At 34.7% G+C, this 130188-nt stretch overlaps 3 protein-coding genes, 1 non-coding gene and 1 pseudogene across 4 annotated transcripts in view; 1 reads left to right on the top strand and 4 right to left on the bottom strand.

The window, feature by feature from the left end:
• Positions 1–34529: 34529 nt before the first annotated feature.
• On the bottom strand, positions 34530–35280 carry LOC126006462 (uncharacterized). Its single transcript, XM_049771895.1, has one exon. It carries the CDS (start codon positions 35177–35179, stop codon positions 34535–34537), a length of 645 nt encoding a protein of 214 aa, XP_049627852.1. The 5' UTR covers positions 35180–35280; the 3' UTR covers positions 34530–34534.
• A 16096-nt stretch (positions 35281–51376) lies between these two features.
• ADAM18 (ADAM metallopeptidase domain 18) lies at positions 51377–116810 on the bottom strand (the record flags this gene model as incomplete). The annotated part of the gene is made up of 19 exons (XM_049771836.1): positions 116756–116810; positions 115879–115955; positions 108957–109012; positions 106528–106606; positions 106103–106179; positions 104983–105160; positions 100271–100336; positions 95785–95856; positions 91427–91593; positions 90134–90215; positions 83534–83667; positions 82268–82451; positions 76341–76436; positions 73592–73790; positions 69042–69147; positions 66665–66854; positions 60721–60801; positions 54008–54122; positions 51377–51477 (listed from the first exon to the last, which is right to left on the bottom strand). Coding segments are annotated over exons 1-19 (2115 nt in total), but the record flags the coding sequence as incomplete, so codon positions are not given.
• Positions 69714–69846, bottom strand: LOC126007883 (small nucleolar RNA SNORA51). The gene has a single exon (XR_007495358.1). It is a non-coding gene; the product is annotated as a small nucleolar RNA SNORA51 (small nucleolar RNA).
• Positions 93845–93986, top strand: LOC126008120 (uncharacterized; annotated as a pseudogene).
• A 9038-nt stretch (positions 116811–125848) lies between the features above and the next one.
• LOC126007254 (disintegrin and metalloproteinase domain-containing protein 32-like) overlaps positions 125849–130188 on the bottom strand; it is a 161531-nt gene continuing 157191 nt past the window's right edge. The window contains 1 exon segment of the mRNA XM_049772711.1: positions 125849–126106. Within this exon segment, the coding sequence (XP_049628668.1) occupies positions 125849–126106 (258 nt within the window).

Below are 130188 nucleotides of genomic sequence, written 5' to 3'. Positions count from 1 at the left end.
ATATTGCATGTGTTATATATATGCAATAAAATAGAAGTTGAAAATTAATTCAGAACATATGGTTTGTTTTTCAGGATTGTAAAGTCAGTGTAAACGCATGCTGTAGGCCAAACTGTACATTCATAGAAGGCGGTCAATGTGATATGGGAGAGTGCTGTCTCAATTGTCGTGTAAGAAACTTTGAAATGTTTTATTTTTCCTACTGACTATAATTATAATTACTTACATTTTCTATGTCAAAAATTGCTTTATTCAATATGATTTACCTCTACTCATCAGTTTACTTCAGGAATATGTAGGCTAGCCAAAAGCTACTGTGATATTCAGGAGACATGTAATGGCTCACATACTGACTGCCCAGAAGATATACATATTCATAATGGTGTACCATGTGAAAATTCTGATAAGTGGATCTGTTTTGGTGGAGAATGTGTAAATGGAGATGAACAATGTAGCAGTTTATTTAAAGGTATTTATCATAATTTTATTTTCTAAGTTTTATTTTAACTAAAAATAACTAAAAGTTTTAACTAAGCATAGGCACATATAATTGTCATTTAAATCATGTGATTTTATGTGTAAATATTCTTAACGATTATAGAAACAGAAGAAAAATATGTTAAGAACAAAATGTACAAGACTGAAATTAAAAGTATGTATTTTTATTTCAAAATAATAAAGGGATCTAGTTTTAAGTAGTAAGTAAACAAAAGACAAGTACAATTCTTTTTCTTACTTTAAAGTTTGTTTAAATTTTGTTTACAGAAATTATACTATACTTAATAAATACAAATGATTATAAGTACTAAAGAATCATCAGTATAAATTGACATGGCAACACAATTTTAACCACATAGACAATGAGAGGCATTAGTCTTCCCAATATTAAATTTTATTTCAAAGCAGTAGTTATTAAAACAGCATGGTATTAGAATAAAGACAAATTCACAGATCAGTAGAATAGACTTGAGTATTCAGAGAATGTTCCCAGGCATACAATCAACTAATATTTGAGAAAGGGACAAGAAATCAAAAGATGGATCAAAGAAATAAAGCCTCTTTAACAAGTGGTGTTGGCACAACTGATTAGCCACTTGCAAAAAAAGCAAACTCATACCCCCATCTTACACCATGCACAAAGGTCAAATCCAAATGATTAAAGATCTTGATATCAGGCCTGAAACCATAAGATATATAGCACAACATGTAGGTAAAACACTCCATGACATTGAGACTGAAGGCATCTTCAAAGAGGAAACAGCATTCTTCAAGCAAGTGGAAGCAGAGATAAACAGATGGGACTATATTAAGCTGAGAAGCTTCTGCACCTCAAAGGAAATAGTGCCTAGGATAAAAAGCCACCCACAGACTGGGAGAAACTATTTACCCAGTACCAATCAGAGAAGAGACTAATATCCAAAATATACAAGGTACTAACAGGACTTAACAAACAAACAAACAAACAAAAAACCAAACATCTAGCCCCATCAAAAAATGGGTAGAATAAACAGACACTTCCTCAAAGAAGAAATACAAATGGCCTAAAGACACATGAAAATATGCTCCACATATCAACAGGAAAATGCAAATCAAAACAATGAGGTACAATCTCACACTACAGATATTAGTACACACCAGGAAGACCAAGAACAATCAGTGCTGGCCGGTTTCTGGAGAGAAAGGAATTCTCATTCACTGCTGGTGGGAATGCCGTCTAGTCCAGCCTTTACGGAAAACCATAAGAAGATTCCTCAAAAGACTGGAAATTGAGCTCCCATATGATCCACTTCTATGGATATACCCTAGGAAAACAAAAATACAATTCAAAAATCCCTTCCTCACATCATAGCTTGCTATGTACAATAGCCGATTGGAAATAACCAAGATGTCCATCACAGATGAATAGCTAAAGATGGTACATATACACAATGGAATATTATGCAGCCACCAGGAGAGATGAAGTCATGAAATTTTCCTATACTTGGATGTACATGGAATCTATTATGCTAAGTGAAATAAGTCAGAGGGAAAGAGATAGACAAAGAATAGTCTCACTTATCTGTGGGTTTTAAGAAAAATTAAGGATATTACTGTAATAATCCTTAGAGACAATAGAGATGAGGGCCAGAAAGACTGGCTCACAATATGAAGCTCACCACAAAGAATAGTGATGCAGTTACGGAGAAGTAGAATGTTTCAAAATACAGACAAGTGTTGGGAAGGAGGAAGTGGGGGCACTGGTGGTGGGAATGTTGCACTGGTGAAGGGGTGTGTGTGTTCTGTTTAGACTGAAACCCAACTACAATCATGCTTGTAATTATGGTGTTTAAATAAAGATTTTATATATTAAAAAAAACCTCATATATGGATACCCACATTCATAACCAAAAACTTAAGGGCTGACACAAAAATCTTAAAGATAACTTATAAAAGTTAAAAATCATCAAATCATTGAAATATGATGTGCACTGCAGTTGAAAGGAAAACAATATATATATAATACATATATGTTGGTACTTTATGTACGAATTGTGGCATAGTGCTACTGTCTCTCTGAAATATAAACATTTTCATTTGTGTAATTCATTCTTAGCTCAGAAAACATACAGATAATGATTTTATGTAGATAATGAAATGATCAGTAACATTAATATTATAAAAACCATGAGTAATACAAGATAAAAATCTTAAACAGAAAACACCAGGTAATTCAACCTTCTTCTTTCAAATATAATTTCCGTAGTAGCATTGACTTTTAATTTAATAGTTAAAGTTAGTTTCAACATAATTACTTTCTTGTTAAATTGATATTTTTGTGTTTCATAATAGTGTTAATATTTTCTCATGAACATATTTTTAACACCACACCTATCAACATTTTTACCCATTTTCCTCTTTCAAGGAGCCAAGGCCCCTCTCTCTTCCAACAACCCCCTCCCTATGATCTATCTAAAATTATAGAAATAAAACTATCATATGACTCAGCAATACTGTTTCTTGGCTTATGTACCCAAAACAAAAAGTTAATTAACTCAAAAGGATATATGTATACCTATGTTTATCTTCATACTTAATACAATAGCCAAGATACGGCAAAAAGCTCAAATAATTATTAGTTCTCAAAAAATATATACAGAATAAATTTGAAATTAGGCAACACAACACAAAAGCTAATTTTTTTCTATTTAAAAATTTTAATTTACATGTTACAAAAATGCTAACACAAAAGCAAGATGTTCAATTGCTTAATAATTCCATCAGTTACCAACCATGTAACACAACCATGTAAATGTAAACACTAACATTTATAGATTCACAGATTCATTTCTTTAAAAATCTGTCTAGTTAAATTAAATTGGCTCCCCTAGGATCAAAAAAAGTTACATAAAATTTATGATATTTTATACTTTCTAGAAAATGTATTTATTTTTAATTTTTGTTACTCTTTTAAAAAATGATACAAGACGTTGGTAATGTGGATAAAAGGGGGGGAAAGGGAAATGTATAATGAGTTGAGTGAAAATGAGGTCCCAAGTTTAAAATCTTTGAAGTCCATCTGGTCTTCTAAGATCACATTACTATTCACACCTCCACCAATAATTAATGCCAATAAAGGTCTTGTAATTAAAATGTAATAACAAATTTAAAATACTAAATAACTTTTTCTGGGGCCGAGAGATAGCACACCTGTAGGGCGTTTACCTTTCATGCAGGACAGTGGTTCAAATTCTGGCATCCCATATGGTCCTCGAGCCTACCAGGAGCGATTTCTGTGCCTAGAGCCAATAGTCACCCCTGAGCGCCGCCGGGTGTGACCCCCCCAAAAATACCAAATAACTTTTTGATCAAAAAAGGGAATCTTACATTTACCAGGAAAAGAACCAATATTCTGCTCTTTACACATATTACTAGGACCTAAGGAACTTCAAAGTGTAATTAAAACTCCTATTGGAACTTAAATTCCTTTAAGATACTCAAAAAATTTTTTTGTTTGTTTGGTTTTTTGGGGGGCCATACCCAATGATGCTCAGGGGCCACTCCTGGCTATGTACTCAGAAATCGCTTTTGTCTTGGGAACCATATGAGACACTGGGGAATCGAACCGTGGTCCATTCCTAGGCTAGCAAGTGCAAGACAGATGCCTTATGGCCTGTGCCACCACTCCGGCCCCCAAAGGTACTCAAAACATTTTATCTAATCAAATTTGTTTGTGAAGTTTAGCATCAAGGCACTATCCTACCAGTTAACACTAAACTCAGCTTACTTGACATTTAACCTTAAAGAGAGAAGTTGACCAGAGTTCATGTTGGAAAAGGCTCAAAGGGAGAGGGTGGTGAGAATGTTTAACTGGTGAAGGCGGCGGGGGAGGGGGGGAGTGCAGTGTTCTTCTTATGACTGAAAACATTTACAAACATGTTTGTAACCATGGTTCTTAAAAAAAGATATATTTTTTTAGGAAAAAGAAAGAAAATATGAAAATATTCCATAAATAAGAGAGAAAAGTTGGGGCCAGGGATGTGGTGCTAGAGGTAATGTGTCTGCCTTGCAAGCACAAGCATAGGATGGACCGTAGTTCGATCCCGGGCGTCCCATGTGGTCCCCCCAAGCCAGGAGCTATTTCTGAGCACATAGCCAGGAGTAACCCCTGAGCGTCAAACGGGTGTGGCCCAAAAACCAAAAAAAAAAAAAAAAGAATCCAGAAAGAGAGAAAGAGAGAGAGAGAGAAGAGAGAGAGAGGGGAGAGAGAGAGGGGAGAGAGAGAGAGAGGGGAGAAAGAGAGGGGGAGAGAGAGGAGAGAGAGAAAGAGAGAGGGGAGAGAGAGAGAGGAGAGAGAGAGAGAGGGGGGGAGAAAGAGAGGGGGAGAGAGAGGAGAGAGAGAGAGAGAGAGAGAGAGAGAGAGAGAGAGAGAGAGAGAGAGAGAGAGAGAGAGAGAGAGAGAGAGAGAGAAGCATGGGATCAAAGGGCTCCCGACCTTGTGAACTGAGTGTGCCCTGCCTGTCCTCCACTTAGGACATTTATTCTACAGAAATAATAAACATGGGAGCAATAGAAAGTAGGCAAATTCCTAAAAATTTTTAGAGTTCAAAGTATAGAAATAGAAATGGATTTGAATAATCAAAATCAATAGCTAAAAATCAGTTAGCTAAGTAACTATAATAATATAATAATTTTAGCTAAGTAGCTAAAAATAAATAGCTAAAAATTTACCTGTGAATAGCAAATCTGTACTTCATGACTTTTACAGAGATAAGTACTCTGTGCCCTGGTCCTGTCCTTGTAAGCTCAAGTCCTATTTTTTAACAGTTAGTATAAAAACGGTGTTCACATGTGCTTATAGATCACAAGAAGCAGCAACTCTGAGAAAGAGCCCATTAAATAAAGTCCAGTGAGTCTTTCCATTATTACCTGATGTGCTATTCTCCTGCCCACTTGGAAAGTTTATTTTGAGCTAGAAAACAGGTTATATATAAATACATACTGATAATTTATTATAGCGAGTTTTAACACTTCTTTAAACAAATTGCTCTTTGCAGATTTGAAGGCTAAGGAAGGAAGTAGTAATTTTGATATCCAGTGCTATTTTAGTTGTGAAAAGGAGGAGAGGTCTTTGATAAAACCAGCAACTAGTGGGGCTGGAGTGATGGCGCAGCAGAAGAGCATTTGCCTTGCATGTGGCTGACCTAGGACAGACTGAGTTCGATCCCCCAGCATCCATATTACCCCCAAGCCAGAAGTATTCCTGAGCATCACCGGGTATGGCCCAAAAGAACAAACAAACAAACAAAACTCTGGCAACTAGTATTAGAGGGTTATAGTGGGAATAATAAACACTGAATTCAGAGGTTTCACCTAAGTGTTGTTACATCCAATTGAAAATTTTACTAACATTACAAAGGCAATTTTATTTTATTTATATATTTATTTTGTTTTGGGGGCCATACCCAGTGATCCTCAGGAATATTACCTTCCCATAAGAATAGATGAAGTAATGCAATTTTGCAGAGGCATGGATAAATCTTGAAAGCATTATGCTGAGTAAAATTAATCAGAAGAAAAGGGCAAACACAGAATTTCTCTGCTATGTGCAAAATACAAGGAAACATAGCACAAGGATAACAAATACCCAAAGGTAAACGAGACATGGTTTTAACAGGAAGTTCGCCACTGTTGGATTTGGGGGAATGATCAAGGAAGAGTACAATACAAGATTGGTGGAGTGAAATAGTCATTGGAGAAGAATAGAATGCTTAAAAGAGGCAAAAGGACCTTACAAAGAGGCAAACTGTGTGGGAGGGGGTAGAGAAGTGGATTTGGGGATATTGGTAGAGGAATATTGACCCTGAAGAGACTAGAGTTAAAATTTCTATGCTGGAGTGGTGGCGCAGGTGGTAGGGCATTTGCCTTGTATGCTGCTAACCTAGGATGGACAGCGGTTCTATCCCCTGGCATCCCATATATTTCTCCAAGCCATGAAGCGATTTCTGAAAGCATAGCCAGGAGCAACCCCTGAGCATCACCGGGTGTGCCCCCCCCAAAAAAAACAAAAGACAAAAAATATTTAAAGGGAAGTGCACTATTAATATTGCAAAAAAATCTATTTAAACTTTTTATGCTTTTATAGTAATATATAATTTAAAATTATAGAATAATTGCATATATGGTTATTTAAATTATCTTATTGGAAAGACCAGACTAATTTTAATTTTAAATATGTTAATTTAAATAAATATAAATTTAAATACTTAATTTTTAAAATGTGAAGTGGATTCTTTTCTGGTTAAAAATGCAACTTGTATTTAAAGTAGGTATAGTACCATATATTTAAAAAGTTTGTAAATTTACACCCATAAAACATAATTTTAAAATAAATATCTCTTTTATTAAAATCATGAACATTTAATTATAATCTGAATCTATGTTATAAATTTTAAATTGTTCCAAATCCTCAACATATTTAATAATATTAAAGTAAATATCAGTTTAATTGAACTAACCTCCTTTATTTTTTTACAGGTTCACATTTTGGTTCTAATGAGTGTTTTAATTACCTCAATTCTTTTGGTGATGAATCTGGGGGCTGTAATGAGGATACTACTAAAGGATACACGAAGTGTACACCTGGGTATGTCTTAGAAAATAAATCTGAGACATTTTTTTTTATCTTTAAATTTTAAATAGCACAGTTTACTATCTTTGTATGAAATGAAACATTGAGCATTAAGTGAAGAGAGGCAAGAGAGAGGAAGGATTGGGAAGTGGGGGAGGGAGCATATCTGAAAGAAAGGAATAAAGGTATGGAAGGAGAGGGAAGAGTAGGGAAGGGAGAAGTAAGGAGTGGAAACAAAGGGAGGGATAAGAAAGGGATAGAAGGATGGGAAGGAGAAGGGGAAGGGAAGGGAAAGGAGAAAAAGGAATGGAGGGGTAGAGGGAAGAGAACTGAAGGGAAAGGAAGAGTAGGGAGGGAAAACGACTGGAGGAGAGGGAAGAAAAGGGGAAAGGGAGAAGAGAAAGGGTAGAGAAAAGAAAAATTTATAAATGTAATATATATTTTATTTGTATAAATGTGGCATAATACTTTTTTTAATCATTTTTATTGTGACCAAAGTGACTTACAAATCTTTCACAGTAATATTAAGGTACATAGTGACAATGAATCAGGGCCATTACCACCACCATGTTGTCCTCCCTCCATCCCTGTTCCCAGCATGTCCCATATCTCCCTCCTTTGTCCTCGGAATGCAAGTGTAATTGGTCCCCTCTTTTTGAAATACTTTTGAGATATTCACCAATTAATTTATAGTAAATGTAAAAATTATGTAAAGTATCTTTAGGTAGCATGACTTATGCAAACACATGTTGAATACCTTTTAAATAGATTTAACAGCTATTTGTATTTAGCCAATTTACTGTATTATTCTAATTTTTCAACAGTTCTCTTTACATGATAATCCTGAATCAACAAAATGAAACTGAAAACTGGTTTATTCCTATTTGGTTTTGATTTTGTGGTGGTGTTTTTGTTTTTGGAGGATTTATCTATTCTTGTTCCTTTTGGTTTTTGGAATAATGTTAGCCTTGTAACATGTATTTAGTAGAACTCCCCCATTGTTGAATATTTTGGGATATATTGAGAAATACAATTAAATATTTCCCTTCAATATTTTGTAGGATTTCACTCACAATATCTTTTCCCATGTTTTATTTTATTATTATTATTATTAAGACATTCTATTTTAAATATTATTTTGAATTTATCTCCTGTTGAATAACTAAAATACAGGTATAACTATTTTAAATGTCATATCTAATAATCCCTACATCTGTTTCATAATTAATTTAGTTCTTTAAACTTGTTTTCTCCCTTTATACTGAGCTTATTTTCTTGCATTTCAAATGTTCCTTTTTTTTAAACTGTTTTTTTAAGGTAAGAAGCACTGGGGTAAAAAGGAGAAAAATAGGAGATTTTTTGGCAATCTTTTTTTTAAATAATATCTTTATTACAAATATGTTTGTATTTGGGTTTCGTCATAAAAAGGACACCCTCCTTCACCATTCAATATGATATACAAATAAATACATATAATTTTTGTTGTACATGATGTTCTAGTTTCCTTTGTGGAGTCATTCCTTCTTCCTTTACAAACTGAGAAGTTGTTTTGGGCTCCTCAAAAGTGTCCTCTTTAAGTGTCTTAAAGCTCTTTTCAGTATAACCCACTTTTACAGAACACAATGGTATAGTAAGTAGTAAGATGAAAGGAAACCTCTCTGTACTTCATCTTTTACATCTTCAATCATTTGCAATTTGCCTGTATCTCAGGGATTCAGTGCCTTTCAAAAGTACTTATCACTTTTTTCAGGGTTGGTCAAAAATTAACATTTGCCCTCCTATATGCTTACTTTTACTAATCACCTTTCGAGCATTCCCACATTATTTTCAGCTCGTTGCTATGACTTGCTTAGTTTGAAAGAAAGTCTGGAGTTACATGAAAAAAAAGAAGTAGGGATAATTGTCTAATAAAATCCTTCTACTTGATAATGTTTTATTATGGGAAAGGATCTGTTAGTATTCCATATATAGTATTCCAATATTTACTTTCCTCCTTTACTGAACAATTTATATGGAGTTCTTTCTCAGATTCTCCATGAGAAAATCTAATTGGATTCCTAGTTTAAAAATAGTCATTATATGTGATATACTGGATTGTAATGTAATATTTAGTCTTTTGAATTCTATACCACAGATTCCACAACTGTCAGAATTAGAACCAGTCTAATTTTCTTAAAATCAGCACCTTTTTCTCAAAGAAAGGTTGATTTTAAATACTGTACTTGTTTCAACATGCATTTATTATATATCATAATATATCTTCACATATTATATAAATTGGGCTTATTTATTTATGTTTAATATTATTAATTTTAATGTTACTAAAATAAATTATAGTTTGTCAAGATTTATGTATATTGATGATAAATTGCTATCATCTTTTAATTTAAAACTCTTATTTATTTAATAAATTATTTATTTTACCAGTGAAAGTTCAATTATAACTTTCATAATGTATAAACAATTACTCTTCTCCTCTAGTAATAAATGTTTCGTATTTTAGTTCAAAATTTTACTTTGGGGAGTAATGAAGTGTTTGTATCACACTCTCTAGCACTCAAGCCTTCCTATTGACTCTGTTCTTCAGGTGCACACCTAGCAGTACTCAGGAACTGTACAAAGTGCCAGGCATAAAACTAGATCAGTTATGTACAAAGAATGTACTTTAACATTGATACCATCTCTCTAACCTATAATAAAAGTTTAGTTTTAAAATTAATGTTATTTTATTTGCTTATCTCATTTGTTCAGTGTATTAAAGAAGGAAGAATTAAGTTCACAAAGAAACTATAACATCATGTACAGAAATAACGTATATATTTATATTTATATCATATACAAAAATTTCTATGAAAGATTTCCATAAAACCTAGTATTCCCTTTTTAACTCAGTGCCTTTATCATTATATATACACATATTCATATATATAATGTCTATATATTAGATGAGTAAATATATATGGGTAAAAGTATATGTGAGTAAAATAAATATATATTTTTATATATAAAATATATCATGAGTAAAATCTTTCCATCTGGCTTATTGATGCCACCTAGGTTCAGCTATGTTAATATAGACAGACAGAAAAACATCTTATTCATCAGTTGATGGATACTTAAGTTATTTATATTTTTTCTTTTTTTATATACTTGGTGTCTGTATTTTTTTTTATTTAAACAACTTTATTACATACATGATTGTGTTTGGGTTTTAGCCATGTAAAGAACACCACCCATCACCAGTGCAACATTCCCATCACCAATGTCCCAAATCTCCTTCCTCTCCACCCCACCCCCGCCTGTACTCTAGCCAGGCTTTCTATTTCCCTCGTACATTTTCATTATTAGGATAGTTCAAAACGTAGTTATTTCTCTAACTAAACTCATCCCTGTTTGTGGTGAGCTTCCTGAGGTGAGCTGTTACTTCCAGCTCTTTTCCTTTTGTGTCTGAAAGTTGTTATTGCAAGAATGTCTTTCATTTTTCTTAAAACCCATAGATGAGTGAGACCATTCTGCATCTTTCTCTCTCTCTGACTTATTTCACTCAGCATAATAGATTCCATGTACATCCATGTATAGGAAAATTTCATGATTTCAATTCTCCTGAAGGTTATTTATATTTGAGATCTATTATATATACCGGTAATAATTCAATAAACATGGAAGTATATATATCCTTTATTTACTATTTTATATTCTGATTATTGGGGTATGTGCAAGGTAGTGGGATACTGGGTTATATGTTTTACATTTGTGGATCAGGTGAGATAGTATAGCAGGTAGAAAATTTGCCTTGTACACTCCCAACCAAATTCAATCTCAGGCATCCCTGAGCACTGCTAGGAGTAATTTCAGAGTGAAGAGCCAGAAGTCACCACTGAGCACCACCAGGTTAAACCAAAAAAGGGAGGTGGAGTGGTGGTGCAAGAGTAGGGCATTAGCCTTGCATGCAGCTGACCTAGGACGGGCCAAGGTTTGATCCCCAGGTGTCCCATATGGTCCCCCAAGCCAGGAGCGATTTCTGAGCTCATAGCCAGAAGTAACTACTGAGCATCACCAGGGTGGCTCAAAAACAAAAAACAAACAAAAAACCAACAACTATTTTTTTATTCTTTAACTTTCATTAGTGCTTTCCATAATGGTTGAAAAGATTTTCCTTATTCCCATGTACTTGCCAATATTTGTTGTTTCTTAAATTTTGGATAATAAGCATTCTAGGGTATAAGGTAAAATTTCATTGTTATTTTATTTGCATTTGTCTAATAAGATTCTTAATTTGATCTTCTATATTCTTTGGAGAAGTGTCTATTTACATATATTACTCACTTTCAATTTTTTTGCTTTGTTTATGATTGTTGAATTTTATGAGCTTTGTGTATATTTTAGAAATGGAAGAACATCTATTTATTAAAATGTTACTTCATTTTGATAGGGATATATTTTTTGTTTTTCTACTATACAGAGTATTTTTGTCATAATGTAATATAGTTTTTTATTTTGTCTTTTTTGGGGGATAGTCAGACCCGGTGAAGCTCAGGGGTTACTCTTGGCTCTGCACTCAGAAATCACTCCTGGTTGGCTCAGGAAACCATATGGATGCCGACAATCAAACTCAGGTCCCTCCTAGATGGGCCTTGGGCAAGGCAAATGTCCTACTGCTGTGCTATCTCTTTAGCCCCTTATTTTGTATTTTATTTATTATTGATGAACTTACAATCCTTTTTAATGAAAGTATCTATAGTTTATATATGGAGTGTTTATAATGGTTTGTTTTTATCTATCTATGGTTTTAAGTCTTGTATGCAAGTTAATGCACTTTAAATTGATATGTTGTAGCAGACTGTTTAGGGGTTATTTCTGGGCAGGACTCAGGAGCACATAGGTGGTACTGAAACAAAACTGGGTTCAACCACATGCAAAGTAAATACCTTGCCCTCTATATATCTCCCTGACTTTTAAATTTTATTATTAACAGGTTTGTAAACCATGGTGAGTTGAATTAAAAATTGAAGCAAAACAAATCTATATTCCTATATTTATATATATTGAAAACTAATTTTTATTTTTTTAATAAATTATAGGAATGAAAAGTGTGGAAAATTAGTTTGTTCAATTTCAGAAAGTTTGGTATTTCACGTTACTGGGGCCTCTGTTTTTTATGCCAACAAGAGTGGAAATATTTGTCTTTCACTGGACTTTGAGAACACTACTACTAGTACTGAGAGCATTAGACAACAAATGTGGACAAAAACCGGAACTGCTTGTGATACAAACAAGGCATGTAAATTTTTTGTTTAATTTCCTAAATTTCAAGCTGTGATATTTTTAGAGGTCTTCCTAAATGAAGCTTAAGAGGCCCAGAGTAGTTCCTGGCAATTCTTGAGCCTGAAGTTCAATATAAGGATCTGAGGGTATGGTGTTAGTTTGAGCACTATAGGACTGGGTATTTCCCAGGCAATGCTGTGCCAGGGATAAAACCTGGGTGACCAAATACAGAACTTGTGCCTTGGCTCTTGTGCTATCTCTTTGGCTTTATACTCTAATTTTAAATGCATCATTAATATATTACCTCCTAGAATGTTATTGCATATATATTTAAAATAATGAAATGTGTTCAATTATTAAAATAAGCTGCATGAGTGCATATATTATATTATTACTTTATTTGTTTTGGTTTTGTTTGGGGGGCCATGCCTGGTGGTGCTCAGGGGTTACTCCTGGCTATGTGCTCAGAAATCACTCTTGGCCTGGGAGACCATATGGGATACCTGGGGATCAAACCTCCATCCTAGGCTAGTGTGTGCTAGCTCTGACTCCCATATATTATATTATTATTAAGAGATTTCACTGGATACTATTGCCCTTTATTACAGATTAAGTACATGTACTGAATTAAGAAGCATACTGTTCTTTCACTAAATTTAATTTAAATATATGATTACTTAAAAGCAGCTGTATTGTATATAGCCTTACGAGATTGAGTAACAAAAAAGAAACACATTTAAAAAAATGTAATGAGAAACAAAATAAAACCAAGGATATTGTAGTAGGATTACTTGAATTTTCTTCTAACAAGAAACAACAAATTTACAACTACAATATAGAACAACTCCCCTTGAAACAGGAACTAAAGCCAATAAAACATAGTAAAGAGTAAAATGAGTAAAGAGCAAAAGGCCTCTTATTCAGAAATGCAGAAAAGTGAAGAAAAATTTTGTGGGAATAGTGACCCAAATGCAGTGGTTTAAATGGGAGTTGTCTTGAACACTCTTGGTCTCAGAGTATACCAAGGAGAAGAAAAGAAATTGAGTGGAGGGGAGGCTAATACAATATGAAAGGAGAGGGCCAGGGGCCAAGTGGTCTTGGGTGCATTGGTGGTGTTAAAAAGGACAGAACTAAATATCCAACACAAAGTCAACAACAATAGATTCAAAGACCCAAACTCTAATACCCTAAGTTTTATTTTTTATATCTTTATTTAAACAGCTTGATTACAAACATGATTGTAGTTGGGTTTCAATCATATAAAGAGCATTCACCTTCACCAGTGCAACATTCCCATCACCAATGTTCCAAATCTCCCTCCTCCCCACCCACCCCAGCGTGTATTTGAGACAGGCTTTTTACTTCCCTCATCCATTCACATTGTTATGATAGTTGTCAGTGTAGTTATTTCTCTTAACTGCACTCACCACTCTTTGTGAAGAGCTTCATATCGTGAGCTGAACCTTCCAGCCCTCATCTCTATTTTCCCTGAGAATTATTACAAAAATGTATTTTGTTTTTCTTAAAACCCATAGATGAGTGATGCTATTCTGTTTCTATCTCTCTCTGTGATGTATTTCACGCAGCATAATAGATTCCATGTATAGGAAATTTTCATGATTTCATCTCTCCTGATGGCTGCATAATATTCCACTGTGTATATGTACCACAGTTTCTTTAGTCATTCATCTGTTGAAGGGCATTCTGGCTACTGTAAATAGTGCTGCAATGAATTTTGGTGAGAGGAAGGAATTTTTGAATTATATTTTTGTGTTCCTAGGGTATATCCCTACGAGTGTTATAGCTGGATCAAATGAGAGCTCAATTTAGTTTTTTTGAGGAATCCCCATATTGTTTTGGACTAGATAGCATTCTCACCAGCAGTAAATAAGAGTTCCTTTCTCTTCACATCCCCTCCAGCACTGATTTTTCTTGTTCTTTGTAATGTGTACCAGTCTCTGTGGTGTGAGATGGTACTTCACTGTAGTTTTGATTTGCATCTCCCTGATGACTAGTGATGTGGAGCATTTTTTCATGTGCATTTTTGCCATTGTATTTCTTCTTTGAGGAAGTTCATTTCTTCTCCTCATTTTTTTGATGGGGTTATATTTTTTTTCTTATTAAGTTCTGTCAGTACCTTGTATATTTTGGATATTAGTCCCTTATCTGATGGGGATTGGGTAAATAGTTTATTCCACACGATGGGTGGCTCTTGTATCCTTGGGCACTATTTCTTTTGAGATGCAGAAGCTTCTCAGCTTAATATAGTCCCATCTGTTTATCTCTGCTTCCACTTTTTTGGAGAATTGTTTCCTCCTTGATGATGCCTTTAGTCTCAAAGTGTTTTACCTATGTGTTGCTCTATATACCTTATGATTTCAGGCCTGATATTAGAGTCTTTAATTTGTTTGGATTTGAAAATACCCTGTTTTAAATGGGCCTGTTATACTGGCAAGCTAAGGCTGGTGATTGGGATAAACTCTGAGAACATGGTGGAGGGAGGTGGACATTGCTGTTGGGGCTGGCCCTGATTCATTATATGTATGAAATCCAACTTAAAGGGCTTTGTAAATAACAATGGTTTTAATAAAATAAAATAATTTTTATTATAAAAATTTTTTAAAAAGAGTTACAAAATAGAAAATAGTAAGAAAATCACAGTGCTAAATAATTTAAAAAGTACAATACTGAGACAATCCAATGGAACGGGTCTTCTGGAAATATAACGAAAGAATCTATCCCAGGCTCCATCCTAGGAGCAGTGCAATGACCAAGACCACCAACTACAGAAGTCGGATTAAAACGACACTGAAGAAACAGAACTGCTAGAACCACAAAAAAAGACATCATCATAAGCTCCATTTCCTTGACCGGTGCAGACACCAAGATCTCTAGATACAGAGGTCTGATTTTACCACCCATGATGAAGCAGACTTCCATACATCACAAAAGCACCGAGGGGAGAGTAAATGACTACACAAAGAGTCTATAGGTAAGCCCATGATAGTATACTTCAAGAGTGGAGAAAAATTCTGTATCTCCTAGGGCCAAGGGAATTCCCTCTCTAATGCCCCCCAATATTAACTGTGCCTATGCAGGGGGAAAAAAAGCACAAAATAATCTTTTTATCTATTTACCTTTTTTTTTTACTTCTTTGTTTTGGTATAGATATTGAGGTTGATGTCTCCAACTTTATTTTATTTTATTTTGTCTTTTTCTTTTTGTGCTCTGGCATGGTTTTATTTCAGGACTGAGACTATTGAGTGGTGCTAGCCTTTATTGCTGTAGTGCTCACTGGATATTTTATTTGATATTTCTTTTTGTATGGTTGTGGTGTTTCAATTTCCCTTTTTCTGTGCTCTCTCAAACTGAGGTTGAAAGCCTCTAAAATGATTCCGCCCATTTTCGGCTTATTTGATTTTTACCCCATTTTATTGCTTTTCTTTCCTTCAAACAAAACCACATAAATTGAACTATCTGTATCTAGTTCCACCTCTCAAATAAAGGGGGAAATAAGGGAGGGTACCAGGACCAAACAGATATATGATCATTAAGTAGTAAGCTATACACAGAGGGGACCACTTATTCTAGATGCCCGGGGGGTGAGGGTGGAGGATATGGGATGCAAGATGGGAACGGGGGTGGAGGGAGGACAAATTTGGTAACAAAAATTCCCCTGATTCAATGTTAATATGTACCTAAAAAATACTGTGAAAGATATGTAAGCCAATATGGTCAAAATAAAAATTATATATTAAAAATAGTACAATAGTGTTTAACATCTGTATTTTTTATAGAAATAAGAAAATGTGTATGTTTATATATACATAATAGATATGTAGGCTATCCCCAGCAGTTCTCATTGCTCACTATTGGCTTTATACACAGGGATTACTCCTAGAGAGGTTGATCAGATGACTTTTCATGGATCTAATTGGATTGGGCACTTGCAAGGCAAGCACCCTACCTACAGTACTATATTTCTGCTCCCAGAAATAAAAATATATTAAAGAACATCAAGTAAAGATTCATAAGGATACTAGACAGAAGAGATAGACAAACTTGTATTTTAAAATATAATGACAAATGGGACCGTAGAGATAGCATGGAGGTAGGGTATTTCCCTTGCATGCAGAGGGATGGTCGTTAGAAACCCGGCATCCCATATTGTCCCCAGCCTGACAGGAGCGATTTCTGAGCATAGAGTCAGGAGTAACCCCTGAGAGCTGCTGGGTGTGGCCAAAAACAACAACGACAACAAAGAATTAAAAAATGACAAATGACTCGCAAAAGAAATTAATACAGAATTAATACATCACAGAAATTTAGAATTCCAAAAGATAAACCCAAAAGAAACACACTTGGCAGGAGCAATAGTACACAGAGGAGGTATTTCCCTTGCACAAGGACCACCTAGGTTCGATCACTGGCATCCCATCTCATCTCCCCAGCACCAGCACAAGTGATTTCTGAGTTTAGGGCCATAAGTAACCACTGAGCATGGCTGGGTTTCCCTTCTTCCCCCCAGAAAATGTACCGGTACAGAAAAACCATTGTAATTAAACTTCAAACTTCAAAGTAAATCTTTAATGAAGCAAGAAAAAAAAGGAAAATATTCTATTCAGGGTCACTTAAAAATGTTGACTTTAACGTCTTAGAGTCAACTTAAAATTAAACACACACACACAAACACACACACACACACACAAAACCAGATATTTAAAAACTTTTAGTGTCATTAATGTTTCAAGAAATTTTAAAATAATTACTTAAAAATTTTCAAGACTATTAAAATTTCTGAAAGAGTATTCCAAGAAGAAGAAGAGGAGGAGGAGGAAGAGGAAGGGGAGGGGAGGAGGGGGAGGGGGAGGGAGAGTGAGGAGGGAAGAGGGGGGAGGGAAGGGAGGAGGGAAGAGGGGGGAGGGAGGGGGAGGAGGGAGGAGGAGGGAGGGGGAGGGGAGGAGGAGGAAAGAAGAAGAAATACAAGTAGCAAAAGGCATGTGAAGAAATGGTCTGCTTCATGAATTATGAAGGTGATGTGAATTGAAACAACAATTAGATATCTCACACCACAGAGACAAAGTACAAGAAGGGGAATGGGGGAGGAGGAGGGAAGAAGGGAAGGAGGGAGGGAGGGAAGGAGGGAAGGAGGGAAGGAGGGAGGGAGGGAAGAAAGGAGGGAGGGAGGGAAGGAAGAAGGGAGGGAAGGAAGGAAGGAGGGAGGGAAGGAGGGAAGGAAGAAACGAGGGAGGGAAAGAGGGAGGGAGGAAAAGAGGGATGGAGGGAAAGAGGGCGAAGGGAGGGAAGGAGAGAAGGAGGGAGGGAGGAGGAAGGGAGGGAAGAAGGAAGGAAGAAAAGAAGAAAGGAAGTAAAGAAGAGAGGAAAGAAGGGAGGGAGGTGGAAGGAAGGAAAGAAGGAAGGAAAGAAGGTAGGAAGGAAAGGAGAAAAGGAAAGAAAGAAGGTAGAAAGGAAAGAGGGAAGGAAGGAATAAAAAGAAAGGAGAGAAGGAAGAAAAGAAAGAGGGGGAAGGAGGAAGAGGAAGAAGGAGAAAGAAGGAGGAAGGAGGAGGAGGAAGAAGGAAGGAGCAGGAAGAAGAAAGGAGCAGGAGGAGCAGGAGGAAGGAAGGAAGGAAGGAAGGAAGGAAGGAAGGAAGGAAGGAAGGAAGGAAGGAAGGAAGGAAGGAAGGAAGGAAGGAAGGAAGGAAGGAAGAGGAAGGAAGGATGGAAGAGGAAGGAAGGATGGAAGAGGAAGGAAGGAAGGAAGAGGAAGGAAGGAAGGAAGGAAGGAAGAGGAAGGAAGGAAGAGGAAGGAAGGAAGGAAAAGGAAGAAAGGAAGGAAAAGGAAGGAAGGAAAAGGAAGGAAGGAAGGAAGGAAAAGAAAGGAAGGAAAGAAAAGGAAGGAATTAAAAGGAAGGAAGGAAGGAAAAGGAAGGAAGGAAACGGAAGGAAGGAAACGGAAGGAAGGAAAAGGAAGGAAGGAAGGAAAAGGAAGGAAGGAAGGAAGGAAAAGGAAGGAAGGAAGGAAAAGGAAGGAAGAAGAAAGAAAGAAAGAAAGAAAGAAAGAAAGAAAGAAAGAAAGAAAGAAAGAAAGAAAGAAAGAAAGAAAGAAAGAAAGAAAGAAAGAAAGAAAGAAAGAAAGAAAGAAAGAAAGAAAGAAAGAAAGAAAGAAAGAAAGAAAAAGAGAAAGAAAGAGAGAAAGAAAGAAAGAGATAGAAAGAAATAGAGAAAGAGAAAGAAAAGAAAGAAAGAAAGAAAGAAAGAAAGAAAGAAAGAAAGAAAGAAAGAAAGAAAGAAAGAAAGAAAGAAAGAAAGAAAGAAAGAAAGAAAGAAAGAAAGAAAGAAAGAAAGAAAGAAAGAAAGAAAGAAAGAAAGAAAGAAAGAAAAAGAAAGAGAGAATGAAGAGAAAGGGAGGGAGGGAAGGAGGGAGGAAGGGAGGGAGGGGGACGTAGGGATGGAGGGAGGGAGGGAGGAAGGAAGGAAAAAAGGAAGGAAAGAAGAATAGAATGAAGGAAAAAAGGAAAGAAGGAAGGATAAAAGGAAAAAAAGGAATGAAGGAAAGAAAGAGGAGTAGGAAGGAGGAGAAAAAAGGAAGGAGGAGGAAGGAAGGAGGAGGAGGAGGAAGAAGGGAGGAGGAGGAAGAGAAGTAGGAGGAGGAGGGAGACGAAATACAAGTAGCAAAAGGCATGTGAAGAAATGGTCTGCTTTGCTAATTATGAAGGTGATGTAAATTGAAACAACAATTAGATACCTCACACCACAGAGACAAAGTACAAGAAAGGGGCATGGGAGAGATAAAAAATAGTGCTGATGAGAATGCAAGGGAGAATGGACCTTTCTTTGACTGCCCCTAGGATTGTCAAGCATTTCTTAAAAAAACAATATGGGTATTTCTAAAAAAAAAGAACAAAAAACAAAAACAAAGAAAACTAAGAATCGAGCTTCCTTTTGAATCAGCACATAGTACTCTGGGCAGTCAGGATATGTGTGCATGCATACTCCGGTTCTGGAACTTCTCAGCAATGATGTCTTTGACTGTTAGCTCTTCATAGTTTTCTTCCTGAACTTCTGTGGCTCTAGTGATTCTTAAGACTTTTTTCTCTTTTTAAAAAAATTACTTCATTTAAAGGCCATATATTACATAGTTAGTTGCTCATAATACATTTGTTTCTTCCACTCATAATCCAACACTAATTCCAACACAATGTAATATTCCCTCCACCATTATCCCAAATTCCCAGCCATTTCCAAATATATCCCACTTGCAGGCACAAGATAATATATTTTCTATTGCTTCTTTATAAGCAGGTGATAATATTTTAAGTACAACAAAATGAAAATTGGTGAAAATTATTGTCTCTCAGTAAGTCATTGTTTCTCTTGAATTTATTACCAAGTTCTTCTGTCAACTGCTCATTTATTTTGAGGCTTTATTTTGTTGGATTGTCTGATCCTTTTCTGAACTTATCTTCAAGCTTTCAAGCTCATTGATTCAGTCCTCAGCAACTGTTACTCTGTTAGTGAGGCCTCTGAATCAATTTTTTATTTCACCTACCAAGTGTTAAAATGTTTATACATTTCTATTGCTTTATTTTCTCATTTCTGATCTCATATCCTCTTCGGGGTTTTTTGTTTGTTTGGTTTGGTTTGGTTTTGGTTTGGGGGCCACATCCGGCTACGCTCAGGGGTTACTCCTGGCTCTGTGCTCAGAAATCACTCCTGGCAGTCTCAGGGGACCATAAAAGGATGCCAGGATAGAACCCGGGTCTGTCCCTGCTTGTCTGTGTATCAGGCAAATGCCCTACCACTGTGCTGTTGCTCTGGCCCCTCCTCTTGTGTTATATTGGCAGTATATTCCATTGTTTCTTTGAGCTTGTTAGAATCCTAAGCATTTCTACTTTGAACTCCATTTCAGAGAGTTCTATAAGGGGGATAATACTGATGAGTTCTGCAGGATTATAAAATCCACAAGACAGATGCAATTTTGTGTTGCTTTACCATTTTTTTCTTTTGTAGTCTCAAAATGCTTCTTTCCTATGTCACTGTTCTGCCATGGAAGTCTCAGGGAAGCTTAGGTGGTACAAAGAAGTTTACACCTTAGGATGGGCCTCTGTCCATTCCCTCTTGCATATCAGATAACTCCTTCTATGGGCTACATTCTCTTCCCTAAGGCCTGAGTCTCCAGCTCACTATAAATCTATACTTCTATATGGAACTTTCCAGGCGCTCTAGATGACAGAGTGTGGGTGGAATGACGGGCTGCCAGAGACTGGGCCCTGCAAATATCTGATACTGTGGAATGTTCCAGAAGATGATTGATTCCTCCACAAACAGCTGCCTCAAAGCAACCATCCTGGATTTCAATTTTGATTTTTCTCTATTAATAAATCTTTTTATCTGAAAAAAATGTTCTTATCCTTTTCATTTGTCAGTAAATAATCTTTATCAACTTTGTCTTTTAGGCTTGATTCAGTTATGTATAACAATAGTGCTCAGTAAAAAGTAATGTTATAAATTAAAATAATGCATTTCTTTTTTAAAAAAATTAAAAATAATTGAGATTTTGAAGTGTTCAATGATATTAATAATGGTTTTTATGAGCATAAGTCCAAAATCACACCAGTATATACCCTCGTCTCCCAAGATTACCAACACTATTCCCTTAAATACTACCCTCAAAATGAATTGTGTGGATCAGTTCTCCTTGTATGTTGTCCTTGAACCTTTATTGTTACCTTGCTTGTATCCTAAGTCTCACATCAAACACTAAATTTTATATGTTCCTAAAACTTTTCTTCCATTGCATTATTGATATTGTATATTAATCATTTAAAAACGTATTTAATAAACTTTATTATCCAGGATAGACAAGGAAGATGCTGACATTTTTTTACTCTCCTAAAAAGAGACATTCATCCAATGCTAAACACATTGTAGTGTGCACTGCAAATATTGTCAAATGAATGTCTCTAAGGTCAAAATAATATGGAATAATTTTAATTAAGTGCAAATTACCAGTGGAAATTAAGTCAGCTCACTTTTTCATTTTCCTTTTAGCACTGTGAACATCATGAATGCATAAACAGTGAAAATTTGGGTTTTAATGACTGTCAGAAAAACTGCACTAAGTATAATATGGTGAGTACTCTGACACTAGAATAAAAAGAATTGATAGTTAAAACACAAAAAAATACATGCAATCTTATGAAAATTGGTTTTATCTGACCTAAAATTTATTCCTTTTTTGTTTTTTTTGGGGGGGCCACACCCAGTACACTCAGAGTTTACTCCTGTCTATGTGCTCAGAAATTGCTCTTGGCTTGGGGGACCATATGGGATGCCAGGGGATCAAACCTCACTCCATCCTAAGCTAACGCCACTCCGGCCCCAGATCTAAGCATTTTAAATAATTTCATATTTTGTAACAATTTTAATATCAGCAATCTCGGTTTTTTTATACTCTAAATTTTTCTTGATTTCAGACATGTACTTCAAATAAAAAATGTATAGTACCTCCAAAACAAAACCCCCAAGACATGGTTTATGAAATAATGGCTCTCTCTGGTAAGTGTGATAAAAAATTAAAGACATATATTTTAACATATGTAAAATATTTATTTAGCACCACGATTACAAACATGATTGTAGTTGAGTTTCAGTCATAACAGAACAACCTCCTTCACCAGTGCAACATTCCTATCACCGATGCCCACTTCCCTCCTTCCTAACTAATGGAATATTTTCCACAAAGTTTATATAATTTAAATATCAGTTAATCATCATAATGACTAAGTTTTCATTGACAGTTTATAATATATCATACACGCCATGTACAAGTATGTACATATATCTTCTACTCATATAATGTCATTTCATTTATCATTTTGTTATAATATTGGTAATATCTATATTTCATCTAAAGGTGAAGACAACTTATGTTCCTCAAGTATGTTGTTTCTTTAATTGCAATTTGGGGCCAAAATTTCCAAAAGACTATTGATGACACTGCTATATCGCAAATAGCTCTCATTATCTAGGCTGATCAAAACTCATCTGTGTTTCCAGGATCAGGAGGATAAAACTGAATTTTCTGGTCTCTACATGTCACATAATTTTAATAATAGTTAGTGTCAATATCTTTTGACCCACCCAGACACAAACCTTTACTTGACAACAAAGATCAGCTATTTAACAGCATGGAAAGTAGAAGGTTACTGTGAAATTTGTACTTCAGGTCTTTTAGTAAGGAGAATGAATTTCAGTATAAACAACCTTTAATGCTTAGTGTTTTCAGTACAGTTATTTAAAGGTTTCCAAAAATGGACCCTGAATTTTCATAGAATTCTATAGAATTTTATAGAATTTAACTATAGAATAACATCTCCTGTTTTACTAGAGTTAGTATCAGTGTCCCATGTACTTAAGGATATTCCAGGATAAAATTCCATAACTTAAGAGGTTATTATTCTGGATTACTATTCTTGCCCCTGCTGTGGGCTTTATTAAATTTCATTATAGAAAAATGTTGTTTTATGAAGAGATATCACATGCAGGTATACTTTTTGGGCTATAGGAATATGTTTCATATTCTTATGTGATGCCAGGAATTGGAAACAGGGCCTTCCCCTAAGAGTGCATGCTCTCTTATACTTGAAGAACCATATTCACAACTGTAATATCTTATTAAAAATAGAAAATTGATCAAAGAGGCTGAACTTGTATAAATATTATAATTATTTTCATTTATATTATATTAATAGTTATAAATGTCAATAGATGCACAGGAATAAACATTATCATTATGGAGTGATAGAACTTTACCCCATAATGGGGTAGGTGGATTGCCTTGCTTTATGCTGACCTGGCTCAATCTCTGGTACTTCATACATTGCCCCTGGCACGACAAAAAGTGATCCCTAAACTTGGAGTCAGAAGTAAATCCAGAATACAACAAAGTATGACCCTAAAACTAAAACAAGTACAACAAGAAATAAGCAACTACAAAACAAAACAAGATATATTATTTAAGAGCTAATATTGGGAAAACTGGAAAATCATATGCAAAAAATGAAGCTGAGTCTATATCTCAACATATTACACAGAGGTCAATTCAAAGTAGATTTTAAAAATATTTGACCAGAATCCATAAGTTCATTGAAGAAAACATGGGCAGAATTCTCCAAGATTTGGACCCCATTTGTATTCTCAATATAATGATTGCTTTAGCAAAGATAGCAGAAAAAATAGTAAACAAATGTAACCCTATCACATTTTAAAAAGAAAAAATAAAAGCTAAAATGCAAACTGAAAAAAACAATTTTCTGAAGACAGACTAATATCCATTGAGTATATAAAAATTTATTCATCACTTGTCAGAATAAAAATTAAAATTATATCATATATTATATCATATTATAAAATTATATAAAATTATATCATATGTTATATAATACCAGTGAGAAAGGTGCATGACAACACCAAACCAAAGCAACCTATGTTGTTGGCAGGAGAGATGTCTTTTTAAAGTCTTATGAAAATATGGCGATTTCTTCAAAAAGTAAGAAGAGATCTTCCATATGAACCAGAAATTCCACTTCTCATTATCTATCCCCAAGACAAAATAATAATTCAAAAAAGCATATGAAGATCATTTCTCATTGCAGAAATTAGTACAGTGACTAGAATATTGAAACAACTAAATTGTCCAAAATATGAATATATAATGAAATATTATATATGTACATGTGAAATATATATATAAGTATATGTGAATATACATATATCCATACTTATACACTGGAATACTATGAGGGTACAAATAAGGATAAAATAATGCATTTTGCTGCAACTTGGGCAGAACCAGAGGATCTCGTGTTAAATGAAATAAGTCAGAAGGTAAAGGACAAATACTAGGTAATTATACTTATCTATGGCATGCAAAAAAAAAAAACATGACAAGGAAATACAAGATGAGAAAACCTTGGTCCTATAAAAATAAAATTAAATGAAAAGGCCAGGAAAGAGGAAAAATTATGAGAAGTAAGAAGAAGAGATGGGATGTAACAGGATCATGGCTCAGAGGTCTTAAATATGTGTGTCTTAAACATGTGTGGCGCAGACATATAGCTTTGGCAAATAGATGTATATATCAAAACCACAAAGCCAGTGATGCTGAAGCATGGATTCCAAACTACAATGATTTGTGGGATGGAAGGGAAATTAAAGATATTAATAAAGAAAAAGTCGACACTGGTTGTGCAATTAGTTTGGGGAAACTGAGCCTGAACTTTGTAATAAATACTTGTAAGTCATAGTACCTAAATAAAAAAAAAAAAAGGTTTACAAGGGGCTGGGGCATCAGGGGGTTGGTACATCAAGTAGGACTCTTGTCTGTATGCAGCCAGCCTGAGTTTCATTGCCAGCGTCCTTTATGGTCCCCTATAGTCACCAGGAGTGATGCCTGAGAGATTCTTGAATAAAACTGGCTGTGGCTCAAAAATAAAAATGTCTACAAAAAAAAGAAAAGATTGAACATATGTTATAAACTTTTCTACTTTACATAAAATGTGTTCTTTATGCATGTAAAATGTGTTACTTATTTAATATAAATATTATAAAATGGTGAAATTTACTTATTGCATGATTACTAATTGTCTTCAAATTATTGTTGTCAATTTCTTCTAGGAGAAAATGTGGTTCCAATTATTTATCCTTCCACGCGAAAGGCCATAAGATGGCCTTTATTCTTACTCATTCCTTTTTTTATTCTTCTCATTGTGCCTATTACTAATGTGCTAAAAGTTCGTGGCAAAAGAAAATGAAAAACTGAGGAGTATACAAATGATGAGTATGTTGATTTTAATTTAAATATGTATTATCTTTAAATGTTTGCAAAACATGGTAACTAAATAAGTAACATTGATATATTCAGTAATAGTCCAAATTCAACCATCCACATGTGGAAATTCAGCATTATCATAACAAATACTAATAGAAAACAATGATATTTTAAAATATTTAGCTGGAGAGTTAGTACAAGGGTTAAGATGCTTGCCATGAATGTGACCAAATCCAGTTTGATTGTCAGAACTGAAATGGTTCCTGAAACTTCCACTAATGACTTCTGAGACAATATAACCCCTGAGCAGCACTGAATTTGGGTGCTTTCTGAAAAAAAAAAAAAAAAAGATTATTTTTTCATTGTCAAAACTCTTCCAAAATAAATTGTAAAAATTATTTTAATTAATATTTAGTGCTAACATTAATTTAAATATGCTTCAAGCTATTATATATACTTTAATTGTTTTAAGAAAAATAATTTATAAACAGTTCATCGATTAGTATTGTTTTCCTGATTTATCTTACATGTTCTGATAATTCACACATTTTTCAAATTGTTTCTAAAAAAATTTTTTCTTAATTCTGATAATTTGTGTCTTCATGCACATTTTTTCCCAGGAATCTTTTTTTTTTAATTTAATTTTTATTTTGATCATAGTGGCTTACATATTGCTGACAATAATATTTTAGGTACATATTTACATAAAATCAGGGGGGATTTTCATCACCAGTTTGTCCTCCCTACACCTCCGTTTTTGTCCTACCTCCCATATGCTCTTCCCTCACCCCTAGGCCTGCCAGAATATGTTGTTCCCTCTGTATCTAGGCTAATACTTAGTAGTCTTGCACCTGTTTGGTCCTGGTGCCTCCCTTATTTACCCCTCTAACTGGGGGGCAGGACTAGCTAGTTCAAGTTAAGTGGTTTTGTTTGAAGAAGGGAATAGTAGTAAACTGGGGTAAAGGTCTAATACGCAGAAAATAAGCTGAATTCTTCTAGAGGGTCTCATCCTCAGAGAGACGAAGGAGAAAAAGGTGAAACACTCCACCAGTACAAAAAGAAGTGTCAAATATCCAGTGAGGACTCCAACAATAACGCTAAGCACCACCACCACCACCACAACAACAACAACAACAAAAATAAAACGCCACGGTCTTGAGATAAGAAACATGGCAGAGCATATAATGAAAGAAAAGAAAAGAAAAGAAAAAAAGTGTAAATGGGGGCAACAGCTTCAATAACCACACCAAAACAAAGAAATCAACCAAAAATAGATAGGTAAATATAATAATAATGATAATAAATGAAGATAAAAAATAATATATATAGAAAGATAAATAATATTTTGTGTTTTGTTTCTTTCCCTCCTGCCCTGGCACAGTAAATATTGGGGTCATTCCAAAAGGAATTCACTTGGCCTGAGAGATATGGGGTTTCTCTGCCCTTGGAGTATATTGTCACTGGATCAACTATAGACTCTGTTCAGGATCCTTTACTCTCCTGGTGGTGTTTTTGTGTTGTTTGGAAGACTTCTGTTCCGTCCAAGGTGATACAATCAGACCTCTGTATCTATTTATCTCAGTATCTGCACAGTTCCAGGGATGGGACTTATGATGAAGTCAGACTTTGTGGTTCTAGAAGTTTCGTTCCCTCGGTGTCATTTTAATCCATCTTCTGTGGTTGGTGGTCTTGGTCTTGGCACTAAACCTGGGGATGGCACCTAGGATAACGCCTTTCCTTGTGTTTCCAGAAGCCCCATTCCGTTACAGTTGTCTCTGCCAGACCTTTGGAACTGGGGATCATGGTTGTTGTGTAGGTCGTAGTTCAAACCCTAGACTAGGGCTTTTTTATTGGTCCGAAGATATATACAGTCTGGTCATGGTTTTAGCAGCCAGTCATCTGGTTTTGGACCTACCAACAGGTGACAACTCTTCTGATTCTGTCTTATCGATAGCTGGTAAGGTAGGATAACCTGTTCTTAGGTCATGTTGTTCCATTTTCCTCATTGTCAGGATATCGTATTAGAGCTGGCACTCGTTGGTGTTCCAGCAGTATTAAGGTTTTCCTGGATGGGGTTTGTTTCCTGTAGCTGTTGTGAAGAACTGTGCCGTTTCTGTGACTGGGATCCAGGGTTCAAGGTTGGACGGATGGGATCTAATCTCCTGAGGTCTAAGTTGATTCCACATGACATATTTTCAAGGTAGGAGTTATCCCTGTATTATAAACAACTATGAGTTCCTATCTCTAGTAGATAAGAGCTCTTTTTTATGTGTAAGATTTCCCCTTTTTTTAGTGTGCCTTTGCAGAGAGAAATGGTGCTACGTTATATTGTTGGTGCATTTGGGGGTGAACAGAGAGGAAAACAGAAACAGGTCACATACCCAAAAAAGATAAAAAAAAATAGGATTAAAAATGTATGTGCTCACATATGTATATGTAGAACAGACAATTAAAAAATGAATTAACGAAGTATTTAAAGGACCAAAGTGATGCAAAAGAGTACCTTACATTTGGGGAAAGGCAGGTAAAGAGGAGGTGTAATACAGGTCTTATGTTTATGTTGGGAGTACATGTTTTCCCATTGTCTTTTGGGTTTTTCTGGTAGTATGTGGGTTCCCAGGCACCTTTCCATCACACCCCCTGACCTTCTTCAGATTGGCAAAAGATTTGCGGCAGGGAGGTCTTGGAAGAGTTCTTGTATTGGGGCTACTTTTGAACTAAGTCCGGTTTCAAGTAACAGCCCATATTAGGGGAAGATGGTAGGGAGGGCCACGCAGCATGGGTCCGCAGGGGAGTTAGCTCTGCCTTTTCTTGCAGGAGACGAAGTGTGGGTTTGACTGGGTGTCTCTTCGTTTGGGTACTGGGTACTGCTTCATTGGGGTAGGAGGTCAATCTTGATGCCTAATAGATTAAGGACTGAGGGTGAAGAGTTTTAATACAGTGGGAAGTCTGGATGGGAATGAGGGGTGAGGGGGTAGTTGGATTTCCAGAGGGGGGAAAGGGGAAGGTATATGGTAGGGGTAGGAAGGGAGAAAAGAGAAAATACATTAGAAAGAAAGGGAAAAGAGAAAAGGAAAAAAGTAGAGAGAAGAGTAGAAAAGAAATGATAAAAAAGAAAGTAGTGAGAAGAGAGGAGAGAATAGCAAGGGAATGTTAGTTTGCTTGAATGTATTCGATGAGTATAGTCTATAGTTAAAGTCTGTATGTCACGGTTACTGCTTCGGTGGTCTGACTGGCCACGTGCTTTGATTCCTAAAAGAAGGTATAACCTTGAAATAAAGTGTATGTTAAAGAGTTTCTTGGGACCATCTCGTAGTGCCAGCTAGGTATGGTATCTCGTGTGGTATCCCGAGCTGCCATCTTGGTTTGTCCACCCTTTGTATCTAAGAATGCATGCAGACAGAAAAGCTGAGAGTTTATTTTAAATATAGTAAGATAAGGCATTAAAACATGATGTTATGGGATGTTTTCATTGGAGTCAGTGATTTCCCGTGGTATTCTTTACCTGTGAACCTGTATACGATCTCCAAGGGATTAATATGGGCCTTTGTCGTAGAACGCTGATTACATACCTGTTCTCTCTATGCTGCTGTTTCTGGTGTTGCTGTTTTCTTTGTGGTATAATGTGGTCAAGAGTTTCCGTTGTTCCTTTTTCATGTATTTTGGGCACTGCACTCGAGTATATGTTGACTATTACAGTGTTTAGAGTTTCTACCCTGTTAAACCCTATTATTTGATTGTTGAGTTTTAGTTGTATATAAGATGTATGTTCTAGGTGCTTCAGAATAGTGCTATCATTCTGTGTTTATCTTTTGTCTTCTGACTTACTTCGTTTAACATAACATGTTCTAGGTCCATTCACATTGCTGCAAAGTCTGTGATTGTGTCATTTCTGACTTCCATGTAATATTCCATTGTGTATAGATACCACACTTAATGATCCATTCATCTGTTGTTGGACATCAAGGTTGGTTCCAAGACGTGGCTATTATACTGAGTGCTGCAATAAATAGTGGGGTGCACACGTATTTTGGAATGAATGTCCTTCCAACTTGGGGGTATATACCTAGGAGAACAATTGCTGGGTCAAATGGCAGCTCAATTCTGAGTTCTTTGAGCACTCTCCAGACTGTTCTCCATAGGTGTTGGACTAGGGGGCATTCCCACCAGCAGTGGATGAGAGTTCCTTTCATACCGCATCCTCGCCAACAGAGATTGTTCCCATTATTTTTGATGTGAGCCATCCTTACTGGTGTAAGTTGGTATCTCATTGTTGTCTTGATTTGGATCTCTCTGATGATGAGTGAAGGTGAGCATGCGTTTGTTGGCCATCCTTCTGTCTTCCTCAGAGAAGTGTCTATTCATTTCATCTCCCCATTTTTTATGGCTTTATTTGGTTTTGGGGGGGCTCAGCTTTCTGAGTGCTTTGTATGTTCTAGATATCAGTCCTTTATCTGATATGTTGAGTGAAAAGATTTTTTCCCATTCTGTTAACTGTCTTCTTGCATTAAGTAAGGTTTCTTTTGCCATGCAGAAGCTTTAAGTTTGATGTAGTCCCATTTGTTTATGTTTGATGCTAAGGTTCTTGCCATTGGTGTTCCATTCTCGAAGAACTTTTTGATATATATGTCTTCGAGTGTTCTGCCTATTTTGTTCTCGATAAACTTTATAGATTCTGGTCTTTATAGATTTCAAGGTCTTTGATCCATTTTGAGTTGACTTTTGTATAAGGAGTGAGGTATGGGTCAATTTTTGCTTTCGTACATGTGGTTTTCCAGTTGTACCAACACCATTTGTTGAATAGGCTTTCTTTGTTCCATTTCAAGTTCCTGCCTCTTTTATCAAATATTAGTTGGCTGTATATCTGGGGGTTTATGTCTGGGAATTCTGTTCTGACCCACTGGTCTGAGGTCCTGTCTCTGTTCCAGTACCATGCTGTTTTGATTACTATGGCTTTATAGTATAGTTTCAAGTTAGGTAAGGAGATGCCACCCAGCTTCTTGTTTTTCAGTGTGTGTTTGGCTATCCTGAGTCTTTTGTGGTTCCTGATGAATTTTGTGATTGATTGTTCTATTTCTTTAAAGAATGGTGTCTAGATTTGGATAGGGATTGCATTAAATCTATATAGTAGTTTGGGTAGGATCGTCATTTTGAATATGTTAATTCTACCTATCCATGAGCATGGGATGTTCTTCCATTTCTTTAGATCATCTTCAATTTCTTTCTGAAGTGTTTTGAAGTTTCCCTTCTTTCACTTCTCTTGTAAGGTTGATTCCTAGGTGTCTGATATTTTTGATACTATCTTAAATGGAATTGTATTTTTAATCTCTCTCTCCTCACCTTCATTGTTTGTATATAGAAATGCTACTGTATTTTGTGTATTGACTTTGTATCTAGCCACTTTGCTGTATTGGTTAATTGTTTCTAGGAGTTTTACTGTGGATTCTTTAGGGTTTTCGATGTATATCATCGTATCATCTGAAAATAGAGATAGTTTGTGTTCCTCTTTCCCAATTTGAATTCCTTTGATTCCCTTCTCTTGTCGGATTGCTATTGCTAGGACTTCTAAGGTTATTTTGAATAAGAGTGGAGAGAGTGGACACCTTGCCTAGTTCCTGATCTTAGTGGGAATGCTTCTAGTTTCTCGCCATTAAGTATAATGTTGGCTGTCGGTTTTTCATAAATAGCTGTAACTATCTTGAGGAAGGTTCCTTCTAACCCTATTTTGCTGAGTGTCTTTAACGTGAAAGGGTGTTGGATTTTGTCAAACGCCTTCTCTGCATCGATTGATATGATCATGTGGTTTTTGTCTTTCTTGTTGTTGATGTGATGTATAATGTTGATTGATTTGCATATGTTGAACCAACCTTGCATTCCTCGTAAAAATCCACCTTGGCCATGATGTATGATATTTTTTTGATAAAGTGCTGGATTCGGTTTGCTAAGATTTTGTTGAGTATCTTTGCATTTATGTTCATTAGTGAGATTGGTCTGTAGTTTTCTTTTTTGGTGGTGTCTTTGCCATCTTTGGGAATGAGTGTGATATTGGCCTCATAAAAGGAATTGGGGAGGATTCCTGTTTTCTCTATGGTTTGGAAGAGCCTATGGAAAATTGGTAGTAGGTCTTCTCGAAATGTTTGGTGGAATTCACCTGTAAATCCATCTGAGCCTGGACTTTTGTTCTTAGGGAGTTTCTTAATTACATCTTCAATTTCCTCTGAGGTGATTGGTCTATTTAGGCTTTCTAGTTCTTCCTTTTCCAGTCTTGGAAGATGGTATTTTTCTAGGAATCTGTCGATTTCTGCTGGGTTCTCTAGCCTAATTGAGTATAGTTGTTCATAATATGATCTCATGATATGTTGTATTTCTTGGGGTTCTGTTGTAATCTCTCCCCTTTCATTTGTTGTCCTACTGATTTGGGTGTTCCCCCCCCCTTTTTTTTTTGGTGAGTTTTTGCCAGTGGTTTGTCTATCTTGTTTATTTTTTCGAAAAACCAACTCCTGGTCTCATTTATTTTTTGTATTGTTTTCTTAGTTTCTATGTTGTTTATTTCTGCTCTAGTTTTTATTATTTCTTGCCTTTTGGTCGTGGTTGGATTTCTCTACTGCTGCTGTTCCAATTCCTTGAGGTGATCGTTTAAACTGTTGATTTTGTTGTTTTCCTGTTTCTTGACATAGGCCTGTATTGCTATGAGTTTCCCCCTAATTACTGCTTTTGCTTTGTCCCACAAATTTTGACAAGTTATCTCCTCATTATCATTTGTCTCAAGGAATCTTTTTATTTCTTCTTTGAGTTGTTCTTTGATCCAGCTGTTGTTGAGCAGCATGTTGTTTAATCTCCAGGTATTAGTTTTTCTCCATTGTTTCTTCTTGAAGTCAATTTTGACCTCTATTGCATAGTGATCTGATAGGGTACTTCTAATGATCCTTACATTTGTGGTCTTATATAGGTTTGCTTTGTATCCTAAGACATGGTCTATTCTGGAGAAGGATCCATGTGGGCTTGAGAAGAATGTGTATTCTGCTTTCTGGGGATGGAGGGCTCTATATTAGCCCTAGATCTTCTAATTTTTCATTTAGGTCTCTTATTGCTTTGCTATTTTTCTGTTTGGTGGATCTGTCCAGTGGTGATAGTGGAGTATTGAGGTCCCCTACTATTATCACATTTCCCTTCATGTGTTTTTCCAGGTTTGCGAGCAGTTGCCTCACATATTTTGCTGGCTCTACATTAGGTGCATAGATATTGACCAGGGTTAGTACTTCTTGATCTAATGTTCCCCTGATCAGTAGGTAGTGACCCTCTTTGTCTTTGATCACTTTCTTGAGATTGAATGCAATTTGGTCTGATACAAGAATGGCTGTCCCTGCTCTTTTTTGTTTTCCATTGGCCTGTATAATTACTTTTCATCCTTTTATTCTAAGCCTGTGCTTATCCTGTAGCTGCAGGTGTGTTTCTTGCAGACAGCAGAAGTCCGGTTTATTTTTCCTAACCCAATTCTCTACTATGTGTCTTTTAATTGGAGAGTTTAGTCCGTTAACATTTAGGGAAATTATTGAGAGAGAGAACTGTTGTGCAGTTGCGCTTTGTGGAGTGGTTGTTGTTACAATCGGGGGTTTGGATTGTGTAATTCGTCTCTGAGCGAGTCCTTTAGGATCGGCTTAGTTTGCACAAATAGTTCAAGTTCGTTCATGTTTGAGAATGTTTTTAGTCTGCCCTCCCATATGAATGATAGTTTTGCTGTGTATTAGACCCTGGGTTGGAAATTTCTTTCATTCAGTCGTTTAAATATGTCATTCCACTGTCTTCTTGCTTGAATTATTTCAAACGTTTGCTTTGATATAATGATCAATTTTTATGAGTGAAAAATAACTTAAAGTATATTTTTATGATTTGTAATATTATTAATAATACAGGGTTGTTGTTGTTGTTGTTTGATTTTGGAGGCCACATATGGCAGTGCCCAGGATACACTCCTGCAGACTCAGGATACCATATGGGATGCTGAGGATCGAAACTGAGACAGCTGCATGCAAGACAAGTGCTCTACCTGCTGTGCTATCGCTCCAGCCCCAGATGACACAGTTTCACCACATCCTTAATCAGAGTGTTCATTTCTCTAGAACCTTTTTTCAGGGTACATTTCTATCTATAAGTTCTATAGATCAATTCTCATAATCTCTTCATTTTGATCCTTTGTTGTTCTTTTCCTTTTTTATATAGCACATATGAGATTGATTCCACATATTTCCTCTCCTGGCATCATTCAATGTAATATCTTCCTTTCATTTTATCCACAAAATGATGCAAAATTACACGATATTTGTCTTATAATTTTTCTTATATAGTCTGTTGTGTACTGTGGTTTCTTGTACACTTATATTTTCTTTATTATTGGTTTGTTTCTAGATTTTGGCTACTGTAAATAATGAGTTTTTTGGCCCTTGGAGTAACTGCTGAGAAGTTGAATTACTGGATCATATAGAAGCACCCATGCCACGGGAGCTGTTTTTCAAAAAAGGATTTAAATCATACAGTGTTCCTTTTTCTCTATGTCCTTGCCAATATGGGTCATTTTTTTCTTTTGGATAAGTTCAAATCATAAATTTTTTGATTTCCAGTTCCTTGAACAACAATGCAGAGCATTTTTTCAGTATGGGTCTTCTTTGAGAAGGGTTCTGTTATTGTTCTCATTTTTTGATGGTGCAGATTAGATTTTTTCTTATTAATATATTACACATGTTTTATATATCTTTAGTATTAACCCTAAAGTGGTAGTGTCAGATGAATGATGAAAAATGTTTTCTCTGAGCTTCAAGTTCTTTTTATTCTGCTTATATATCTTTTGTGGTGTGTAAACTTTTAAATTTGACATGTTTCTATTTATTTTGCTTCTGTTTTCTTGAGCAAAGGTTGAATAATTCTCATTACACACTGATTCAGTATCTATCATGTTTCATGTTTTCTATTTTCCCATAAGTTTGTTTAGGTTTTTTATTTTTTATTTTGGGGCCACACCCAGTGAGTGTCAGGGGTTATTCCTAACTATGTGCTCAGAAATCGCTCCTGGCTTGGGGGACCATATGGGATGCCAGGGATCAAATCAAGGACCATCCTGGATCAGCTGCTTGCAAGGCAAACACCCTACTGCTGTTTTGCTTTGTTTGGGGGTCACACCCAGCATTGTTCAGGGCTTATTCAAGACTCGGTTCTCAGGGATGATTTTTTTTAATAATAATTTTTATTTTGACCAAAGTGGATTACACATCTTTCAGGGTTCACTTTTTAACAAAGTTTGAGGTACCATATGCAGTGTGCCCAGCCCAGGCGTTAACGAGAGAAGGCTGGACCAAAGCGCTGCAAAGTCCGCAGAACCAGAGACAGATGGTCCATGAAGTTCAGAACGGAAACTCGCAGGGCATGCATGTTCTCCGCTCTCCAGAGGACCATGAGCGTGTTCCCCACAACGCCAAGTTCTTTGTGCACAGCCGCGCGGTGAGGCTCCCGGTCTGGCGCTAGGGCTCCGCGGGCAATCTCGGCCTCCAGCGGCGAGGGAAAAGGGATGTTCAGGGTAAAGACGTGGTGGCGGTCTTGGGGCCTGCTGGTAACAGAGTCGGCGTCTCCGCTGGGCCCAGCATAGCGTTCAGCGGGAAGCGTCGGCAGCAGCTCGGCCTCAGCGTCCGCCACTTCACCGGCGCCGCCCAGGCCCAGCTCTGCAGCCGGCTGGTGCATGGCGAATGCGCTGCGCCCCCGGCGCCTCCAGATAGCGGCCCCGGGAAGGCGCAGGCCCAATCGCCGGTTCCACACCGTTGGCGGCAGACCCGCGCTCCACCCCTCGGACCGCACCCCGTACCCCGCGCCTGCGCCTTGCAGCCTCTGCGGTTCCCGGGCTCCAGCCCTGTGCTCGGCCTTCCGGGGTGCGGGCTCGGCCCTGGGCTGTTCCCGCTGGGCCCAGAAGCCCCATCCTCTTCGCATTTTGCGCCCGGGAAGGTCGCGAGCGGCGCGGAGTGCGAGATCTCCAGTCGCTCGCAGCACCGCGACTCTCAGCCCTCCTCAGAAGGCTGCCATGCACTGGCTAAGCCTCTCCGCGGGCCTAGAGGGCGAGAGTGAGCCGCTGGTCCCGGGCAAAGGCTGCCACGCCTCTCGGCCCCTGACAACGTAATGCTCGCGTCAACTCAGCTCCATTTTGAGTTGCTTGGGACAAATCTCAATGTTTGATTCCTTATCCATGATATCTGATCTTATATCCATCCATGATATCTGATCTTATATCCTACTTTTGTAGTGTTATGTGTTTTGTATGAATATGACTCTACATTTTATAGGCTATCATTGCTTTTTATCCTTTATTTCTAAAACACAGATTATTTGTTATCAGATATCATAGTAGTCGATGCATCAAAAGCATACATTTAATGTTCTAATACATTCCATAGTTATATATTGATATAAAATGTTTGGGCATCTTGTTTGAGGATTCAGGGTGTAGATTGTCTCTGTTCTGTCATTCTTTCTTTTCCTTTTTAATTTGTTATCTGCTTATTTTGTGTTATGCAATGACTTTATTTCTTTTAATTTTTATTTCTCTGAGTTTTCCTCGAGGCCTATATGATTCATTGTATATAGATATTTTTAATTAAAATGAGTGAAGTTTAATTTTTATCTTTTAAAGTAACTATAAGACTGTGCTTCCACATTGTATGTTTATGTGTGATGGGCTTTTTAGTTTTGTTTTGTTTTGGGGGCCACAACTGGCTGTGCTCAGGGGTTACTCATTGCTCTGCACTCAGAAATCACTCCTGGCAGGCTTGGAGGACCATATGGGATGCTGAGGATCAAACCCAGGTTCATCCTAGGTCTACAGCATGGAAGGCAAATGCTCTACTGCTGTGCTATCTCTTTAGCCCCAAATGTTAGTATTTGGTGGGTTGGGTTTTTTGGGGGGGTTCGGAATCACACCTGGCAGTATGTTATTCCTAGTAGGTTATTCCTAGCCTCACTCAGTAATCACTCCTGACAGACTCTGGGAACCAGATACTGAAATCGGGTCTGTCCCCTGTGGACTTCATGCAAGGTAAATTTTCCCTACAGTTGTGCTATAGCTTCTGCCCCCAATTTTATTTTTTAATAATTTTATTTTCAGGTGAACTTTATTTCCACTTAATATATTCACAGGTTTTTGGTCCTGTTTAAAATAATAATAATAGTAATATAGTAATTTTGTTTGTTTGGGTCTACACCCGGCTGTTCTCAGGGCTTATTTCTGGCTCTCTGCTCAGAGATCAATCTAGCAGGCTCAGGGAACCATATAGTGCTAGGGATTGAACTTGTGTCTAAAGTGTGCAAAGTAAGTCTCTACTCACTGTACTATCTCTCTTGCTCAAATATTAATATTTTCTATGAAACATTTTAAAGCTTCATTATTTCTTCAATTATGAACAATAATCTAAGTGAATAAGTTATTCTTGGTTGGTGGACTTTTAAATTAAATTTTTTAAATATTTGTGATTATCTACTGGTCTTATTGTTTTGTTAAATAATATGATATACATTAGATTTTTCCCTTGATGCCTAATAGATTTAGGACTGAGGGTGAAGAGTGTTAATACAGTGGGAAATATGGATGGGAATGAGGGATGAGGGGGTAGTTGGATTTCCAAAGGGGAGAAAGGGGGAGGTATATGGTAGGAGTAGGAAGGGAGAGAAGAGAAAATACATTAGAAAGGAAGGGAAAAGAGGAAAGAAAGAAAGTAGAGAGAGGAGTAGAGAAGAAATGGTAAAAAAAAAGTAGTGAGAAGAGAGGAGAGAATAGCAAGGGAGTGTTAGTTTGCTTGAGCGTGTTCGGTGAGTATAGTCTGTAGTTTAAGTCTGAATGTCACGGTTACTGCTTCGGTGATCTGATTGGCCACGTGCTTCGATTCCTAAAAGAAAGTATAACCTTGAAATAAAGTGTATGTTAAAGGGTTTTCTCAGGAACATCTCGTAGTACCAGCTAGGTATGGTATCTCATGTGGCATCCCGAGCTGCCCTCTTGGTTTGTCCACCCTTTGTATCGAAGGATGCCTGTGGGCAGAAAAGCTGAGAGGTTATTTTAAATATAGTAATATAAGGCATTAAAACATGATGTTATGGGATGATTCCATTGGAGTCAGCGATTTCCCATGGCATTCTTTACCTGTTGTTTCTGGTGTTGCTGCTATCTTTGAGATTTTTCCCTTATATGTTACAAATATATGTATTTTATCCAAATTTTTAAAAGTGAAACAAAATAGCTTTATTTAAATCAATTTGCTTAGAGAAATATGAGGTCAGTGAAAGAAAGATACGTGTTAGAGAGCACAGGCTTCTACAGAATGGACAAAAACCCTCGAACCTTTTTCATTGATTTATTTTCCTTTGCTCTGATAATTTCTCATTTGAATCCGTTTGTTTTATTTCACACTTTATTTATTTATTTTACAAATACTTCCTTATATGTGGGTTTTTTTCTTTCATTTCAACAGTTTCTTGTTAACTATTTTCAAAAAAAATTATTCCATTATTTCACTCATTTCCTCTACAACATCTATATTGAAGTACTTATCATATTTATCAATGTTTCTCTATTTTAGTCTCATTTTTATGTTTTTTACTTTATCAAAGTATCAATTATGATCACCAATCTGTTAGTTATTCTTTCTAATTAATTTTTTAGTTCAAGGCATCCTGCTTGCTATGTGTTTTATGCTGAGGGCTCACTCTATATAGAATGCCAAGAGTCAATCTGGGCTAATTCATATCTCAAATAGAAACTCAAAGATCTTCAAATATTAACTGACACTACAGAGTTCTATAGATCCTTGAGCACATAAAATGTATGTCATTCTTATTTTTAAAATTATTTTAGAATAGCCAACTAAAAATTAGTTAACCCAAAGATTAGCTCAAAAAATCTAAATCTCTGAATCACAAAAGAGTAAGTATGAAATATTTTAACACTGTGAGGGAGTTACAAAAACAAAAACAATATGTAAGATAAATATAAGTAATGTAAATATAGCTTCCAGTTTCATAAAAGTTAACTTAGAGAATATTTTGATATAAAATATATCTTTGACACAAAAATCTAGAAATAGTATTACATTTGCATTTAAATAATCTGACAATTTAATGTTTTTCTATTGTTTAATTATTTGTATACTAAATATGTTGGACGAAAAAGTGCATGCTATCAAGGGAATTCCTTTTCGAATGACCCCAATATTTATTTGCCTGTGCAGGAGGGAAGAAAAAAAAGGCAACAAGCACATTTTTTTTTATTTATTTATCTAGTTTTTGCCGATTTCTTTGTCTTGGTGTGGTTATTGACGTTGTTGTCTCCGTTCATATTTATTATTTTTTCTTCTTTTCTTTATGTGCTCTGCCATGTTTTTTATCTCAAGACCATGGCCTTTATGTGGTGCTTATCTTTATTGTTGGAGTGTTCACTGGATGTTTTATTTGACACTTCTTTTTTTACTGTTGTGGTGTTCTACCTCCTTTTTCTTCTTCATCTCTCAAACCTAGGATGTGAGCTTCCAGAAGGACTCCGCCCATTTTTGGCGTATTTGATTTTTTCCCCCAGTTTATTACTTTTTCTCTTCTTCAAACAAAACCACATAACTTGATCTAGTCCCGCCTCCCAACTAGAGCGGCAAATAGGGAGGTACCAAGACCAAACAGGTGTAGGACCACTAAGTAGTTAGCTAGGCACAGAGGGGACCACTTATTCTGGCAGCCCCGGGGGTGAGGGAAGAGGATATGGGAGGTAGGACAGGAACGGAGGTGGAGGGAGGACAATTCGGTGATAAGAATTCCCCTGATTTTACATTAATATGTACCTAAAATATTATTGTCAATGATATGTAGGCCACTATGATTAAAATAAAAATTATATTTAAAAAAGTACATGCTATAATCTTCCTAGTAATGGCATATGATGTTATGTGTTTAATGGCTATAAATTTAAACTTGATTTGTTACTTAGTTAACATTATCACCTTTCTTTTTTTTTTAGATAATAATATACTGTGGATTGGAAAAATGAAAAATAAAAAGTACAAACTTTGTTGCCAACTTTGGATTCAAACTTACATTTAATGATTTTTTATTTGATATGATATATTTAGACTACTTTATCAAAAATATGAGGTATTATATGACAGAATGTATTATACTGAAATAACTTGTGAAATTCCTCAGACAACTTCTTTGTAAAAAAAAAAAAAAAAGGTTTCGTTTTTGTTCTAAATATTTTTATTTTTAAATTTACCTCAAAAAGTTTTGTAGGCAGAAAAAGTCAATTGTGCCTAGTTATTTAATAGGCATACTTGGTAAAAAAAAATGTATTTTGAATAAATGCAATGTTATAATTTAAAATGATTGCTGTATTTTCAACTTTATTTTTTGTCTTTGAAGTGATTGATGTTCTGAGACCTAAGGGACACACCTGATGATTCTTGGCCAACTATACCAGATGGTCAATTTTAGATTCCAAAGATGGCGCATACTGCTTGAAACATAAAGTGTAGCTGGGGCCTCTTGGGTTAGCCAGCTGGTATTAGAAGGCTTTCAATACCAAACTTAAAAAAGGTGCTTATTATGATTGCAGACTAGGGAGGGAGGGAGCAAGGGAGGGAAGTGGGTAGGTGGGAATGATTCAGTGACATGAGTGGAGAGAGTTTGACACTGGGAGTGGAATTTAAACTGAAACACTATTTGTCTAAAATTCACTTATAAATAACATTTATGATGCTTTAAATAAAAATTTCAAAATTAATAATTAATAATAAATCATGGTACTTCAATAGAAGTTGATAAAATAAAATTAAAGTTTAAACAGCTTCATGTAACTTTACAGGCTCAAAACAAACCTTAAAAGAAATTAAGGCTTTAAAACTGCAAGGCAAGACAAAGCCCACAAACACACCAAACATTTACCAAAAAATGGCACAAAATCCCATGACAATCTTTCTCAATCTCAAGACTAAATGTAGCAAATAAGAGACAGAGTGACAAAATGGATTATAAAATTAAATCCCAAAAATGGAAAAGTTTCTTCCATTCCCATCTTGTTGCAAGTTTATATCATGAATGAGTTTTGTACCTTGTCAAGTGCTTTCTCTGTATCTATATGATTTTTATTTTTCTTATGTTGATATGGTGTGTACATTAATCGAATTGCATCTGTTAAACCATTCTTGCATCTTTGGAATGAATCCTTCTTGGTCATGGTGTATAATCTTGATGAGTTGTTGGATCCTAATTTGCTAGAATTTTGTTAAGAATATTTATTCGTGTTCATCAAGAATATTGGCCTGTAGTTCTCTTTTTTGTGGCATCTCTCAGAAGATGAGATGAGGGCAGTTCTGATCATTCAGGTGAATTAAATAAGTTGGGGGAGGGAAGCTGTCCACACCTGGAATGGGCGGGTACAGGAGTCTGCAAGGGGGGAGAAAGAGGGGATAAGGAGGAGAGTTAGAGAAGCTACAGAAGCTAGAGAAGTGTAGGAGAGACATCATTAGAGATTCAACATCAGATTCAGCATTAGCAACTGAGCGTCATCAAAACAGCAGCAGTAGATCGCCAAAGTCAGCCTGGAAGCCAGTTAGGAAGCCTGGAAAAAGTAGCTGAAAGGGAGACAGAGGCCGAGAGAGCCAGAAGGAGTAGAGAAGCAGCTGCTAGAAAATAAGCTAAGTATAAGGCCATGTGAGGAGGTGTGCACAGTGGTAGCGGTAGGGACTATGAAATAAAGCTGGCTGACTCCTTGAACTTCATCTGACTGCTTTGTGAATCTCTCTGCCCTCACCCTGCAACCCCAGACCCACCAGATCATAGTGGTTATGGGAGTTGGGTCGAGCCCCAAAAGGCCTCACCATTACCCTATCAAAAATAGGACTCTTTAATTCATTTAAAACAATTAAGTTTCTCTTTCCTTTGTGAATCTTGCTAAGGAATTAGCAATCTGGTTTATTTTTCAAAGAACCAAATCTTGTATCACTGATATTTCAGATTCATTTTTATTTTTATTTTTATTTTGTATTTCCAGTTCAATCATTTTTGCTCTGAACTTTGTAATTTCCTTCCGTCTATTTTTGGTTAATTTTGTTGATAATTTTTTTTATTCTTTAAACCGTACCATTAAGTATTTTATGTAGGCTATTTCTTTCATCCTGATGAATGCTGCAAAGCTATACAATTTTCTCTTAATACCACTTTTACTGTATCTCACAAATTCTGAAAATTGTGTCTTCATTCTCATTTGTTTCCAGGAATCTTTTGATTAACAATTTGACTATATCTCTGACTCACTGGCTATTCAGTAGTGAGCTGTTTAAAGTTTTTTCTCTTTAAAAAGGAGATACGAGTACCCTGCCCATGGATGGGATGATTAACAACATAAAATGGCAATACTTTCTAAAGAACTGTACTCATAACATATTTCAAGAAAGAAATCACGGGGCCGGCGAGGTGGCGCTATAGGTAAGGTGTCTGCCTTCCAAGCGCTAGCCAAGGAAGGACCACGGTTGGATCCCCTGGCATCCCATATGGTCCCCCCAACCCAGGGGCGATTTCTGAGAGCTTAGCCAGGAGTACCCCTGAGCATCAAATCAAACAGGTGTGCCCCCCCCCCCAAAAAAAAAAAGAAAGAAAGAAAGAAAGAAAGAAATCACTCCTGAAATTTATTTGGAACAATAAATATTCATGAATAGCTAAAGCAATTTTTTGGGAAAAGATGAGAGGCATCACCTTTACAAATTATAAATTGTACTATAAAGCAATAGTCAAGAAAGTGTAGTATTGAAACAAAGACAGACCCTCACATCAATGACTCCAGGTACACAACCGATCAAGCCTTGATAAATGGGCAAGAAATTCAAAGTGAGCAAGGAAAGCTTCTTCAGCAAGTGGCATTGGAAAACTGGTCAATTCTCTGAAGAAAAAAAAAGTGAACCTAGATCAAAATGGATTAAAAGACTTGATATCAGACTTAAAACCATAAGATACATAGAGGAAACAATAGGCAAACACTCCTTGAGATTGAGATAAAGGCAAGAAGAAATCACCACTGTCCAAACAAGTGGAAACAGAAATAGATAAATGGGACTGCATTAAACTGAGATGCTTCTGCTCTTCAAAGAGACAGTGACTAGAGTACAAAAGCTATCCATGAAATGGGAGAAACTATTTACCTGTTATCCATCTGAAAAATGGTTAATATATAAGATATGTAAAGTAATGGAAGAACTTACTAGATAAAAACATTTAACCCATCCAAAAATGGAGAAAAGAAATGAACAGACATTTCCTCAAAGATGAAATACAGATAATCAAAATGCACAAGAAAAAAATGTTTCCCATCACTATCAGGGAGATGCAAATCAAAACAAGTTTTATCTCATACTACAGGTATCTCATACCACAGAGAATGACCCATATCACAGAGAACAAGTGCTGGTGTGGATGCAGAGAGAAAGGGAGTCTCATTTACTGCTAGTGGGAATGCTGTCTAGTCCAGTCTTTCTAGAAAACAATATAGATATTTCTAAAAATATAATATGGAAATTTAGCCTCCTTATAATCTAGCAATACCACTTCTAGCGATACACCCTAGGAACACAAAACAATTCAAAATTTCCCCTGCAATCCTATGTCCATTGCAGAATATTTTGCAAATGCCAGAATATGAAAACAACCCAGGTGCCCAACAACAGGTGAGTGGCCAAAGAAACTGTGATACATCTGCACAATGGAATACTATTTAGCCTTTAAGGAAAATGAAATCATGAAATTTGCTTTTACATGGAAGGACATGGAGATTATTATGCTGAGTGAAATGAGTCAGAAGGAGAGGGATTGATGCAGAATAATCTCACTTATCTGTGAAGCAGATCAGATTTAACATAAGGAAAATTGAATGAGGTCTTAGCCACTTTTGCTGTGGCAGGTTAAGTAAATGAGTACAAGCAGAACATAATATTCTTACAATATTGTAAACTTAGTACTTAAGGAAAAAAACAGTCCTAAAGAGTAAAGGACTGGGTTGACACTCCTCTTCAGGTAGAGGAATGCTGACACCAATGGGAGATTTGGAGTTTGAACATTTTATGCCTAAGACACTTTTATTTATAGTCTCATAAATCACCATTCATAAATAAATTTTTAATTGTTTAAAAAAATGGAACTAAGATAATAATTATCATAACTTGATGTGGATCAGTCAGATGCAGCATACATAATTTTCAGCGAACCAGGTGGGGAACACCATCACCACTATTTATTGGGAGAACCTGTTATTAAGAACAAAAACCAAGCACTTGCTTACTTGAGAAGGCAAGTGCAAGAAGGCAAATACCTAATAACATTTTAAAGCTGTCTTCAAAGGGAGGGTTTAGGGGGTAACTGCAAGAATACAGACTGAAGGTGAAATCTCAAGACAATTTGGACACTGAAGCTAGTAGTGGTTGAACGTAGCTTTTTTCCCCCCTTGGGGCACACCCTGTGTGTGTAGTATGTAGCAGCTTTTGTTTACATCATGCTCCTATCAAGAATTATTTTGTTTTAAAAAATAATGTGGTACTTAGCTAAAAGTTTATAGCAAGATAGGCCCAGATGAAGATATAAGAAAAATTATATAGCAATCTAGCCTTATAACTAAAGAAATAAAATAATTAAAAGCAAACAAGGGGCCGGAGCAGTGGCACGAGGGGTAAGAGGACTGTCTTGCCCACACTAGCTTAGGGCGGACCATGGTTTAATCCCCCGGCGTCCCATATGGTCCCTCAAGCCAGGAGCGATTTCTGAGCACATAGTCACGAGTAACCCCTGAGCGTCACCGGGTATACCCCCCCTCCAAAAAATGCAAACAAAGCCAAGGTCATAATGATGCTCAAAATTAAATATTCAAGTAGATGGAACCATGGCAATAGAGCAGGTATGGCTTTACTATTCATTTGCATGTGGATGGCATGCTTGGATTCCCCGCACCGTATATTGTTCCCCTAATCCCAGCCAAGAATGATCCTGGAACACTGTGGGATGTGGTCAAAACCTTCCTCCAATAAAGTATAAACCTATGTAAGATGAATACATAAAAGTAGAACTAATATCTGAATTATTTAGGTGCTAGAGAGATAATACAAGTAGACCTAGGTTAGATCCCATGGATTCTGCATGATCCCTGACCACCACCACCAGGATTAACTCCTGAGTGCATAGTAAGAAACAATGGAGTATCACCAGGTGGTATTCAAAAACCAAACATGTAAGTTATTTCATTTAAAAGAATTACAGATAATTTCTGTAAGAGTATCACTAAATTAAAGAAAAACGAAACTATTAAGATCAAAACAAAAATAGAGAAAACATTGAGGAGCTGCTTTAAATATGCTTATATCGAATTATTTAGACAATTTGAGTGGGGAAAATGGACAAATTCTTAGAATCATGCAGCTTTCAAAAATTCTGTCATGAATATATAAAAAAGATGGACATATTAATAATAATTAAATCAAAACATGAAGACTCAAAACTCAGAAAATTCTGCAAAATATTTTAATTTAAAGCCTATCTTCATGGGGCCGGAGCAGTGCTATGGAGCGGATGGTGTCCTTGCTGACACTAGCCTAGAATGGACTGAGGTATGATTCAACAGCATCCCATATGGTTCCCTAAGCTAGGAGCCATGTCTGAGTGCATAGCTAGGAGTAACCCCTGAGTGTCATCGGGACAAAAACCAAAAAAAAAAAAGCCTATCTTCAAACTCTTTCATAATATATTTAGAATTGTGAACACTTTAAAAGTATCACAAGAAACCATTATTACAAGAGAAATACAGTATACGTATACAAGAAACAGACTAATGACATAGATTAATGAAAAACATGCTAAATATATGTCATCAACATACATAATATATAATAATATATGCATATCATAGATACATGTTTTAATATTTGTAAACAGCATTGTTCTACTACTATGCATAGACATGTCAAATTAATCTAAACGTCAATAGCTGTCACTGCACATAACATGCATGTTTCCATTACTTAGGGAAGCACAATCCAGATGTGTCTTTTGGTTTTCCTGTTACAGTGCCTAATTTTCACCCTAAGAAATATTTCAGCCAGAAGGCCCATTGGAGAAGTCAATCATAATCCCTGCATGGATTACTGGCTATATTTCTGACATGGCTGTGACATTATATTTCTCTTTTCCTTTTATTTGATTTTTGTCTCCTTTGCTAACTACAGAATTTCAGCCTTAGTTATCCTGTAGTCATAAAGAAATTTCAATACCAAAGAAAGCTGCTACAAGTTCCCTGCTGGCTAAGTATATTAGCAACGTAAAATCCAGCCAGCTACCTCTCTTTCTGTCAACCTATTTGCTTCCAAAGGCCAAGTCAAAACATAGCATCTTCAAGACAATGGTCTTCTCTCCTTGCCTTTGAGCACCACAGCAGAATGACTTTGCCTCAGGAACTTTCCCTGTCATTTTGAATATCTGCTAACAGGTTTGGCCAGTGTAGAATTGGGCTATTTTACTAGGAATAATTCTGTACCCCTTTCATAAGCTTTATCTCTATTACCAGATCATAGGAAGTGGGTCTTGGCCCACTTAGCTAGAATACTATTTCCCTCAGGTTAAGGATATTTGTTATTAGGAGAAAACCATGATTACTGCTATCCCTTAATTTACATCAGTAATGACACCTAGGACCAGGATCAACTTTGATATGTAAGAAATTAGCCTTCCTTTTATCCTCTGACTCCTAACTGAAACCTATTCTATTCTAAGGTTACAAACCACCTATAGCTCTGTGTATTTGTTTTATAATCAAACAATGTACATTGATAGTTCCTGTACTATGAAAGAAACAAATGTTGGCATTCCTTTCATGATATGATTCTCTCTTTACCTTTTATATACTCCATTGCCTAAAGATTAAATTTGTCGCACTCCTGCCAGAAATGTGTTGACCCCACATACATTGCGTGTGGTATTATTATTTTATATTTCATATTCGTCTGCTTGTGTACCCATTTTCCTCTCGTGAAAGTACTATGACCCATGAGAATTACTGAGACGCAACACATCTACAGCAAACAGCTTAAAAAAGATTGGTTCTCTGCACTCCTTTTCCCACCTCCCTCCCAATAACTCTGTTTTTAGTGTTGCTCTAAGGCCTTCTTCAAACAGCAATCTCAGCAAGAATGAAAGTAAGCAGACTGACATGCAGACCAGTATTCCCCATTATGGCCTGAATTTCTAACAAAAAGAATTAAATGTTATTCTTGTTTGTGTTTTTGCTTTTGTTTTGGGGCCATACCCGGTGATGCTCAGAGGTTACTCCTGGCTATATGCTCAGAAATTGCTCCTGGCTTGGGGGACCATATGGGACGCCGGGATTGAACCATGGTCTATACTAGGTTAGTGTGTGCAAGGCAAACGCCCTACCTCCTGTGCCACTAAATGGCCTCTAAATATGTTATTCTTAACTTCACTGTGATAAGAAATATTTTTATAAAGGATAGTAATTTACTTAAGAAAGAGACAGAGAAAAACAGAAAAATGCCCACAAAGGACTCATTGCATAATGGTGGCACATGTGACCTGCTTTTCAAATCACAGGGATTTTATTTTCCAAACATTCAATATTGTAAATATATTCAAGGTTAACACTGGTTCTCTTCTCTGCAAACAAGGCCATTCAATGGTGAAGATATCAACAATATTATAGTCCACATCATATTTCTTGTACAATGGCTGAAAAAAGAGAAATTTATAATATGTTGAGCAGAATAAAATCTATTTTAAGTTTTCAATTATTAGATTTGTAATTTATAATATAAAAATTTATGCAGATATCCAAACTATAAACAAAGTACTAAATATTATTTTTGGAAACAAAGTTCATATTATAAATGCATGTTTTTCTAATAATCTATAATTAGTTTGTGAGGCAAAAAATTGAATTTCCAAAATGGTTTAAATGTATTTATTCATTTAGTATTGAACACTAAAATTTTTAAATCTCTGTCTTGTGTTGACTAAGCAAAAGGCTAAATTGATAATTCTCCAAATTCATATGGAACTCACACACTTAAAGTCTAATAGTAACCTCGAAAGAATGTTTATTTTATTTCAACATAGTAGTTTGTGATAGCCAAGTTTTTATTATTTTTAATTATATAATCATTTGCTGTGCAGCTCTCTGCTGCTGCGCATTATTACTAGTCAATGAGCCCAGCACAACACATAAAAATCACACCCAATGAGGAAACAATGCAAACCTCACCATGTTTAAAAAAAAATTGTAGTTCTGAAGATCCAACCAGTATCAATCACCTATATAGCCTTTCTGACAAGGATGTAAGAGAGGAAATGTGGAGGATGTTCAAAGAATTCAAAGAAACCAAGGAACAGACCAAACAAACCACAAACAAGACTCTAGCCGATATTAGAGTAGAAATGAGAAAACTTCAAACAAAAATAATAGGACTGAAAAACTTGGTAGGCAAATTGAAAAATTCACTGGATGGCCTCAAAGTAACAGGTTCTGAGAACAGAATCAGTGAATGGAAAATGAGCTGCATAATAACTCCATGCAGCAAAAGAGGCTGGAAGAGCCTTAAATTAAATGAACATAATGAAAAAAATATCCTAAAAATGGGCAAACAGATGACACTAGCTCTCTGGAATAAAATCAATAAAAACAATATGAGAATAATGAGGATGCTAGAGACTCAAGAAGAAAACCCACATAAAGAATCAACAGTCAAGGACATCACTGCTGAGAAGTTTACATGCTAATGATTACATGCAACCATATCCTGGACACACGAAGAGAATCAGCTAAAAGAGACTCAAAGAAAAACACCATAATGCCCATCCTAGTCACAATGATGAAATCTACAGATATAGAATACTGTAAGTAAAAAGATCAAAAAGGGATATTATATATGAAGAAGCATTTTTAAGACATAACATTTATCGCAAGCAACTTTCCAGGCCTGAAGATAGTGGTGGAATATAATTCAAAAACTCATTGAAATGAATGCTTTATCAAGAATACTTTACCCATCCAGTCATACAGTCAAGTTTGAATGAAGGATACACAGCTTCACAGATAAATAACAGCTCAGAAACTTTATAGATTCAAAATAACATTAAAAGTAGAACTGAAGGGCCCAAGGCAGACCAACAAACACACCAAACTCCTACAAAAAGATAATAAAATCCTATGACAGTCTCTCTCAATGTCAATGGATAAAATGTACCAGTTAAGACACAAAGAGTGTCCAAATGAGTTAGAAAATCAAATCCAGCATTTTGCTGACTGCAAGAAATACATCTGAGTAATCAAAGCAAACATAAACTTAAAGTTACAGCCTGGAAAACAATGATCCAAACTAATAATTCCCTAAAAGCTCTAGCAGCCATACTGATATTAGATGACATGGACTTTAGACTTAAAAATATATCAGATATCGACATGAGAATTTCTTAATAATGGAGGAATGTGTACATCAGGAAGAAATTACAATTCTGAACATATGCACTCAATGAGGGACAGCAAAGTCCCTCATTTTGCTGATATAATTTTTCTGATAAACTTGAAAAATACATTAATAGCAACACAGTATTAGTGGATATTATTGGGAGACTTCAACATCACCCTCTCAACCCTCAATAGCTCAAATAGGCTAAAACTTAACAAAGATGTAATGACTTTGAAGGAATAAATGGAATAGGATGTTTTTGTGTATGTGAGTATATAGGGCTTATATTCTCCAGAAAGCTGATACACATTATTCTCCAATGATCACAGAATGTTCTCCAAGATAGACCACATGCTGGGCTATAAAATATACCTCCATGAAATCAAGAAGATAGATATTGTAACTACCCTCTTCTCAGGCCATGATGTACAGAAAATAGAAGTGAGTTGCAAAAAGAAATGGAGAAATAATTTTTAACACTGGGAAGTTAAAACACTGAACAAACTTGGACACAAATGAGAATGATGATGTGAAATATCAGAATTTGTGAAAACAGTATTAAGAGGAAAATAGATAGCTTTGCAAGCATGCATCAATAAGGAAAAAAGGAAGAAATAATTTAATGGCACAGATTAAAATTTGAAAACTCACCAACAAAATTAACCAAAAATAGGCATTCAGAAATAAATGATAAAGCTTAGAACAGAGATTAATGAAGGAGAAGCCAAAAAAAATCAATGAAAATAAGAATTGGTTTTTTAAAAAAATAATTAAGATGGATAAATCATTAGCCTCACAAAGGGAAAAAGATACTTAATAAACCAAACCAGAACAAAATAATTTTACAGATACTACAGAAATCCAAAGCGTAATTAAATATTACATTGAGAATCTTTATGCAACAGAACAAAAGAATCTAGAAGATATGGCATCTTCAAGGAGGAAACATCACTAGGAAATGCAATCAAAGATAAACAAATAGAATTATATTTATATTAAACTGTGAACTTACTGCACTTCAAAGGAAACAGTTACTACATACAAAGACAACCCACAGAATGAAAGAAACTATTCACCCAATGTCCATCTGATGAGAGATTAAAATGTAAGATATACAAGGTACTAACTGAACTTAACAAGAAAACAAGAATCTAATGCCATCCAAAAATGAGAAGAAATGAACAGACATTTCCTCAAAGAAGAAATACAGATGGACAAAGGCAAATGAAAAAAAAATGCTTCATATCACTAATCATCAGGAAGATGCAAGTCAAAACAACAATGAGGTGTCATCTCACACCACAGAGACTGACTGGCATTCATCACAAAGAACAAGAACAAGAACAATCAGTGCTGGCATGAATCCCGGAAGAAAGTGACTCTCGTTTACATGCTAATGATTGCATGCAACCATATCCTGGGCATGTCATCTAGTCCAGCCTCTCTGGAAAATAATGTGGATATTTCTCAAAAATCTGTAAATTGAGCTCCCATGTGCCCTAGGAACACTAGAACACAATATTAAAAATGCCCTGTACACTCCTATGTTCATTGCAGCACTACATAAGTCAGAATCTGGATACCACCAACAGATGAGTTTCTAAGAAACTACTGATATTCTTTCTAAACAATATTTTAGTTATTCTACACAAGATATTCTAGTATTCCTCTATCACATAGAGGAAGGAATACTATGTTGCTGTTAGGAAAACCAAGTCATGAAGTTTGCTTATATATGGATTAATATGGAGATTATTATGGTGAATAAAATGAGTAAGAGGAAGAAGGATAAACACAAAATAATTTCCTCATCTGTGGAGTATAAAAAAAATTAAAGACAGTATGGGAACACTATCCAGAAGCAATAGAGATGAGGGTCAGAGGACCTGTCCATAGTAGGAAACTTGCCACATAAAGTGATGAGAGCAGTTAAAGTAGAAAAGGGTCTTCTATGACTATAATACTTGGAAATTATTACACCAACATGAGTATATAAAGGTCTCTTGCCTTCCAAAGATTAAGTATTTGGTTATCAAAAGATAAGTACAGGACCAGAGAGAAAAAATGAGATGCGATAGTGTAGACATACAAACTTTTTGTTTGTTTGTTTGTTTTTGTTTTTTTGGTTTTTGGTCACACCCGGCAGCACTCAGGGGTTACTCCTGGCTATATGCTCAGAAATCACCTCTGGCAGGCACGGGAGACCATATGGGATGCCGGGATTCGAACCACTGTCCTTCTGCATGAAAGGCAAATGCCTTGCCTCCATGTTATCTCTCTGGCCCCCCCCTTTTTTGACATCAAACTTTTGACTTGCTCAAAGTTAACAGTGTATTGATAAATAAAACTGAAGAGTAAAATAACCAAATACAGTTAATGTTTTTAGAAACACACATACTTATAAATAAATGGAACATGTTTGACAATACAGCTATAAATTATTATTTTGCTTTGGTGGTTGTTCTGTGTGTTAAAACTAGAACTCAAGGTCTCACATGCAAGACAAATGCTCTATTCACTGAGTGGCATCCTTACACTAATGCATAAAAATCAATAATAAGTACAATTTAAGATTACACATCTCTATCATTTATTTACCCTAATATTCTTTATCTTCTTGTTGCATGATTTTTCTCTTTTCAAGCCTTTTTTTAATTGTAATTATGAAAATTATAAAAAAGGGAAGAACAATATAGAAACTCAGTATGAGCCAATTTTTTTGATATGCTCTACCTTTATTTAAAAATTTACCTATAAATAAGACATAGAAAAAGCATAGATTAACAAAATATTTAAATAATTGCTCTTTTACTTTATATATATTATTACAAAGAAAAATATAATTGAAGCATTTATCCATTAAAATGCTTAAAATGTGAAAATTAAAGAATATTTAGATTCATAGCTCATCTTGCAATGTACATTTATATTTTATTTTATGAATATTTACATATTATGGCTACATGCAGGTTTTGAATACTACCTACTACATTCATCATACATAAGAGATATTTTCAGCATTAATTTTGTTTTATTTTTTCTCTACATTTAAGAAGAACAATAACCATCATTTTGAGGTAGTTAGGTCACATAAATAAAAAAGAGAAGCAATCTAATCTCACTTCCTAAATTTTTCTACATGAAAAATCAGTTTCTCATGAATTGCTATATAAAGCAAACAAAAATCAAATTGTTTTTATATTAACCATATTCTTTAAATACTTATATGTATTTTGACTATATTCATTGTTAACAGTTATAGCTTTTCAATTTCAGAATTCCTATTCCAACCCCTCCACCAGTGTTTCAATATTCTGTTACCATAATCTTACAGAACTTTCTCCCTGTCACCGTTCCCACCTCAGTTGCTAGTTTTTCGTTTATGTCTCAGGGTTTATTTGATTGTAATTATATAATTCCTTGTGTTTCTTTTCCTTAATTACACATATGAAAAAATATCTTGTTTTTACTTTTTGTCTCACTTCATACCAATTCCATACAAGTTTCAGCAAAATACAACATTTTCTATCTTTCTAATAGCTGAATAACAGTTACTTGTGTATATATAAATCTATTTATTTATTCACTCATTTGTTGTTGGGTACTTGACTTATTTCTAGGTCTTGGATTTTTTAAATAATACATATGTGACAAGCATATGTTTTCAAATATTTTTGAGTTAAGATTTTCATGTTCTTTGGGTAGATATAGAGGAGCATAATTGCTAGATCATATGATAGTTCCATTTGTACTGTTTTAGAAGTCTCCAAACCATATTACAAAGTGGCTGAAACATGCAACATCACAACAAAAGTGAATGAAAACCTTTTTTCTGTGGGTGTGCGTTTTGTTTTTTTTTTTAATCAAATCCATACCAATACCTACTGTTTCTAGACATTTTTGGTATAGTCCATTCTCACTGTTGTTAAGTGATATATCAGTGGCACTTTGGTATGTATTTATCTAGTAATCAGTGATAATGAGCATTTTTCCTTGTGGTAATGGTGAATCTTTATATATACCTTGAGAAAATTTCTGCCTATTTATAATACTCTTCCCTCCCCAATTTTGAATTGTTTCTTTTTTTTAACTAAAAAAAGTTTTATATATCTTGGAAATTAGGCTTTTGATGTATGGTGTGAAAATATTTTCTTATCCTAAGTAGCTTATCATTTATTTTTTACCACATTTCATTTTAATGGAGACATATTTGTTTTATATAGTCCTATTTGTTTACATCTGCTTAGTTTTCTTTGCCCATCAACTTGTATCACTTCATCTCTTTAAAGGTCAAGATCTTGGGAAGTATGTCTATGTTTTTTTCAGTGTGTTTTAAGGAAACTGATTTGAAATAAGGTCTTAATCTGTTTAGAACTGTCCTTTGTGTATGTCATAAAATTGGAATAAAAATATTTTTAAATATGGCTAGTAAATTTCTTTAATTTAATTTTTAATTTAAAAACAATTTTTTTTTTTGGTTTTTGGGCCACACCCTGTGACGCTCAGGGGTTACTCCTGGCTATGCACTCAGAAGTTGCTCCTGGCTTCTTGGGGGACCATATGGGACGCCGGGGGATCGAACCGCGGTCCGTCCTAGGCTAGCGCAGGCAAGGCAGGCATCTTACCTCTAGCGCCACCGCCCGGCCCCTAAAAACAATTTTTTTTTTTTTGTGGTTTTTGGATCACACCCGGCAGTGCTCAGGGGTTATTCCTGGCTCCATGCTCAGAAATTGCTCCTGGCAGGCACGGGGGACCATATGGGACACCGGGATTCGAACCGATGACCTTCTGCATGAAAGGCAAACGCCTTACCTCCATGCTATCACTCCGGGCCCTAAAAACAATTTTTAATGTGGCTAGTTTTATTTCTAGAGGATTCTCCCCTTTGCTCCACTTAATACATCTGACACTTTGTTGTAAATTATCTGACATCATTTAGGTTTTACATGTGTGTTCTACATTTGAAAAAATCATCCTCTACATTACTGCTTTAGTTGATTTTCCAAAATTTGGATCTCAATTTATTACTTTTATCATTATTAACACATTTCTGGAAAGAATATATCAATGATTGAACATTGTGTTTATGAATAATTTATGACACTAGTCTTTGTTTATGTGGATAAGATAAAATATAAATATATACTCCATTAATAAAAATTAATATAGTCAATACTGTTATTATAAGTATCCAAAAATTATAAGATATTTGCTTCAATGGTGTATTTCTCTATTTTGTATAAAATGTTCAATTTCAATGTGAAAGTTCTATTTATTTTACCAGATTTCTGAATGTTTCCATCATCAATACTTCCACCTGGTGAATCAATTTGTAATTCACAATAAGGAGGTTGATAGCCAGGAAAGCAATGACAATTACCTAAATTATTACATATCTGAAACAGAAAATACATAATCACTATAAACCATATTTTTCTTTATATATTACATAAAAATACTTGAACTCAAAATAATGCAATTAATTTTTTTCCTGATGATTATTAAGACAAGCGGACCAATGATATAGCCTAGCAGGCAAGACATTTGCTTTGCATGTAAGCAGAACCAGAGTCCATCAATGGTACCATTGGAGACTGCCAGGAGTGTTCTCTGAGTGCAGTCAGGAGTAGCCCTGAGTTCCAAAGGGTGTAGCCCAAAAACTTCAAAAAAATTTGTAAATTAATGCTAGTACAAACAACATAAAATAGTGAAACTTACAAAATCCTACAATATGGAAACTGATGGTAAGTAAATCATATACTTTCCAAGATGTTAATACATGATTTCATTTATATAAAATTTTGTCATCGTAGAAATTATGGGTATATGAGGACTAAATGATTAGTTTCCAAGATTTAGGAGTAATGAGAAAATAGATAAATATTTTCCTGATGATGCAGCAATAAAAACAAGTGATAGACAATATGCCTTCCTTATTCAAGGTTATGAGTTTAATCCCTGCCTCACATGCTCCCAGAAAAATCAGAAGTGCTACTGGGTCATAGAATATCAAAATAATATCCACCTCCTCCCCACAAAAGAAATTAAGTCTACTTAATATTAAAATTAATTGAGAGAATGCTGACATTTTTTGTAAGAAAATACTTAATGGAAAAAAAGCATTATTCACCATGTATATGACAATGTCTCACTTCTTTTGTTTATATTTATTTTCATACATACTTTGTCTTACACGATTACATTTCAATCAATCAAACTATGGCAACAAAATACATAGAAAAATGCATAACTGGGTTTATTTACAACATTTTCAACTATTTATTTTATAATCTTTTGATACCATTACTTGTTTATTTTCTATTCATGGACTTTATGTACAAAATATAGTAATAAGAGGGACTGGAGCGATAGCACAGTAGTGGGGTGTTTGCCTTGATCATGGTTGTCCCAGGACGGACCTGGGTTCGATCCCAGGTGTCCCATTGTTCCCCCGAGCCAGGAGCTATTTCTGAGTGCATAGCCAGGAGTAACTAACCCCTGAGCGTCAACAGCTATGGCCCAAAAAAACCAAAACCAAAAATAAAACAAAAACAAAACAAAACAAATCATATATATATAGTAATAAGGAGCTGGAGCAATAATAGTACAGAGGATAGGACATTTGTCTTGCATGCAGTTGACACAATTTGATCTTGCTCCCCTTACAGTTCCTTGAGCCCTGCCACAAGTAGTCTGAGTGCAGAGCTAGGGGGATAGCCTGAGCACTTCCAGGTGATTCCAAATCCAAATACATATATCATTTGTATTGATAATATATTTAATTTGTAAGTATTTAAACATAATTTAGATAATTTAAGGTACAAATTTATATATAATCTATATTTATAAACATGTCAATTGTAAGTATAATTTACATGTGTATTTACATATTTACATAAATATATATTGATAAATTGTCCATCAACACAATTGACTACATTAAATTGTTACTGTCTCACCTCCTTTTAACTATTGAGCAAGAATTATTTTTGTCTTTTAAACACTTAATTTTATTTCATTTTTATTTTAACTTTTTTATTCAAACACTGTGGTTTAGAAGTTATTCATAGATGATTTTTAGACATAGATTCATTTTTTGCTATTTCTCCCATTCAGGGCTTAGGGTTTGAGAGTCTAGTGATCAAACTCAGAGATGAACATACACATGAGTTCTAATACTTGAGCTACATCCTTATTCCTGGCCTCTTATTATGTTTAAATAAATTAATTTAAGTTATAGTAACTAAATTTGAATATACATATAAATTATTTTACATTAGCGAAATTTTATTGAACTTAAAAATTTAAATATTCATGTAATTTGGATATATTATGGTTCATAGTAAAATACTCTTTAAAATGCATGCAGTTATCCTAATAATAATTAATAATCATCATTACAACTAGTTTGAGTTTTGATATTTTATTTAAAACATAGGATTGATCTAGAAATAGGCAATTAACACAAAAGTATTAACAAAAATTTAGATCATCTACTTTACAAGGAATTAACAAAAGATCACAATGATAGAAATTTTCTCTTTGTTAAAAATCCAAAGACTAAAAAAATAATCCAAAGGTAATTAAATAAAATCTACTGACATCTTAAGTTATATTAATTTAAAATGTATATAATTAATTAATATAATGTTAATTCATCATACATTGATTTTTTTTTTTTTTTTTGGTTTTTGGGCCACACCCGGTGACGCTCAGGGGTTACTCCTGGCTATGCGCTCAGAAGTCGCTCCTGGCTTGGGGGACCATATGGGACGCCGGGGGATCGAACCGCGGTCCGTCTCCTAGGCTAGCGCAGGTAAGGCAGGCACCTTACCTCGAGCGCCACCGCCCGGCCCTTTAAAGAAAATAATTAAATTAAAGATCAAAAAGATGAGGCCGAATAGATAGCATGGAGGTAAGGCATTTGCCTAGCATGCAGAAAGTCAGTGGTTCAAATTCTGGCATCCCATATGGTCCCTGAGCCTGCCAGGAGTGATTTCTGAGCATTGAGCCAGGAGTAACCCCTAAGCGCTGCTGGGAGTGACCAAAAAAAAAGAAGAAAAAAAAAGATCAAAAAGACAAAAAAAAAATTAAATGATTTTGTGTGTAACTAGGTTAAAACAGGAACATTTAAGAAAAAAGTTTTTTGAGGGTGTATTTTGTACTATAAACTCCAATAGTATAATCAGAAATTTTTCTTATGTCAACATGTCATAGGTATATTCTTTAGGAGAAAGTTCTCTGACTCATTGCTTAAGGGATCTAGGAGTCACTTCCAACAATACTCAGCCAATCACACCAGTACTTCAAAATCTGAGATTCCAGCCTACCTTACCAGCTAACGACAAGACACAACCAGAAGACTCGGCACCCTTTGGTAGGTCCAAAAGCCAAGATCGTGACTTACAGATGACTGGCTACTAGAACCACGACCAGACAGTATACATCTTGGGACCAATAAAAAAGCCCTATTTTAGGGTTTGAACTATGACTTGCACAATAAGCATGACCCCCAGTCCCAAAGGTCTGACAGAGACAACTGCAACAGAATGGGCCTTCTGGAAGCACAAAGAAAGACGCTAACCTAGGTGCCATCCTAGGTTCAGTGCAAAGACCAAGGTCACCAACCACAGAAGATGGACTAAAACGACACTGAGGTAACAGAACCTCTAGAACCACAAAGACTGACCTCACCATAAGTCCTACCTCAGGATCTGTGCAGATACTGAGACCTCTAAACACAGAGCTCTGAGTGTATCACCCTGGACAGAACAGAAGTCTTCCACACACCAAAAAACACCACCAGGAGAATAAATGATCCTGAGCAAAGTCTGGAGCTGATCCCATGACAGTATACTCCAAGGACGGAGAAACCCCATATTTCTTAGGCCATGTGAATTCCTTTTCGAATGACCCCAATATTTACTGTGCCAGGGCAGGAGGGGAAAAAACAAAAATACAAAAAGCACAAAAACTTAGTATTTTATATATATGTATATATATGTGTGTGTGTGTATATATATACATATATATCTTTTACCTTCATTTATTATTGTTATTATTATTTTTATTTACCTATCTATTTTGGTCGATTTCTCTGTTTGGGTGTGATTATTGAAATCGTCGTCCCCAATTATACTTATTTTTTTCTATTCTTTTCTTTTCCCTCATTATGTGCTATGCCATGTTTCTTATTTCAAGACCATGGCGTGTTTTTGGTTTGTTTGTTTGTTTTTGTTCTGTTTTTTGTTTGTTTGTTTGTCTGTCTGTTTTGCTTTGTTTTTCGGCTGTTTTTTTGTGGTGCTTATCGATATAGCTGGAGTCCTCACTGGATAATTGACACTTTTTTTGGTACTGGTGGAGTGTTTCACCTTCTTTCTCTCCTTCATCTCCCAAATCAATGATGAGAGCCTCTAGAAGGATTCCACCCATTTTGGGAGTATTAGACTCTTACCCCAGTTTATTTATCTTCTCCTTCTCAGGCAAAACCACGCAACTTGAACTAGCTAGTCCTGCCTACAGTTAGAGGGGGAGATAAGGGAGGCATCAAGACCAAACAGGTGCAAGACTACTAAGTAGTGGGTTGGATACAGAGGGGACCACATATTCTAGCCGCCCTGGGGGTGAGGGAAGAGGAAATGGGAGGTAGGACAACAACGGAGGGGTAGGGAGGACAATTTGGGGATGGGAATCCCCCCTGATTTTATGTAAATATGTACCTAAAATGTTATTGTCAACAATATGTAAGACACTATGATCAAAATAAAAATTATATTAAAAAAAAAATCTGAGATTCCAGTGCTGCTCAGGTCCTGAGGTGCTGAGGACCATGCAGCTTGTCTCAGCAGAGCTGGGACTTTCATTGTCATTCCCAGTGAAGATCAGGGACCTCCAGGAGTTTATCTTGTGCAGAAAAAGAATTCAATCATCTCTTGAACTTTATATTATTCTTGGTCTATATTATGTAAGATATTATTCTATTATTTTAAGCTATTTATTTATTCCTTGCTTTGTTATTGCTTTTATAAAAAGCAACTCTCATACAGGCAGACTGGTAGATGGGTGGCAAAGGGGTGTGGTATTGGTGGAGAGAAGACTGGTGAGTGAATTGGTGTTGAAACAGTATGCCTGAAATACGGTGACTAAATAAAATTAAATAAAATTTAAATATTCATACGGAAAATACATAGCAAAAGCTTTTAACATGTAAAAAATGAATTAGAACTGATAGAAAATGACACCATTAACATAATTATAAACTTTTACTAATGCACATTTTACCAAAAATTGCATAACATATATATAAACTATAGAATTTTATATAACAATAAATTTAAAGTATAAAAATGTAGGATATTCATAGTATAAAAACATGTATTTAATCATATAAGTGTTCTTCATTTAAACACATAATTGATAAGTGGAGAATATTTATAACAAATCCAATACTTATATATAAATGTTCATTTAAAATAGTACTTGATAAGGTAAGTTAAAAAATTTTATTAAACAGCTGCTCCAATGCAATGCCATATAAAAATAGCCTAGACTCTCAATTAATACAAATAAGACAAACTTTTTTTTTTCTATTGTTGTTTTGGTTTTATTTTATTCAGACCATTATTAATACTATTGCTTCTGAACCAGTAGAAGACATGGAATCAATTTTTTTTTAACACCACCCATCACCAGTGCAATATTCCCATCACCAATGTCTCAAGTCTCCCTCCTCCCCACCCGACCCCCGCCTGTACTCTAAACAGGTTCTCAATTTCCCTCATACATTCTCGTTATTAGGACAGTTCAAAATGTAGTTATTTATCCAACTAAACTCATCACTCTTTGTGATGAGCTTCCTGAGGTGAGCTGGAACTTCCAGCTCTTTTCTCTTTTGTGTCTGAAAGTTATTATTGCAAGAATGTCTTTCATTTTTCTTAAAACCCATAAATGTGTGAGACCATTCTGCGTTTTTCTCTCTCTCTCTGACTTATTTCACTCAGCATAATAGATTCCGTGTACATCCATGTATAGGAAAATTTCATGACTTCATCTCTCCTGACAGCTGCATAATATTCCATTGTGTATATGTACCACAGTTTCTTTAGCTATTCGTCTGTGGAAGGGCATCTTGGTTGTTTCCAGAGTCTTGCTATGGTAAATAGAGCTGCAATGAATATAGGTATAATGAAGGGGTTTTTGTATTGTATTTTTGTGTTCCTAGGGTATATTCCTAGGAGTGGTATAGCTGGATCGTATGGGAGCTCGATTTCCAGTTTTTGGAGGAATCTCCATATCGCTTTCCATAAAGGTTGAACTAGACGGCATTCCCACCAGCAGTGGATAAGAGTTCCTTTCTCCCCACATCCCCGCCAACACTGTTTATTCTCATTCTTTGTGATGTGTGCCATTCTCTGGGGTGTGAGGTGGTATCTCATCGTTGTTTTGATTTGCATCTCCCTGATGATTAGTGATGTGGAGCACTTTTTCATGTGTCTTTTGGCCATCTGTATTTCTTCTTTGTCAAAGTGTCTGTTCATTTCTTCTCCCCATTTTTTGATGGGATTAGATGTTTTTTTCTTGTAAAGTTCTGTCAGTGCCTTATATATTTTGGAGATTAGCCCCTTATCTGATGGGTATTGGGTGAATAGTTTCTCCCACTCAGTGGGTGGCTCTTGTATCTTGGGCACTATTTCCTTTGAGGTGCCAGCTAACATCATGTACGAAGGTAAAATCCAAATGGATTAAAGACCTCGATATCAGCCCCAAAACCATAAGTTATATAGAACAATACGTAGGTAAAACACTCCAGGACATTGAGGCTAAAGGCATCTTCAAGGAAGAAACTGCACTCTCCAAGCAAGTGAAAGCAGAAATTAACAGATGGGAATATATTAAGCTGAGAAGCTTCTGCACCTCAAAGGAAATAAGATAAACTTTTTACGTTGAGTTACCCACATAAAAAGTATGCAATTTAAAATTACAAATAAAACTTACTCCATTGCCTTTGCATTTTGTGGTGGCATTACAGCTATATGTTGTTAGCTGTGCTTCTTTGCAAGTTCTATTTAAACAGTACTAAAATAAAGAAAAGATCATATAACATAATATTTGCACAAAATTAACATATCATAAAATAATTTATATTTCTAATTTTATTGACTTAATATATGAAAATAAAAGTAATAGTTACAAATATTCAAAAATTGATATACTATAAAAACTTATTTTCATTTTTATCTTAGGCACTATGATGTCTATACTGTTTATAAAAGTTTTATGCAAACAGTGTTAAACTTCATACATAATAACTGTCAACATCCTTCCACCAGTGTGGACTTTTTTAAATTTTATTTTTGTAGTTTGGATCAAATATTTACAATAGTATTAACACTTTTTTTTTGTTTTGTTTTTTGTTTTTTGGGCCACACCCGGCGGTGCTCAGGGGTTACTCCTGGCTGTCTGCTCAGATATAGCTCCTGGCAGGCACGGGGACCATATGGGACACAGGGATTTGAACCAACCACCTTTGGTCTTGGATCGGCTGCTTGCAAGGCAAACGCCGCTGTGCTATCTCTCTGGGCCCTAGTATTAACACTTTTGATAAATACTCTGATACATTTGGGAGGAATGTAATACATTTTTATATATACTCATATCTCATCACCAAAGTTCCCAACTCCCTCAATCTCAGTCCTTATGTTACATCCAATACCTGAACAAGATTCAGTCCCTGGGATCTCTCTAGTTCCTTGAGTCTAACCAGGATTACTCCCTGTATTGAGTCAACAGAAACTGAAGACCATCAGTTTTAGATCAAAACAAAACATGTAAAGAAAAATTAAAATTGTGTAATTGATGAAGAAAAAGAACCAGCTCCTGATCATTAATCTTTTGTATTATTTTCTTGTTTCTATATCATTTGGTTTCTGCTTTAATTTTTATTTCCTGCCTTTTACCTACTTCAGGATACATGTTTCCTAACTGTAAGGATATAACAGGATACATTTTTCTAACTATAAGGGTAGATTATGATTTTAAAAACTTCTGGTGGGAACCTAAATAACTATAAACTTTCTCCAATTTTCTTTTATTTGTGTACCATAGGTTCTGGTAGTTTGTGTTTTCTCATTTACTTCAAAGAATCTTTTAATTCTTTGATTTCCTCTTTAATTTAAATGTTAGTTAGCAGAAGTTTTACAGTATCCAAATGTTGAATATTTTATCAGATTACTGTGTAAATTTTGGTTTTTTCTTTTTTTTTTTGACTTTTTATTGAGGCACTAATTTTTAAAAGTTTTTCATAATAAGTTTCAGGTATACACTTTTCCAACACTAACCACATCACCAGTGTCAATTTCCCACAATAAAATGTCCCAGTACTTTCATGGATTTGTGGTCTGAGAAGGTATTTAGAATTATTTCTACTTTTTGTGATTTTGTTGACGCTTAAATTGTGTCCCAGCGTGTATTCTATGCATGTATTCTATGCTTCATGTACACTGAAGAAAAATGTATACCAGTTTGGGAGGCATGTAGTCAATGTCTATGAGAATCAATCCTTCCACATAATAACTTAGACTTATTTCTTTAATTGATGTTTTGTCTTATTAATCTGTCCAATGATGAAAGTGGGTATTTAAGTTCACCACTCCTAAGTGCTTCCATGAATGTATCTTTTGTTTGTTACTCCTGGCTCTATGCTCAGAAATTGCTCCTCACAGGCTCAGAAGAGCATATGGGATGCTGGGATTCGAACTACTGTCCTTCTGCATGCAAGGCAAACGCCTACCTCCATGCTATCTCTCCGACCCCGTGAATGTATCTTCTTACATCTATTAGTAGATTATTTGTAAAAACTAATTGCCTATTCATTTGGTGCAAATAGATTGACCACTGTTATGTCATGGATTTTGATTCTTTAAGCAACCTATAAAGTCTCACTCAATCTATTATTTATTCTTTATTTTGAATGCTATTTTGTCTGAAAATTTCTATGGTTGTCTTTACTTTTTTTTCTCTTTTGGACCACACCCTGTGACGCTCAGGGGTTACTCTTGGCTATGCGCACAGAAATAGCTCTTGCCTCAGGGGACCATATGGGACACAGGTAATCTAATCAAGGATTATCCTGGATCAGCCACATGCAAGGCAAAAACTCTATTGCTGTGTTATTTAACATCTAACCTTACTCTGTTTTAGTCTTGATTTGTTTTCCATTCATTCACTCTGAGCCAATGTTAATCATGAAAGTATTGCCCAGTAACTGATAGAAGATTGAGGGTCTGGAGTGGTAGAACTGCAGTAGGGTGTTTGCTTTGAACTCTGCTGACCCAGGATGGACTTGGGTTTGATCCCTGGCATTCCATATGGTCCCCCGAGCCAGGAGCGAGTTCTGAGTGCAGAGCCAGGAGTAACCTCTGAGTGCTGTCGGGTGTGACCCAAAAACAGAAGAAGAAGAAGAAGAAGAAGAAGAAGAAGAAGAAGAAGAAGAAGAAGAAGAAGAAGAAGAAGAAGAAGAAGAAGAAGAAGGAGGAGGAGGAGGAGGAGGAGGAGGAGGAGGAGGAGGAGGAGGAGGAGGAGGAGGAGGAGGAGGAGGAGGAGGAGGAGGAGGAATAAGAGGAAGAGGAGGAGGAAGAAGAGGAAGAAGAAGAAGATGATGATGATGATTGGGCTTTGTTTTCTGTCTAATCCTGCTATTCTGTATCAATTTATATGAGCTAATTTCACTGGTTTAGTAAAATTATTGATATGTAGAGACTTATTGTCATGTCTATATAGTCTGGCTTCTTGTGCTGTTTGATTATTTATTTTTTATATGTGACATTTTAGCGCCCTTTTCAGAGCTTCATTAGGTTCTAAGTAAGTCCTCAGATACTGTTTGCTAGAGAATGTTTTTAATCTTTTCTTTCTTTAGGTGTAATAGCATGCTTTAGGAGAGAATACTGGTTAGATGTTCATTTACTGTTTTATACATGCTAGAGCATTTCATTCTTGCAGACTAAGAATTCTGTCTCTCAAAAAAGAGGAGGGCTGGAAGTTCCATCTCACAACATGAAACTCACCACAAAGAGTGGTTAGTGCAGTTAGAGAAATAACTACAATGAGAACTATCATTAAAAAAGTAAATGAATGAGGGATGTAGAAAGCCTATCTAGAGTACAGGTGGGGGTGGGGTGGGGAGGAGGGAGACTTGGGACATTGGTGATTGGAATTTGCACTGGTGAAGGGAGGTGTTCTTTACATAACTGAAACCCAACTACAATCATATTTGTAATCAAGGTGTTTAAATAAAGATATCAAAAAAAAAAGAATCCTGTTTCTGTCTTTGGTTTTGCAGTTTTGATTACAAAATATTTTGTTATTGTTGTATTTGGGTTTTTTCTGGCTGGAACTCTGGACTCTTGGAGCAGTGTTCCCAACGTGATCTTTGGATCGGAGACACTCTCACCAATTATTTCTTTGAGTAGTCTTTCTTCTCTTTTACCTTTTCTTCTCTCTCTGAAATTCAAATACCTTCCAATATGTTATGTTTTTCATTGTCAGTTCTATTTCTTCTCCCTTCTTGATTGAATTATTTACAATTATTCTAACTGTGGCAGTTTGCTTTTTAGATTTCTTCATACTGCACCTGAAATTTATTACTGCATTCTTCAATTGCTTCTATTTGAAAGATTTTAAGTTTTATTAGATGTTCTTCAAATTTGTTCATTCTCACTCATATATTATTTTCAGATGCCTCTGCATTGCTACAGTACTTGTCCTAAAGACTTCTTCAGATAAATTACTGATATTATGCTATTGAACATCCTTCTGGACTTTTTTTTAATTTCTTTTGATAACTCTATGCTCTTTCATTTTCCTGGATGCTACATTTACCAGTACCTGGGCTTTGGTTGGGCCAGTGCTTCCTAATTAGACAGTACTTTCAGGCAGGTGCTGGAAAATAACAGGAGACTTGCAGAACCTGGGACTTTGGCTACACTGGAAGATATGACTGAAATCCACATTTCAGTGGTGATAAGCTTAGTTTAAAATTATCTGAGGATATCTACAGAACTTTGTGTGTGTGAAGTGAATGAAGCAGAGTCGTCATTTCCCTCTTGCCTGCCTCTTGGGGTTGAGGCTTTAACTCACAAGGATTGGAATTTTGCTGATGCTGGAACCAAAGTTCTCCTGCAATGAGATTTCTGCAAGGATTCCAGCTCAGGTCCTTCCTTTTACTTCAGTGGGCACAATGGAGCTGAGTTTAGACTGGTAGAAACATTGAGGTTAGTTAATGTAGGTGATCTTAATTCTTAAGATAAATTTTATTATATTATGGAAGAAATTCTAGTTTTTTTGTATAGAGATATTACAGTTTAATCTGCCTTTAAATAAAAATAAAACTATTGCAATTTTAGAAATTAAAAATACTAAAACCAAATATCACTACTTTAGATATTTATATTTCTTTATATTATATAATTATTTAATTATCTTTAATTAAAGATTATATAGCACACATTGTTGCAACTATAACTTTTTTATTGTACTTAATAATTAGAGATCTCATATGGTCCTCTGAGCCTGCCAGGAGCAATTCCTGAGCATAGAGCCAGGAGTAACTCCTGAGCACTGCCGGGTGTGCCATAAAAACCAAAAAAAAAATTAATAAATTAGAGATCTATAGAGCAGAATTCAAAAATTTACAAATATGTGAATTCTTAAATTTCTTAGTCAAGATCAAAGTTTATGACAAAGTATTCTCTCCTAATTTTCATACTTTCACACTGCTAAAACTTTGAAATTTTTTTACTTTTCTGAGTTCATACTTTAAATGTTCATGTACATTTGCATATTTACCTAAGCATAGAAACACATTGCAACTGTTTTCCTAATGCAGAATTCTTTTTTTAATAAATTTTTATTGAATCTCTGTGAGATACAGTTACAGAATTGTTTATGATGGACGTTCCCACGTAATAGTACAGCAAGTAGGGCATTTACTTTGCACACAGACTAACAGAGTTCGATCCCTGGCATCCTTAGTTTGTTTCTGACCCTCCCATTGACCCTTCATCCTGTCTGTCTCTATGCCAGATAACCTGTTCTTTCTCTTTCTCTCTTTCTCTTTCTTTCTTTTTTCCTCTCTTCTTTCTCTCTTCCTTTGTCTTTTCTAAACATTGTGGTTTGCAATATGGTTACTGTGGAGGTATCATACATAACACTTTACCTGCTTTTAGCACCCATTTTTTATTCAGAATGATTATTTACAATTAATGTCATATTGGTCTCTTCTCTCTATTGTCTTTGAGTATTACCATACTATATTTTATATCCCACAAATGAATGTGATCCTTCTATGTCTATTCCTATCCCTCTGACTGATTTCACTCAGCATAATACTCTCCTTATCCATCCATGTATAAGCAAATCTCATGACTTCATTTTTTCTGTGGCATAGTATTCTATTGTGTAGATGTATTAAAGTTTCTTAATCTACTCATCTGTTTCTGAACACTTGGTTGTCTGTAGATTCTTTTAATGGTTAATAATGCTGCAATGAACATACAAGTGCAGATGTCTTTTACTAATGCAGATTCTTATTGATTCTTTCAAACCTTCTTTCAAACTCTACATCCTATAAATATACATACACATACACATAAACTTATATATGTGTTCATATATATGTAATTTGGTAATATGTCATGTTATTTATTTGAAATTGGTTACTTTAAAGATATGTGAAAATGCAAGCCTAAAACATATATTCATAAATATATTGCTTCAAAAATATGTTTAAAAACATCTATAATTCAAAAATATAAAAATAATGTTATAATATTCTGCTTAAAATATAATGATTTATATCATGAGAGATTATATATTCCATCATGGACTATAGTATCTCATAATTACTAAAACACAACTCAAATAAAATCACTTATCCCATTACCATATTTGGACCACACACAGTGCCATCAGCAACATAGGCATAATCTTTTCCATCTGCACTCAGTGATGACCCAGCAGTTATGGACATACACATATAATCTTGAGTATATGAATAAAGTACAGATTGAATATCACTTTTATAAATATTCTGATGCGGCCAAACACAAGCAAGTTTTCCACAGAGAACATCTCTGAAAAAAAAAACAGAAAATTCTACATATTAAAATGCATATTATCATATACACATTATAAATATGCAATTCCTATAATTTAATATCACATGGTATTAAATATGTGTATAATAAGAAACTTGATTCATTTATAACATAAATGAAGAAAATAACAAATAAAATCTTTTGCTACGTAAAGAATTAAATGAAATCCAGTTAGTCAGCTCTGTTGCACCAATCAAAAATTACATGCTGAATGGGTCCGGAGAGGTGGCTCAATGGTAGGGCATTTGCATTGCATGCAGCTGACCTAGGACGGACCTCAGTTTGATCCTCCTGCATCCCAAATGGTCCCCCAAGCCAGGAGCGATTTCTGAGTGCAGAGCCAGGAATAACCCCAGAGCATCACCGGGTATGGCCCCCAAAAAAATTAAACACTGAAATATGATGTGCAAATATGACTATTTCCCATTACATCACAGCTCTATACTGTCCAGACTCATTGTTCTAGAAAAATCACACTAGTTTTTATACTTATTTTTGCATGCTATTGGAAAAAATGATTCACTTCTTCCATGAATTTAACTCATAACTCAAACAATATGCCCATTGTTACTTAGCATTTGTCAATCATGGCCAAATATATAACTGTTTATTTAAATAGTTTGGTTTGGGGAGTCACATCTGTTTGTGCTCTTGTTTTATTCCTTACTTGATACTCAGAGATACCCAGGAGATTATATGCTATATTTGGTATTGAACCATGATCAGCCACATGCAAAAGAGGCCTGCTACTCACTCTACTATTTCTTTACCTTTGCATGGATCTATTTTTATGCAGCTTTTGAACCCTTCTTAATGTTTCTCTGGTCTCTGCTATTATCTGTAGTCAGTATATCAATAGTAATTAATTATTCTTTATCTTGATCCTAAGAATCTTCCAGCCTGCTGATATTTCCAATAGTTCAGCACTACTCTCTTGAAATAAGATCTTTACATATTCTTTATTCAGTATCTATCTCCAAACATTATATTTAGCCATTTGTAATCACTGATCAAAAAATTAAGTTCACCAGAGGTTTCTAATATTTTAAAATTCTGTCTTGAAAAATAATCATCATCTCTTGCTCTTGAAATCATTAAAATCATTCAAAACTCTCATCTACAAAATCCGTTGCAACTTATATGCAAATAATGAATTGAGTAAGGAATCAAAAACATTTCATAATCACATTCAAAATAATCAAGTGCCTGAGTAATAACATAGGCTATTAAAAACTTACACATGAAAAGCTAAGAGTCACTGTTAAAAGAAATAGCATAGTAGGAAATGGTAAAGTATTTCATTATCAATGATTGCAAAATTTAACATTTATAAAGCATGACCATCCTACCCTGGGTACTATACAAATTCAATAAAATTCCCATCAAAGTTAATACCAATGGCTGGGGCAAAAACTTGTAAAAAGAGCAAGGGTAGGGCACTTGCCTTGTACATAGTTGACCCAGCTTCAACTTATAGTGCCACCTATGCTTTCCTTAGTCCTGCCAGGAGAGATCCCTGGGCACAAAACCAGCAATAAGCCCTTAATACAATGGTGTGTGACTAAAAAACAAATAAATAAGAAAAAAAAAAAACGAAGTACTGTTTGTAAACCGGTGGGTTAGAGGTTTTCAGTGGAATATAGAATAACAGTTTTAATTTTTTGAGAAGTTTCCATAATCCTTTCCAATGAGGCTGAACCATGATAGTATGGTATTCCTATCAGCAGTGGAAGAGAGCTCCCTTCCTCCACACCACTTGCTTTCAGTGATGGTTGTTTCTATATTTTGATTGTCAATATTTGGACCTCATTCGATCCCCTGTGTCCCATATGCTCCCTCAAAGCCAGGGGCAATTTCTGACCCATAGCCAGGAGTAACCCCAGAGTGTCACCGGGTGTGGCCCCCCAAAAAACAAAAACAAAATAACTATCAAAAAACAAAAGCAAAATAACTACCAGCCTTGTTGCTTTCTAGTTTCTTTATACTACTAGTGTGGTCAAAAGAAAAATACTAAATTACATGCAAATGCATTTATAATTGCACATATGATGCTATTTGAATATATTTTCTGGTATATAATTTAGAAATCATTACTATTCAATGCTTTATTACAGTAAATGTGCATCTTTTATGAAAGTTAACCATCATGGTCTGTGCACATACTTCTGTTTACAAGGTAATGGTTGTAAATTTTTGAAACCACAGTTTCTATATTCATCTTGTTGAAAATTAATTTCTTCAAAGCAGGCATAGGGAGCACCTTGAACACCTAAAACATAAAAATACAACCTTTGTAAATCATCATTCTCATTCCAAATAAAACCTGCTTGTCAATTAAAATGTAATAAAATGATTATCAATAAAAATAAATCATGATCTTGAATGCTTTTTAATCCTGGTATTATTATTTTATCCTGTAAGTGCAAGTAAAAATCATCTTATCTAATGGTAAATGGGAAGAAAGTGCACGTATCTTTGTAAATTAGGTTATTGTCTTAAATTTTAATATTCTTCTTGTGGGGACCATACTTTCTAATTCAACTATTTCAGACTACACCATAAGTTTAATCAAATGAGAGATTGATGCATAAATAATTCAGATAAATCCTCAGAACTACTGTAGCAACCACCACATTATGTTCTTTACCTCTGAGGACTCAGAATATATTGATGGATTATTTAAGATTTTATATCATTTATGAGCTACAAAATAATTTTGATAGTTATGTACTATCAAAAAACAAAAACCATGTTATGAGGGGAATAAAGTAAAATATTACATTAAAGAATATAATATCCTACAAAAACTCAACTTTTACATTTCAATTTATTTTTTTTTGTCCCCCAATTCACAATACATACCCGGCAAGGGGCCTGTGTTGAGGTGTATATGGGGTGCCTTTACTGTACCTCCTCTTTCTATACAGCCAGTGTAAAGAACACAGCCTGTGGTAAGATTTGGGAGGCCTTATCTTATCTTTTATTTATTTTATTTTTTTTCTTCAGAGCAAACTAAAGTTGTTTTTTTTTTTGTTTTTTTTTTTTAAAGTAAGAATTCATTTAAAGGACAAAATTGATTAACATAATGAGGTAAACTAATATAACATAATATAGTGACATAACATAACATATAATATAATTGATATAATAATAATACATGTAAGTCAAAGAAAATTTCTGATTAAAAACACAATTTTTTTTTCATAATGGCTTACATATCTTTCACTGTAGTATTTTGGGTACATATTCACATTGAATCAGGGGAATACCCATCACCTAATATGTCCTCTTTTCAATCAAAAATCAAATATGCTGAAAATAGGCAGAGTCCTGTCTAGAGGCTTCCAACCTCAGTTTGAGAGAGGATGTGAAAAAAGTAATTAAAATACCACAACAATACACACACAAAAAAAACAATATCGAATTAAATAACCGATAAGCACCACAGCAATAAAGACAGGCACCACACAATAATCTCGGTTCTGAAATCAAATCATACTCAAGTGCAAAAAAGAAAGAGAACGACAAAACAAAATAAAATAAAATAATATTGGAGACATCAACCGTAATCTCCACACCAAAATAAAGACGTCAAAAAAATAGATCATTTATTCTCCTCTTGCTGCTTTCGTGGTATATGGAAGACCTCTACTTTATCTTGGATGGTAAAATCAGACCTGTTTCTAAAGATCTTGGTGGCTGTGCAGATCAGGGAATGGAGTTTATGAAGTCTTTCTTTGTGGTTCTAGCAGTTATGCTTCTTCAATGTCATTTTTTTGTTTTTTATGTGTTCTAGGTGTTTCAGAATAGTGCTACCATTCTGTGTTTTTCTTTTGTCTTCTGACTTACTTCGTTTAACATAACATGATCTAGGTCCATCCACGTTGCTGCAAAGTCTGTGATTGTATCATTTCTAACTGCCATGTAATATTCCATTGTATATATGTACCACATCTTAATGATCCATTCATCTGTTGTTGGACATCGAGGTTGGTTCCAAGATTTGGCTATTATACTGAGTGCTGCAATAAATAGTGGGGTGCATATGTATTTTGGAATGAATGTCCTTCCATCTTGGGGATATATGCCTAGGAGAGCAATTGCTGGGTCAAATGGCAGCTCAATTCTAAGTTCTTTGAGCACTCTCCAGACTTTTCTCCATAGATGTTGGACCAAGGGGCATTCCCACCAGCAATGAATGAGAGTTCCTTTCATACCACATCCTCTCCAACAAAGGTTGTTCCCATTATTTTTGATGTGAGCCAACCTCACTGGTGTGAGGTGGTATCTCATTGTTGTCTTGATTTGGATCTCCCTGATGATGAGCGAAGGTGAGCATGTTTTCATGTGTTTGTTGGCCATCCTTCTCTCTTCCTCAGAGAAATGTCTATTCATTTCGTCTCCCCATTTTTTTATGGCTTCGTTTGGTTTTGAAGGGCTCAGGTTTCTGAGCGCTTTGTATGTTCTAGATATCAGCCCTTTATCTGATATATCAAGTGAAAAGATTTTTTCCCATTCTGTTAGCTGTCTTCTTGCATTAAGTAGGGTTTCTTTTGCCATGCAGAAGCTTTTTAGTTTGATATAGTCCCATTTGTTTATAGTTGATGCTAACGTTTTTGCCATTGGTGCTCCATTCTCAAAGACCCTTTTGATATAAAGGTCTTCGAGTGTTCTGCCTATTTTATTCTCGATAAACTTTATAGATTCAGGTCTGATTTCCAGATCTTTGATCCATTTTGAGTGGACTTTTGTATAAGGAGTGAGATATGGGTCGATTTTCACTTTCGTGCATATAAGTTTCCAGTTGTACCAACACCATTTGTTGAATAGGCTTTCTTTGTTCCATTTCATATTCTTGCCTCTTTTATCAAATATTAGTTGGCTATATATCTGGGGGTTTATGTCTGGGAATTCTGTTCTAATCCACTGGTCTGAGGTCCTGTCTCTGTTCCAGTACCATGCTGTTTTTATTACTATGGCTTTATAGTATAGTTTCAAGTTAGGTAAGGAGATACCTCCCAACTTCTCATTTTTCAGAATGTGTTTAGCTATCCTGGGTCTTTTATGGTTCCAAATGAATTTTATAATTGATTGTTCTATTTCTTTAAAGAATTGTGTCTGGATTTGGATAGGGATTGCATTAAATCTATATAGCAGTTTGGGTAAAATAGTCATTTTGACTATGTTAATTCTACCTATCCATGAGGATGGGATGTTCTTCCATTTCTTTAGATCGTCTTCAATTTCTTTCTGAAGTGTTTTGAAGTTTCCCTGGTATAGATCTTTCACTTCTCTTGTAAGGTTGATTCCTAGGTATTTGATATTTTTTGATACTATCTTAAATGGAATTGTATTTTTAATCTCTCTCTCCTCAACTTCATTGTTTGTATATAAAAACGCTACTGTCTTTTGTGTATTGACTTTGTATCCAGCCACTTTACTGTATTGGTTGATTGTTTCTAGGAGTTTTTCTGTGGATTCTTTAGGGTTTTTGATGTATATCATCATATCATCAGCAAATAGAGCTAGCTTGTGTTCCTCTTTCCCTACTTGAATTCCTTTGATTCCCTTCTCTTGTCGGATTGCTATTGCTAGGACTTCTAAGGTTATATTGAATAAGAGTGGAGAGAGTGGACAGCCTTGCCTAGTTCCTGACCTTAATGGGAATGCTTCTAGCTTCTCGCCATTAAGTATAATGTTGGCTGTAGGCTTTTCATAAATAGCTGTAACTATCTTAAGGAAGGTGCCTTCTAACCCTATTTTGCTGAGTGTCTTTAACATGAACGGATGTTGGATTTTGTCAAACGCCTTCTCTGCATCGATTGATATGATCATGTGGTTTTTGTCCTTCATGTTGTTGATGTGGTGTATAATGTTTATTGATTTGCGTATGTTGAACCAACCTTGCATTCCTGGTATGAATCCCACTTGATCGTGATGTATGATCTTTTTGATGAGGTGTTGGATTCGGTTTGCTAAGATTTTGTTAAGTATCTTTGCATCAATGTTCATTAGTGAGATTGGTCTGTAGTTTTCTTTTTTGGTGGTGTCTTTGCCTTCTTTAGGAATGAGTGTGATATTAGCCTCATAAAAGGAGTTGGGGAGGATTCCTGTTTTTTCTATGGTTTTGAAAAGCCTATGGAACAGTGGTAATAAGTCTTCTTGAAATGTTTGATAGAATTCACCTGTAAATCCATCTGGGCCTGGGCATTTGTTCTTAGGGAGTCTTTTAATTATGTCTTCAATTTCCTCTGAAGTGATTGGACTGTTTAGAGTTTCTAGGTCTTCCTTTTCCAATCTTGGAAGAGGGTGTTTGACCAAGAATCTGTCGATTTCTGGTGGGTTCTCTAGCCTAGTTGAATATAGTTGTTCATAATATGATCTCATGATATGTTGTATTTCTTGGGGTTCAATTTATTTTTATTTTATGAAGGATAGGTTTTGAAATGACTCCAGTTGTCAGCACTAACTCCTGGTTTTGTGCTTAAGGATCACTATTAGAATTTCTCTGGGAGAACATATACAATGCTTAGAATTAAACCAGGGCCCATTATGTGCAAGACAAGCAATTTAACCCTTGTACTATCTTTTTATTCCTCTAATGTAATTTATTGAGCTTCTGATTCATGAGTTTTCACTGCTAGAGTTATTTTCTGAGTACATTAAGATATGTCATATAGAGATCCTAGCCTAAAGTAATATACACACAATACCTTTTCCAAATATCATAGTACATTGGTTATCAGTCGTTTGGCATTGTCCATTATAACAATATGCAGCTCCTAAGCTGCATAACTTGCCATTCAATGCATAAGTGTCAGGTACACAATTACTAGAAGTTCCATTGCAATACTCTGTAAAATCACACTCTTCATCAATACTTCTTCTACATACAGTGCCTGCTACAGCTATCTTGAAGAAAAAGAAAAAAATGCAATAGTGATTATTCTAAATTACTGAAGAGATTTAGTTGTAAGGTTTTAAAAGGAAAAACATAGACACGGTGTTCATTTTGAAACCCAAAGGAAAATCTCAAAAACAAAATAATAGCTCACATTTATATAGACATATTATAAGTATCATTATCTTTAGAGAAATTTTGTAGTTGCCTGACCACATTTTTTCTACATCGGAAAGTTCTGTAACACTACCAGTTTGCTTGGAGAATAAAATTAGTTTATCCTATATGTTCTTTAAAACTGGAAACTAGGGCTGGAGCAGTGGCACAAGCAGTAAGGCATCTGCCTTGCCCAAGCTAGCCAAGGATGGACCGCAGTTTGATCCCCCAGCATCCCATATGGTCCCCCAAGCCAGGAGCGATTTCTGAGCACATAGCCAGGAAAAACCCCTGAGCATCACCGGATGTGGCCCCCAAACAAAAACAAAATCAAAAAACCTGAAAAATAACTTCTATTTTCCAGTTCTCTCAAGATAAAAAAAATTAACCCCCAAATGTTCAAAAGCAAAATATATTATTAACTTTTAATAATATAAAGAAATAAAAATAAATTACGAATAAAATAATAATAATAATCTCTTAGTCCAGAGAAATGGGACATGCCTTGCATGTAACAGACCCAGATCAAACTTCTGGCACCACATTAACACTCAAGATAGTGAGTGGAGACTGTACCTCAAATGTTGGAGGCCTGAGTACCATTAGGGTGGCCAGGTAATTTCCGATAGCTTTTAACCTTAGCAGCAATGTCCTCAAGACCTACCATAGAACTACTTAGAGCCTAGTATTAAACTGTTGCACCAATTGAAAAAGAATCACAGGCACATAACACCAGTTTTCTGAGCAGCTCCCAAATGAGTAAATCTTAATGCATTAATCTAAGATTAAGTAAAAAGTTTTTAAAGAGTTTGAAGGGTTATTTTAGTTTTCATATTTTTACAATAGCAAAATTATAAATGCAGAAAACAAAACAATAATTACCAATGTCAGTGATATAAAGTGTTGATGACTACAAATTGGGAGAAGAGTATTTTTATTTTTTGTGACTAGTTAATGAGACTAAATGTTTTTGCATAATATTCAGATTAAGTCACTAAAATAATGTACAATAAGTTATACCTTAAATGAAAAATTGAACAAAGAGCACATATGGAAACATGAATTTGAATTTGATTTACAAAATTGGAATCAAAAAATATCTTGTAGAATAAAACTTACTTCCTTTACCAAAGAAGTACCTTGAAGAAATATTATGTTATGTTATTTGATATGCATATATTTGTTACTCATATATGTTAAATATATATTTTCTATTTTGGGATAACTGCATAACAGATCATGTGTTCCGACCACACAAACTAGTAAGAATTTGAGCAGGAAATAAAATCTAGGCAAAAAAATAGACACTATTTCCCAATTTTAATTTGATTTAGCATATATACTAAATATATAGAACATCATAGATGATACTAAGAACATTTATATGATATAACATATTTTTGTATATATATAATATGCATAAATAAACTTTATGCACAAAGCATATTTATGCATATGTATAATATGCATAACTAAACTTTATGTACAAGGTATATTTAAATAAAAATATCAGTAAGTATACATATATTTGTTAACCCTACTGTATAAAATAATATATGATATTAAAATACCAATCAATATTTTTCTTTATGATTTTCTATTATAAAAACTGATGTAATTGCTAATATTCCCTGAATTATCTATGTGTGTGCATATTTTAGGTTCTATACATAAGAGAAAGTATGATGGTAAGTAATTTGCTTGACAATAAATATAAAAACTTAAAATTTCACCAGTGCCATCAGAAGCTATTTTTGTCCAATGCTCTTGTAAATTTCATTTTATTATTGCCTTAAAGAGAACCATCCTGCTGAATTCTCTATATCACACTATTATTTTATTTTATTTATTAAAATATTGCATATAAGGGGGGAGTTAATAAAAATATATCGCATATGATTTGTATTTAAATCAGACAGTACTCCTTTCTTTGTGTTTGCCTTTCCATGTGAATTTCTTTTCATCTTTTACATATTAATGTGTGAGATTCCCTGCCTGAACTATATACTATGCATTTGATTTGGGATAATTTTTCTGTTGTTTATAAATGTTCCAAAATTAGTCTTTTATGATCTGACTTTACTGTTCCCAGAGTTATTATTTTATTAGTAATATCAAGTATTATTTTATCATTCATGTAATTCTAAGAAGATACTAAACTGTGGTTCTTACCAAAATGTGAAAATTATCCAGCTGAGATGCTTTCTTTACTTCACAGTAAAGAATAGTTTCCTACATTACTGTGATTGTTGACTAGTTTCTCCACTAAATTACTTCCACTTTTTTTTAACAAATTCAACATTCATTCAATATTTTAATATTTTATATTTCTATATATCTCAATGTCTCATTAATAATTTCGATGTCCTATATTTCAATGCCCTACTAATAATGTTGGAACTTACCTCACATTTGGTGGTACAGCATGGTCCAGATCCACATTTTGCTGAATTTTTTAGTTTACATGTATTATAATCACAGCACATTTTAAATTGACACTCCTAGAATTAATTTATAAAATAATGTTACAATTCAACCACATATCATATCTTATTGTTTATGTCCAATCTGCATTTAAAACTTATGTGTCCACAAAGGCAAAAAAAACTGGTCCTTATTGAGCAACTTGCTACAGTTGTGGGAGTGTGAGAGGACAAGAAAGAGACCACTACACTAATAATAGTGGGAAATTCCCAGTCTGAGTAACAAGTAGATATTGAAAGGAGATAGTAATATGCACAATAACTTTTCAATAACAGAGAGCCACAGAAGATGTGGCACATATATACAATGCAATTCACTGCATGATTGAAACTGGATTATACGTTCAAATAAGTAATCCAGAAAAAGGTTAAATACAGGATATTATAACTTATGTGTAGTATTTAGAATAACTGCATGAGGAAATGCAATGATGCTAATTGGGATGCCTAGAACACTCTTGGCTTGAGTATCATGTGAGAGAAGGAAAAAAATAGAGTGGAAGGTGAGAAAGACCAACCAAACAAATAGAGGCCAGAGTTCAAGGGGATTGATTAAGGTACTGGTGTTAAGAACGGATAGAACTACCAAACCACAAAGTCAACAACACTGAAATCATGCGAGTGAAATTTAACAAACTTTTAATAGATGCCTGTTAAAGATGACAAACTAAGAAGGGGAGTTATGGGATGGACTCTGGGAACATTGGTGGAAGTTGGTTAACATTGGTGGTGGGAGTGGTGCTGAAATTCTATTGTGAGTTACTTTGTAAATCAGTATACTTTAAATTAAAAAGTTTAAAAAATTACAGTGCCTAAAAAGAAAAATAAAAAGATTGAAGCAGGCTGGATGGCATGAGGATAACTAGGAATATTGATGGAAAAAAGTGGACGTTGATGAAACTCAATAATGAATTACTGTATTTTATGGTGGTTCAATAAATTTAAAAAAAACTTTAACACACACAAAAGACTTTTTTGTCCAACTTTCATTTACTATATATATTAAATAGCATTTTATATTTGATATATTTTAGGGTAGAAAATGTGTAATAACAGTTGATAAAATATGTATATTAAAATATTTTGTCATAAATCCATAAGTTATAAATTGAAATAAATTTGTGGAGAAAATATGAGTTTCCAAGACATATTTCCCAACTTCTTATAAAAATGTTTTTACTAAAGTATTTCATTGCAGAGAAAAACAAAAAGCCTTTCCTCTAAATTCTGGTACAAGACAAGGCTGTCCTCTTCACCACTCCTATTCACCATAGTACTGGAAATACATGCTATAGTTATTAGGCAAGAAAAAAAATATAAAAGGAATCCAGATAGGAAAGAAAGAAGTCAACCTCTCACTGTTTGCAGATAAAATGACACTATACTTAGAAAATCCTAAAGACTCTACCAAAAACCTTCTAGAAATAGTTTCATATAGCAATGTGTGCAACCTTCCCACCACCAATGCCTCCCATATCCGACCTTTCACAACCCCTCCCTGTATTACAGAAGAGAATTCTACTTCTCTTACTCATTAACATTACTATGATAGTGTAGTCATCTCTCTAACTAAACCCACCACTCTGTGTGAGTTTCACATTGAGAACCAGTCCTACTAGCCCTCATCTCTATTGTCTCTGAGCATTATTACAATAATGTTTTTACTTTTGTTAAAACCCTTAGATGAATGAAACTATAGTTTCTATCTCTCTCCCTCTGACTTATTTCATTCAGCAAAATAGATTCCATGTACATCCACGTATAGGAAAATTTAATGACTTCATCTCTCCTTAAGGTGCATAATATTCCATTGTATATATGTACCAGTTTCTTTAGCCATTCATCTGTTGAAGGGCATCTTGGTTGTTTCCAGAGTCTGGCTATTTTAAATAGTGCTGCAATGAATATAGGTGTGAGGAACTCATTTTTGTATTGTGTTTTTGTATTACTAAGGTATACTCCTAGGAGTGGTATAGCTGGATTGTATGGGAGCTCAATTTCCAGTCTCTTGAGGAATCTCCATATTGTTTTCCATAAAGGCTGAACTAGATGGCATTTCCACCAGCAGTGAATGAGAGTTCCTTTCCTCTTACATCCCCGCCAGCACTTATTTTTCTTGTTCTTTGGGATGTGTGCGGGTCTCTGTGGTGTTAGATGTTGTTTTGATTTGCATCTCCCTAATGATTAGTAATGTCGAGAACTTTTCATGTGGCATTTGTATTTCTTCTTTAAGAAATTGACTATTCATTTTTCTCCTTATTTTGGGTTGGAGCTCGATGTTGTTCTCTTGTTAAGTTCTGTATATCTGTAATGTGTATTATATTTTTGATATTAGCCCCTTATCTAATGGGTATTGGGTGAATAGTTTCTTCCATTCTGTGGATGGCTTTTGTATCCTAGGCACTATATCCTTTGAGGCAGAGAAACTCATCAGCTTAATATAGTCCCATTGCTTTATCCCTGCTTCGACTTGTTTGGAGAGTGCTGTTTCCTCCTTGTAGATGCCTTTAGTCTCAATATCTTGGAATGTTTTACCAACATGTAGTTCTATATACCTTATGCTTTTGAGCCCAATATCAAGGTCTTTAATCCATTTGGATTTGACCTTTGTGCATGGTGTTTAAGAGGGTCTGAGTTCACTTCTTTGCAAGTGGCTGACCATTTGTGCCAACACAACTTGTTAAAGAGGTTTTCTTTGCTCCATTTTGCATTTCTTGCCCCTTTACCAAAAAGTAATTGATTGTATATCTGGGGCATATTCTCTGAATATTCAAGTCTTTTCTACTAATCTGAGGGGTTATTTTTATTGTCCTTTGTCAAAGATTAATTGATTTTATGTTTGAGAGCCATTCTCTCAATACTCAAATGTGTTCCATTTATTGAGTTAGGATTTGCCTTTATTCCAGTACCGTGCTGTTTTAATAACTATTGGTTTGTAATACAATTTAACGTTGGGGAAAGTGATGCCGTTTTATGTCCTTTTTTCTAAGGGTTGCTCTAGCTATTCGTCTGTGTTTATTGTTCTAAATGAATTTCAAGAGTGTTTGATCCACTTTTTTGAAGAATGTCATGGGTATCCTTAGATGAATTACATTAAATCTGTACAATGCTTTGGGGAGTATTGACATTTTAATCCTACCAAACCATGAGCAGGATATGTATATTCATTTTCATGTGTCCTCTTTTATTTTTCCCCCTTGATTTTCGGGTCACACCCGGCAGCACTCAAGAGTTACTCCTGGCTCTATGCTCAGAAATCGCTCCTTGCAGGCTCAGGAGACAATATGGGATGCCGGAATTTGAACCGCTGACCTTCTGCATGCAAGGCATTGCTATCTCTCTGGCCCCTCTTTTATTTCTTGTTAGCAGGGTTTTGTAGTATTCCTTGTATAGGTCCTTCACCTCTTTAGTCAAGTTGACTCCAAGATATTTGAGTTTGTGTGACATTAATGGTGGTTCCTTGGTTAGAAGATGTGCATGCTCCTCTGGCACCACCTTTTGTGGGTAGAGACAGCCTACCTTGACAGGATTAAGTTCACTGGGGTATTCCTCTACAGCCTCAAGCAGGAAATCAGGAAGCCAAGTATAGTGGAATGCAGAGGACCTTTATAAAGCCACTGTAGGAGTCTGTCACCATTTTTGAGGGTGGGGACAGTTTATTTAATGGGATTAAATTTGTTCCTCTGCAGCCTCAAGTAGAAAATTAGGAAGCCCAAAGTATAATGCTGTTCTGAGCATTCTAATTTTAGTTTTATTAGCATAAATTATGTATCCAATCATTCTGTAGTGGTGTTGGTTTTTAATTTTATTTTTATATAATTCAAATTATCTTTGATTGCCATCTTTTTTATATTTGTTTTTGGTTTGGGTTTGTATTTGTTTTTGTTTATAATTGGACTTTTAGTTTTTACTCTATAAAGCAGGGAACTTTAAACAAGAATCTCTAAATTTCTATGATACAATTTTGTCATGAACTTTCAAAATAACCATTTGTGAGAATAGCTCCATTGGATTTAAACTAAGTTGGACTTAAAATTCAGTTAAATTATCTGTGCCCTACTGAACCCATGATAAATTCTTGGGCTCCTTTCTGTAAGCATCTGTAAGTTCAATTGTCTGACTTGTGAGCTGGGCACAGCAAATAATTGCAAATCAACTTAACTCTAAATTTCTGATGCCATTTTATTTATTTGCTGAGGCTTTGCATATTTTAATAATCTATTTAAATGATAGATTTTGGTTTCAAGACCTGATTTGAGTTGGAAATGTAGCAAGGAATTGTTATTTTTCTTGAGTAGCAATTGACATGAGTCTATATCTAATCTGTTAGTATTTAATTATATGCATCATAGGCCAGAAACACCAGCCCATGATATGAAGTTTACCACAAATGGTGGTGAACACAGTTAGAGAAATCACTGCACTTGCAACTAACATAATGATAGTGAGAGAGAGAAAATAGAATAAATGTCCCAAAGACAGGCAAGAATGGGGAACATTGGTGGTAGGAAAGTTACACAAGTGAAAGGTGGTGTACAATCAATGATATAAATCCAACTATAAGCATATTTATAATCACAGTGCTTAAATTATTTTTAAAAATAATGATTACTATATGCATCAGCAATATTATCATTGTCTAAAAAGATCTCAAGTTTACTGTATAATTTCTACCAGACAAATTAATTGTATTCTATCTACCAGTATAAATTTATAGAGGTTACAAACAATAGATCTAAACTATCTAATTCCTATTATATGGTAATTTTATCAATTTAAATTATGTTTAAGCAAAACCACCAAACCTTCAGTTTTGATATTCAAGTGATTCAAAGTGGGATTACTTTGATCTCAAGTAATGAGTTTAATTTTATACTGACACTTACTAAAATCATTCCTAGACAACAGTGAAAAAGTATATCACTGAGTTTTAAAGTATATTATCTACCCAATAATGCACTTCTCCATTGGTTCATTTTTTAATTACTTGTGTATTTTATTAGTATTAACTACTGATTTGAAATTTTGACTCCTTTTCATTAGTTTATAAAATTGGTTCTAGCTTTCATATCATGTTATTTGAAGGCCAAATTAATTCCAGTTTTCAAAGAATTATCATGGTCTCTTTGTTTAAGTAATCAGTGTTATTCAACTACCTCCCTGCCAATAAACTACATGATAAGTAGACCTAAGTTGTCATATTGTGGGTTATCCTTCACATATATTCCTGAAATATACCTTATCTTCTTATTCATACTTATTAACCAAATTTCAATTAATAATTTAATCTCTTTATGCCAGAAACAAAGAGAACATCCTTACTTGGTGATATTTTATATGTGAATAAGTAATAAAAATAAATTTATTTTATAAGTACCTGGTAACTATTAAATATGGACATTTAATAGGCAACAGGTTAGTGTGTGTTGAACATTAAGTTACAAATGTATAATAGATCTCTACTTAGTAGGAAAAAATAAAACATATTTAGGAGTTAAAATCTACTGTACGTTAATAATCTTAAACACAAAGTACATGAAAAAGCACGCATTAAAATCAGTAGTTCTCAGAAAAGTAGAAAATGAAATCATATGAGGACTTAAGCTATGTATTATAAGATACTCTCTTATTCTGTATGTTCATAGTCTTTGTGTTAGCATAATTGAATCAGCCTGTACAACACGGTTTCAGAACATTTGTGTTCACACAAGAAGTATAGTAAAGCCCTGTATATTTTAATAATTTTTCCATATCCCGTTATAATATTAAGGTATATACATATATTACTCCACACATATCATGATAAGGATTTACAAGAAAGGAAATAAATTTGAAGCCTTATATCTCACCTCTTTACTGCCACAATCACATTCTTCATTATGTTCTAAAATCCCATTACCACAAACTGGATGAGTTTGATACAGTGACGTATTCTTTGAAAGTTTCTGAAGACATTTAGGCTCAAGTTTGGAAATAAAATATTTATAGGCAGTCATACTATCATTGCTAAAAGTCTTTAGACCACTCAGATACCTAAAATTAAATAAAATACCTGAAATAAATAAGTCTATCTGGCTGATACAAATTACATGAAAATAAAAGTGTTTTAAATATTATATTACAAGAAGCCTCAGATAAATAGCATATCTTAACACACACAAAGTATTCAACTATGATTAAATTTCAATTTATGACTTGTTTTTAACATTTAAAAATGTGATTAAAGGGGCTAGAGAGATAGAATGGAGGTAGGGTGTTTGCCTTGCATGCAGAAGGATGGTGGTTCGAATCCCAGGAGTGATTTCTGAGCGTAGAGCCAGAAATAACCCTTAGTGCTGCCGAGTGTGACCCAAAAACCAAAAAAAAAAAAAATGTGATTAAAAATGTATGATTCCAGGAAACCAGTAAGGTTAGTGAATAACTTCATATATCTAGAAAGTTACCTATAATGTACTTTAATGTACTATAATGTACTTTTGTCTCTTCTATTTCATATATCATTTTCATTTTACCCCACCATGTGTTTTCCTCATTGCAATTGTATTTTCTACACATCAATATTTAATAATAAACATATTTTAAAATGTGAGCACAAAATATAATTTTATATATATAACATTAATAGGTATTTAAAATATAATTAAGGGGACAGAGCAGTGGCATGGAGTGGTAAGGCATCTGCCTTGCTGGCACAGGCCTGGGACAGACTGCGGTTCAATCCCCTGACATCCCATGTGGTCCCCCAAGCCAGGAATGATTTCTGAGCGCCTAGCCAGGAGTAACCCCTGAGCTTCACCGGATGTGGCCAAAAAATAAAATAACATAAAATAAAATAAAATAAAATAAAACATAATTAAATATATTGAATAAAACCTTAAATATATTGAATACTTGTCTAATTAAGTAAAAATATTACCATTTCCACCTTAAGATAACTAAAAATAATTTTACTCAATGCTCCTAAATACTTTTACTTTTTATTTAAGGTTTGAGAAAAAAATTATTCAGATATTGCAGTACAATACAATTTTTCATAATTTAAAAAATAAAAACAATCTTTTAGAAAAATGCCACAAAATTAGATGGTAAATTAATTAGCAAAAAAAAAGTCTTACATTGCTTCATAATTCATTATGCACACAGCTCTTGAAAAAATACAATTCTTGTCATTGTATGTTAAACCTATTTTTAGGCCAAGTAGTTGAGATACAATAAATGAAAATTCCTCCAATGTAACTGCATCTGGATACTAAAATAAAAATATTCAACATAAAATTATTGCATAAAATAAAATAAAAACAATTGATAAAATATTTGTTTTTTTAAACCTATTTATTACTATTATTAGGTTAAGTATGTTGGGCAATTTATTTTGACATGGTATTTTTATGAATATCTATGGCAGTAAATAGTACTTAAAGTAATCTAAACATCTTCAAGCATCAAATAGCATAAGTACTATTTTTTATATTTAAAAGATCTTTTAATGCTACTAAATATGTCAAAAAAGTTTACATACATCAAAACATTCTTCCAAATATGTATTTATATATTATATTTATGCATAGAGTACATTCACATATAGTCCAAAAATACAAATATTTCAAAAATATGTATTTCAAAAAATTAAATATATTAAAAGTTTCTTGTTTCACTCTCAACATAATTCAATACCAATATTTAATCAGAAAGACATACATTGAGCGTGTCCTTAGCTCAAGGTGAGAAAAAAGCAGTCCTTGATGTCTAAGAACACAGAACAGAGTAAACTGCTACCATAAATACAAATTCAAGCCAAAGACCTAGCATATTCACAAAAGCACTTAGATAGTCATGGTTCTCCCTGCCCTGTTGACTCAGCAACTACAAATGTAGCTTTATTGTATCTGTGAAAGCCAAAGGACATGAATGAATGGAATCAAATCTAACAAATCTGCAGTTCAAGCATTTAACTTACTAAATTAGATTTTCTAATGAAGAAATATAGTATTCCAAAATGGGGAGATATACATTTCTGTTATATTTATATGCATAAACATGTGTGTATAAATAGAGAAACTTAATGATAACTTGAACTCTCAAGCAATTATATCACAAGTGAGAGTAACTATCCAGAATTCAAACTCAAGAATCTCAAAGATTAGGCTGGAGAGACAGCAAAGCTAATCTTTTGCCTTGTATGGGGCCAACCCAGGACAGACTTGGGTTGGATTCCCTGCATCTCATATGGTCCCCTAACCTGCCAGGAGCAATTTCTGAGTGCAGATCCAGGAATAACCTCTGAGAGTCACACCATGTGCCCTCCCCCAAAAAGAATCTCAAAGATTACAAGAATAGACATCCAAGGGAGTGTACTTTTTTTTTTCGTTTTGGGGCCACACCCAGTGACATTCAGGGATTACTCCTGGCTATTCTCTCAGAAATAGCTCCTGGCTTGGGAATCATTTGGGATGCTGGGGATCGAACTGAGGTCTGTACTGGGTCAGTCGCATGCAAGGCAAATGCCCTACCACTGCGCTATCTCTCTGGCCCATGGATTACTTTTTATGACTGAACCCCAACAAACATGTTTGTAATCATTTTTTTCTTTTTTTCTTTTTCTTTTTTTTTTTTTTTTTTTAGTTTTTGGGCCACACCCAGCGGTGCTCAGGGGTTACTCCTGGCTGTCTGCTCAGAAATAGCTCCTGGCAGGCACGGGGGACCATATGGGACACCGGGATTCGAACCAACCACTTTTGGTCCTGGATCGGCTGCTTGCAAGGCAAATGCCGCTGTGCTATCTCTCCAGGCCCACATGTTTGTAATCATGATGCTTAAATTAAGATATCACAAAAAGGGGCCGTGCAGTGGCGCTAGAGGTAAGGTGCCTGCCTTGCCTGCGTAGCCTTGGACAGACCGCAGTTCGATCCCCCGGCGTCCCATTTGGTCCCCCAAGCCAGGGGCGACTTCTGAGGGCATAGCCAGGAGTAACCCCTGAGCATCACTGGATGTGGCCCAAAAACCAAAAAAAAAAAAAAAAAAAAAAAAAGATACCACAAAAAATAAAATAGATGACATTCTTCACTTTGTGTGTGTGTGTGTGTGTGTGTGTGTGTGTGTGTGTGTGTGGTTTTTGGGTCACACCTGGCAGTGCTCAGGAGTTATTCCTGGCTCCAAGCTCAGAAATTGCTCCTGGCAGGCACGGAGGACCATGTGGGACGCCGGGATTCGAACCGATGACCTCCTGCATGAAAGGCAAACGCCTTACCTCCATGCTATCTCTCCGGCCCCGACATTCTTCACTTTTAATTTTGCATAGGCTTTTCCAACCCTTTATTTATATTAATATCTTTCCTTTTCTTTTTTCTTTTTCTTTTTCTTTTTTCTTTTTTGCCCACTTCCAGTGATGTTCAGGAGTTACTCCTGGCTATACCCTCAAAAATCATTCCTGCCTTAGGAACCATATGGGATGCCAAGGATTGAAACCAGATCCGTCCTTCACTTGCAAAGCAAATGTCCTACCATTGCACTATCACTCAGGCCCCCTGAGTACTAGTAAAATTTAAATGTATAACTTATACTTTATGTGCATAAAATACATATGTAATTTTTATTGTAGTGAGTGAATAATTTAATCTAATATTTAGGTAACCAAATATGTGTATAATTTCAATTTCTGTAATCACAAGACTATTCTCTGAATTACTTTAAAGTATAATATATTTGTAACTAAATATAAATTTTTAAATAAAGATGAAAGTTTTTAAGCATTAACTTGAATTTAGTAGTAAAACTTTTAAGTAAAAGAATAGTAATCAATGCTAGATATCCCTACACTACAGGGAATTTAAATATTAGACAGGTATTTCTACTCAAAAATCAGAAAAATAAAGTCACACTGGTAGAAAAGAACTCAGTACAGCTAATGAAGTTTCTAAAAATAAAAGGAAGCAATAAGTAAAATCTAAACTAAATGCATAAATTAAATGATGAAACTTTAAATAAGAAAATAAATGGGAGCTGGAGAGGTGGCGCTAGAGGTAAGGTGTCTCTCTTGCAAGTGCTAGCATAGGGCAGACCGCAGTTCGATCTCCAAGCATCCCATATGGTCTCCCCAAACCAGGGGCAATTTCGGAACACTTAGCCAGGAGTAACCCCTGAGTGTCAAAAGGGTGAGTACAGCCCAAACACACACACACACACACACACACACACACACACACACACACACACACAAGAAAATAAATGAAAATGTACAGAAGAAATGAGGTTGGCAGAGAGAGAGAGAGTAAAAAAGGGCATAAGGAATAGAGAGGATACAATTGATGGAGAAATTTTTCATTTTGGCAAAAAAGCATGATGTAGCAACTTACTTTCAAAGAGTGATAAAAACAATAGCATTCCTGGAAAATATATTAATAAATCAATGTCATCTTAGAAAAATATTAAAAAATACTTTATAGAAAGAAAAGAGAAATTCATTGTGAAAAATCTCAATAAATGAGACCAAATTGCTCATAAAATATGGGCCAGAGAAGTAATACCAGAAGAAAAGTATTTGCTTTGCATAAACCTGACTGGAATTTGATTTCAGACACCACATCTACTTCTCTGAGTCTCATCAAGAGTGTTCCTTGAGTAGAGTCAGGAGTAATCCTTGAGCACTCCTGGCTGTGACCCAAACAACAAGCTTCAAATACAAAGAACATAACAGTAGTAGAACTTAGTAGCAGCAGACAAGCTAGACATCCAATTGCTGACATCAAAGACAAGAAATTATAAAGTAAGTAATAAAGAAAATTTGAAGATATTTAATGACTAGTAACTAGAGGAACCACATCTGAGCCATAGAAAATCCAGGGGAGTGAAGAAAGAAAAGGGAAGGATGGCTTACAAAAGATAAATTAGTTGAGAACCTCTCCAGTCTGATAGACTTACATAGTAATTCAGGAGGTCCAAAGAGTACCAAGCAAAATAAAAACAAATATATTACAAACAAGGTCCTTTTAATCAATATGGCAAGAATTAAAGACTACTTAAAGTAGTCAAAAAAGAGGGAAGCTTCAAATACAAAGAAAACATTAAATTCATAAATGTCTCAAACTCTACAATCAAGTAGAAAATGGAATGATATATTCAATATGCTAAATGAAAAGATTCTGACTATAATTCCTCTACCTGTCAGATTACAACTCAAGATTTGAAAGAATGATAAAAATCCTTAAAAAAGTCAACTGAAAAAAATCCATTGCATTTCAGTATTCTCTATGAAAAATAAATCTTGAAAAGTAAAAACAAAACTCTTCATAGAAAAATGACAGGTTATTTTATCTCAATAGTTTTCCAAAGTCAATGGACATAATTCTCTTAGCAAAAAGCACAGAGGTTGACTAGATAGGGATGCAAAATCTAGCCTTTTCCTAAGGCTCCTTCATTCACAGTTGGTGTGATCATATATTGGATCAGACTCAATGAAAATTGTTTATAAAATGTTAAAATGGAATTATATTTTGATCCAGTAATTTCATATGTTAACACCCAGAAAATATAAATTTACCATTTTGAAAGGTGTTTTCAAGCTTTTTCACTGCAGCATTTTTATTATTTGGAAATAATCCAAGTGCCAACTACTAATCTGTACATAAAATTATTATTATTCATAATGGAATACTAATATATAATAAAAACTGAAATATATAACATATTGCTACAACACGCATATATCAAGTAATGTCATATTAAGCAAGATAAGTTAGAAAGACATACAGATAAAAACGAAGTGGGTTAGACCAAATGACACAACGGCTATTCACAAATAAAAGTACTTGGATTAGAAAAGGCTGTTGCCTCACTCCATGCCTGCTTTCCTGTGTGAGGCAGCCAAAATGACAACAATGAACATAACCTCTGTAGGACCCAGCATAGGGTAAGCTGTCTTACCCAATAAGGGTAGAACCAAAGGATTATGGCTGCTCCTCTTCGCATCTTCTAGCCTATGAAATCACAATGATGAATCCCATAGATAGTAATAGAATACTGAAAGCTGCGAGATCAAAAAGGGAAATTAAATCTATAAGATTTACAGCAGACCTTTCACAAGAAGCCCTCAAGGCCAGAAGGCAGTGCTGGGATATAGTGACAAAATTAAACGAAATGAATGCTTCACCTAGAATAATGTACCCAGCCAGACTCACTTTCAGGTTTAAAGGAAGTATACATAGCTTCACAGATAAGCAGCAGCTCAGAAACTTTACAGACTCAAAACCAGCCTTAAAAGATAAGCTGAAAGGTCGTCTTTAAAACAAGACAGGTCTAAAGGCACATTGAGTTTCCACATGAAGATGGCTCTAAATCCCATGACAATTGTCTCTCTCAACGTTAATGAGCCAAATGCATCAGTTAAGAGAAACAATGGGAAAATGGATCAAAAATCTGAATCCAACATTCTGCTGCCTACAAGAAACAAATCTGAATAGTCAGAACAGACTCAAAATCAAAGTTGAAAGCACACATCAATAAGGTAGAAAGAACTTACATAAATAGCTTAATCACACAGTTTATAAAATTAGAAAACAATTAACAAAATTTTGAACCCAAAATAAGTTCGCATAAATAACAAAGCTTAGAGAAGAAATTAATGAAGAAGAAAGCCCAAACAATAATCCAAAAGATCAACGAAAGCAAAAGTTAGTTCTTTGAAAAAAAATAGACAAGATAGATTAAACACGAGCAAAATTCACAACAAAAGAGAGAGAAACTTATTAAACTAAATTAAAAGGGGGGCCACTACAGATAATACAGTAATCCAAAAGATAATCAGAGACTACTTTGAGAAACTGTGCTACGAAACATGAGATCCTGGAGGAAATGGGGGGGGGGTATTATTGTCATAATGCCCAGAGATGATAGAGATGAGGGCCAAAGGACTGGCTCACTATATGAAGCTAAGCACAGAGTGGTGAATGCAGTTAGAGAAATGATACACTAAGAACTACCATGACAATGTTGATGAGTGAGAGAAGTTGAATGCCTGTCTCAAATATAGGCAGAGGATGAAGGAAGAGGGAACAGGGGGGGGCACTGATGATGAGAATTTGCACTGGTGAAGAGGGGGGTGTTCTTTCTTTGACTGATGCCCAACTACAAGCATGTTTGTAAACATGGTGCTTAAATTAAAAGAAAATAAAAGTACTAATAAATAAAAGAAAGAAAGACATACAGATGATAGCATGCATATTTGTGTTATATAACAAATTGCAGAAATAGACAGGACCCAATGAAAATAAATCCTTAAACTCTTTTGATAGAATTGAGATTGTAAAGATGTGGTTGGTATTTGGAGGTGAAAGTAGGTAAATGATAATTATAAGTAGGTTAATGATAAAGATAGGTTAATGATAATCACAAGGGTGATAGAGGAATTGTGTCACTTTTTTGGTAGGTGTGGTGCAGTGACATTGCATAAACTATAAATATTATAAAACATGTCACTTTATTAATAATAAAAATAAATTGATGCACATATCTATAACTATTAAGCCTAGTTTGAATATGTACAGGGCCTTGGCAATATGCTTGATAATTTCATTCATTAACTTCAAGTATTTAAAAAAATAGAAATTATAAAGCAATATTCATTCTTGGAGAAAATGGTTATATTACTTAACACACCATATATTCATACAGTATAAAGTTAAGAAAAAACAGCAATGTAAATGAATATAAATATTACATACCACAGCAATATCTGCATTGTAGCTATTATTACATATTGAGTGAGGAATTGTTGCTCCCACATATTTAGGATGTTTTCTGTAACTATATAATATAATATAGACATTTTATAGCAGTTTTTATGTATTAAGTTAAACCTCCCTCCATATAATGTTTAACTTTTTTCCAAACAAAATTCTTGATATAATAAGATTTATATTATAAAAAGTGTCCAAATCTTGGGGCTGGAGCGGTGGCACAGGTGGTAGTGCATTTGCCTTGCACGTGCTAACCTAGGACAGACCACAGTTCGAATTCCCATTGTCCTATATGGTCCCCCAAGCCAGGAACGATTTCTGAACTCATAACCAGGAGTAACCCCTAAGAATCACTGGGTGTGGCCCAAAAACAAAAACAAAAAACACCCCCCAAAAATGTGTCCAAATCTGGTGGAGTGATAGCCAGCATGTAGAACATTTGCTTTGCATGCAGCTGACCCAGGTTCCATTTCTGGTCTCACATATAACCTCCCGAGCCTGCCAGGAATAAGTTCTGAGATGTAGGTGTAGCCTAAAAACAAAGTGTCCAGGTCATTGAAAAATATAATTTATTTAATAACAACAGCTCATAAAATTACTAAATTTGATATTGTTTTACTTTTTATAATTCTACTTTTTTATTTTACCTTGTTCTTCAACTCATTTATTGACATCTGAAATTAGAGATTTTTAATTTGTGGATGAATTAATTTTGTCATTCCTACAGATAATATTTTTGTTTGAGGTTCACACCAAGTTAAGGGCTTATTTCTGGCTAACTTCAGGGACCAATCCTGACAAGCCTGAGTGGATCGGATGACCACAGAGCTCAAATTAAAGTTGGTCACATGTAAGGCAAGAAGCTTATCTACTGTACTATCTGTCTGGCCCCAAAGATATTCAGTTTAAATTAAAGATTACAAAACAACCTTAATCCTTCTTACTCAAAATTTAAGGCAAAATGCTTTATTATTAAAGTGTCAATTTCTACATTGTAATAAGCTAAAATTAAAAATATTTGTGGTATAGTTGAGGTAATAAAATTTTGTGGGGAAAAAAAAGATCTTTTAAACAAATTGTGTTCCAAAGTATCTTGTAAATAACCAATGTATAGTGTTGTTCTCACTGTTCTTCAGACTATATTGTTACCCTCTATTATAACAGTTATGCATTTAATATCTTCATATGATCCTATATAGTTTAAAATTATAGTACATGCATTATATGACTATACCAATTAAAACATGTTTATATTTTTATTTATAACATTGTGCTTACATAAGTAATAATGTTATATCGCGTTGTGGTAGAATAAGAGAGTCATTTTTCCAAGCCAAAAATCTTTGCAGTAAATTGTCAGGCTCACCATTGGTAGATAATTGGTTTTTATCTGACCACAATTCCAAAGATGACAGGATAACAGACAATTTAAACTGAGAAAATATCTGAAATGATATATTATATATTTATTCAAGAAACATTACTGATAAAGATCTATATTCACTCACAAAAATTAACAATAGAAAACATTTAAAATGGGAAGTACTAATAAGAGATTTCATCAGAGATACATGTATGGTCAATAATTATATGAAAATATGCCCTCCACTTATCAAGAAAATGTAATTCAAGCAAGAAGATATCACCACACACCAATAAGATAGGAATATTGCACCTATCTAATTTCATCTCACCCAACTTGGGAAGTCATCCCTGGCCCAGTCCTCAGTCCCATGACCAATCCCACAGACCCAACTGCATCTACACCCAATTAATTGTCCCTAGGGACCCAATGGCTTCCCTAAACAACTCTACTATGCAATATCACTAAATCTAAGGGCTAAGGATTAACTACAGTTTCTTATATCTATTCCTAGGGACCCAATGGCTTCCCTAAACAACTCTACTATGCAATATCACTAAATCTAAGGGCTAAGGATTAACTACAGTTTCTTATATCTATTCCTAGGGACCCAATGGCTTCCCTAAACAACTCTACTATGCAATATCACTAAATCTAAGGGCTAAGGATTAACTACAGTTTCTTATATCTATCCTAGACTACCTCCATATAATTCTAGTGTATAAAGAGATAAAATACACTTACACTTCACCTGATCACTTAAATATCATCTCAGGAGCATAGAAATTGTTAAAAATAACAGACCATAAGTAGCAACCCCTTAGGATGAAATTTAAAATATTGTGAACAATTGCTGTTGGCAGTAATGTGGTAAAAGAAGAACTCTCATCCACTGATGGTGAGAATGTTATCTGTCCATAAATAACAGTATGTAGATATTTAAGAAAAATAAGAATTGAACTTCCATGTGATCCAGCAATTCTATTTTTGAGTATATACTTCCAGGTCACAAAAAATCTATTCAGAAAGACATCTGCACACTTACTCATTGTAGAGCTTATTGCAATAGTTAGGAGATAGAATTGACCTAGGTATCTAATGACAGATGATTGTGAAATATATTGGATATATTGGACTGTGAAATATATTAAATTGGAGTAAATATATTGTGAAATACAAAATATTGATATGTAATACAACAATAGAATATTATAAAGCTGAAAAGAATCATAGAATCATGCGATCTGCTGCAACTTAAATTAAACTGGGTCATATCTTGTTGAATGAAACAACCCAGAAGAACAAACACAGAAAGATCTCACTTATTTTCTCTATATATAATTGGATATATAATATATTATATATTATAATATAATTATAATTATATTATAATAATCATTATCATATTATATGATTCTAATTGTATTGTAGTTATTGTTGTTAATTTATTATTGTAATTATATTATAATATAGATATGTTTTATATCTATGTAAGGAAGGAAGAAAAATTATGCAATTTGCCACTAAACGGATTGGAGTAAAGCCTATTGAAGAAATCTTTCCGATCTTGGTGGGCCGTGGTGTCCTTTCAGAACTGAGTTATTTCGTGCTTTGAGAATAGCTACCTCACAGGTGACCTGGGAAACAGGCAACGAGGAATATTATTAGACCTTGGGAAAGCACTAACCAAAGCATTAGCTGTCTAGGCAGCAGCAAGTACCTGTAGCCCTGGATCTTGGATTGGGTGCAGTACCCAAGAAGTTGGCTCACAACTTCCTGCTCAGGACAAACTTGACTGTCCATTGGGAACACGTAACAGAGTGACTGGGAACAATCCCAGAGAGAAGCAAGATAAAAATTGGAAATAATGGAGGGTAAACAAGACCAAACAGGTGTATGAACATTGAGTAGAAATAAAAATGATCATACTTAACCACCATATCCAAAGCCAATGACAACAGAATCAAAACCCAATCTACAACAAGCTAGACACAGAGGGGACCACTTATACTAGGAACCCCGGGGGGCAAAGGAGGGGCAATATGGGATGCATGCTGGGAATAGGGGTGGAGGAAGGACAACACTGGTGGTTGGAATGTCCCTGATTAAATGTCACTATGTACCTAAAATATAACTGTGAAAGATTTGTAATCCACTTTGGTCAAAATAAAAAATTATTTAATTAAAAAGACTTCTCAAAGAAAAAAATTAACTGTGTGTGTTACCATATTAAATTGAAAATTTGACTTTTTAAATTTTTAATATAAATAAATAAATAAATAAATAAATAAATAAATAAATAAATAAATAAATAAATAAATAAATAATAGATTATACTTACCTGGCAGGGAGATACCATGATCACAGTGGTGGTTTCCTCAGGGCTCATCCATTGCACTCGAGATGTGCTGATTCCTGAGATTTCCCCAAATATGGGAAACTTGACTGCATAATTTGTGGTAGTGAAATAAGTCAAAAGAGGGACAAATACAAAATGGCCTCTCTCAGATGTGCTATGTAAAGAAATATGTAAGGGAATGTGAAGGACAAAATGTTCAATGATATTATCTCTATGAATCAGTCAACAGAAAGTAGTTTTCCAAGGGTTTTGGGAGCAGTTGTTGTGATGGTGTGAGGGTATCATGAAACATTGGTGGAGGGAAATCCTGCAACCTTGTAATAGGGATATTATTATAATATTGTATGTTGTGGTATTTTATTAACAAAATTATAAATCATTTAACCTAAATAAAATTTCCAAAGCAACAGAAATAACAGTAAAGCATAGTTGAAATTTTTCAGACCACAACAATAGTACTCAGAGATTACTCTTGACTCTACTTATTAATTACTCTTGGCTGGGTTTCGAGTATCACATGGTACCTCCATTGTCCCCATTCAAAGTAAGTGCTTAACCTTTTATACTATTTCTCCAGCCTGCATAGATGAATTTTTAAATTGCACCAAATATTATTATATCAAAAACTCTCTGACCCCATTGTAAAGGTCAGAGAGATCCATAGCAGGTGTACTTGTCCCTTGAAAGTGACTGATATCTCTGGTATCTGATATGGTTCAGAGAAATCCCCAGCAATCTGAGGCATCTCATTTAGTCCCTAGCATACTACCAGGAGTAATTACTGAATGCAGAGCCAGGAGTGATCCAGGAGCATTACAAAGTGTGCCACCCCAAAAAATCATTGTAAAGCTACACAAAATTAAAATGTTGATTATATTGTGTATAAGACTGATATGTAACTATTTGTAATTAATTTATAGATGTCAAGACAAGGGAAAGAAATAAATGGAGAAGAGAATGAAAAGAGGACATTCTGAAGCTAACATAGGAGCAAAAATCTGGGATCTTGAACATATTGGTAGTATGTAGTGCAGTATCTGTAATATATCTAAACCACTAGCACCAAAAGTAGTGAAAGCAAAGATTCAAATATTAAACTTAAAAATGTGCCTGTGAAGGAAACAAATTGGCAGGAGTGAGACTGTGTGTGTAGGACATGGTGTTGGAACATCATATGCTTGAAAGTTTATTGTTAATAGTCCTATAAATCAATATAACAAATTAAACATAAAACTTCACATAGAAAATGAATTATGTAGCATAAAGCAATATACAAAGTAATTAATGGAATACAAGGGCTTCTTGAGCATGTTGGGCTTAAGGAATACACAATACAATACTTTAGGCAATGGGTGACTTATGCAAAAGTTCATGAACAATAAGCTTCTTCAAAAACTATCAAAGTTTGACTCAAGAGTTTGTCACTTTGGGGGCCAGTGCAATAGCACAGCAGGTAGAGAATTTTGCCTCTTCCATATCCTGTATGCCATATGGTATGAATGAACCCTGAGCACAGAGCCAGGAATAACACCTGAGCACTGCCCTGTGTAATTCAAAAGCCAAAAACCAAAAAAAAAAAAAAAAAAAAAAAAGGTCACAAGGTTCCTCAGATTATAATTGACCTATGTACAATGTTTTTGAATTAGTGAGTGGGTGGGAATTCCAAATTTCATAATATAAGAGCTAGATGGCAGTTCAATCTGAGTTTACTAAGAACCCTCCATACTGTTTTCCATTGATACTGGTGGTGAGATTTGTGGCAAAACATTGTATATTTTAAAACTCAACTATAAATAACTTTATAAATAACATTGCTTTAATTAATTTTAAAGAGCTAGATGACAAAACGGAGATTAAAATAATCAGATGGAAATTAAGTTTAGTTGTAGTAAATGATAAATGTTAAAAACTTACAGTATTGACAAGACCAAAAATCTGGATAATTTTCTGAGTGACAATCATACTTTCTGATCCCAAATACTCATACTGTAAAAGAGGAATTTGTATGATATTTTTTTAAATATGATACATATTATTCACAAGTAATAAAATTCATACATATCAAATCTTAAAGAATCCAATAAATATTTTAAGAAAACAAAAAAGTATATTTAAATACAACAATAAAAAATAATAGAAAAATTTTTTATGTGACAGTGTCACAGTTCAGGGTTTTGAGGTAGCAAATCTTGCAGGCACGTGTACCAGATTTTGAGCATTAGCACTTCATGAACCTCCTGAACCTAAATATATCAAATGTATCCTTGATGACCACTAGCAACAAAGGGACCTAAATAGTTCTGTATTTCTCTGGCTGAGTTTTAGAACTTCCTATTCAGAGGTGTGTCCAAATATCTTGGAAATAGTACTGGGGACCTCTGAAAATGCTAGGGAGGGATCATTTCAATAAGCAAGCAACTGGGGCTGGAGAGATAGCACAACGGCATTTGCTTTGCAAGCAGCTGATCCATGACCTAAGGTGGTTGGTTCGAATCCTGGTGTCCCATGTGGTCCCCCATGCCTGCCAGGAGCGATTTCTGAGCACAGAGCCAGAAGTGACCCCTGAGTGTGGCCGGGTGTGACCTAAAAACAAAAAAAAACAAACAAAAAAAAAACAATCAACTAAGAAGAAAAACAATATACAAAAACAGTCCCACAAAATGGAAGCTAACAAACAGATCAGCAGATGTGTCTTCTGGGAACTAACTAACTATATAAACAATAATAAATGGAACTACACCAAGTAAAAATGTTTTGGCACAGAAAAATAAACTAAAGCTAAAAGATACCCTAATAAATTGGAGAAATATTTATATATTGCACATTATATAAAGGGCTAATCTCTAAGATTTATAAAGCAGTCACAAAGCTCAACAAAACAAAACAATCTCATTTAATACTAGGGAGATAAGCAGACACTTTCCCCCCCAAAAGATATATGGTTGACCAAACTGCATATGAAAAAGATTTCACCATAGCTTATTATTAGAAAAATGCAAATCCAAACAACAATAATAAATCTTAGACCAGTGATAATGTCATATTCAAATAATCTGGAAATAACCACTGTTTGGTATTTTGAAAAAGGAACATTCAATTGCTGTTGGTGGGGAAAATTGGCTGGTTCATCCTCTATGGAAAACAACCCAAATTTTTCTCACAAAAGTAAGAATAGAATTTTTATTATACCAATTATACTATTTTATTTTTTTGGCATCTGGCTCAAAATACAAAACATTCATTTGAAAGGTCATTTGTATTGGTAAACTCATTGGAGTTCTTAGCACAATAGTCAAGGTTGAGAAACAAACCAAATGTCCAATGATGGATAAACAAATCAAGAAGAGTGGTATATATACACAATGCAATAGTATGTAGTTATAAGGAAGAACAAGTTATGCAACTTGTCACTATCAGATAAATTATATTAGGCTTAATAAAGTGAGTCATAAGGAAAAAGATAGAGTATAAAATTTCTGATATTTTGAATTTAAACATACTTAGTAAGGGAGCAACAAATGGCCAGAGGCAGTAGAACCAAAGGACAGTCCATAAAACTGAATTTATTGGTGTGGAGAATTGCTCAGGATGGGTCTTTAGAAATTTTGTCAAAGTCCAACTCTGGTATTTAACTTATTACATCTCAAAGTATCATTATAGTATTATAAAACATAGTACCTAGAAAAATATTTTTAAATAAAATAATAAAATAAAAAGAAACCATGGGCTCTGGTCATGAAATTTAAACATCAGAGGAGTTTATACAGGAGATGTCAGTAGACTTTGGTGCTGAGATATCGGTATATTGTTATGAGTGTGGTCTGAAATATTTTGTATCCCTAAAACATTGAAATATTTTAAAAAAGCAACATTGAATTATTTTTTTAAGAATTTAAATAATTAAAAATAAAACATGCTGGACCTAAGTGTAGCTTCCCATAACAATAAAATGAAAAAAATAATGTTAACAATAGTATTTTTGGTAAGTGATAAATATTATTGATAATACCAGAGATAAAAACTAGAATATTACAAAATAAAAAACTAATAAGTAACTAAAATAAGTGTAATAATTCTTTACAAAATTATTGACTATCTGCTTGCTGCCACACTTTAGCAGTTGATATTAATATCCAGCCTCCACATTTGACTTCTGCCATTTCTAAGTCCTTACTTCCACAGCTCCTCATCAAATTATACCCTGTTCATATTTGTACATTTTATCACATGTAACACAGAAAAGAGAAATTCTCCATCTAATTCTTCAGGGAGTTTCAGGTTTTGACTACAAAGATTTATTTTTTGCATAGCTGGAACACCAAAAATCCAATATGGAAGACACATAAAAGCCTATGAGATAAATAACACAAAAAATACAACCAGCACCAATCAGCTCAGTAAATCCTCAGACAATGAATGTAGAGATCAAGCTAAATATGTTTAATGAGCTCAAAAAAACAATGCACAGCAAATCACATGAAAGTATGAGATTCAAAATTACAAAAATATAAGCTGAAATGAAGATATAAAAAAAACTTCAATAGAATCTCTGAGCAGCAGAATAACAGCAGCTGAAAAAATGATTGAGATGCTCCATCTCATGGTGAAGGAATGTGTTACAAAACAGAAGGTGGGGTGAACAGAACCCCAAGAACTATGGAATTATTTCAAATGGAATGATAAGACTCAGAGTTCCTGAAGAACAAGAAGGTAAATTTGATGAAAAAAAGTTTCTATTTAAATAATAGATAAAAATCTTCTAGACTTAGGAAAACAGGTTCATAGACCCAAAAGATCAGAAGAATCCCAGCAAAATATAAATTCAAATAGGAAGACTTCAAGATGCATTAGGCTTAAAGATGACAAAAACCAAAAATAGAGGCAGAATATTGAAATCAGAAAGATAAAAAATAAGCTACTAAAGAAAATCCCTAAGATTCACCACATATCTATCAAATAAGATAGAAGAAAATGGCAGGATATCATACAAGAACTCAATAAATAACACATTGCCAAGAATACATTATCCAGCTAGATTACCACTCAGATTTTAAGGAACAATTTAGAGCTTCAGTTACAGACACCAACTGGTTTAAGGAATTCATAGTTGAAAACAGTCTTAAAAAAAGCACTGAAAGAGCTTCTTTAAAAAGTCCTCCAAACTCCTCAATACTTGGCATTGAGTATGATATTTATTCATGACACATATGGTTTCCTTGTACTTAAGCAAGATTTGTTTATCCTTATCCATCTAAGGGATTTTCAATAAAAATATTTTATTTATATTGAGTATCATATCTGATTAAGTGATAAATTTGAAGAAACAATATAAGATTTTTATTACAATACTTTACTTGGTAATGCAGACTTTTACATTGTATCTACAATATTTTCTAATAGAAAGCCAATATTCTCTTTAGATTAAATACATTTTTACTCCTTTACACCTGTTTATATTCTTCACTCATGATTCCCTTAATGATCATCACTATAATTAAATTTTATATTTATGAATTAATTTTATAAGAGTCTTACGTGAAGTGTATTATTACAAAATTATTTATGGCATTAATTTTAATTTATGAGCCTATAAAAGATAGTTTTTGAAAAAAATCATTTACTTTGTCAATTTATCATTGATTTACAACTTTGTGAAATTTCAGGAAATTAGCTATATTCTATATGTGTAGGTGTCACCATCTCCATAAATAGAGAAAGAGATATCTCTTTGAAATATAAATTTAAAAAGAAACACAGGAAGCGAGAAATAAATGAGCAAAACTTCATTGAACTGAAGATTTTGTCCAAGTAACTATAGCTTACTTTGGTAGGAAAGGGTCCATGGATACTGACTTATGAAAAGTAGTATGATACCAATATATTGACCCTTTGGGGATTTTGTTGATGGGTGTTGGGACAATGTATTTATAAAAATATGATAAACAATATAGTAAATCCAGGTGCCATAATAAAAATGGTTTAAAAAATAATAAATATAAACATAATAACTTGTGAGAATAGAAAGGAAAAGATTTGTTTGGGCACACAAAATTGTTTCTCATTTGTATAAATTGAGTCAGCAGAAACAATTTAAATCAAAACATACTAAAATTATATAATTAACATAGGAATTAACTGGCATATTAAAATATAAAGAGTAATACAGTTATTAAAACTTGGTAAGTTAAAGACAAGTCAAGGTTTTTAGGTTGTGAAGTCAAAGAAAAATGAAGCTGAATGTATGGGAAATGGTATAGTTTAGTTATATTTTAGATATCTAAACTTTCAGTCATAATCGAGTGCAACTATAATAAAATATCTTTGCAAATAATTCAATATGCTTTCTTTGAGTTAAAGGAAATATATTGGGAGAGTGAAGAAAAGGGAAAGATAGACTTACCAAAGCTTTTTCCACTGTTATATGCATTTCTAGATGTAGAGGCAATAATTTTGAAAATATGTTTTTCTGAAACAAAAGAGATATATCAAATATTATATGCTTAGACATAAGTTCTCCCAAGCCTGCCAGGAGTGACTCCAAAGTGCTGAGCCAGGCGTAACTCATGAGCACTACCAGATGTGGCCTAAACATAAAACAAAAAATAATATCATAAGTATGCAAATATAAAAATAATTTAAAATAAAAAATATCATTTAAAATGTTTCAGTCTTTAATAAACAACAGCGATCTTGCTAGAGTCATCTCCATACTAAATATGAAGATGAAGTTAAATTCACATTATCAGTGAATCTTTTCATGAGCTGTTTTTCTGAACAATAAGTAATGCCAACTCTGGCAAACCACTCAGTTACATAAATAGTTGCACATTACTAAAATTTAGCACATTTGTCACCCCCATGGTCTAACAAGTCCTGTCAGAAGGCTCACTGAGAAGCCTCTGCTCAGTGCTCAGGGCTGACCAAGACTTCTAATAGTGAGAATGATATTTCTCATGCTTATTTACAAACATTTATTTGGCCTAAATATGAATCTCTTTTCTTCTGTATTAAGTGTGTATATTTTTGAGCATTTACTTCCAAACATAAGGATTAATACAGGCAAAGTTAGTCTTGAATAAATTTCTCTTTACCTGGAAAAATCAGCACCAAAGGTAATCCTCATAGTCTTTTCAAAGGCCCTGTAGGTTTAAACAGACTTCTCTGTAAGATGAAAGGAATGTTTGCTTTGGGATATCTCTAAGGGACTCTGAGTGACTTGCTAACAAAATTCTATCTACCTCAGAGTTTACATCCAGAAGTTTGGCCTGAAAGTAGCATTAGGTTGTTAAGAAAACTTTTACCAGGTATAGATTTGCATACACTTTCCTGGAGAGAATTCAAATAAGTTCTCTAACGTAACCACGCCAAGCTAGCTAAAACACACATTATCAAACTAGAAATTTCACTTATATATATTTCTAACACTTTCAGTGCACTTATTTCTGTCATTAATAAATAAAATTATAATAAACAAGTCATACAACTATTCCATTGACAAAAGATCTCCCTTATTGAATATCATTAGGCATACTAACCTCCTTTACATTGTATACAAGTTTGTAAATTATTGTTTGGTCTTGAAATTTAAAGACATTTTCTTCAGAGATGGTCATATTTTTATTCCAACAAACAATGCACTGCTTAAAATAGTTACAATTTTTATTCTTTGCCAGCTTTATTTTATTCATAGTTTTTATAAAATTTTATGAACCATCTATATGACAAGTTAATTTGCATATTTAAGTGATAGATAAATTGTTATGCTTAATTTTGTTTTGCAATAATCTCCAGGAAAATTTTTCTTTAAGTATTTACCTAAATTTATTGTTTTCTTTTAAATGTTCATGTAGAAAGCTTCTATACTCTATATAGAGGTTATACAGAAATTTTCATTTCAAGGAAGTTCAATTCATCTCTTTTGATAGATGATTGGGATTTGAACTACCAACCTTCTGCACACAAGGCAAACACCTTACCTCCATGCTATCTCTCCAGCCCCGCACTCACCATTTTTTCTAGTAAGCTTCATATTATAGGCTGGCCATCTAGCCATCATCTCTATTGTCTCTATTATTAATATACTGTCTTTTATTTTTCTTAAATTCCATAGATGACTGAGATTGATGTGTCTATCTTTACCTATCACTCATTTACATTTAGCATAATAGTTTCCATATCCATCCATGTGTAGGAAAATTTCATGACTTTATTTTCCTGACAGCGATGTAGTATTTCATTGTGTATATGTACCATGACTTCTTTAGCCACTCATCTGTTGTTGGGCACCTAGGTTGTTTCCAGATTCTGGCTATTGTAAATAGTGCTACAATGAACATAGACATGCAAAGGGCATTTTTGTTTTATGATTTTGTGTTTAGGGTATATACCTAAGAGTGTATAGCTGGATCATATGGGAGTTCAATTTCCAGCATTTTGAGGAATCTCCATATTGCTTTCCATAAAGGCTGGATGAGACAGCCTTCTAACCAGCAGTAAACGTGAGTTCCTTTCTTCCCACATTTCTGTCAGCACTGATTACTCTTGTTCTTTATGCTGTGTGCTAGTCTCTGTAGCATGAGATGGGACCTCATTGTTGTTTTAATTTGCATCTCCTGATGATTAGTGATATGAGCATTTTTATGTGCCTTTTGGCCATCTATGTTTCTCCTTTAAGAAAGTTTCTGTTCATTTCATTAGATTTTTTTTTGTTAAGTTCTGTCAGTACCTTGTATATCTTAGACATTTCCCCTTATCTAATGAGTTTTGGGTGAATAGTTTCTCGCATTTTGTAGTGGCATTTGTGTCCCAGCCACTATTTCCTTTGAGGTGCAGAAGATTCTCAGTTTAATGCAGTCCCACTTTTATTCTCTGCACCCACTTGTCTAGACAGAGGTGTTTTCTCCTTGAAGATACCTTTAGTCAATGTCACGGGTTGTTTTACCCATGTTTTCTTCTATGTACTTTATGGTTTCAGGTCTGATGGCAAGGTCTGTAATCCATTTACATTTGCCCTTTGTGCATGGTGTTAGATGGAGGTCAAATAAGGTCTGACCTTATTTGCATGTGGCTGAACAGTTTTGTCCACCACCACTTGGTGAAGAGACTTTCCTTGCTCCACCTTGTGTTTCTTGACCCTTTATCAAAGATTAGTTGATTGTATCTATGGAAAACATTCTCTGAATACTCAGCTAAAACTAGCCACAATCCAGTAAAACCTTAGACAATGACTTTAGTAACACCATGGAGAAACATAACAAGCATTTCAAATTGGCCTATGCTGATCTAATTCTTTGTGTTGCAATGAACAAAATGAAGTAAATTTGTTTGTGAATAGATGGAAGCAGGCTATAGTGGCAGATGGGATGCTAGTGAAGGAAAGGTCACATGGGTGATGCGATTGGTGTTTGAACATTAAATGCTTGAAATGACTATATTATGAACAACTTGTTAAACTATGCTGTTATGATAAAACTTGGGAAAGAGACCGGAGCAGTGGCACAGTGGTAGGGCATTTGCCTCACACATAGCAGACCTAAGACAGACCTCAGTTCTATCCCCCAGAGTCCCATGTGGTTCCCCAAGCAAGGAGCAATTTCTGAGCACATAGCCAGGAAAGACCCTGAGCATCACTGGGTGTGGCCCAAAAAACAACAAAAAAAATTTAGGGGAAACCCCTAAATATACATATAGATACATATGTGGAATATTTCTTTGCCAATCAAAAAGAAGAAATCTTGTCTTTTGGGGTAAAGTTGGTGGATAAGAGTTAACATATTATAGATAAAGAAGTAAAAGATATAAGTTTGATTTATTTTAATATGTGCAATATGAATAACTGAAATAAAGATGTTAAAATATAGCAAATTCAATTCTTTCATTCTGTGAAAAAATTATTGCATGCACACGTGTGAGTGTAATAAGTAGAGTGTAATAAGTAGAGGTAAGTTTTTGTGACAGGCTGGCACTAAAACTTTTTGATAGGTATGGGGAGATCTAAATATGTATAGACATATAAAGCTAAACATCAAATTATGTAATAAATTAATGATTAAATAATTATTTTAAAATGTCAAAACTCCATTAAGTAACTGAAGGAAATATTAAATGTGACTTCATTCGATAGTGAATATCATTATAAGCATGAGAATTTTGTAAAACAAATATAAGTTCAGATATTATAGCCTTAATTAAAGTATCAATAAGAGAGACTCAGCAATGATTTTGAGCAAACATTAAGCACATTAGGTACAAAGGTAACAAATTGATTAAGATTATACAGTTTGATTACAGTGAGATAGTTCAAAGGTTTCCAACACATGCACTTAGTCCCAAAATAGATTCCGAGTACATGACACTGAGCACCACTGAGCATCACATGTTCTTGGTTGCCCCTGAGCACCACTGGCCTGAACAACATCAGTCACTGGGTCTAATCAATAAGTCATCTATTAGGTCTGCACAATTGAAAAGTGCATCTTTGGGACCCATGGTCATAGGCACTATAAGGACAGAAAATGAGTAAACGGAAAAAGGAGATACAGACCACTCAAAAGTACAATAATCAAATTTTCCCAAATGTTATTTACATAACTAATTTATATATTCAATAATATCAATAATATGTAAGTAGATAGTTGCTTATGCAAAGATAAATGTAAACTCCACATGACAATAATACAGAGAAGACTGAAAGTAGTACAGAAGCAATCTCATAATTAAAGTATTAAAATGATGAAACAAACTTGTCAATGAAATATTAGTTTTATATCCCCCAAAAGTAAAATTTATGTAATAAACAATACACAAATTATTAATTTTAGAAATGCATGTTCTATCAGCATAGTCCATATATAAAAACATTCAAGGTAATTATGTCATGTAATTATAACTAACACTATAATTCCTGGATTATAGAATATTCAGGATGTTTTTTATGTAAATAAATTAATCATAAAATAAGCTTTAAATACATTGTCTTAAACATGTTTTAAATTTAGTAAGTAAAATAAATTATCCAGTTTAATATTCCTATAAAACAGCTAAGAAATTCCTATTAAAAACAAAATATTCTTTAGGAGTTTTCTGTAATATGGAATTAAAATTTTCAATTACCTGTGATTTTAGAAAAACTTTAGAAGACTGATATTTATGTTGTATATAGCTGTCATTTTCTGCTAACATTGAACTATTTGCATTTTTAATTCTCACTTGGTAAATTATATGCTCAAATCTTGCTGATAATTCCAATGGTTGAATTCCGTAACTGAGATTTTCGTACTGAATGAATCCCCTAAGTGTTAAAAGAAAAAAATATAAGAATTCTACAAATAAACTCATTATACTAATAAACAAGTACAGCAAAACATATGAAATGACATAATGTCAATTTTTGAAACATGTTAAGGAATATACTTAGGAAACTTACTTAGGAAATCTCAATTTTTGAGTTGGTATTAATAACTTGTAGAAACTATATTAAACTGATATCAAACTGATAATGTTTTTATCAGTTTTGAAACTATCTTGCACAGTAAAGTTAGCACTTTACTCTTTTCAACATCTGTGATGAAAATTACTTATCCCTCTCTTATCACTATGGGATTTGTTCATCAGTTGTTTATATGATACCAAGTATACATAAAGTGAGATACTGCATTACCTTATATTATATTTAAATATTATATTATTTAGTATATAATATATTTAAGTACTTAATAGTGCATAATTATCATAGTGCATAAATATTATGCATAACAGTGCATAATATTTATGATAGTATTTGAGATGTTCTAAATGTACCTTACTAAAACATCCTGTGTGCATTTCTTTTAGAAAAATAACATATTAGTAAGGATTTTCTGAAGTGCTTTCAATTGAATGGACAGTAGGCCCAATTGTTAAGATAAGAATTGAAAACTTGGGGCCAGAGCGATAGCTCTAGTGATAGTACTATCTACCATCCATCCAACCCAGGATGGACCTTGGTTTGGTCCCCAGTGTTCATATTGTCTCCCAACCCAGTAGTGATTTCTGAGAGCATACCCAGGAGTAACCCCTGAGCAATCCTAGTGTGCCCCCCCAAAAGAATTGAAAATTAAGATTTTTAAAAGAAAACTTCAAATTTAGATTTCCAGTGAACATTATTAGATTTGTATCTGTTCATCCCTAAAATCCATATATTTATATTTAATCCTAAATTTTTCATTATAGATAGTGTCTAAAATGCTATTACCTGAGTCCAGAACAGATGTTGAGTGAAGCATGTGAATTTGGGATATCTTCAATATAACCTTGGTAATGGCAATGTCTCTGAATAACAACATAGAAATATTTTTTAAAAGTATTTTAAAATGATTTAGGCAAATATAGAAGACTCAGGACATTAAAAGATTGAAAAATAATGAGAATACCAGAGATGTTTAGTAGTGCAGATTTTAAGGGAAATTTTTAGGAAACAGGTACTTATGAGAGTTTTCTCATCTGCCTTTCTGTATAGCATATGATATACTTTAGCATTTAGATATACAACATGAGCTGAACAGAATAAAATATTTGTATTAAACTTTGAACATGTAGCAGACATACTCAAATAACAGTGCTGTGATCACACCAATAAAAAGTATGACAATATACAAATACCTGATATATCTGTCTTACCTTAAAATATTTGGACTCATAATGCAAATATCCAGTTTCATTATATGTATACACCAAAAAGTTATTGGATAGGAATGAGCTAAAAATAGTAAAATTTAAGAGTTAAATTAGGAATTTTTGTTTCTAATTAAAATAATGTAATATTATTTTAAACCTTAAAATAAAATATATGTGAACTTATAAGATGTATGTACTGAGATGATTTAATTATAGCAATTTTATTGTAATATAATCTAAAGTTACAAAATTGATATATATATGTCAGATTTTAGGCCTTTTCAGCTCAGAAATACATGGTGGATACTCAAATATCTCAGTATGTCTAAGATGCTATTCAAACTATTTACTAAATTCTTACTATCTTACATTTCTAGGCACTACAATACAACATTTTTTTTTAAAATGGGAAAATACTGATCTTCACCAGAGTTAAATATAGATACATACTTCTGGTATCTTGGATGATAAATAAGATCAGGCCTGGAGAGCTTGATAATACATTATGGTTCATTGTCTATATTATACAAGAACTGAAAAAAAGTCACTTGGATTTGAACAAAGATGTTTGGAGTAAGAGAAAAAGCAAGGACCCTGAGCAGTTATATTTGTGTATATATGCATATAAACATATATTACAGCTATAGGAAATCTGTGATATGAATTTAAAATGAGAAAAAGTAGTAAGAAGTACTGTTACAGAGATATATAGTAATGAGAAGAGTCTAAACAAATAAATAACTTAATAATTTGAACAGAATTAGAAAATTAACATTGTCTTGAGAATTATCTGTGAAATGAAATATCCTGTGTAGAGTGACTAGTTTGCAATCACAGTTATCAAGGAAGACATAGTTGAATTAGGACATCACATTTCCATTTATATTTTGGAGGTGGCACATAAAGAATTCAAGCACTCATTATTATGTGTGGTTCCCTGAGCTCTGCCAGGAGTGATTCTTGAAAGTAGAGCCAGGAGTAAGCCCTGAGCATAGCTGGGTGTGACCCCAAAATTAAATAAATAAGCTATTTTTAATTATCACGAATAATTCCCAGGGATGGAAATATAACACAACAGGTAAGGTGTTTGCCTTGCACGTGAAAGCCATTTTCTTCTCCAGCAATTCATATGGTTCGCAGAGCTATGTAGTACCAACCAAGTGTGTATAGCAAAAAGTAAGCCATTATCAATGTCAGATGTGACCCATCCAAAGAAAATAACTTCTAAATGACTGTTTTGTGATAACAGATAAACTACAGTTATAATTTACTGAAATTGTGGAATAATAAAACTAGAAGACCAGAAGCACATTTGGGCAGGTTAAGTATGAAAATATGAAACTCTACAAATAATACTCATTATCAGCATACAAAAATAAACTAATATGATGTCCTTTAAAGAAGAATTAAGTAGAAATATAAATTCCAAAGTAATCTATGCACTTAAAAAATTCAATGTTTACTTGACCAAATTTAAGATCTGATTGACGTTGTCAATTTGCCAAGCAAAAATTACAAAGCAAAATTACACAAGATTGAATAATTCTATAGAAAATAGAATAGGTCAATAAAGTTATCAGCAAGAAAAAAAATGAAAGTCAGTTGGAGAAAAACAAATAGTTCAGATGACAAAAGTTTTATTACCTGAACTGTGAAATTTCCAATTTATTAAATGGTTTATAGGTAACAGAGAAATAGTACATTATTTTGAGTTTCAAGTTTAAATTCAAGGTTACTCTATTCATGCAGCATCAATGGTAATTTTCCTTTTGCTTGGAGCAATTAATGGCTTCCTGATTGAGGTCATTGATAATAAATGTTAAAATATAATTACTCCCTCTATAGGTCTTCCATCTCAAATTTCTTCTAGCTTAATCATTTAGTTAAAGAAGGCATATGTGTTATTTAAAAAAACATGATAAAAGGGCTCAACAGTAGTTTTGTAAAGAGAGCTTGTTTGCATAAAAATAAATTTTTCCAGCATTGTTCAATTATAAAAGTTCAGGCAGACAAAATTTACTTATATTTATTTCAAAGATGAGCAAAGTGAAGAGGCTATTTGATTCCATTTAGATGAAATGTTGAGAGCATGTAAATTATAATACAGAAAATTTGATCATTCTTTAAAATGGTAATTGGAAATAGGGATTATGATAAAATGGTATAAGGGTACAGCATAATTAAATGATCTAGTTTAAAGTTATTGCTTGACCTATTATTATGACCTATTTAAAGTTATTGCTTTCAGTGCAGCATAAAATTATTAAAGGAATAATTATATAATTGATTTAGTTTTATAATTAAAGTGTATTCTATGTAGTTTTCAAGAACAAACTTTAATAAAATAACAGAAAGCATGTCACTCGTTTGCCTACTACTCTTGATGCTGATTTCACATATGACATCTAACATAATACATTTACATATCTTACTGTTTTTTCAGAAGCAGGGTATGTGGTTTTTCATCAATTGTTATGTTATAAATCACCTAAAACAAAGCAAAGCAAATTTTTACTCTCTCATATAGTTATAAAATAACAAATTTTATTTTAAGTCACAAAAAGCACATATTTAAAATATTTATGAATATGTAACTAATAATTGTATTGAAATGGTAAATATAAATAAGGCATTTTTTCTCCATAGCAAAATATAACCTTTTCATGAGGAAAATCAAATGATTTGCACTGGAAAATTCTAGTGTTACTAGTCATATATAAATGGAATGGTATTTTTAAATTTTATTTCTTGGTGTTTTTTACTTTATTTTTTATACTTGCACCATTAGAGTGTCAAGATACCTTCCCCATTATTTCCAGTCCTACTCTTTCTCCAACTTAGCATTCTTAGTTCATAATTCTATTGATAATATCTCAAGGTTTTTTCCTTTGGAGATTAGTTAATTGCTTGCTATGTTTCTTTATTATCTGCATATATGTGAGCACACTTAATGTTGTAGTAGTCCACCATATAGAAATTTCTACCTTTTAAATTTTTTTTAGTTAAATTTTTATTTAGTTAAAAAACTGTCATCTACAAAGTTATCAATAGCTGAGTTGAAGGTATAAATATTTCAACACCAATCCCATCACTAACTTCAACAACATATTCTCACTTCACCACCCATGCTCTCCACACCACCCATGCTCTACCTTGACAAAGTAGCTTGCAAAGTTTGGTGGGTGCAGCTTAGATCTCATGTTATCATGTTGTTGAGTCTGTACTTTAGACATAACTATATCGCTTTCCCACATAATTATTATAGCCATGCTCTAACTTCTGTTCCCCTTTCACTTCTCTTTTTTTCTTCCTTCCTACCTTAATTTTTTTCTTTCTTTGTCATCCTCCCTAAAATTGGGGTTAATGATCTAGACATTCTCTCTTTATTACATTATATTTCATCATCTAGTTGTTCTATATACCACATGTAAGTGAGATTATTATGTCTTTTTCTCTCTTCTTATGGTTTACTCCACTCAACACTATATCTTCCAGTTCCCACCAGGTTTGCAGCAAATTGCTTGATTTCATTATTTCTGAAAGCTGCATAGTATTCTATAGTGCATATATACCACATCTTCATTATCCATTTATTTGTGGTCAGACACCTAGACTCAGTCTGTATCTTAGCCGTTTTTATCTACTAAATGCAGCAATGAAAAACAGAGTCAAAGAAGGTAACTTCCTAATAATCTAGGGATATGTAGATCAGAAAGAATGTACACTCCTAAACATATATGCACTCAGAGGGGCCAAAAAAGACATTATTAATAATAATATAGAAACAGTTGGAGATTTCAACACTGCTCTGTCAACTTTCGTGAGATCAACAAGGCTAAAATTTAATCATAATATATAGGCTTTTAAAAAAAAATAAGATACTAGCTTAGTAGATATATAGGGTTTTTCATCCCTCAAAAGCCTATTAGTACACATACTTCTCCAATGCACAAGGAAAAATCATAGAACATGACTCCATAAAATTAAGAGAACAGAAATTGTATCAAGTATCTTTTTATATCTTGATACATTGAAAATAGAAATGAATTACAAAAAGAAACAAAAATGACATTAACATCTAGAAATTAAACAGTTCACTACTAAAAAAAAAAACCAGTGGATCAGAGAGAAAATCAAGGAGGATATTAAAAAATACCTGAAAACAAATAAGAATAAGGAAGACATGGATAAAGTCGTGAACTCCTAGAACCTTCCAAGATTAAACCAAAATGATTTGGAATACCTAAACAGACCTACCACTCTCACGGAAATCAAAATGGGAATCTAGAAGTTTCCTAAGAACAAAACCTCAGTACAAGATGGATTTTTCTGGTGAATTCTTTCAAACCTTCAAATATGACATGCTATTATATCTTTACAGGATCGTCTAGGAAATTGAAGAAACACAACCAAACAGTTTCTATGAAGCTGACATCATCCTGATATCAAAAGCTGACAGAGATACCAGAAAAATGAGAATTGCAGATACAATGACAAACACAGATACAAAGATCCTCAAAAAACACTAGGAAATAGAGTTCAATAATTCATTAAACAACTCATACACCTTGATCAAGTAGGAGTCATACCAGAGATTCAAAGATGGTTTAATATAAATAGGTCTATCAACATAATAAAAGAAAATTTTAAAACTATATATTATATACATAAAAAAGCATTTTACAAGATCCAGGACTTAAATATGACTTAAAAATTCTGTCAGACAAGGGGCTAATATCTAAGATATACAAGGTACTGACAGAATTTAACAAGAAAAAACATCTAACCCTATCAAAAAATGGGGAGAAGAAATGAACAGACAATTTCAAAAAGAAGAAATACAAAGGGCCAAAAGATACATGAAAAAAATAGTGATGTGGACAACATTACTATTCATCAGGGAGATGCAAATCAAAACAAATATGAGGTAACATCTCATGCCACAGAGACTGGCACACATCACAAAGAACAAGATTAGTGCTGAATGAGATGTGGAGAGAAAGGAAGTTTCATTCACTGCTGGTGGAATGCCATCTAGTCCAGCCTTTATGGAAAACAATTTGAAGATTTCTCAAAAAACTGGAAATTGAACTCCCATAAATGATCCAGCTATACCACTCCTAGTGATATAATATAGGAACACAAAAATTCAATACAAAAATCCCTGTCTCACACCAATATTCATCGCAGCTCTATTTACAATAGCCAGACTCTGGAAACAACCAAGATGCCCTTCAATAGATGAATGGCTAAAAAAAACTGTGGTACATATACACAATGGAATATTATGCAGCCATCAGGAGAGATGAAGCCATGAAATTTTCTTATACATGGATGTACATAGAAACTATTATGCTGACTGAAATAAGTCAGAGGGAGAGAGACAAAATAGTCTCACTTATCTATGAGTTTTAAGAAATATAAAAGACATTATTGTAATAATGCTCAGAGATGAGGGCCCGAAGGACTGGCTCACAATATGAAACTTACCTCAAAAAGGGGTGAGTGCAGTTAGAGAAATAATACACTAACAATTACCATGACTATGTTAATGAGTAAGAGAAGTAGAATGTCTGTCTCCAATATAGAGGGTGTAGGAGGAGGGAGATGGTGAGCATTGGTGGTGGGAATGTTGCACTGGTGAAGGGGGGTGTTGGATTCTTTTTGTGACTGAAACCCAACTACAGTCATGTTTGTAATTATGGTGTTTAAATCACATTAAGAAAAGTAACTTAAAAAATCCAACAAGATTGAAATTGAAGGAATTTTCCTCAATATTTTCAAAGTCAAGTACTACACGCCTACAACCAACATTATATTCAATCGGGAAAATCTAAAAACCTTTACTCTAAAATCTAGAACAAGACAAAGTTGCCCACTCTTATCACTTTCAAACAATAAAGTATCAAAAGTGAATGTAATATTAATTAGGCCAGAAAATGATATCAAGAGAATTCAAATAGGAAAGGAAGAAGTCAAACTTCCACTGCTTGCAGATGACATGACACTATATATAGGAAAATTAAAACTCTACCAAAAGGCTTTTAGAAATAATAGATTGGAATAATAAAGTGGTAGGCTGATAAATTAATATGAATAAATGAATAAAATCCATGGCTTTCTATACACAAATAATGAAAGAAAAGAGATTTTTAAAAAACCTTATTCACAATTCTGCCTCAAAAAAAATGAATTGCCGGGGCCGGGAAGGTGGTGGTAGAGTAAGGTGTCTGCCTTGCAAGCACTAGCATAGGACAGACCGCGGTTCAATCCCCCGGTGTCCCATATGGTCCCCCAAGCCAGGGGCGATTTCTGAGTGCATAGCCAGGAGTAACCCCTGAGCGTCAAATGGGTGTGGCCCAAAAACCAAAATAAATAAATAAATAAATAAAAATAAATAAAATGAATTGCCTCAGAATCACTTTTAAGAGGTGAAAGACCTATACAGAACACTGCTTCAAGAAATAGAATAGGATATGAAGAAATAAAAGTATATACCCTGCTAATGGATTAGGAGGTTTAACATTATTTTAATAATAATGGTAATACTTTCCTAAACACTATTCAGATATAATGCATTATCTAAAAGGATACCCATAACATTTTTCAAATAGATAAAACAAACACTACTGAAATTTAAATGGAACAATAAACTCCACAAATAGCTAATGCTATTCTTGGGGAAAATAATATTGGAGGCAACACTTTCCCCAACTTAAAACTGTACTATAAAGTAGTATTCATATGGTATTGAATAAAGACATATCTAAATTAAAAAAAATAGATTTGAATATCCTGAGATAAAGGAACAAGAAATATGAAGTGGAGCAAGGAAAGCCTCTTCAAGTGGTATTGGTAAAACTGGTTGACTGCATGCAAAAAAGTGAACTCAGATCTCTAGCACCATACACAAATTTCAAACCCAAATGTATTAAATACCTTTATTTCATTCCGGAAAACATAGGTATATAAAAGTAAGTAGATTTTTCCAAAACATTGAAGTTAAAGGCATCTTCAATTGACCAAGTAAGGGGAAGCAAAGATAAAAAAAAAAAATGGAACTACATTAAACTAAGAAGCACTCTGAATCTCAAAGGAAATGTGACTAGGATACAAAGACTGCCCTCAGAATGGGAGAAATTATTCACCCAATAAAGAGTTAATATCTAAAATATATGGCATTGTTAGAGCTTAATAGAAAAAAAATTTCTAGCCCTTATCAAAAAATCAGAAGATATGAATAGTCACCTCAAATAAGAAATCCAGATGGTCAAAAGGCACATAAAAATGGTCCACATAAGGGCCCGGAGAGATAGCACAGTGGTGTTTGCCTTGCAAGCAGCCGATCCAGGACCAAAGGTGGTTGGTTCGAATCCCGGTGTCCCATATGGTCCCCCGTGCCTGCCAGGAGCTATTTCTGAGCAGACAGCCAGGAGTAACCCCTGAGCACTGCCGGGTGTGGCCCAAAAACCAAAAAAAAAAAAAAAAAAAAAAAAGGTCCACATAATTCATAATCAGGGATATGCAAATGAAAACAATAATGAGGTATCATCTCACAACACAGAGACTGGCATAAAACATAAAGAACAACCAGTACTGGTACATATGTGAGGATAAAGGGAATCTCATTCACTGCTGGTGGGAATGTAGTTTGGTCCAGCCTTTTTGGAAAACAATATGGATATTTCTCCGAAAAAAGTAAAAAAAAAAAAAATGAGCTTCATATCACCCAGAAATACCACTACTTGCAATATACCCTGTGAGTCCAAAAACACAATTTAGAAAATATCTGCATTCCTGTGCTCATTGCAGCACTATTCACAATAGCCAGAATCTGGAAATAGCCCATGTGTCAGAGAATAGATCAGTGTATAAAGAAACCATAGTACTGAACCGGAGCTAAAGCTCAGTGAGTAGCATGTTTGCCTTGCATGATGTTAGATCCCTGCATCGGAAGGAAGGAAGGAAAGGAAGGAAGGAAGGAAGGAAGGAAGGAAGGAAGGAAGGAAGGAAGGAAGGAAGGAAGGAAGGAAGGAAGGAAGGAAGGAAGGAAGGAAGGAAGGAAGGAAGGAAGGAAGGAAGGAAGGAAGGAAGGAGGGAGGGAGGGAGGGAGGGAGGGAGGGAGGGAGGAAGGAGGGAGGGAAGGAGGGAGGGAGGGAGGGAGGGAGAGAGGGAGGGAGGGAGGAGGAAAAAAGGAAGGAAGGAGGAAAAAAGGAAGGAAGGAGGAAGAAGAAAGAAAGAAGAAAGAAAGAAAGAAAGAAAGAAAGAAAGAAAGAAAGAAAGAAAGAAAGAAAGAAAGAAAGAAAGAAAGAAAGAAAGAAAGAAAGAAAGAAAGAAAGAAAGAAAGAAAGAAAGAAAGAAAGAAAGAAAGAAAGAAAGAAAGAAAGAAAGAAAGAAAGAAAGAAAGAAAGAAAGAAAGAAAGAAAGAAAGAAAGAAGAAAGAAAGAAAGAAAGAAAGAAAGAAAGAAAGAAAGAAAGAAAGAAAGAAAGAAAGAAAGAAAGAAAGAAAGAAAGAAAGAAAGAAAGAAAGAAAGAAAGAAAGAAAGAAAGAAAGAAAGAAAGAAAGAAAGAAAGAAAGAAAGAAAGAAAGAAAGAAAGAAAGAAAGAAAGAAAAGTTGGAAGCATGGCTATATACAGAAAGTTTAATGTGGAATATTAGAATAATAAAAATGGGGATGTTTGGAATAAGATATAAATGTAGTTTTCTTCAATGTAAAATGATCTGTAAGTTTAGGACTAGCTATGAAAACCTCAGGATAACATCAAAATAAAAAGTATTAGAAGAAATTAAAAAGAAGCAGCAAATTGATTGCAAGGCTGGCATACCTGGCAGATATTTTTCATCATCTGAATGAACTGAACACACGAATGCAAGGCAAAAATGAAAATCTGCTTGCAAGTACAAAATTTTTGTTGTAGACAAATTTGATTCATAATGACTATTATGTCATTTGTAAAACTGCAAATGTCATTAAGACAATACTAGCACTTAAAAGTGCTTAATATTTCTAGAAAGTTCTTAAGTAGATTGAGATGCAGGGGAAACTATAGGAGTCAATAGTTGGTTTTATGAGAGGATCAAAATATTCTGAGGCTGTTAGGGATGTCGTTCAGTGATATAGTACTTGCCTTGCATGCGTGAGGTTAATGGATTCGAAGCCTAAGACTGAAAAACAGAGACAACAAAATGCTTACTCCCAACCCGTGTCTACTCTCAGTCCTGTAAGTAAATAAAATATAGTAAAATAAAAAAAATAGTAAAAGCATTTTTCCACAGGAATAAAAGTATAGCCAAACTTAATACCAAAAATCTCATAATTTGTAATTCAATGATACAAATCCTTGATCACTTACTTGTTTCTCTGGGTTTTCACTCTCATTTGACTTTATCTTCTGTGGAACTGTTATATGCAGAAATAGTTTTTCAGAATCTACAGTAAAATATGTATATTTTTAGTTTGGGTCTTTTGGTAAGACTATGTGTGTATGTTTTCAGAAGCAATCTTCTGATTCAAGCATAAACATTACTCTTGAAACTACTGTAAATAAATTTATTTACATTCATTAAACTTCCCTTTTTTGGCAGTTTTCTCTAGAAATTATTTTTCTTTTTCTAGATTTTTAATAGATCAACAAAAATAGCTAATTAGGGGGCCGGAGTGATAGCACAGCAGATAGAGCATTTGTCTTGTCCGTGGCCGACCCAGGTTTGTTCCCTGAGCCTGCCAGGAGTGATTTCAGAGCACAAAGCCAGGAGTAATCCCTGAGCCCCACCAGATGTGGCCCCAAACCAAAAATAGCTAAATAGAAAAAGTCCAAATTTACATATATCACTTCTACAGGACCATCTTATTCTGTTTCAAAAATCACTTCAGGACTTTTTTCTCTGGGACATTGAGTAATGAATTGAGGACAGTATCAGACCTCTCCCACATTCCCAAACCACAAAGACCTAGAAAGACCTGCTAAGTGTTAGTTGAGAACTTTAATCCTCATGGATGCAGAAAATGGATTTCTTGGCGAACATATCTTAGTTCCCTGCCTCCCACACCCCCACGGTCTGCAGGATTGCACATATAGAATCAAGAGGGAGAGTAAAATGATGATTGGGGCAGGGGGAGGATAATGATGATGAAACACAAAAAGGATGTTGACACAAGGAAATTAGTTCCTGGAAAGATCCCAGCCCTGCTGAGATGCAAAGTGAAAATCAAGGACATTGTAAACTCACCAAGGCAGACATTCAGCCATACAAGCTCAGTGAGCAGTGCAAACAGAAATAACATGGATGTGTCAAACACCAGAAGCAAGGTACAAGACTGAAAGCCGTTGGGCCAGGCAGCTCAAGGCTCCTGGCGCGAGTCCAAAAAAGCAGAGCGTTTTTTCCCAGGAGGTGGGGGTGAAGCCACTGTGCGTCTTACTTAGGTCATGACGCCTTAGGGATCCTAAATGTCCCGGCAGTTTCGCCAAAGCTGGGCGAGAAAACATGAAGTACTGCTATATATATTTGCATAAAATTGATTTTTATGGTATTTAATGTTTAAATCATACAGTAAAAATAAAATCAAGTGACTTTTGGTAATTTCCTCTCTGCACATCAGTTTTCTGGCATGGTTTATTGTCGACTTTGTAAATAGAGAAAATCAAGAATATTGAACTTTGAGTCACAGGATAGGGTGTTTGACTTGAAGACCTGGGTTCAGTCCCCTGTACCCCATATATGATGGTCTTCTCTCCCGCCAAGAGTGACACTTGAGGACAGACTCATTCTGACTGCTGAGAATACTCTTCCACACACAACTTCCGAAACAACGGGGAAAAAAAGATTTTCTCACTATTCTTACAATATTAGATTAAGATCACTTAAACAAAGGGACAGGAAACTTTAAAATAAAACCAGAACGTATTTTGTTAATAGTCTCTCTCAGCACTAACAAAGGGACTGTAATTGTGCTGAGAATGGCAGAAACCGTGATGTAAAAGAGCAAATATTGCCTTGAATATTTGGCAAATGACTTGAATTGAGCATGCCCAAGAATGAATGATTTTTTTTCTATCTGAACTTCAATAGAAACATTCCCCAGACACTTTATTTCAAGAATTGTATTTGACAAATGTAAGAATTGCTATGGAGAAATACCTGAGAAAATAATTCAGAAATTATGAAGATATGTCCAGTCAGTGATCTTAATCTAATGACCTAAAATGAATAAGTGACTATGAGAAAAATGCTGCAATATTCTATTGATTGGTCACATAAGCAATTCATTTAGAGAACAGAACTGAAATCTTGTAATAATTTTACTATAGTCACAGAATATTCATAATAGTTGATAATGGGTTCATCACTTATAAAGAACTTGGAACCCTTATCACCCCTAATCTTTCTACCCATGCTCCATCTCTCAAACCTAAATAACCAAAATTGTCTCTATTGAGTCTGCTTTTTTTATATTTTATATAAGTAAACATTACATGATATTTGTGTGATGAAAATGTAAGTTTAATGTTACTACTTTTTATGGTCATGTATGACAGAGCATACTTCATTTCTTTTTGTGATTGATTAATATTCCTTTATGTAAATGGCTTGTGATAACCACAATAATAGAAAATATTAAAATAATATTTACATACATATTAAATTTATATATGGAATTTAGACATATGTAGATATTTACATATAGAGAGTATGCCAATTGCTGCTTTAGTATACATTTTACATATATTTTTAAGCTTTACATGGCTGACGATGGCAACAAAGAAGTAGAAAGAAAAAATGATTGAGATATGTAAATAAATAATAATTTTATTTAATCTTTTTTTTTGTTTGGGGACTAGAACTGATGATATGCAAGGATTACTCTAGGCTGCAAACTAAGGAATCACTCCAGGAAGTGCTCAGGGGACCATATGTGGTTCCAGAGATAGAATTTAGGTAGGCTGTGAGCAAGGCAAACAAACACCTTACTCACTGTACTATGTTTTAGTACAAAATTTTTTTTCTTCAAAAGAAGAATACTTTCCAAATTCCTGACAAGTTTCTCACTGACATATTTTCAAAACAAACTCATTCTTCATCCTTCTCAACTACATTATTCTCAGACTAAAATGGTTCTTACACTTTATACAATCTTATCAAAAGGATCTATTATTAAAATTATAATATTTTTATTAAAACCCAAACATTTCTATTTAGGTATATCTTCAATCAATTTTACAACTTTATCCCTAAAAACGTTTTGATTGTTTTGTAGTCCTGCTTTTAGAACACCATTCTTATATAAAATGTATTAGAAGTATCTTTAAAAAGTCATGCTGAAGTCAACCCAAATAGAAGCATACCTGAGTTTTGATCAGATTGCTGTCTTTTCAGATAGCTATAGAGGAATGGTGAATCAAGGCCATTGTTAAAGTGGCAATTGGTGATAATACAGCAGGTGTGACTTCAACAGGGCAGGGACTTGGCAGGCCTTTTCTCCCCAAGATTACCATCTTTCAGCTGTGTGACCCATGTACATACTATTTCTCATCTTGTTTTAAATCTCTTTCAAGAGTAGAGAAAATCTAGTATGCCATTATTTGAGCTGATGTCATCAGACTTTTGGCAAGAGAGTGTGGGCATTCTCCTCCCCAGCCATTGCTGTCCTCTCTTACTTCCAGAAGGCTTGACAGCTGAAACCATGTCCCATGAAAATAGTTGCTATGGCTGCATTTGGCCAGCTTTATAGATTTATAGAATCCATTCTCAAAAGAGATGTAAACCAACCTGTGAAAAATTATGGGTACATCAGCCACACAGCTGATAGCTGAAAATTTTTGGAGGATATGGTGAACCAAGCCTCCACCTTGCCAAAATCATATCTGCTACACCCACTACTTACAATTGCTGCTTCACCAATGGCCCTGCTTCACCGCTCCTCTACAGCTGTCCTCCTCTATAGCTGAGGAGACACCAAACTGACCAAAATTTTAGGTGTACTGGTATTTGGGCTGACATTACCAGAACCATTTTAGAGTGAGTATGGACACCATTCATTCATAATTTTTTAAATCCTCAACAAAATAGGAAATTACTCAAGTTAGTAGTGTCCATCTATACCCTCCCACAGCCAGTATCATTATCAATGGTAAAAAATTAAAAACTTTCTCTGTGAAATTAGTAGAAAATAAAGAATGTTACTGTGTTTACTTCTATCCATATAATATCTGAAGTCCTAGCTATAGCAGTTAGGCAAGAAAAAAATCAAAAGAATTCAAATGAAAAGAAGACACACATTCTCACTTAAAATATGCATGTATACAATATATAATATATTATACAATATACATAGAAGACCTTAAAGAGTGCATCAAAATAAAATCTCCTAAAAACAGCCAATACAGCAAAGTGGGTGACTATAAAAGCAACAACACACAAAATTCTGTTGCATTCCCATATGCAAGTAATGAACTAGAGGAGAAAGTTATGAAACAGCATATCCCACTAAAAATAATATCCCAAACCATCAAAAATATAGGAATAAACAACAAAAGTGATGAGAAACTTTATGTGATCCTGACCATGAGAATTATAGGTCACTTAAAAAAGACAAAAACATTATAAAATAGGACATTTTGTGTTCAAGTATTGTAAAATCAGTCTTTCAAAATATTGACCCTGCTTTAGATTTTGTGAATTATTTTCAGAGATGAAAGAATGTAACTAAAATGTTTATTCTAACTTTTGTGCCTGCTGTAAATATGGTTCCAGTTTCGTTTTTTAGCATATATCTATCCAGTTTTCCAAGCACAATTTATTAGAGATGACTTCCTTTCTCCACTCATATACCCAACACCTTTGTAAAAAACAGTATATAGATCTAAAGTTTTATCTTTGGCCTCTCTATTTTGCTCTTTATTCTTTTTTTCAGTATAACAGACTTTTGATTATTGTAGCATTATAGGATAATTTAAATTCATGAAATGCAATACTTGTCATCCAGTTTTTTTCTTCAGAATTGCTCTATTTGGGGAGTTTTATTATTTCATAAAAACTAACATGATTTCTTTAAAAAAAAGTAATATTTATTCTAAGTATTTGATAAAATTGTATTCATGTGCATAATGATATATGCAGGATGATTCATTTTGACAATGTTGCCTTTCAAAATACATGAATTATCTTTTCGATTTCCCAATATCCTCTTCTATTTCTTTTTTATGACTTACAATTTTTCAATGTATAAAATTAATTCAGATCTTACTTAAATAGATTCCTAAATATTTAAATATTTGATATTTGGAGATACTAAAAGTTTGCTTTTTTATTTCTTTCTCCTGTAGTTAATAATTTGAAATGCAATTGGTTATTGTTAAGAAAGTGAATATCTTTATCTTGTGTCTGATATCTTTAGAAATATTTGATTTTCCCCATTGAATATAATAGTGGCTGTTTTTTTATAAATTTTTCTTACTATCTTATGGCATCTTCTTATGGCATCTTTTAAACTCTATGATTACAAAGTTGTTCATGATTGGCTTTCAGTCTTACAATGTATACCACCCTTCAGTCTGGGTCAGACATTTTGTTTCTCTCTCCTCTCTCTCTTCCTTTTTTCTTTTGTTGACACTGAGGTTTGTACTGTTGTTAATGTTAATGTACTGTTACTATGACTATCATTTTATCTCCACTTATTGTCCAGAGTGAACAATTCCAACTATCATTGTCACAGGAATCTCTAACTGCTTTGCTCTACTATCTATGGCAAGCTTTCTGCTATGCACTTGACTTCCTATCTCTGGATATTATTACCACACTTTATTTTTTATTTTTCTTGTACCCCATAAATGAGTGAGATTATTCTGTTCACAATATAGAGAATCTGCAAACAACCCAAGTGCCCTAGAACAGATGAATGACTAAAGAAACCGTGGTACATCTACACAATGGAATACTATGTAGCTGTAATAAAAAATTAAGTCAAGAAATTTGCTTTTACATGGATAAATCTGAAGAGTATTATATTGAGTAAATGAGTCAGAGAGAAAGGGATATAGATATGTAGATATATATATATATATATATATATATATACTTGCATTTTTATTTTTTCATGAATGGATGTTGAATCTTGTCAAAATTCTTCTCTACATCAATTTATATAATCATACAATTTGTATATTTATTTTGATGCAGTAGTGTATTTTATTAATTGGTTTGCCTATATTAGACTACCCTTTTATTTTGGGAGTAAACCCACTCAATCATCATTTATGAAAGTCACAGGGTAGTGAATTCTTGTTTGGAGGTTTTTCATTCAATAATCTATAAATATAAATTATTATATATTATATATAAAATATATATCATTCTATTCTCTTTCTTGAGAATTTCATTGGAGAAGTATGCAATACTTTAATTGCTTTTTATCTATGATATCTTATTTCTCTCACTTTTTTAAGGAGTCTGTCTTTATCAGGTTCAAACAGGTTACTGCACACTTCTATTTCAGTGGATCTTGTTCTTGTGTTGGTTTTATTGATAGACTCTAGGCCTGTGGGTCATTGCTCTATCTCCTCTGTTTCATTATCAAGCAATTCTTCCCCTCTGTTTTACCTCCACATCTGGAATTCCTATATTTTGAGATTGTTGGCCCTAGTACTATCAACAGTGCCTATTAGATTGTTTTTTTTCTCATCTTCATTTCTATTGGTTCTTTTCTATTGATGGATCTGTGTACTATATTTTTCTATCTCTAATTCAAGTCTTATCATTTTTATTCTTCTGTGGAGACTGCTATTCTATTCTTTAATTTTGTTATTTCTATTTGAATGACTAATTTTCTTTTTTTTATAAGGGATTCTCAAGGCCATTGCTTCTCTTTTCAAATGTATTCATCAGATAAAGTGTACATTGATATAATTTTTCTAAAATATTCTCAATGATAATAAAATGTCTGATGAGTTGATGAGCTTTATTTATTTATTTATTTATTTTCAAAAGACTAATTTTTCCCATTTTGATAAGACTAAGTTCTATTCCTTTTTGGCTAAGAGGTGGGATTTCCTTACTCCTCCTAAGCATGTGGTTCAACTACCTTACTCTAAAACTCTATTTTGTGTTCTTTATTCCAAGAAGTTTATCAGGGCCACTCATGTACAGAGATCCTGTAGTCTAACATTGATGTGGGGTCAGAGTGCACAGCTGGTGACTTCTTGTCAAGTACTTGCACTAAACAAATGATATTCCCCAAAGACTATCTTGTGTAGCCCCAAAACAAAATTTATTAAAAATGAAACTGCCGACTCGGCTCTGTCATGGGCTCATGGCCAGGTCGGGGTGTGGGGTCGGGGTCCTGGGACCTCTGTCCACCAAACAGATCCCTGTCCTCTTCCTCCTCCTCCACCTCCTCCTCCTCCACCTCCTCCTCCTCCACCTCCTCCTCCTCCACCTCCTCCTCCTCCTCAGTACTGGGATGTTGTCAGAGCTATTTGCTCTCCTCAATGTCTGGGACCCTCTGAAGTCGCAATCGTAAAACCATCTTATTAAACTGCATATGAGAAAAACAATTCTCAAGTCTTTACTTGCAAGGACCATTACATGATAGTATAGAAATTTTACTTTAATCACAGACTTTGGTGGGACATGTTTTGAAGACTATCTTATCAAAATGCATATGAGGAAAATGATTCTCAGTCTTCACTTACAAGGAGCATTACATGATAGTATAAAAATGCTACTTTCATGGGGCTGGAGAGATAGCATGGTGGTAGGGTATTTGCCTTGCATGCATAAGGACAGTAGTTCGAATACCGACATCCCATATGGTCCCCCAAGCCTGCCAGGAGCGATTTCTGAGAGTAGATCCAGGAGTAACCCCTGAGGGCTGCCGGGTGTGACCCCCATAAAAACAAAAAAATGCTACTTTTAGCATGGACTGTGGGTTGTGTTTTGACGACCATCTTATAAAATGCATACACTTCCAAGGAGCATTTCATGATATTATAGAAATGCTTATATATTATATTATATATAATATAATAATATATAATAATATATATTATAATATAAGTATATATATAATATAATATAATAATATATATTATAATATTATAGAAATGCTTCATTCAGCACAGGTATTGTTGGGGCAGACCATTTGCCAAGAAAAGGTCAGATGCTTTCTTAGGCCAGGATTTGTGTCTCCTCATCCCATTACCTGCCCCACTATGTGAGTACATTCCATGATGACCCATGAAAAACTTCAGAGCCTTTCGAGCAAGGCTTTTCAAAGCAAGGAGCAGTTCGGGTGATGGGACAGGAATCAAATCAGGGAGGAGAAGAGTAGACCCTTTCATCTCAGGCACAGCTACAATGTGTGTCTGTTTACAAAGGTAGAAGCCCTTCCCAGGAACCAACTCAGACCCCTTTCATTATCCAGGAAAAACAAAGGGGTCCAGAGTTCCCAAGCACAGGGATTTCTGTTACTCGGGCCACAGAAACATTTCAATATTATCCATAATTTCCCACAGAATGTGCATCTATAAATTGTACTGTTTAGCTTATGGGAGATCAGAGCCATCATATCTGGAAGGCCTGTCCACAGGACTACTGCATGGATAGAGGTCCAGGGCCAACAGTGCTGAAGTTTAGATGGGTGGGACTGTCAGAAACTGCCTACCCCTAGTGGCAAGATAGTGGCAAGAGGAATTTGTACAAGTTGAAGCCAGGTGGTGGTGGGATGAAGGAAACTCAACTTTCAACAAAACTCCAGATGCCAGATTCAAATTGGGTCCACTTGCAAAGAGAATGGGAGGTGAATGAGAGCCACTGTTTGTCTGCAATAGACCAAGTGCCAAGCACATGCCAGATGCTTTTCTTTTCTCCTCATTCCTACACATGCCTCACATATAAGAACACTCTATGAACACTCAGGAAAGACTTCAGAGCCTTTCTGAGCAGGGGTTCCCAGAACAAGGGCAACCTCAGGTGAAGGGACAGGAAACAAATCAGGAAGGGGAGAAAAGGGCTTTTCATTTCAGACATTTCATTGCACAGTCCCTTGGGCTGCAGGGCTGGTGTTTCTGAAGGACATGCTTCCTCTCTGAGAGATCTCCTGGGTTTCTGCAGGAATAGCCAAGGCTTCTGCATGGTGAGCTTTTGGGCTGGGAAAAAGTTCCCAGACTTCAAGTCAGTTTTGCCATGTTCCAGGCTGTGAGATCACATCCTGCTCCTTCTGCTAATAAGCCAGGTGAAACAGGACACATTGGCCATTCAGTGAAGGGAGAAGAAAGTCTGACATTTAATCCCTGCATCCTGACTGCCTGAGGTCCTTGGATGCATTTGCAAAGAGAATGGGTACAGGATGAGAGCGACTGTTTATCTGCAATAGACCAAGAGCCAAGCACAGACCAGATGCTTTTACAGGCCAGGACATGTCCCTTCCTCATCCCTAAACATGCCCCATAGGTCAGAACACTCCATAATCGCTCTGGAAAGAAACCAAAGCCTTTCTGAGCAGGGGTTCCCAAAGCAAGAGGAGCAGCCTCAGGTTAAGGGACAGGAGTCAAATCAGGAGGGGAAGAGCAGGACCTTTCATTTCAGGCACTGCGTGTCAAAGTGAGGTCCAAAAACCAAAACCAAACAACAAAAAAAAAAAAAACAAAAAAAATATTTTTAATGTTTGAGAACAATAGTTTTGAGCCATAACTGGCACTGTTCAGTACTTATTCTTGACTCTGGGTTGAAGGGTCACTCCTGATCATGCTTGAGAAACAAGGTTACTTTCTTACCTTTGTTTATATTATGTGCCTGGGTTAAAGTTTGCCATTCTGGGTAAATGTTGCTTGCCTATATTAGGTTCTGAAGAAAAGTCTTGAAAGTATATATTTGGCAGTGAATATGATGATCCCAAGTCACCTGTCACTTCACATCTGACATTGATAAAGTCTATTGACTTTGATATTGGGCTTACATATTCATATAGACTCAAGATAGACTGGCCTTAAGACTGAAAGGAATGGCACAGATCAAAAGATCCGATATCAGCAGCTTAAAATCATTGGGGCTCTTTTTTGTTCATCTTTTTGATCTTCTTTGTCCATAAAATGATATAAGCCAATAATAATTCTGAACTTATCTAAAGAATCACAGAATAATTGTCTGAATGATGCTATGGGCTCTATTGTTATAAAAGGCTTTCTTTAAGGGCAGGAGCCTCAGCGTACACCTCATTCCTCCAGTTAGAGGTGTGCTACTGTGCATTGGTTCCTGGGATTTTTCCTTATCCTTATCAAAATGTAATTGCATCACTGATTTCTGATTCTGTAGAACTGATTCCTACTGTTACCAATATCTCAAGAAATTCGAGACACAATTGGAGAAGGCTGAGGCCTGGAGGGAATCCAGGATGTTTCCAGAGAAGACAGCACCTGTTGTAAAGGCAGTGCTGAGATGTAGGTTTGTCCCTGGAAAAGGTCCTTCCATTTCACTAAGTTGCTCAATAGGGTGAGTGTTGGAAAGATTTTTCAGTTCTGTGAAGGTGGGGACTCTTAGGAATTTGGCCTTCTTTGCCAACCATGGTGACACTTTCCCTCTGACCGTCTAGGAAGTATCTGCATGACACAAAAAAAAAAAAAAAACTGAGAAAATTACCTGTTTTAATATAAAGAGTCCTGGTGTTGGTAGGGGAAAGGTGAAGAGTTTCTAGGCTGGGCCCAGCTCCTACAGTCCCTATGGCTAGTGGCTCTAAAAATTTTCAGGGTGACAGCAGAAAATTTACAAAGCAGTCGGGGGAATGCTACTTAGGGGAATGATACACTTAGGTGATGAGGACTTGTGGGGGATGCTGATTGAGACTGACATTTTCAGTAGATGCTGAAATTCACAGATCACCTTGTGAGCAGACAGACGTGTTGCTGATCCCTTGAGGACTTGAGGACTTATTTCGGTGGGTAGTTAGGTGCTTTCCAAACATTTTCCAGGAGAACCAGAGGTCCCTCCTGGTGATTCTTAGCCAACTGGACCAGTTTCAGGGCATCTGATTCTTGATGCAGTGCCACTCAGGACCAGTTGTGTCAGGGATGACCTCGACCACATTGGTGGTTCTGAGGAGCCTCCAGTTTCACAAACCATAGGCCTGAGAGGGCATTCATGCTTGCACCTGATAATGCTCAGTCAACCATATGGTGCCAGGAATTGGATCAAACTAAGGTCAACTTATATGCAAGACACACATTGTTGTGTGTACTCTCTCTAGTCCTCTGCTACCATTCTATTTATTTTATTTATTTATTTATTTTGGTTGTTGGGCATACCTGATGGTGTTCAGGGCTTAAGTACTCAGGGTGCCAGATGGAATCAAATTAGATCAGCCATGGGTAAGACAAGTACCTGACTCAATGTACTATTGCTACATCCTCCCTGCTACCATTTGAAAGATAGGCACCTGAGGTGCAAGGGATGAAACCCTACTTCTGATGACTCAATTGTAGTCAGTTCTCTTTCAGGGACTATTTATTTAATGTTCTTTTTTGGGTTGTTTCAGCTCTAGCCAATGGGTGCCTGAGTCCAGAATACCACCCAGCTTTTATCTGCACATAGACACTTTGGGCCAGGACCTTAAGGCAAGAGTTTGAGCTGCTCAAGAACTCTGCTGCCTTCTTTGAAATTTGCTAAGCATTTCAACAGGATAGTTTGTCACGATGGCCCTGCAATGGAACACAGGAAATTCAGTTGTGTGGATAAGGGGGTGAGAGTGAAGGTGGTATGGTGGGATAGTGAGGGTGAGGACACCCAGTAGAAATAAAATGAAAAAATGAGAAACTGGGTAACCAGAGTATAAGGATATAGAAGACAGAGTGTTGAAGGTTAGGATCAGGGGGATGGAAGCCTAATGATGGGAAAGAAAGACCAGGAAAGAGGTCCACCTCATCAGTATGATAACCCCTTGGTAAAAACTTGCAGGAAATGCCAGAAGGTCCCAACAACTGTCTTCGTTTGGATTGTCTGTATCACTTCTGCCATTTTCTGCTACCTCCACAACTGCTTCCAGTGCATGTATGGCACAACTATGGTCAACAGCATTGGATTTGTGGAAAGGAAGGGACAGAAACATGAACAAAGTGTTAATTCTACCCTAGATTCCCACTCGAAGCCAGGAAAGCAGGCAAGTTTCTTTCTCTAGTACTTGGGTGCTCATTCCTGGGAAAGAGCACTCCCCACCAGCTATGGAAAGCCCTCTAATTGCCCCTCTTAATACCCCTTCAGTCTTGACCCTCATCCAACCGCAAACTCAGCTACTAGAGAACACATCAATATTCTAGTACCTGTAACTTCACATGTCATTGATAAGGTATGTTGACTTTGATATTGGCTTATATATTCATGTAGACTCAAGATAGATTAGCTTTAAGACTGAAAGTAATGGCACAGAACACAAAAATCCGATACCAGCTGCTTAAAATCATTGGGGGCCGGGTAATCACAAACCATTTTTCTTAATCTTTTTGATCTACTTTATCCAAAAGAAAATATAGGCCAAGGCACATAATTCCAAACTTTTCTAAAGAACCACAGAATAGTTGTCCAAATGATGTTATGGGCTCTATTGTTGATAAAAAATAAAGACTTCCTTTAAGAGCAGGGAGCCCCAGTTACAACCTAATTCTTCCAGTTAGAGGTGTGCTACTGTGCATCGGCTCTTGGGACTTTTCCTTATCCTCCCTCAGAATGTGATTTCATCACTGATTCCTGATTCTGTAGAACTGATTCCTACTGTTACCATATATCTCACGTAATTCTAGGCACAATTGTAGAAGGCTGAGGCCTGGAGGGTAATCCAATAAGTTGCCAGAGAAGACAGCACCTGTTGCTAAGGCAGTGCTAAGATGTAGGTTTGTCCCTGGAAAAGGCACTTCCATTCCACTAAGTTGTTTCAACAAGAGGAACACTGGAAGGAAAAAAAAAAAAAGGAAACTGCCATAGCAATCACATTTTTATGTTAATTTTTTATTAAACTGAATTATGACCAATTGCTACTGGCTTTCAATATTTCAACACCAAAACCTATTAACAGTGTCACCATTCCTCCACCATTGTCCCCAATTTCCCAACCACTCCCTAACCATCCCCAAGGGTGCCCCAGGATTTTCAACCCAAAGACAATGTACTCATGAATTTGATTGTCTGGTTTGAAATTATGTCAACAAGAAACCACTAATAGCATGAAAACCCCCAAAAATAATAATAAACAACAACTTTTTTAAGAAAAATAAGGGGCCAGAGACCAGAAATGTTTTGCCAGTACTGGTCCTCATCATGCTTTATCAGCATGAATATTTTGAAACTCAAACTTTGTGGGACCCAATCGTATTCTTCAGTGTATCCTGTGATAACCAAACAGGTGCAAGAAAAATGAAATGAATAGAGAAGGACTGTAAGTATAGTCCCAAAACATTATAGTCCCTGGGGTTGTAAGGACAGCAGAGTGAAAAAGTAGCTCTATCTATTGAGATCTGCATGTACCAGGAGAAATAGAGTGATACAAAATAGGAGAAAAAACATGGCTCATAGACATGAACACTTAATTAGTTCAGAACCTGATGCCAGATGCAAAATATCTTAATGGATTGTATGGAGCCCTGTGTCTGTGGATGAAGATGCTTGAGTGAGACTATCTTCAGTTATGGTAATCTATAATAGAGTTGCAACTCAGTGATACAGGAAAATTAAAAAATAGGCACAGACAAGAAAATTTGTCCACACTTGATTTTATTGTTTCCGTTAGCCAGGCCACGCAGGTGAGGAAAGGCAGAGTTTTTACTTCCCATTAATATCCATTGCCATCTTAAGTAATTAGATGTTTGCTGTGGAAGTGAACAAAGATGCACAAAGTTAAAATAAATCAATAAAAATTTGCTCAACTGCAAAAATTATAATGACTAAGGTCATTGTAATGACCAGGGTTCGAAAAAAACTTTATATGATAAGGAAAAGCATATTGTAAGTATGCTTGTGCTCAAGAGTAATTTCTGACTATGCATTCAGGAACCCTCTGAGTGATGTTTCAGATAACTAGATTCAAGGTTATATAACAAACCTGGGGTTAGGTCACATGGAAGGAAAGTACTTTCAGTGCCACGCCATGCAGCATAGACACCTCCATTTTAGGGGAAGCAAACCTCCAGAAGTATCTATTATGATTTTCCTGGAACAGTAAGCTGATATTCTCCCAAAAAATATTTTAGCCAGCAGGCCCGTTGGTGGATGTTAATTATACCCCCTACATGGATTACTGGCAATATTTCTGAAAATCATGGCATGATAGTGACATTACAATTTCTTTCTTGCTATCTGGCACATTCTCTCCCTTGCAAAATACAGGCCAAAATTACAGGCCTCAATCAATGACTCAGGGAAATTTTCAGCATCAAAAAGTCTGCTAAGAGTTTCCCCCGCTGGCCAGATAGATATGCATTTCTAAAGCAAAGTGTTCAGTGAAAATGCAAATCCGCTCTTCTAGTTTCAGCGTCTAGTTGGTAAACAAACAGTTCCTATCTTCCTTGCTAGTTGCAATGGGCTAGTCCCCAAATTGTAGCAAAACAAGTTTTTCATCCTTTGTCATAAGAACCTCCTTTCTAAACTAGAATACCCATTTCTCCTTATGTTTCTTCCTGCCTTTTAGC

Source organism: Suncus etruscus, chromosome 4 (assembly GCF_024139225.1).
Source record: "Suncus etruscus isolate mSunEtr1 chromosome 4, mSunEtr1.pri.cur, whole genome shotgun sequence".
NCBI lineage: Eukaryota > Metazoa > Chordata > Mammalia > Eulipotyphla > Soricidae > Suncus > Suncus etruscus.
The sequence above is the reverse complement of the archived record's forward strand: the minus strand, read 5'-3'. Positions and strand labels throughout refer to the sequence as shown.

Bases quoted from the DNA above. Each gene is read 5' to 3' on its own strand.
- LOC126006462 (XM_049771895.1), bottom strand. From the start codon at position 35,179: ATGCGAAGAGGATGGGGCTTCTGGGCCCAGCGGGAACAGCCCAGGGCC.